The sequence below is a fragment of the Plecotus auritus genome (genome assembly GCF_963455305.1).
Source record: "Plecotus auritus genome assembly, chromosome: 10".
In the NCBI taxonomy this organism is placed as follows: domain Eukaryota; kingdom Metazoa; phylum Chordata; class Mammalia; order Chiroptera; family Vespertilionidae; genus Plecotus; species Plecotus auritus.
The window spans coordinates 33,985,564-34,129,119 of NC_137785.1; the positions used below are offsets into that span (position 1 = coordinate 33,985,564).

Consider the following 143,556-nt stretch of genomic DNA (forward strand, 5'->3'; position numbering starts at 1 on the left):
TTTTTAATTTTTTTTTCTTTTTGGTTCTCCAATGGAGTCGCATTTTCAACCCTGTCTTCTAATTCACTGATTTGATCCTCACCTTCCCCTAATCTGCTGTGTATTCCTTCCAGTTTGTTCTTTATTTGTGCTATGCCATTCGTTATTTCTGTTTTCATAGTTACTATATCTTTTTTCATGCTGTTGAGCATCTTTACCATCATTACTCTGAACTCTGCTTCAGATAAATTTCTTATTTATTTATTTTTTTTAAATAAATCTTTATTGTTCAGATTATTACAGGTGTTCCTCTTTTTTTCCCCCTAGCTCCCCTCCACCTGATTCCCCACCCCACCCCATGCCCTTAACCCCCGCCACTGTCTTCATCCATAGGTGTAAGCTTTTTGTCCAGTCTCTTCCCGCACCCCTCACACCCCCTCCCCCCTGAGAATTGTCAGTCCACTCCCTTTCTATGTCCCTGATTCTATTATATTCACCAGTCCATTCTGTTCTTCAGATTTTTTATTCACTTGATTTTTAGATTCACTTGTTGGTAGGTATGTATTTGATGTCATTTTGTTGTTCATAATTTTTATCTTTACCTTTTTCTTCTTCTTCCTCTTCTTAAAGAACACCCTTCAGCATTTCATGTAATCCTGGTTTGGTGGTGATGAACTCCTTTAGCTTTTTCTTGTCTGTGAAGCTCTTTATCTGACCTTCAACTCTGAATGATAGCTTTGCTGGGTAGAGTAATCTTGGTTGTAGGTTCTTGCTATTCATCACTTTGAATATTTCTTGCCACTCCCTTCTGGCCTGCATAGTTTCTGCTGAGAAATCAGCTGACAGTCGTATGGGTGCTCCCTTGTAGGTAACTAACCGTTTTTCTCTTGCTGCTTTCAAGATTCTCTCTTTGTCTTTTGCCCTTGGCATTTTAATTATGATGTGTCTTGGTGTGGTCCTCTTTGGATTCCTCTTGTATGGGGTTCTGTGTGCTTCCTGAACTTGTAAGTCTATTTCTTTCACCAGGTAGGGAAAGTTTTCTGTCATTATTTCTTCTAATAGGTTTTCAATATTTTGCTCTTTCTCTTCTTCTGGAACCCCAAAAATTCGGATGTTGGTATGCTTAAAGTTATCCCAGAGGCTCCTTACACTATCTTCATATTTTTGGATTTTTTCTTTTTGTTTTTCTGGTTGGGTGTTTTTTGTTTCCTCATATTTCAGATCTTTGGTTTGATTCTTGGGGTACGTTGATCTACAGTTGAGTTTCTGTATATTCTTTATTTCAGACAGTGTATGCTTAATTTCTGACTGGTCCTTTTTCATTTTTTTGGCATTCTCATTAAGGTCCTTGAAGATCTCACTAAGCTCCTCGGAGGTCTCATCAAGTTTCTCAGCGGTTTTTAGAAGATTCTTGAGTAACCTTATAAATGTGGTTCTAGTTTGCTTTCCTCCATTTCTCTCATTCGTGACATGTTTCTTTGTCTCCGCATTTTGCTGCTTCCTTGTGTTGATGGAGTGGCTTTGTGTGGTAGGTGACCCATAGGGGCCAGTAGCTCAGCCTCCCCAATCACCTGAGGTGGACACCTTTGGTACACCCCTTTGTGGGCTGAGTGCAAAGTCTTGGTGTAGTTAAGCCTTGATTGCTGTTCGTACACTGGGAGGAATTGACCTCCAGGCCAATTGGCTGTGAGGACCCGCTGTGTCTATAATGGAAGAACTGCTGCGCTGGAGACACGCTTATGGTGCAGGACTTGTTTCAGTGGGGCTTTGGTGCTCACTGAGTCTGCCTCTTGAATGTATCACTTATGGATGTGAGGAGTTGAAATCTGGTGTCTCACACTGACCACTAGGTACACTGGCTTCTGGATCTCCAATGGGGTGCAGGTCAGCTACTGTCTGAGGCCACCCAGCAGGAGCTACAGCGAGAACTACAGTTTTCTCCTCTTTGCTTGGGGTTTGGAGGTTTTGGAGCTGTCTGACCCGGGCTGCAAGTTTGCTAGGTTAAGCTGCAATAGGGCAGGCCATTCATATGCTAAAGCCGCTGCTTAGAGCTTGGGTGGGTTTGTAGATTGTGCATGGCGGGGTCTCAGGGCGTGACTAGGCTAGGGCATGGCAAACAGCGATGGCTGCCAGTAAGCCGGCTCTGCAGCTCTGCCTCTCCGACCATGTCCCCGCGTCCCTCGCCCCAGCACAATAAACAATTGTTCCTGTGCGCAGCCCTGCAAGCAAGCCTCCCTCACTTTCCGACCCCACGGCAGACAGTCCAGCTTCTCCCCGTAGGAGTTTGGGTCCCCTGCGTCTCCCCAGAAACGATTTCGGAGTAATGGGGAGCTTATCTCCCTTCGGGTTGAAAACAGCAGCGCTCCCAGTCACCCGTCACCAACCCGATTCGCGCGTCTCCGTACCTCAGCTTTTCAGTGCTTGTGCACCCCTCAATGCTGTTTGCTCTTTCCTTCTAGTTGTAGAACTTCCACTCAGCCAGCTTTCCTGTGGTTCTGGGTGATAGACGTTTTGTCTTTTAGTTGTAGTTTTGAAATTGTTGTGCAAGGCAGCAGTTTAGGTGTTTACCTACGCCGCCATCTTGGATCTCCTCCCAGATAAATTTCTTATCTCTGCTTCATTTATCTCTTCTTCTGGAAAATTCCCTAGTTCTTTCATTTGGGGTTTGTTTCTTTGTCTCCTAATTTTGGCTGCCTATTTGGGTTTGTGACTATGTATTAGGTAGATCTGCTACACCTCTCAATCTCTAGTGCAGGACAGTGTTGAATGCTGTTCTGACTAATTAGATCAGGCAAAGTCTCAAAGCCTCAGAGACCACCTCTACCTATAGATTGATAGGATTATGACTTAAGTTGCCCTCAGGCAATTGTCCTTAGGTGTGCTGAGAGTTTCAGTATAATATTCATCACCTTTCCATGTGTATTTTTAATATGCCGATGTATTAAAATGAGGGTATAGAAGAGTTTTGACTTATTCTTTGGCCTGTTTTACTTTTATCTTAGGTCTGTCTGTCTTTAATGTGGTTTTTGTTATTTGTTTTCCAACTTCATCTGTCCTTGGGTTTAGCTGCAAAAATGGCATTATTTGGGTCTTTGTTCTCTATTTTTCCCATGCCAGGGTGATTTAAACTATGTATTTCCTGGTTAGGGAGAAGAGGTATAAACCATTTGTTCTTAAGTGTCCTTGGGTAGGGTAGATAAGGTCTTGCAATTCACAAGCTGGCTAGAAACTGCCCAAACTCTTTGGCCTTGTTTTACATGTCCTGTCTCAATTTTCCCATTCCACTTGTCCAGGGATTTTTCTAGCTTCTTACTGTCCTGCTACATGGGGATGTCTTTTTTTTTGTACACATTTAGTTTTATTGTAACAAAGCAACTTGTACACTTTTAATGTTTAAAACTGAGCATCATCTTTTTTTTTCCAGTGAAACAAAAAAAAATTTTAAAAATAAACAGGAACAAAATTACAATAGAGAAATGTCAATTCCAAATAAGATCCTACAGGTTCTGCTGATTCTCCCATCGAGTGGCAGGGCTCAAGTCATCATTAGGAGAGAATTTTATTTTAAAAGTGTCATCTTAGACTGCAAGGATGTCCATTAAACATCACAATTAAACATGCCAAAGGAGAAGCCATGTTGTCAAAATGCCCACTTAACCCACCCAAACATCTCACACCCACCCTTTGCTCACCTTCTATAACCCCTCCCTTTTTTAAGTTTTTTTTTTTTTTTTAAACAAGAGAAAGTAGAAAGATACATGTTGGTAAATGTTAACTGTCCATGTTCACATAGAGACACAATGTAATCTCTGAGCCCAAAATACAGAGAAAGGAGGAAAAAAGCTAGAATTCTATGCACTACTACACAGGGGCCTAGCAACCTCCAGCTCCCAGCAGAGCTAAGGGAGCAGGTGGTTTTTCTTTTTTCCCACAGAGCACAGTGGTGTTGATTCCATTAAGTTTTTCTTGAGACAGGAAGGGATAAAAATGAATTTGGAACAGAAAGGGACAAAGATTCTTTTCCCACTGTATTCTGCTCAAGGTACATCCCCCCACCCCCAAAGAAGGTGAGAAACATGGTGTAAAGGAGAGAAAAAGAGACCTCAAAAACAGGGAAACTGAGCACAAGAGAGGGGGGAAGAAAAAAGAAAAAAAAGACTGCAACTTGCTCCCAGGGACTGGAGAAAATTAAAAAAGGTTGGAATCCATCAGTGTTCATTAGTCATCTTCTCCTTCATCTTCCTCTCCTTCTTCCCCCTCGATCATCATCTTCATCTTCTTCACATTCATCCTCATCCCCTTCTTCATCAATATCTTCCAACCCTTCCTCTTCTTCTTCATCATCATCTTCTTCTCCTTTCCCTTCTTCATCATCCATGTCAGGAACCAAGTAGTACTGTAAAGGATTTGGCCAAATATCATCTTTGATGACTTCTCCTAACTCATCTGCACCTGCATCAGAATGGTCAATAAACCAGGTAAAGAAGCTTTCTGGTTCCTCATGCTGTCTCTTCCTGCTGGCTTTATTCTGTTTGACTTGAACATTTCATCAAATCCTTTCCAGATTTCCATTTGATTTCAGTGGACTTTGAAGATGGATCACCACTCTCATTCAGATGAAACTCTTTGGAGAGAACTTTATTTTCGAAGTAAGGATTTTCATCAAAATAAAAATCTATTCTGTAACCTGATTTAATATCTTCAAATTCTGTCACTTCAACTCTTGTCAAATAATGCAGCGCCTCTTCATCCTCTTCCCTAAGGAGTGCAGACACTTGTGGGTGGTTGACAAATGTTGTTACCCATAAATTTGGGATTTTGGCGATCAATTCTGACCGCTTCTGAAAAAATGGTTGGCGGAGTTTGTTATATTTCTGTTCTACTTTCAAAATCTCCTCACTGGCTTGTTCATTAAGTCTGTCTATTTCATTTTGTACTTCATCAATATGTTCAATCGCTTCTTGCTGTTCTTTTTCTCCCTTCGGCACGTCCGGAGGGATCGGCTTCTTCTCTGGCTTGGGGGCTGAAGCCAGTTTCAGTTTCTTCGTTTGAAGTGAGAGCGAGGACTGGCATTTGGGGGCCATGCTGTAAGGCAAGTCGGAGGATCTGATAGCTGGGAAGTCGCCGGGCTCGAAGGCGTGCTGAGCACTTGGGATGTCTTGTTATATTGTAAATCAGCAAGCGAAACATAGAACACCTTAAAGAGCCAATTAATTAGGAGTTTTTATTATGCTAGCAGGCTCAGAGCAGAATATCTCTCTCAAATTCTGAGCAAAATATAGAGGAAGTTTTCCCTTTTTATATCTTTCCAGCCCTTTTGTCTCCCAAATAATGGTTTTTCTGGACCTTCTGCAGACTTTATAAAGAGCTCTGTGTAAGTCATTTTTGCAGACAGCTTGTAACCTTGAGCATAGTACATAACCAATAGGGAGTAGCATCAGCTCCTTACATCAGATGGCTAGCCTGCAAGGTCAGACAGCTATCTTTATCTTCCCTATTATTCACTCAAGCTAAAGAGTAACATTAATTTACAGAGTAAGGGACTGTCTAAAAAATAACAGAGTTGACTACATAGAACAAGGGATCATTTAAAAACAGCAGAGGATTTTAAACAGTAATTTTACAAAATAGAGATTATTATGCTTCAGTCTGTAATAGTGTCAAAAATAAAATTAAAAAAATAAAATGAGGTAGTGAAGACCTTGGAGGGTGGGTAGGGGCTAGGAGGAGGAGGGAAAGGAGGGAGAAAATGGGAGATATCTGTAATACTATCAACAATAAAAATATATTAAAAAATAAAATGGTACCAGTTTGTAAAACAATCTGGCAACTTCTTATAAAATTAAACATACACTTTTAAAAATTAATAAAGGGAAACCTCATTTTATTTTTTTAATTTTTAAAATATATTTTATTGATTTTAGAGAGGAAGGGAGAGGGAGAGAGAGATAGAAACATCAATGATAGAGAGAATCATTGATTGGCTGCCCCCTGCACACCCCCAACTGGGGATCAATCCTGCAACCCAGGCATGTGCCCTTGGCTGGAATCGAACCTGGGACCCTTCAGTCCAGAGGCCGAACTCTATTCATTGAGCCAAACCAGCTAGGGCAAAGAGTAACCTCATCCTATATAATAAAGAGGTAATATGCAAATTGACCATCACTCCAATGCATAAGCTGGCTGCCCCATGTGGTCAAAGATGGCCACCCCCATGTGCACACAACATGGCCACCACAAGATGGCCAGCAGAAGAGGGAAGTTGTGGGCAATCAGGCCAGCAGAGGAGGGCAGTTGGTGGTGACCAGGCCTGCAGGGGAGGGCAGTTAGGGGTGACCGGACTGGCAGAGGAGGGCAGTTGGTGGTGACCAGGCCTGCAGGGGAGGGCAGTTGGGAGCAATCAGGCTGCCAGGGGCAGGCAGTTAGGGGTGAGCAGGTCAGCAGGGGAGGGCAGTTGGGGGCAACCAGGCCTGCAGGGAAGGGCAGTTAGGGGCAACCAGGCTGGCAAGGGAAGGCAGTTAAGGGTGACGGGGCCAGTAAGGGAGGGCAGTTAGGGGCAATGAGGCTTGCAGGGGAGGGCAGTTGGGAGCGAGCAACTGGGGAGGGCAGTTGGGGGGGGGGGACCAGGCCTGCAGGGGAAGACAGTTGGGAAGGACAAGGCCTGCAGGGGAGGGAAGTTGGGGGGATCAGGCCTACAGGGAAGGGCAGTTAGAGGCGACCAGACCTGCAGGGGAGGGCAGTTAGGGGTGACCGGGCCAGCAGGGGTGGGCAGTTAGGGGTGACCAGGCCGGCAGGGGAGGGCAGTTAGGGGCAATTGGGCTGGCTTGGGAGCAGTTAGGTGTTGATCAGGCTGGCAGGGGAGTGGTTAGGGGGTGATAGGGCTGGCAGGCAGAAGGGGTTAGAGGCAATCAGGCAGGCAGGCAGGTGAGCTGTTGGGAGCCAGCAGTCCTGGATTGTGAAAGGGATGTCCGACTGCCCATTTAGGCCTGATCCCAGTGGGTAAATGGGCAGTTGGACATCCCTCGAGGGGTCCCAGATTGGAGAGGGTGCAGGCTGGGCTAAGGGACACCCCCCCTCCTGTGCATGAATTTCATGCACTGGGCCTCTAGTTTTAAATTAATTTGGGAAAATAAACAAGATGGCAGCATAGGTAAACATCTAAACTGCTGCCTCGCACAACAATTTCAAAACTACAACTAAAAGACAAAACGGACACCATCCAGAACCACAGGAAAGCTGACTGAGTGGAAATTCTACAACTAGAAGGAAAGAGAAAAGCACATTGAGACTCTGAGGAGTTGCAAAAGGCTGAGATACGGAGGCTTTCTCAAGCAGGAGGGAGACAGAAGCTCCCGGCTGCGCTGAACTCCAGCCCCAGGCAAGACTCGGGGAACCCAGACTCATTCAGGAGGAATCTGGACTGTAAGGAAAGGAGAAAAGCACACTGCGACTCAGGGGAGCTGCGGGAGGCAGAGGTCTGGAGGCACGCGCGTGCAGAGAGGACTGACTGCTGAGTGTGTGGCTGGCTTTCTCAAGCAGGAGGGAGACAGAAGCTTCTGACTGCGCTGAACCCCAGTTCTGGGTGAGACTCTGGGAACCAAGACTCATTCGGGGAGGAACTGGACTGTCTGGCAGTGGGCGAAACTCGAGGGCGGCTTTCTCTCAGAGGTGCTTTCAGTGATTACTGAGGGACACTGAGACCCAGGGGCCTCATAGGGCAGGGCTGACGGGAAGCCAAGGCTGTCTGCTCTGCCCTGAGACTCTGCCCCATCCAAGCTGAGCACAGAGGCTTTTGAAATTTTGCAAGTCTTGTCTCATAATGGTGTCTCCAGCACAGAAGTTCTCCCAGCATAGACACAGCTGATCCTCACAGCCAACTGGCCTGCAGGTCAATTCCTCCCAGTGATACCAACAACAATCAAGACTTAACTACAATAAGCTGTGCACACAGTCCACAAAGGGGTGCACCAAGAGTGTCCACCTCAGGTAACTGGGGAGGCTGAGCCACTAGGCCCCATAGGACACCTAGCGCACAAAGCTACTCTGCCAAATCAGGGAAGCAGCAAAAATGCAGAGACAAAGAAACATATCACAAATGAAAGAAATGGAGGAAAGCAAATGACTGGATATAGAGTTCAAAACCACGGTTATTAGGTTTTTCAAGAATATCCTAGAAAAGGCCAATAAATTTAGTGAGACCCTCGAGGATATCAAAAAGGACCAACTAGAAATTAAACATACACTGACTGAAATAAAAAATGTTATACAGAGACCAAACAGCAGACTAGAGGAACGCAAGAATCAAGTCAAAGATTTGAAATACAAAGAAGCAAAAAACACTCAACTGGAAAAGCAAAAAAAAGAAAAAAGAATCCAAAAAGTTGAAGATAGTGTAAGAAGCCTCTGGGACAACTTCAAGCGTACCAACATCAGAATTATGGGGGTGCCAGAACAAGAGAGAGAGCAAGATACTGATAACCTATTTGAAGAAATAATGACCGAAAACTTCCTCCACCTGTTGAAAGAAATAGACTTACAAGTCCAGGAAGCGCACAGAACCCCAAACAAAAGGAATCCAAAGAGGACCACACCACAACACATCATAATTAAAATGCCAAGAGCAAAAGACAAAGAAAGAATATTAAAAGCAGCCAGAGAAAAACAGTTAATTACCTACAAGGGAGCACCCATACGATTGTCAGCGGATTTCTCAACAGAAACTATGCAGGCCAGATGGGAGTGGGAAGAAATATTCAAAGTGATGAATAGCAAGAACCTGCAACCAAGATTACTCTACCCAGCAAAGCTATCATTCAGAATTGAAGGTCAGATAAAGAGCTTCACAGATAAGAAAAAGCTAAAGGAGTTCATCAACACCAAACCAGCATTATATGAAATGCTGAAAGGTATTCTTTAAGAAGAGGAAGAAGAAGAAAAAGGTAAAGATAAAAATTATGAACAACAAATACATATCTATCAACAAGTGAATCTAAAAATCAAGTGAATAAAAAATCTGATAAACAGAATAAACTGGTGAATATAATAGATTCAGGGGCATAGAAAGGGAGTGGAATGACAATTCTCTGGGGGAAAGGGGTGTGGTGGATGGGGGAAGAGGCTGGACAAAAATCATACACCTATGGATGAGGAGAGTGGGGGGTGGTAAGGGCAGAGGGTGGGGTGGGAACTGGGTGGAGGGGAGCTACGGGGGGAAAAAAGAGGAAAAATTGTAATAATCTGAACAATAAAGATTTACTACATTAAAAAAATTAATTTGGGATGCCACAACTTAGAGTTGGAGCCCTCACCCAATACCACTCCAATCTAATCATAGTCCAACAGGAAGGCATCAATTATAGACCCCAACAGGAAGAATTGTCAATTAGATACACCTTGCAAGTAAATACTAATTTACTACTCCTGAAAAAAGGAAGATTTCCTTCCTTGCCCAGCACCTCAGCCAATGAGAAACCACCACTACTCTGAGCTCTTGCTTTCCTCCTGTGGAATTTCATTCAAAACAACCCCTCCCACCTTGGCTGTGTATCTCTACTGGTTAGAGTGTCCTCCTCATATGATAAGGTTGAATGATCCCTGGTCAGGGCAACAACAAATTGATGTTTCTCTCTTGTGCTTTCTCTCTCACTTCCTCCCCCACTGAAAATCAATAGAAAAAAGAGATCCACTCTACCTTTAAAAACAATTAAGGCCAAGGGAGGGGGAGGAGGGGTTGGGTGAAGGTGGGCAAAGTGTGGGGCAGGGGTGGGGGGAGGACAACACCTGAAATTATGTCAACATTAAAAATTTTTAATTAAAAAAACAACAATCCCTCACAACTTTCTCTCCTTTTTTGGTATAAAGTAATATTCCTTGCTTATTGGACTTGCCTAGAATTTTTTTTTCCTGTAGCTTGCTTGTTTCACATTAAGATTCTCTGCTTTTTCTAAGTAAACCCTTATTCTGGTAAAATAACTAACTGGCTATTGCCCTGGCCAGTGTGGCTCAGTTGACTGGGCATCATCCCATGATCAGAAACATTGCTAGTTTGATTCCAGTCAGGACATATGCCAAGGTTTCAGGCTCTGTCCCATAGGGGGCGTGCAGGAGGCAGCTGACTGATGTTTTGCTCTCACATTCATTTTTCTCTCTCCCTCTCGCTTTCTCTCTCTTTCAAAATAAAAATAAATAACTGACTGTTTTATTTTTAAGGTCAACACACTAATCATATGATCAATCAATTCCACTCCTACATACTTCCCAATATAAATGAAAGCATACGTTTACAAAAGAATTTGTATACAAATGCTTATAGCAGTTTTATTTACATTAGCCAATCTGGAAACAACCCAAATGTGCATAAAAATTTGAATGGAAATGTGGAAACTTAGATATGTTTATAAAATGGTGCACTATTCAGCAATAAAAAGAAATACTGATACAGAAAACAGCATAGATAAATCTCAAATCATCATGCTGTGATGCAGAGCCAAACAAAACAGTGCAGCTACTATGTGATTACCTTTATATGGACATCTAGATAAATAGGTCTTATCTACTAGTATAGTGATAGAAGGTAGGTCAGATGCTTGACCTAGGCATGGGAATATGAGAAATGACTGAACAAAGTAAATGAGAAATTGGGGTGGGGATAAAAATATCCTATATCCTGGTTATGGTAGTGGTTACAGTTGTTACATGATTTATACATTTGTTCAAATTCACTAACTATTGACTTAACATGAGTGCATTTGATCATAACTTTGTAAAGGTGATTTTTAAAATTTGCACACAAATGTAAAGTGTACAATTTAGTAATTTTTACTATATTTACAGAGTTGTGTGACCATCATTATTTCATTCAAGAACATTTTTATCACCCCCAACACAAACCCTATACCTTTCAGCAATCACTCCCAATTCCTCCTACCCTGCCAGCCCTATGTAATGCAAATTCACTCTCTGAATCCATGGATTTGCCTGTTGTGGACATTTCTTACAAATAAAATGTGATCCTCTGTGACAGGCTTTTTCACTTAGCATGTTTTTAAGGGCTATGTGTATTGTGGCATATATTGCCAACTAATAATCTATTCTATGTGTGAACCCTGAGAAATACGACACCTAGTAAGAAGAGTGCCTTGTGACTAACTGGGTTCAAACTTTAAAAAACAAAGCTTAGCTGCCATTTCTATACAAAAGGGCCTCTCACACAAACTGCACTTTAGGGAGAAGCCTGCGCTGAGCTAGCTGCTTGCCCTCTGCACGGTAACTGCTTGCCTAAACTGTGTTTCTGCCATCTGAGGCAGCTATTACAAAGAAGTTTCTAGAATCCTACTTCAACCAATAGGACTGAGGCTTTTCACACCCAATAGGAGCTGCAAGGCTCCCACCAATCAGAGTAGTTCTATTCTGACCTATCAGTGCCTTTTGGACTAATCTAACTGTGAGGATTTGGAGGCCTCATTTGCATGAGGACAAACCAATCAGGAACTAGGGTGGGGACTTATGCCCATATAAGCCAGCTCCTCTCTGGCTCTGGAGTGCACTTTCCTTTTCAATTTCTCCAGTTAGAGCTAAAGCACCAAAGACATCTTGCCAGAGCAGAGCACAGCAGAGTGGCACAGAGCAGGCCAGGCCAGAGCAGAACAGAGCAGAACTGAGCTGCCTATCTGAAAAGGGGCCTGGCCCCAGGGCTGTCTTACAGCCTTGCTGTATTTCCATTGAGCTGTTTGCACTGAATAAAGTTTCCTTCTTCACTTCACCCTAAATTGGGGATTCCTTTTAGTGTTGGATTGGTGTCAACAAGCATAGGTTGACATGGATACAGCACATTTTCTTTATACATTCATCCATTTGTAAATATTTTAAATTGTTTGGGGCTATTGTGAATAATGCTGCAATGAACAATTGTGTATGTTTTCTAAGAGCATGTGTTACCAATTTCCTTGGATCATATGGTAACTCTTTTTCAAAAACTGCCAAACTATTTTCCACAGCAGCTATACCACATTACATTCTCATGAATGATGTATGAGAGTTCCAATTTCTCCACATCTTTGACATTAGTTATTGCCTGCCTTTTTATTTTTAGTCACCCTAGTGTGGGTGAAATGGTATTTCATTTTGGTTTTAATTTGCATTTCCCTAACACCTAATGGCTTTGAGTGTTTTCTCATGTGCCAATTGGTCATTTGTATGTCTTCTTTAAAGAAATAATTATTCAAATACCTTGGCCATTGAAAAATAGGTTGTTTTTTTATTGAATTGTAATAGTTTTTCATATATTATGGATATAAATTCCTTATCAGATATATGATTCAAAAATATTCTTATAGACTCTATTTTCACTTTCTTATGGTGTTCTATGAAGCACAAAGTTTTTTATTTACTAAAACCAATTTATTTTCAGAAACCAAGATGGCAGCATAGGTAAGCACCTAAACTGCTGCCCCGCACAACAATTTCAAAACTACAACTAAAAGATAGAACGGACACCATCCAGAATCACAGGAAAGCTGGCTGAGTGGAAATTCTACAACTAGAAGGAAAGAGGAAATCTCACAGAGAAGGAGCGGCAAAGAGCTGAGGTACGGAGACACGCGCGCGCAGAGAGGAAGGGCGGCAGAGTGCCTGGCTGGCTTTCTCTGGCGGGTGGGGGAAAGAAGCCCCCAACTGCACTGAACCCCAGTTCCAACTGCACTGAACCTCAGTTCCGGGTGAAACCCTGTGGGCCCAGGCTCATACAGGGGGAGTTTGGACTGTCAGGTAGAGAGAAAGGCACCCGGAGACTCGGAAACGCGGAGACTCAGGGGAGCCGCGGCGGCAGGGGTCTGGAGGCGCGAGTGTGCACAAAGACTGACTGCAGAGGTTACCACAGGCTATCCCTAGCGAAGGGAGTTGGAAGCTCCTGACTGCACTGAACCCCAGTTCCAACTGCACTGAACCAGAGTTCCGGGCGAGCCCCTGGGGACCCACGCTATTACCGGGGAAATCTGGACTGTAAGGCGGAAACTCGGGAACCGTGGAAGGCAGAGGTCTGGAGACTCGCGCGAGCAAGGGCAGGGCTGACGGGAAGCCAAGACTGTCTGCTCCGCCCTGAGACTCCACCCCTTCCAAGCTGAGCACAGAGGCTTTTGCAATCTGGCAAGGCTAATCATATAAGGCTGTCTCCAGCACCGAAAATCTCCCAGTGTAGACACAGCTGATCCTCACAGTCAACTGGCCTGCAGGTCAATTCCTCCCAGTGATACCAACAACAATCAAGACTTAACTACAACAAGGCTGTACACACAGTCCACAAAGGGGTGCACCAAGAGTGTCCACCTCAGGTTAACTGGGAAGGCCGACCCAATGGGCCATATAGGAAACCTAGCACACAAAGCTACTCTACCAACTCAGGGAAGCAGTGAAAAATGGGGAGATGAAGAAACAGATCACAAATGAAAGAAATGGAGGAAAACAAACGACTGGATAAAGAATTCAAAACCACGGTTATAAGGCTCTTCAAGAATATCCTAGAAAAGGCCAATAAATATAACAAGACCCTCGAAGATATGAAAAAGGACCAACTAGAAATTAAACATACACTGACTGAAATAAAAAATGTTATACAGAGACCAAACAGCAGACTAGAGGAACGCAAGAATCAAGTCAAAGATTTGAAATACAAAGAAGCAAAAAACACTCAACCGGAAAAGCAAAAAAAAAAGAAAAAAGAATCCAAAAAGTTGAAGATAGTGTAAGAAGCCTCTGGGACAACTTCAAGCGTACCAACATCAGAATTATGGGGGTGCCAGAACAAGAGAGAGAGCAAGATACTGAAAACCTATTGGAAGAAATAATGACTGAAAACTTCCCCCACTGTTGAAAGAAATAGACTTACAAGTCCAGGAAGCTCACAGAACCCCAAACAAAAGGAATCCAAAGAGGACCACACCAAGACACATCATAATTAAAATGCCAAGAGCAAAAGACAAAGAGAGAATATTAAAAGCAGCAAGAGAAAAACAGTTAATTACCTACAAGGAAGCACCCATATGACTGTCAGCTGATTTCTCAACAGAAACTATGCAGGCCAGATGGGAGTGGCAAGAAATATTCAAAGTGATGAATAGCAAGAACCTACAACCAAGATTACTCTACCCAGCAAAGCTATTATTCAGAATGGAAGGTCAGATAAAGAGCTTCACAGATAAGAAAAAGCTAAAGGATTTCATCACCACCAAACCAGTATTATATGAAATGCTGAAAGGTATTCTTAAAGAAGAGGAACAAGAAAAAAGTAAAGATAAAAATTATGAACAATAAATACATATCTATCAACAAGTGAACCTAAAAATCAAGTGAATTAAAAATCTGAGGAACAGAATAAACTAGTGAATATAATAGAATCAGGGGCATAGAAAGGGAGTGGACTGACAATTCTCAGGGGGGAACGGTTATGGGGGGTGCAGGAAGAGACTGGACAAAAATCGTACACCTATGGATGAGGACAGTGTTGGGGGAGGTAAGGGCAAAGGGTGGGGTGGGAACCAGGTGTAGGGGAGCTATGGGGGGGAAAAGGAGTAACAATTGTAATAATCTGAACAATAAAGATTTATTAAATTAAAAAAATTATTTTCTCTCTGTTTGGGTTTTTTTTATTATTATTATTAATATAAAAGAAACCAGGTGTAGTTCAACAGTTACAATGATTTAGTCCTGTCTTTTTTTTCTAGGGGTTTTATAACTTTATGTTTAACATTTTGATCTATGATCCATTTTGAGTTAGTTTATATGTATGGTATGAGGTAAAATTCCAACTTCATTATTTTGCATGTTTCTATCCAATTGTTCCGAACCATTTTTTAAAAGGCTATTCTTCCCCTCAATAAACTGTTATGGCATCCTTGTTAAAAGGAGTTCACCACCACCAATCCAGTATTACATGAAATGTTAAAGGGTCTTCTTTAAGAAGAAGAAGAAAAAAGATTAAAAATATAAACAATAAAATGGTAATAAATATATCTATCAATAGCTGAATCTAAAAACCAAAATAAATGAACAAGCAGAACATAAACAGATTCATATATACAGAGAACATTTTTTAAAAAGCTTTATTGTTGAAAGTATTATATATGCTTCCTTTTTTCCCCCATTGACCTTTCCCAGGCCCCCCTCTTATTTCCCACCCCAGGCCTTCACCACCCTATTGTCTGTGTCCACAGGTTATGCATATATGCATACAAGTTCATTGGTTGATCTCTTCCCACCCGCCAACCCTGCCCTGCCTTCCCTCTGATGTTTGATAGTCTGTTGGATGCTTCTATGTCTCTGGATCTGTTTTTGTGCATCAGTTTATGTTGTTCATTAGATTCCATATATGAGTGAGATCGTAATACATATCTTTCTCTGACTGGCTTGTTTTGCTTAGCATAATGCTCTCCAAGTCCATCCATGCTGTTGCAAATGGTAAGTTATTTCTTTTTTATAACTGGGTGAGTAGTATTCCATTATGTAGATTATACAGAGAACATTTTGATGCTTGCCAGATTGGAAGGGGGTTAGGGAGGATAAGTGAAAAAGGTGAAGGGATTAAGAAGTACAAATTGTTTTTTACATAATAGTCATGGGGACATAAAGTACAGCACAAGGAATCCTATATAATAAAGAGGTAATATGCAAATTGACTGTCACACCCTCACACAAAATGGCTGCCCCCATGTGGTCACAAGATGGCCACCACAAGATGGCCAGCAGGGGCGGGCAGTTGGAAGGAACAAGGCCTGCAGGGGAGGGCAGGTGGGGCAACCAGGCCAGCAGGGGAGGGCAATTAGGGGTGACTAGGTTGGCAGGGAAGGGCAGTTGGGGGGGACCAGTCATGCAGGGGAGGGAAGTTGGGGACAACCAGGCCTGTAGGGGAGGGCAGTTGGGGGCGACCAGGCCTGCAGGGGAGGGCAGTTGGGGATGACCAGGCCAGCAGGGGAGGGCAGTTGGGGGGGACCAGTCATGCAGGGGAGGGCAGTTGGGGACAACCAGGCCTGCAGGGGAGGGCAGTTGGGGGGGGGGGACCAGGCCTGCAGGAGAGGGCAATTACAGGCAACCAGGCCAGCAGGGGAGGGCAGTTAGGGGCAACCAGGCTGGCAGGGGAGGGCAGATGGGGGTGATCGGGCCAGCAGGGGAGGGCAGTTGAGGGCAATCAGGCCAGCAGGGGAACAGTTAGGTGTTGATCAGGCTGGCAGGGGAGTGGTTAGAGGGTGATCAGGCTGGCAGGCAGAAGCAGTTAGGGCCAATCAGGCAGGCAGGCAGATGAGCAGTTGGGAGCCAGCAGTGCTGGATTGTGAGAGGGATGTCTGACTGCCGGTTTAGGCCCGATCCTACAGGGCCTAAACCGGCAGTTGGACATCCCCCAAGAGGTCCCAGATTGGAGAGGGTGCAGACTGGGCTGAGGGACACCGACCCCACCCCCCGCCAGTGCACGAATTTCATGTACCAGGCCTCTAGTATAGTCAATAATATTCTAATAACTATGTACAGAGTCAGATGGGTATGAGATTTATCGGATCATCACTTAGTAAGTTATATAATGCCTAATCACATTGGTATACACCTAAAACTAATCTAATATTATATGTTGACTGTAATTGAAAAATAAAAAAAGATTTAAAAAGATAAAACAAATTGACTGTAAATGTAAGGGCTTGTTTCTGTACTCTCAATACTAGATGTGTATCCCCATGCCAAAAATACACTATCTTCATTACTGCAGCTTTATGGTAAGTTTTGAAATCAGAAAATGTGTGTCCTTCAACTTTGTTTTTCATTTTCAGGATTACTACTTTAATTTTCTGAATCCTTTTCAGCCCATATAAAAAGTCAGCTTGTCAATTCCTACCAAAATCATACTGAGATTTTTATAAATATTCTGTTAAATTTGTAGATCACCTTGCAGAGTATTGCAACTTTAATAATATTAAGTATCCCAATACATTAACATGAAAAATATTTTCACTTTTTAAGGCGTTAAATTTCTTTCAGCTATGTGTTATAGTTTTCAGTATACAACATCTTGCACTTCCTTTATTAACTTTTCCCTGACTACTTTATGAATGCATTTGAATTGTGTTATAAATTTTATTCTGGGGTTGTTTGTTGCTAGTGTATAGAAACAGAATTGCTATTTTAATAATGATCATGAATGCTGAAACCTTGCTGAACTCACTTATTAGTTCCAATCTTTTTCATGTGAATTCTTTAGGATTCTCTCTATATAAGCACATGGCATCTATTATTAAAGTTTTACTTCTTCCTTTTCAATCTGGATGTCATTCATTTATTCATTCATTCATTCACCTAATTGCCCTCTGTAGAATCTCCAGTACAATGTTAAATAGTAATGGAGAGAATAGACATCCTTGAACAAGCTTGTTCTTGATTGTCTTAGTCCTTTCAGCCTACTGTAATTAAAACACATGGTGGCTGAATCTATGAACATTTGTTTCTCAAAGTTCTGAAAGCTGGGAAGTCTAAGATTAAAGCACTGGCAGATTCAGTATCCAATGAGAACCCACTTTCTGTTTCATACACTGGCTGTCTTTTCACCGTGTCCTCACTTGGCAGAAAAAGTAAAGCAGGTCTCTGGGGTCTCTTTTTAAAGGCATTAATCCCATCTTGGCTGGTGTGGCTAAGCAGTTAGAGCAATGGCCTGTTGCGGAAGACCAAAGAAAACCAAGGATGCTTCAAAGAAAAAAGGAGTGACACTGTTTAATACGCCCCCAGACTCAGGGAACAGCCTTCCAAATCTGAGTGAAGGAACACGCATAGGGCTTTCCTTTATATCTCCCTCCCTGTGGTCTTTGTCCCACAAACATGGATTATGCTTCCGGTCCTTTTCACGGGCCTTGCAAGAAGGCCCCCAGGTGTTGGAGGTCTCCAGGCCATATCTGATGGTCTGGCCTAGTGCCAGCTTTAATAACCCTCCCTCCGTTACTGTTCACAGTAACAGGTTCTGCAAGACCAGTATCTGGGAAGGAGATAGAAACTTAATTATAGGTTATCAGGAATGTACACTGAGCTTGCTGGCTTGGATTCAGATCACCAGCCCCAAATATCAGGGTTACATTGGAATTAGCCCATTTTAGCCTTTCATTCCCCGCCCCCCTCCTTGTCCCACAAGCTTCTCTTAGCCTTGTGGTACAACGACTATGGGATATTATGGTGAACATGGACGACGATTGCTCTTAACTGCTTCCAGCTGGAAAGGGGCAATGACAAAGGGGTTAGCATACCGTGAGGGGTTTGTAGGGAATTCTGAAGTTTAAAGGCATTCCTGTCCAGTTTGCAGGCAGACAGAGGTAAGCAGCAGTCCCACATATGTAGAATGTTCCTGCAGGGGAGCACCAGGGATAGGTGGGGTTTTCAGCCTTGAGGATAGAGTTGCATAGTTAATCTGGGTGGTGACCTGTTGGATGTTGGCCCTGGGTACTGCTGAAACAAATAGGAGCAACATTAATTAGCTGCACATTGGCTGTGACAGGTCCTATCATTTTTTCCATCCAATACAATTCTCCCCTCCCTCCCCCTGCCCCACGTACATTTGGTAGTGGAGTCATAACATGCCGCAGGCTGATAAGTATAGCTAACAAAAATCTGGCTCGATGGGGCTTTCCTGTAGGCTACCGGTCTAGCATATTTGGGTAGTGAGTTTCTAAGTAAGGACACGTGGCAGTGGTCCCTGTGGGAGGCAAGTATGTGCTAGCTAATATTATTAGTGAGAGCATGTTATTCCCTCTATTTCTGTTCAGTAGGGGTCCACAACAGTGAACCACTAGGACAAAGAGCAGTATTATGGCTATTCCTGCAAGGCAGATGTAGCCAAGGATGGCATGACAAGCTGTAGTCCAACAATTCATGATGAGGCCTTTGTTTCCTTGCTGTGTGGGAAGCAGTAATTTTATGGTGCTTCTCTGTCTCAGCAAGGGCAGATGAGTTCTCCTCCTGGTACTAGCCTCGGGTTCTGGTGGCACTCATAAAAAGACAAAATGAGAATTATTAGAAAGATAAAACCAATGATTATCCAGAAATACCAGAGCATATTACCTTTAGGAGGAGATAAGAAAGAAAGATTAGTGTTAGGGAGAATTCAGCAGGGCGTTTCTGAATTCCTTGGAGCAGGTTGATTGTCCAGATCTGCTGTCTTCTTGAGAGTGATCCTCAGGGGGTGTTTCTGGTCAGAGGTCACCATCACTTGGCTGGTGGGCTGCCTTCACCAGGGAGTGGTGGATACAGGTATTCAGTCCTGTAACCTTAAGAGCTGTGGGGGTGGTTAATATGACTGGATAGGGTCCCTTCCAGATAGGCATGAAGGCCTCCTTTTTCCAGTCCTTTACCGAAACGTGGTCTCCAGGTTTATAAGGATGTACAGCTGTTCCTAGAGAGATGGGTAGTTGGTCAGTAACCCATCTGTGTACCTCAAAGACAGTTTTCCCAAGTCCTTGAAGTTGTTTCTGGATTTCTAAATTCCCTATTTTCCCCAAATCTCCCTTTGGCCAAATTAAGGGATGGAGTCTGCCATATAGAATTTCAAAGGGAGAGAAACCTACCCTGGCCCTCGGGGCACAGCATACCCGCAGAGGTACAAGAGGCAAGATATCAGTCCAGGGTAAGGTTGTCTCTTGACATAACTTAGCCATAGCCTGCTTTAGAGTCCGGATCATGCGCTCCACTTTCCCTGAACTCTGAGGCCTATAAGCTATATGTAGGTTTCATTTAATTCCTAAAGCCTTGGCTACCTGTTGTACTATTTCTGCTACAAAGGCTGGGCCATTATTGGACCCAATGGTCAGAGGCATTCCATACCGTGTAATTGTATCCTTCAGCAATGCCTTAGTGACTTCTCTCTCCTTTTCTGTGCGAGTGGGATATGCCTCGACCCAGCCTGAAAAGGTGCAAACAAAGATTAGCAGGTATTTATTCCTTCTGCTAGGCCCTATTTCTGTAAAATGTACTTCTAAGTCCTCAAAAGGAGCTTGCCCACAGTGCTGAACTCCTATCGGTCCCACTGGACCCTGTTTGGCATTGTTCTGAGCACAGAGGAGGCAATGTTGAGAGACTGAGGCACACAAGGAGGGAAAACGGGCAATTAGGTAGTATCTGCCTAACAAAGCTTCTAGGGCAGTCTTCCCTAAATGAGTAAGTTCATGCTGCTGGAGGACTACCTTATGGGCTAACTGTTCTGGGACATAGACCCTATGATCTGGGAGTATCCACCAGCCTTCCTTTGTTCTCTTGCCCCCTTCTTGCTGGGCTCGTTCCTCTTCCTGAGGAGTGTACTTTGGAGGTTCATGTAATTCGGGGTGCCAACATGATCCGTGACGGTGCTACCTGTTCTTTAGCAGCCAGCTTGGCTGCGGCATCAGCACGTTGGTTTCCTTCTGATACTGAGTCTTTCCCTTTCTGGTGACCTTTGCAATGGATGACGGCTATTTCCTTGGGCTCCCAGACTGCTTCTAGTAACTTTAAAATCTCATTCTGATTTTTTATTCCTTTTCCTCCGGCTGTCAAGAGCCCCCTCTCCTTATATATGGCTCCATGGATATGCAGGGTAGCAAAGGCATAGTGTGAGTCAGTGTAGATGTTGGCACGCTTATCTTTACTGAGTTCTGGTGCTCTTACTAGGGCCCAAAGTTCTGCCCTCTGTGCTGACCATCCTTCAGGCAGGGCCTGTGCCTCGATTGTCTCAAAGTTTGATACCCCTGCATATCCGGTTCATCTTTTTCCTTCATCTAAAAAGCTGCTGCCATCTGTGAACAATACCAAGTCCGGGTTTGGCAGGGGCCTATCCGTTAGATCTGGACGGCTGGAATAAACTTCTTCTAGGACTTTCAGGCAATCATGCTCAAGGGGTCCCCTCAGCAACGGGTAGAAAGGTGGCAGAATTAAGAGTTCTCACTGCTTCTAATTATACTCACAGGTTCTCACTTAATAGGCCTTGATATTGAGTCATTAGAGCATGAGTCAGCCAGTGCTACCCCCTTGCTTCCATCAGGGTGACAACAGCATGAGGTACTTTTACATTTAAGTTTTGTCCTAAGGTAAGCTTATCAGCTTCCTTGACTAACAATGCAGTGGCTGCAAGAGCCCTGAGACATGGGAGCCACCCGGAGGCTACTGGGTCAATCTGCTTGGAGAGATAGGCTACTGGTCTTTGCCAGGGTCCAAACTCCTGGGTTAGAACTCCTAGGGCTACCCCGCTGTTCTCGTGAACAAAAAGATTAAAGTCTTGTGTCACATCTGGTAGCCCTAGTGCTGGGGCTTCAGTGAGCTTTGCCTTTATGGTGATGAAGGCTTTCTCCTGTTCGGGACCCCAGTTGATGGGTGCCTTCTCTTCTCCTTTTAAAGCTTCATAGAGAGGTTTAAGCCAGGTCTGAAAACCCTAGGATCCAAATTCCACAGAATGCTGCCACTCCCAGGAATTCCCGAATCTGCCACCGGGTGCTAAGGACTGGGATGGCACATACTGCCTGCTTTCTTTCAGTCCCTACCCTCGTTTCCCTTGGGTGATCTGAAAGCCTAGATACTTGACTTCTTTCTGACAATTCTGTGCCTTTTTCTTAGACACCCAATAACCTGTTTCAGTTCATTGTCTCAGAAGGGCTCGTGTTCCCTCCCAGCACTGAGCTCATGTGGAGCTAGCCAGTAGGAGGTCGTCTACATATTGGAGTAGAACACACCCCAAGTCCTATCCTGGGAACTTGGACAGATCAGATGCTAGTGCTCCACTAAAAAGAGTAGGGGAGTTCTTGAACCCTTGTGGCAGTCTGGTCCAGGTGAACTGCTCCTTGACCCCTGTAGTTGGGTTTTCCTATTCAAAAGCGAAAAGAGGCTGGCTGGAAGGAGCTAATCTAAGGCAGAAAAGGGCATCTTTCAGATCTAGGCATGTAAACCATTCTGCCTCTGATGGGATGAGTCCCAGAAGAGTGTAGGGGTTCGGCAGTGCTGAATGCAGGGTTATAACAGCCTCATTAATAGCCCGTTGAATCAGGGGTGGGCAAACTTTTTGACTCGAGGGCCACAATGGGTTCTTAAACTGGACCGGAGGGCCGGAACAAAAGCATGGATGGAGTGTTTGTGTGAACTAATATAAATTCAAAGTAAAGGAGCGGAGGGGAGAGCAAGAGAACCCTCCGCTCTTTCGGCTCCGCGGGCCGGATAGAACAGCCGAACGGGCCGGATCCAGCCCGCGGGCCGTAGTTTGCCCAGGACTGCTAGATCCTGGACAGGGTGGTAGTCATTAGTCCCAGGCTTTTTGACAGGCAAGAGTGGCGTGTTCCATGGAGACCTACATCGTTTAACAAGTCCCCACTGAAGCAACCGGTCTAAGTGGACCTGGATTCCTAGGCGTGCTTCTCTGGGAATTGGATATTGGCAGATTTTAACAGGCTGTGCCCCAGGCTTTAAGTCGATCAGCACCTGGGCGTGGTCCTTAGCCAGGCCTGAAGAATTTCCTTCAGCCCAGACCAGCGGGAATTCTTTCTCTAATTCAGGTTCTAATGGTGAGGCCTTTGACAAGGGTGTATAAAGTTTCCATTCTTCCTCCCTTCTCACTGCTAGGGACAGGATCATTGGGGAGGTCTCCTCACTTTGGCGAAACTGTGCTGAGCCATCTGGAGCAAAAGTGATTTCTGCCCCCATTTTGGCTAAAGGTCTCTACCCTTTAGAGGCACTGGACAGTCTGGCAAATACAGGAATTCATGAATTACTTGATGACCACCAAGTTGGCATCATCAAGGGTGGCAGAATGGTGTACAGGTCTGGTCTCCAGTAGCTCCAATAATGGTGACCTCCTTTCCTGAGAGAGGCACTACTTTCTGAGTGACTACTGAGTGCTCAGCTCCTGTATCAACCATAAAGTCCACAGTCTGGCCCCACTTTTCATTCCGACCCTGGGCTCATAGGGGCCAAGCTGAAAAGAGCCTGGTCTGTCCTAGTCGGAATCAGCCATTGCTAGCTCAATAAGGTCTGCTTCAGGTGGCTCTGGTTGATAGCGACTGGGTGGAAAAGGGGGTCCAGTTTTCTTACTTTGTCGTTTGGGACATTCATTCTTCCAGTGTCCTGTCTCCTTAAAATAGGCACACTGGTCTCATCTCAGGCTCGCTCTTCCTTTTCCCCGTATTCTTGCTTCCCTTTCTGATCTGTCTGGGAGCCTGAGCTTCTAAAAGCCGCTGCTACTATATTGGCCCTTCTTTGTATTCCCTTTTCTTCCTCCCTTCTTGCCACACTGTCTCGATTGATGAAAACCTTGTTGGCTATCTCCAGCAGTTCGGTGGCATTTTTTCCCACAAACCCTTCCAGCTTCTGTAATTTTCTCCTGATATCAGGCTGGCCTTGGCCTACAAAAGAGTATTTACCATGGTGTGATTTTCCAGGTCCTCAGGGTTAAAGGGAGTGTAGATTCAGTATGCCTCACATAGTCTCTCATAGAAAGCTGCTGGACTTTCGCCAGGCTTCTGGAAAACCTCAGAGATTTTAGTCATTTTGGTGGGCTTCTTGGCTCCAGCCCTGACCCCCTGGAGAAAGACCAGCCGATATCTTTCTAGCCTGGCCCTTCTGTCTTCTGAGTTCGGGTTCCAATCGGATTCCTCATTTTGGAAGGCCTCCCTTGCCTAACTGTCTGTATCTAATATTCCTGCCGGGGCCTGGGTCTGGGACCACTTCTGAGCCTTTGATACTACTCTCATGGGCTCCTCAGTGTTAAAGAACATGAAAAGGAGATGCTTGCAGTCCACCCAGGTGGGCTTCTGAGTCTGGAAAATCGTTTCTAGGAGGTCTACCATGGCCTGAGGTTTTTCAGAATAAGCTGGGGTGTGATGTTTCCAATTCAGAATGTCACTTGTGGTAAAGGGCTGATAATAATAGACTGCCCTTCCCTTCTGCAAGGTCCCATCTTCACCAAGCATTTGGGAACCCCGAGTTTCCCTGAGAGGCACCTGAAGTGCCGGTTGTGGCTTGGGCCCTTGATCGGCTGAACGCAAGTGCCGCCCAACTGACTCTGGAGAGCCCGGTTGAGGAGAGACGGAGGCGGGTGGTGTTTCCAGACTTTCCAGACTAGCGGGGGGAGCACTTGGTGCTGCCTGTGGCACATATGGAGGTGGTAAAACTGGCGGGGCTTCTTCAGGGGATCCTGTCAGAACAGGGGGTTGGGTTCCCTTCTGAGGGACCTGTTCTTTTCTCCTGCCTGCTTCTCTTCTGCTTTCTCCTCTCCTGCCTGCTTTTCCTTAGCCTGCTCCTGCCCTGCCTGCCTCTCCTTAGCCTGCACCTGCCCTGCCTACCTCCTCACTTCTGCTATTAAAACTTTACTCTGTCTCTTGTTATACACACAGAACCAGACCCAAGGCGGCAAGGTTTGAGCAATTTCTAACCAGCTGTCTATGTAGGGAAACTGATCTGAGTGTCCAGGGTCTTTAGTGACTACATTCCAGACTGCCCTGACCAGTCCTTTATCTAAGGAGCCTTCTGAGGGCCAGCCGACCCCGAAGGCTGGCCATTCTAATTCACAGAATTTCCTCAGTGTTTTTGGGGTTCACTTTAATACCATAGTCTCCATTGAAACCCTTTTCAAAATTTTTCAACATGCAATTGAGAACAGTGGGTTTACTTTGGCCTGACCGCATGATGATCAGTGGCGAGAGACAGACAAAGGTGGGGGTGACCTGATTCACAGATCCTCACTCAGATGCCCGCCTGGCTGCGTCCCTTGGGAGCTTAGATTTGTCTTAGCTAAGGTGCACCCGTATAAACCCCGGGCCTGGTCACTTCCACGTGGGGGTGAGTCACCGTTACGCCATATGACAAATCGCAGAACCGCAGGTTGAGGCCCACTCGGACCAATGTCGTGGAGCCACACAAAGGATAAGAGAGGGCAGGCCCTCTCCCTCCACACTCACACACTTTTACCAGACATTCACTCAGAGTTTAAAAACACAGTCCACCCGATTCCTGATTCCTGACCAATTTAACTGATGAAGTCCTATGACTTCCGGGGAGGTGATCAAGCTCACCCTTCAACTCACTGGAGTGGGTCTGACTGACTGGGGCCCCTAAGTTACCGATTCTGTCGACAGGTCCAGAAGTGTCTGTCCACTTTCTCCAGATGCCGGTCGGGTCCTAGGCTGAGGTCCGGGAGTGCCAGGAGTCCCCTGGTTCAATTCTGCTAAAATCAGCAGGGCGCCCCTTCCGGAAGCTTATCCCACACCCCTGGGCCCCAAGCCCTGTCCCCTCACCAGAGGCCAAAAAAGCCAAGCGCGGTTGGTTTCCCAGGATCAGGGAACCAGCTGTTGCAGAAGACCAAAGAAAACCAAGGATGCTTTAAAGAAAAAAAGGAGGGACACTGTTTAATACGCCCCCAGACTCAGGGAACAGCTTTCCAATTCTGATTGAAGGAACACACATGGGGCTTTCCTTTATATCTCCCTCCCTTCGGTCTTTGTCCCACAAACATGGATTATGCTTCCAGTCCTTTTCGTGGGCCTTGCAAGAAGGCCCCCAGGTGTTGGGGGTCTCCAGGCCATATCTGATGGTCTGGCCTGGTGCCTCCGGGGCAGTGCACTGTTCACAGTAACAGGTTCTGCAAAACCAGTATCTGGGAAGGAGATAGGGGCTTATAGGTTATCAGGAATGTACAATGAGCTTGCTGGCTTGGATTCAGATCACTAGCCCCAAATATCAGGGTTACATTGGAATTAGCCCGCTTTAGCCTTCTCAAGCCCACAGACTGAAGTGTCTTGGGTTTGATTCTGGGTCTAAGACATTGACACCCGGCCCAGTCAGGGTGCATATGTGGGAGGCACTAGTTGATGTGTCTCTCTCACATCGATGTTCTCTCTCTCTCTGTTTCTCTCTCTCTCTCTCTCTTTCCCCATCCCTCCCTCCTTTCCACTCTTTATGAAAAGCAACAGGAGAAATATACTAGGGTAAGAATTAACAAAAAGAACTATAAAAATGAAGACATTAATCCCATTCATGACGGTTCTACTCTCATGACCTAGTCACGCCAAAAGCACCACCCCAAATATCATCACATGAAGTTTCAATATATGGATTTTGGGAGAACACATTCAGCCTATAGTACTGACCATAGGAGAAAACTTGGTATTTTACATTTATGATGTTAGCTATGCTTTTTTCATAAATGTCATTATCAGGTTAAGCAAGTTCTCTTCTATTCCTAATTTGTTGATTGTTGTTGTTTTTTGTTTTTTCATGAAAGGGTATTGGTTTTTGTCAAATGCTCTTTTTGTATCTATTGAGATGATCAGTGGAAATCCAAGATGGTCTCAGAATAGGTGGAGGGCACACTCCTCTCCTCCCAGGACCAAACTGGAATTAAAACAAAAATACAGAAGAATTAACCTGAATAATAGCTGAACAGATGCCTTATAACTAAGGATTTACAGAAGAACCCACATAGAGTTGGAAGATAGGGCAGAGATTTGAAATGGGCTGGCCCTGCTCCCAGGAATGATGGCAGAGATTCTGCAGGGATATATCAGTTACAAAGTTCCCCTCAAAGGAGTGTGGAGTCTCAACTCCAACCGGTCTCCCTAGTCCAGAGCACCAGAGCCAAGAAGAGGCACCCACATAACATAAGGGTGATGTGACAATCAACAGAAATTCTTCCTGCCAGGGAGTGATCAGACTTTGCTGGAGACGCAGGTACCCTCTTAAAGGGCCAACACACAAAATCTTGTTCACAACCACCAGTCCTGGGCTCCTGTAGGGGACTCGAATTATATAACGAGAGACTGGGGCTTGTGGCTTTGTCAAGAGAGCTGAAGAAACAGCATGAGGATCACTGTGCTGAGTTCCTTTCTCACACCACAAATGCCATCTTTCTTGGGTGGAGCACTCCCCTCCTTACAGCATCAGCCTGGAGACATATAATAGTCCTATACTCTGGGCTCCCATCTGTGGTCACATCCTACTGAGGAGTCAGCTGCTTGGGCTGGGTTGTAGAGGCCCTGGTTGACCCAGGGGGGTATCAGTGCCTGAGTTGAGTAGCTCTGGGAACCAATACTTTTTTAAAAAATATTTTATTGATTTTTTTTACAGAGAGGAAGGGGGAGGGACAGAGAGTCAGAAACATTGATGAGAGAGAAACATTGATCAGCTGCCTCCTGAACACCCCCCACTGGGGATGTGCCTGAAACCAAGACACATGACCCTGATCGGAATCAAACCTGGGACCCTTTAGTCCTCAGGCTGACGCTCCATCCACTGAGCCAAACCAACCAGGGCTGGGGACCAATACTTTTGTCAAAACTGAGACATATTTTAGTTTCCCGGATCAATTTTCCCTTACAAATGATTGTCCTCATCTTTTTGCACATGGATTTTATCTTATATCACTCTGCTTGACCTCTACTCTCTTTATGGCAGTTCCCTCTCCAAAGTTTATCATTCAAGGTAAGCTCCTACTCTTTCTGAAACTATCTTTTCTCCTATTTCTAGAGTTTTCTCTAATAGCCTTCACCAGCTACTAAGAATGGTTTCTCACCTCTGCTTAGCAAGCCTCATCCTCTGACAAGCTTCTGTCTAATCTCAACAGTATCAGTGTTACAGAATTTACCAGGCGACCAAAAAATACACAGGAGTACCCAGAGATTCAGGAAAAACCCATTTATTTCCAGATGTACTAGTAAAGTGACTCAGGGGGTCAGTTCTCCAAATCCAGAGTAAGCCAATATGGAAGAAGCTTTCTCTTTATACCCTTTGGTTTCTTTGTCCCCCAAATATGGATCATACTTCCAGAACTTTTGAGGGCTTTGCAAAAAGCCCCTTGTGTTGGGATAGGGACTGTGAGACCACACCTAAAGGCTTGGCCTGGCGCCAGCACTGATAACCCCCTCCGGGGGTTGTGTATTGTTCATGGTTTATGTCAAATGGGAGTATTTAGGTAAACAGGTCTTGCAAGACCAGATAATTAAGTAAGGGGCAGTGACTAGACTAACAGGAATGTGCATTAGGGATACAGAGTCAGGCTGCTAGCACCTACCCCTCCATGTCTTATTTTCCTCATCATTGTCTCCTCCCCACCCCACCCCCACCCCCGCCTTGATCCTCAAGCTGATTTTCAGCCTTAGGGATTCCATAGAAGACTCAAAGCTAGGGTGGAGGGTATTCAGGAGCTCCAGTCTTTTTTTCATCTTTATCACCCAAGGGATTGTGATGGCAGTCCAGAGACCTGGTCTAGAGTAACATCTGGGGCTTCAGGGCTTACTGATTCTATCTCTATTAGATGTTCTAAAACCTGTTGTCTTTCTTAGAGGAAGGGAGAGGGATTGTACACAGTTTTCTTCATTTCCGGCTTCAGAGCAGTTGGAGTGGTGAGAAGCATGTCTCAGGGTCCCATCTATTTCTTTTCCAGTTGGCCCATCGTCCTTCCTCTGCTCATGTCTGTCTAACTGCCTAACATATCCCCTCAAGGATCCTGGCTCTGAATTCTTTCAGAGAAAGTGGGTCTCGGTGGGCTCCTCCGGCTACTTCCAGGCTGAAAGGGACGGTGTTTTCTTTCAGAGCCAAGAGATCCTTGCTCTCTATCAAGGGGATGATAAGGCCTGGGCACAGAAGGAGGTGGGCTTGTGACCTGGCATAGACAAACTGTATTATAAAATTTAGTATTATTGAGCAATTAGAACAGCAAGAGTTACAAAATGGCCTGGTGGAAGGGAAAGAAAACATTTCAGTTCTAATAACTCCTATTGAAATAGAAGTTTTCTCCTTAAAATCACCCTTATATTTATTAAAGAGCCAAATTAAGACCAATTTATCTATTGCATTCAATTTGGCCTGATAGTTTGCATAAACACAAGAATGGTAACTGACCACCTTTGTCAGAATTTCATGATTGAGTCTCAATGTGCCCCATAGGGCAGGGAGGCCAAGCCATCCCATTGCCATCAGGCCTGCCTGCAGTATCTGCTGGGTTAGATGATTTCCTCACCTGCAGTGGCTCCACCCAGGCCCACACCCTAGGCTTCAAGGCCCATCTCAGCAGCCCTCTTACTCTTTGCAGCCTAGAGTGTGTGGGGGTTCCACAGGGACACTGAGGCGCTCTCGTTTCCCTCCTTCCACTCTGACCAACCGCCAGCGATGGCAGGGTATGGGCCTGACGCTCCAACGCCATCTATTTTCAGGACTACCAAGCAAGATACCAGGCTTTCTCCAGAGAGAGAGAGAGAGAGAGACTGACTCTTTGTTCCCAGAAATTTTAAAGGACCAGGCGCTTTTTCAAAAATAACCAATCACTTTCCCAAGATTTCCCAGGCTTCTGATGGGTCTACCTCCTAGCCAATGATCCCTTTCCCAGGTTAGACTGACAGGCGTCTATGGTCAAGTACCTCCCCACTGTGCCATTTTGACTTCTATTGCACAGATCCTTATCTCCCCCTGCTCTCTGACCCTCTCACCCCCACCCTCCCACCCCCAATCCCCAGTACTAGAGCAGGGAAGGGAGGGTGTTAATCCTTGGTTGGGCAATGCTGTGATTCCCTGTAGTATGTGTGAAGCTAGTGAAGCTATAGCTTCCTGATGAAGCAAACAGGCTAAATGTCCACTTCAGCTCTCCAGGCTGAACAATATCCAATTCTCTTTGCTTTCTTCCTTAATATGTAGACTAACAAGACCAATTTGGTTTTCTTTGTGCTTTTCCAATAGTCAAATAAAATTGATGGTACAAGAACATGCATCCCTGAGACAGCATAAAACCTGGGTCCTGGTTTCCAAGGACACTGGATAAGAAAAAAAAAAAAAAAAATCACAGAGCTGGTGCCATCCTGCCACCCCTGGCTGGGATCCCAGAGACTCCAGATAGCCAGAAAACAAACAACACACCAGGTAAGTCCACCACAAAAATATAATCAGCCCTCCACTCCCTATGGAAAATGTCTTATTTCTCTTCTACTTGTTTTCTGAACCTCCCAAAACAGTTGAATAGCAGCGCAGGCTCAGAGATCAGGAGCCCTCTCCACCTCCCTCGTCAATAAAAGTCTTTCCCTCAAGTCCTTTGGGAAGCAGACCCATCCCTCTTTTCTGTCTGGGTGCAGGCTACCTTGTGCACAAGTTCAAGTCTTTGCTTGGACTTTTTCTTTTTTACTGGCGAACTCCCTTGATTTCTAACGTGTGGGATCACAAGAATCCAGGTCGCAGGTTAACACCCCTAGTATCATTGTTTTCCAGGTGAAGAAAGTGAGGTAACTCTTCCAATTTTACACTATGGCCGTCTTCAGAGTCACCACTACCGTCCCCAACACACACATTGACGCTCTTGACAGCCCGCCCCCTTCAATCCCTTTCTGGGCTCCGGGATTACATTCCCTCGTGAGACTTGGATCTGAGACTTTCATGTTTCCACGCCCTGAGCAGTGAAGGTTCCCCACCTGATGTAGGCCAAAATGGCTATTTAGTTAGACTTTAGTATTCGCAGAGTGGGTTTACAAGTCCTAGAAGAGGGGCAGCCCCACTCGGCCCCGTGAGAAAGCTCAATGCAGAAAGTCATCTATGACAATCTTCTATTTGGGCGGGCGCCTCACCCTTTCTGGTTCAAGACTACGTTTCCCAGAAGTACTTGCGGCTCTAATAAACTTCCAGCGAGAACTGGGCTTTTTCTATTACTCAAGGAACATATGACTCCCTGGGATTAGCCGGGTCTATGGAGAAAACTTGTCTCCAGGGTGTGGGATCTATCTGGTGTGGGAGCGCATTCCGAGCCTGCGTCTGGATCTCAAAGACTCATAGCAGGGCTGTCGGCTTAGCCCCTAGAGTATGCGATAGCGGGAAACCGAGAGACCTGGCGCCATCTTGACCAAACAGATCCAGGTCGGGACTACGTTTCCCAGAGGCCCCCGCGGGAACAGGTCAACCTCTACACTCGCCTGTGGAACTCTGGGCCTCCCAGGAAGGTGGAGTGCAAGGTGAGTGGCCTTGGTCTTGGGAGCTTGACCAGGTTTCTCAGGTGCGTTCCTGAAAGAGTCTCGGGCCTGTGTGAGTTGGTCGGGCTGGGGAGAAGTGTGGGATTCCATCTGTACGATTGTGACCTTATGTGACTGTGCGGTGTTGTGCGTGTGGGTGTGATTGTATGCCTTGTGGTGGATGTGTCATTGTGATTGATTATGCGCGGAGTTCTGTGTGCTGGTGTCTCTGTGGATATCCTCGTTGTAGGTGTGTGGTTGTGACAGTATGCGGCACTGTGTGTGTGTAGGTGTGATTGTTTACCCTTGGTCGACTGTTATTGTGTGTGTGTTCGTATTAACTTTTTGTTTTGTTTTAGATATATTTTTATTGATTTCAGGGAGGAAGGGAGAGGGAGAGAGAGATAGAAACATCAGTGATGAGAGAGAATCATTGGTCGCTGCCTCCTGCACCTCCGACACTGAGATGGAGCCCACAATCCAGGCATGAGCCCTGACGGGGAATCCAATTGTGACCTCCTGGTTCATAGGTCGATGCTCAAACACTGAGCCATGCCGGCTGGCTGGGCTATTTCTACAACGTTGTGTGACTGTGTGTGACTGTGTGTGTGTGTGTGTGTGTGTGTGTGTGTGTGTGTGTGTGTGCCGGCGGAGTGTAGAGAATCTGTGATTATGTGGCTCTGACTGTTATCTGAGGGCTGAGTGTTTGTGATTGAGGTTGTATAAATGTGAGCAGCAGTAAGTGTACTGGGTACCTGTGACTGTGAGGATGTGTGAGTGTGATCATATAACTGTTTGTGGCATTCTTTGTGCAGTTGGAGGGTGCCTGTAATTGTGCCAGAGTGGACAGTGTGTTGATGTGTGAGGTTAGGACAAATTTTGGTGTTGGACAACAGACTTTTCCCCTTCTCACACCTGGAATGCTCAAGATATCCCAGACTCCTCTGGTCTCCTCCATGGTGGTTGGTGTGGGTCCAAAGCTACCTTTGATCTGATGAGTCTGGGCCACAAGGAAAACCTGGCATCTCTGATTTATTTTTCTTTCCTCAGCTCTTCTTCTCAAGAGGTCCTCAGAAGAAGGAGGAATGGCTGTGGATCAAGCTAAATGCAAGGTGCTGTGGGGCTTCCTTTATGCTCTCTTTCTCCTGGATTGTACTGTTTAACATAGACTCATTAAGTATCCTCTTCCTACAACTTTCCATTCAAGAAAATAATGGAAAGCCCTTGGGGGTGGGCACACAGATCCCACCCTCATTTCCTTCTACATGATGTTCATATATTAATTTAGAAAATAGCTCAGTTACTCCTGTGTGCTAAGTTTTCCCTTTTTAAACACAAACACAAAACATGCCATGGTTATTTTAAAGAATTTGGAAAATGGGAAGTTACAAAGAGTATAGCCAGTCAATGTTTTGATTTATTTCCTTCTAATACATTTCCTATGCATGAATAGTATACATTATTTCAAGATTGGAATCTTATAGCACTTACCATTTCATAGTTTATGTTTTCACTAAAATGATCTGTAGCTATTATTTAGTTTCTTTTTCATTCTTTAAAAAAAATTCCTGAATACTACATACATACAAAAAAGTGCTTAAAATATAAGCATATAGTTTAAGAAGTAACTATAAAGGGAAACTGTTTAACAAAAACTTGCATTAGCACTCCAGAAACCCGTTAGACCTACCACAGAGAAAAAAACTAATCCTTATCCTGACTTTAAGGTGGTAATTTGTTGTTGTTGTTTTATTTACCATACATTTACACATCCCTAAAATATATAGTTTAGTTTTGACATTTAACTTTGTAGAAATGAAATTGTGCTGTGTAATGTTGTTTTGAGTCTTGATTTTCTTACACAATACTATATTTCTTTAGGATCACTCTTGTGAATTGTTTAATAAAATTACATACAGCTTGATTAATGAGTAGATGAGACAAGTTTTTGGCTCCTTTGAAAGGACTGATCTGAACATATATTTATAAGTATCTTGGGGCACACATGGATGCTTTCCTAGGGTATAAACATATCAATGTAATTGCCGGGCTTTACAATATGTGTATATCTTTAAATTTCCTAGATATTGCCAAATTATTTTTCAAAATGCTTGTACGAGTTAAATTCCTACAGCAATTTATAAACATAGTCATCCTGTATTCTCTCTAATACTTGGTATTTTAATTTTGATGAGTCTGCAGATATAATGGTGTGTGTGTGTGTGTGTGTATATATATATATTTTTTTAAAGGATAACACACATTCCTCAAGGTATAGAAATTAAAATATATGTCTGATGAATATTATAAAAGGAGTATATTCATTTAACTAGAGCTCAAATCAGATCAGGAGATAGAATATTACTAGCATTCCAGAATACTGATTCTTGTCCCATCTACTCACTACCCATCTCTCCCAAAGATAATCATTATTCTGCCTTCTATAGCCATAGATTATTTTTACCTATCCTTGAATTTTATGTAAATAGAATCACACAATATCTCCTCTTTTATGCTTGACTTCTTTTGTTCGACATTAAATTTCACTTGTAGCATGAATGTACTATGTGATATTATGTAGTATGAATATGTGAAATTCATCTATGTTCCTTCACCTAGTTGTAGGTCATTTATTATTATTGTTTAAAATTCCCTTCAGTGAACATACCACATTTTTTTATTCATTCCATTATTGATTGGCATTTGAGTTGTTTTCAGATTGGGGCTATTATGATAAAGGCTGCTGTGAACATACTTGTAGTACATGTCTTTTGGTGCACATATGAATGCATTTTTATTGGGTATGTCCCTAGGAGTAAAATTCTGTCTCATAGTTTAGGCATATAGCAGCTTTAATATAATACTAACAGTTTTCCTAAATAGTTGTATCAATTTGTACTACTGACTTAATTGTATGAGAATAATCTTTATAACAGGAAGCTTTATTAGAGATAAAGAATGATAGTTAATAATGTAAAGGTTAGCCCACCAGCAAGATATTACAGTTCTAAATGTCTATGCCCTCATAAAATTACTTCAAATATATTTGACAGAACTAGCTAAAAGAAGTAGCAGACAAGTCACAATCGTAGTGGGGTATTTTTAGCACTTTTCTCAATAGTTGATAAAACAATCAATAAAAACCCAGTAAAGTATATAATATTTGAACAATGTGATTGACAAATGACCTAACTGATATACATAGGACAGTGTTCTTTACAGCTACAGTATATATTACTTTCAGATGCATATGAGGCAGTTATCTAAATTGATTATATTCTGAATCATAAAGGGAATTTCAGTATATTTCAGAGGAGTGAAATAGTATTATATGTTTTCTGACCACAGTGGAATACAGCTAGAAGTCAATAACAAAAACATAATTAGAAAATTCCAATATTTGGGATTTAAGCAATGTTTTATACATAACTGGTGAATCAGAGAAGAAGTAGCAATAGAAATTAAAAATATTTTTAAGTGTATGATAATGAAAATATAAAAATGTGTTGTGTTGCTGAAGCTGAAGAAAATATATAGCCATAAATGCATATGCTAGTAAAGAAGAATGCTAAAAAATCAATGATCTATGTATTCATCTCAAGAAGTTAAGAAAAAAGTATATTGAAACCAAAAGAAAGCATAAAATAGAAAATAATAAGAATAAGAACTCAAATATAAGTTTATATATATTAGAACATAAAGTGAACGTACAGTTGCCCTGGCTGGTGTGGCTCAGTTGGTTAGAACATAGTCCTATACACTTATGGTTGTGGGTTTGATTCCTGGTCTGAGCATATACCTAGATTGCATATTCTGTCCCTGGCAACCAATCAAGGTTTCTCTCTCTCCATCCTATCTAATAAAAGAGTAATATGCAAATTAATCATCACTCCACTACACCCACAAGTCATGCCCACCCGCCACGCCCACCAGTCAATCAGGAGGGAATATGCAAATAAACCCAACCAAGATGGCTGCAGCCACAGAGAGCAGGAGGGAGGCTTGGGTTTCCCTGGCAATGGAGGAAGCCAAGCTTTCCGCTGCCCATGCTGGCCCAGGCCTCCACTCAATGCTACAAAGTTTCAATTATAGAAGATAAATAAAGCCCAACAGAAATGGCGGCAGCCACAGAGCTGGAGAGAGCAGGAGGCTAGGGTTGCCTGCGGCGATGGAGGAAGCCAAGCTTCTGCAGCCCTGGCCTGCTTTGGCCTCCGCTTAAGGCTACAAAGTTTCAATTATAGAAGATACATAAATCCCAACAGAAATGGCTGCCGCCATGGAGCAAGCAGAAGGCTTGGCTCCACTCCAGGCTATAAAGTTTCAATTGTAGAAGATAAATAAATCCCAGATCCCAGGGCCTCCACTTGGGTCGCCTGGGGGCGAGGCCGGCCTGCAAACCACCACAGGCCCCTCGCCCAGGCCGCCCCACACCCCAAGGGAACCCCCACCCTGATCCGGGACACCCTTCAGGGCAAACCAGCTGGCCTCCACCCATGCACCAGGCCTCTATTCTATCTAATAAAAGAGTAATATGCAGATTGACCATCACTCCAACACACAAGATGGCTGCCCTTATGTGGTCAAAGATCCTGCCCCCATGTGGACACAAGATGGCCACCACAAGATGGCCAGCAGGGGAGGGCAGTTGGGAGGGACCAGGCCTGTAAGGGAGGGCAGTTGGGGGCGATCAAGCCTGCTGGGGAGGGCAGTTAGGGGTGACCCAGCCGGCAGAGGAGGGAAGTTGGGGGTGACTGGGTCTGTAGGGAAGGGCAGTTGGGGGGGACCCAGGGCTGCAGGGGAGAGCATTTGGGGGGTACCAGGCCTGCAGGGGAGGGCAGTTAGGGGTGACCAGGCCTGCAGAGGAGGGCAGTTAGGGGTGACCAGGCCCAGGCCTGCAGGGGAAGGCAGTTAGGGGCAATCAGGCTGGCAGGGGAACAGTTAGGCATCAATCAGGCTGGCAGGGGAGTGGTTAGGGGGTGATCAGGCTGGCAGGCAGAAGCGGTTAGGGGCAATCAGGAAGGCAAGCAGGCAAGCAGTTGGGAGCCAGCAGTCCTGGATTGTGAGAGGGATGTGCGACTGCCCATTTAGGCCCAATCCCTCGGGCAGCTGGACATCCCTCGAGGGGTCCCAGATTGGAGAGGGTGCAGGCTGGGCTGAGGGACACCCCCCCCCATGCACGAATTTCGTGCACTGGGCCTCTAGTAAATAAATAAATAATAGATAGATAGATAGATAGATAGATAGATAGAAAAAATAAGTAAATAAAGACATAATGAATGTACAATAGAGAACATGAACAAAGCCAAAGGTTTATTTTGGGGATTAATAAATTGATAAAATTCTAGCAAAATTTACAAAAGAAAATAAAGGAGGTAGGACACAAATAACAAATCAGATTTGAGAGAGAAAAAAAAAAGACTAATTTTAAGGCTGAGTTCTTAATTCTTGTTTGGTACCTGAGATTTGGTTGCACAATAAAAGATCATTAGAACCTGAACCAGTGACCATTACACTCAGTCCCTTTTTATACTTCATCGGACATGTAAATTTATTTTTTAATACAGATTTTTAGTTTTGTAACTCATTTTCTTTATTGGACATTGTGTGTGCTTTAAGTTTTACATGGCCTGCAGTGTCATTACAACTTACCATGCTATCATGATGGATTTAATATGTTAATAAAATGTTCATTTCCTAAGTGATAATGGGTTGAGTATGCAATGAGTTCTTTGGGACATTCAACTTATTTATTATTTTATTATGCTCCATCTCTATTGGATTTTTGTCTGCTGGTACTGACTAATGTGGAATACCTTTTCTATCTTGGGTTATTATGTGAGGCCGAGCTGTGATAGTCCTTCCCTGGTTTGATATAGTGGTCCCTTTTTTCTGAGGCTGGCTTTTTCAAAGTTCCCTGAGTTTATACTGTTCAGACTGTACAGATGAAAACAAACACATTAATTAGGTCATATACAAATAATAGGATGAGAAAATATAAATAATAGGACAAGAAAAAATAAATATGTAATCACTGACTAATTATGGCAAGGAAAAAACTATTTTTATTCACCCTCTCTTTTATATACTTCATACTTTTTTTCATGCTTCATGTTATTATGGGCTTAAAGCATTTTCTAATGTTTTAACTTACTGATGGTTGTCAGATTTCATTATAGTAAAAGGAGGAGTGGCAGGAGAAGTATAGTATGTCATTGCGTAAATTTTTATTACATGGCCAAAGACAACCCCTTTAAGGAGAGTCTTTTTTAAAAAAAAACATATTTTTATTGATTTCAGAGAGAAAGGGAGAGGGAGAGAGATAGAAACATCAGTGATGAAAGAGAATCATTGATCGGCTACCTCCTGCACGCCCCCTACAGGGAATCAGATCCAGGACCCTTCAGTTCACAGGCCGACTTTCTATCCAGTGAGCCAAACTGGCCAGGGCAAGGAGAGTCTTAAAAGGAATCTTTTCAGCACAGCACCTGTGATACTTTTGGAAACAACCTGTTGGCAACAGCAGAAGGTTCCAGATCTAACAAAAAATTTTTTTCTGATGTAAGACATGGAGTCAGCTATTATCCAGGAACTCCTTTTTTTATTTTTTCACTTACTGTGTCTTCACTTCTCTTTTTTCCTTCTTGGAATTGAATAAAAGACCAAAAATTGGAGACTTATACCTGACAGTTTATGTTGGGTAAAAGTGGTAGTGTTATTGGTCTATTTTAAGTGGTGCCAGAGCTCAAAAGGTTTCTTTTTAAGGTTTTGTGTTCATATGAACTTTTCTCTAGTTTTCTTATGGTAAGTGATTTTTTCCAGCTTTCAAAATTTTGTCTTACTTTGGTAGATTATTGAGGAATTAATTGAGGAAATAATTAAATCTGAGGCATTTCCACAATAAATATGTATTACGGAATAACAAGCAAAATTTGCTTTTTAAAAAATAATAAGACTTAAAATAAATTTCACATTCAGGTGGGCACCTCCTTCCTCAGGAAAGATACGACAGCTATCTGAAGCTATTAAATATTAGCTTCATTATAAACTAATTGAACACTCCAGTGACTATGACTTCACTTTCCTTTTGACTCTATTAACCTAAAAGTTATCAGGCATAATAGTAGGAGAGTCAGAATACAGATTGTGTGTGAAAAACAAGCACATAGTGTTTTGAGCAGGCTTACTCTGAATTAAATTTGTATGTTGTAGATAAAAAGTTAACTGAAAACGTGGAGTTTACTCAAGAAAAAAATCAGGATGAGCAGTTTTCTTGGACCTGATCCTTTTCTGTCTTAATTTTTTAAAAAATATATTTTATTGATTTTTTTACAGAGAGGAAGGGAGAGGGATAGAGAGTTAGAAAAATCGATGAGAGAAACATTGATCAGCTGCCTCCTGCACACCCCCTACTGGGGATGTGCCCTTGACTGGAATCGAACCTGGGAACCTTCAGTCCACAGGCCGATGCTCTATCCACAAGCCAAATAGGTTAGAGCTTCTGTCTTAATTTATTCCCCAATTCATTCTCCTGGACAAAAACCATGCAAAGATGTATTGGTTCTCCTTTCCCATTAGCCACTCAAAATGTTTATACCACCCTCACTTGCTTTGTACTGCTAGAAAATATAGTTATTGCCTACTCAAACATGAATGGGAATGCCTTTGAGAAAGTAATGGACTATAATGGAATTTATAATAGAAAAGCATTATAAAGATTGGGTTCTTAAAAACTAACGTCACTCAACGTTATTAGTTACAAGGAAAGTGTAAATCAAAACCACAATGAGATACCTACTAGGTACCTACATACCTTCTAGGATGGCTATGGTAAAAAGGATGGATCATAAGAAGTGTTGGTTAGGATTGGAGAAATTGCTGGTAGGATGTAAAGTGGTGCAACTATTTCAGAAACCAGTTTGGCAGTTCTTCAAAAAGTTAAGCAGAGTTACCATATGACCCAGCAGATTCTCTCCTAGTTATATACCCAAGAGAATTGAAAATATATTCAACCAAAAACTTGTACATGAATGTTCATGGTAGCATTCACAACAGTGGAAGTAATCCAAATGCCCATCCATCAATAGATAAACAAAATGTGATATATTTATACAATGGGGTATTATTTGCCAATAAAAAGGAATGATGTTCTGATACATGCTATACCATGGACATAACCAAGAAAACATATTAAGTGAAAGAATCTAGTTACAAAAGGCCATACATTGTATGATTCCATTTATATGAAATTTCTAGAATAGGTAGAAAGTAGATTAGTGGTTGCTTAGGGCTCGGGAAGGAAGGAAAATGGGAATTGACTGTAAATGGGTTTTCTTTCAAGGGAGAAAACCCATTTTCATCTCCCTTGAAAGAAAACCCATTTACAGTCAATTTCCATAAAATTAGAACATTTTTGGTGATATACTAAGAAACTTTGAATTATATACATTAAATGAATGACTTACATGGTATGTGAAGTTTCTCTCCATAAAACTGTTAATAAATAAAGCTTACCTAAAATTAGTGTGTTAGAATCTAAATAAAATAGTATTGTCCATGACTTTATAATCATGGCAGCTAGTTAATGGGTACCTGGAGGTTTTTTATACTGTTTAAAATTTACTTTTGTGTATGTTTGAAAATTTTTATATTAAAAAGTAAAATAAAAAACTAACCTAATGCCTAGCGGTGAAATACTAGGAGCCTTCATAGTAAAATCAGGAAGCAGACACTATCCATAGGATTATTTAACATTTTTTCTATACCTATTAGAAAAAGAGTACTCCTTAGAAAACAACTAGAAAACCATTGCTTTTTTAAAAAATGTATTTTATTGATTTTTTACAGAGAGGAAGGGAGAGGGATAGAGAGTTAGAAACATGGATCAGCTGCCTCCTACACACCCCCAACTGGGGATGTGCCCGCAACCAAGGTACATATTGCCCTTGACTGGAATCGAACCTGGGACCTTTCAGTCTGCAGGCCGACGCTCTATCCACTGAAACAAACCAGTTAGGACGAGAACCATTGCTTTATTCTTTCCTATAATTTCTATAAATCTTCTCTGTGTCCTAGTTGATTTTCTGTCCATGGATGTCAGTGTTGGGTAATAATCAACTTTCACTTTACGATACTAATAAATACCATAAACTTAAAAAAAAAAAAAGTGTAAACTGTTGGCTTTTCTAGACACTTGTAGTGAGAAAGCCTTGATGATTGCTTCTCTCTTTCCTTTTCCTGAAATTCTTCTCTGTCCCACTAGGTATTCTCAACTCCCGTAGGTTGGAAGCAGGGGGTTGGGGGGAGGGAAGGAAAGAGGGAATAAGAGACAAGAAAAGGTTCAAGAGCCATTCTCTAGAGGTCAAGGAAGTTCTCTTTGATAGGTTTGAAATAAATCCTGACCCAGGGCAGCTCTTACTGTGGGGCTCATGTCTAGTCCCAGGAGAGAATTGGGCCTGTCTTTGTGCCTTCTAAACTCTGAGAATACAGGGAGAGTTTTCCTAAGAACTCCCACTGCATTCCACTTGGAATTGTGGTGGCACTGCAGTCCCCTCTTCTCCTTATGAGGTAGGAATACAGAGCACACCAGTGCTTTCCAAAAACAGGTCTTTCTCTCAAATACCTCTGGAATAGACATTGAATTGAAACAAGGGCACAAATTAGGTTTCCAGCCAGTTCCTTTTGCACTATACATTAGATGGCCAAAACTTTCACTGGAATGCAGAGTTTCATGGCCCCTATTGTCTTGCTCTCCTTCTCCAGGACTTCTCCTAAACTGAGAATCAGAGGGCATATTTTTTAATTTTAATTTTTCAATTACAGTTGACATACAATATTATATTAATTTTAGGTATACAACATACTGATTATACATTCAGATAACTTGAGAAGAGATTACCCTAATAAGTCTAGTACCCATCTAACAATACATAGTTATTAAAATATTATTGGCAGTATTTCCTATACGGTACATTATATCGCTGTGACTTTTTGTATGACTACCCATTTGCACTTCTTAATCCTTTCATGTTTTTTCACCGAACTCCCCAATCCTGCTCCCATCTGGTGACCACCAAGTCTCTGTATCAATGAATTTGTTTCTGTTTTTCTTGTTCATTTATTTTGTTTTTTAGATTTCACATATAAGTGAAATAATATGGTATTTATCTTTTTCTATCTGACTTATTTCACTTAGCATAATGCCCTGTAGGTCCATCATGTTGTCACAAATGGCAAAATTTCATTCTTTTCTATGGCTGAGTAATATGCCATTGCAGTAGGTATCATATCTTCTTTATCCTGTCAATTATCAAAGGACAGTTTGCTTCTGTATCTTGGCTATCCTATCTAATAAAGAGGGAATATGCTAATTGACCATCACACCCTCACAAAGATGGTGGCACTCACAGCCAATAAGAAGGGAATATGCTAATTGACTGTCACGCCCTCAAAGATGGCAGCACCCAGAGCCACAAGATGGCGGCGCCCAGTCCTCTCAGCCCTGCCAGGGCACCTGCCTCTGGAGTCCCCCAGTCCCCTCAGTCCCCCAGCCGTCCAGGGCTGGCCCAAGGTGCAGGCAAGCCTTGAATGGCAGCTGCCCAGCCAATGCCCGAGGTGCAGGCAAGCCTTGGATGGTGGCTGCCCAGCTGCCCAGGGTCACCCGGTAACCAGGACCGGCCGAGGCTTGTGCTGCCAACAGTGGCAGCAGCAGAGGTGTGATGGGGGCGTTGCCTTCCCCTGATCGCTGGGTCGCCTCCTGCCCCTGAGGGCTCCCGGACTGTGAGAGGGGGCAGGCCGGGCTGAGGGACCCCCCCATCCAGTGCATGAGTTTTCATGCACTGGGCCTCTAGTTGTAAATAATACTGCAATGAACATAGGGATTCATTTATCATTTCAAATTAGTGTTTTGGATTTCTTTAGATAAATACCCAGAAGTGGAATTGCTTGGTCATATGGTAATTCTATTTAATTTTTTTTTAAGAATCTTTTTGCTGTTCTAGGTGTTTTGTTTTTCTATATAATTTATTTTTTAAATATGTTTTTATTGATTTCAGAGATGAAGGGAGAGGGAGAGAAAGAGAGAAACATCAATGATGAGAGAGAATCATTGATCAGCTTCCTCCTGCATGCCCCTTGCTGGGGACTGAGCCTGCAGCTCTGGGCATGTACCCTTGACTGGAATTGAACCCGGAACCATTCACTCCACAGGCCAATGCTCTATCCACTGAGTAAACCAACTAGACCTATATTTAATTTTTTGAGGAATCTTCATGCTGTTTTCCATGGTGGCTGCACAAATCTACGATCCTACCAACAGTGCATGAGGATTTCGTTTTCTTCACATCCTCGCCAACATTTGTTGTCTATTGATTTATTTGTGTGTGTGTGTCAAGCACTGCTTTATTTTTTTAATTTTTTTTATTGTTGACAGTATTACAAATGTCCCCCATTCCCATCCCTCCCCCTTTACGTCCCTCCACCCAGTCCCTACCTCCCCCAGGTCTATGAATATAAGTATATAAATTCTTTGGTTTATCTCTCCTTGTTCCCCCACCCCACATCAAGTTCTGTCCGTCTGTTACATACCTCCATGCTTCCGGTCTTATTTTGTTGGTCAATTCATTTTATTCATTAGATTCCACAAATAAGTGAGATCATGTGATATTTGTTTTTCTCAGATTGGCTTATTTCATTTAGCATAATAGTCTCCAGGTCATCCATGCTGTCCCAAAGGGTAGGAGATCCCTCTTTTTTACAGTTGCATAGTACCCCATTGTGTAAATGTCCCACAGCTTTTTTATCCATATGGGCACTTGGGCACTTTACAGATTTTAGCTATTGTAAATAATGCTGCCATGACATAGGGGTGCATATATTCTTTCTCATTGGTATTTTAGGGTTTATAAGGATACATTCCCAGAAGTGGGATTGCTGGATTAAATTGCAGTTCCATTTAAATTTTTTGAGGAAACTCCATACTGTTTTCCATAGTGGCTGCACCAATCTGCATTCCCATCAGCAGTGAACTAGAGTCCCCTTTTCTCCATATCTCCAGCACTTGTTGTTTGTTGATTTTTTGGTGATAGCCATTCTGACAGGTGTGAGGTGATAACCCATTGTGGCTTTAACTTGCATTTCTCTGATGATCAGTGATTTTGTGCATTTTTTTATGTCTCTTGGCCATTTGTATGTCCTCTTTGGAGAAGTGTCTATTCAGGTCCTCTGAGGCCCGGTGCACGAAATTCGTGCATGGGAGGTGTGTGTCCCTCAGCCCAGCCTGCACCCTCTCCAATCTGGGACCCCTCGAGGGATGTCCGACTGCCCATTTAGGCCCGATCCTACAATCCAGGACTGCTGGCTCCCAACTGCTCGCCTGCCTGCCTTCCTGATTGCCCCTAACCTATTCTGCCTGCCAGCCTGATCACCCTCTAACCACTCCCCTGCCAGCCTGATTGATGCTTAACTGCTCCCCTGCCTGCCAGCTTGGTTGCCCCAACTGCCCTCCCCTGCAGGCCTGGTCCTCCCCCACCTGCCCTTCCCTGCCGACCCGGTCACCCCCTAACTGCTCTCCCCTGCCAGCCTCATTGCCCCAAACTGCTCTCCCCTGCTGGTCTGGTCCCTCCCAACTGCCCTCCCCTGCAGGCCTGGTCTCCCCCCTAACTGCTCTCCCCTGCATGCTTGGGTCCCCCCCACCTGCCCTTCCCTGCAGGCCCGGTCGCCTCCAACTTCCCTTCTCTGCCGGCCTGGTCACCCCTAACTGCCTTCCCCTGCAGGCTTGATCGCCCACAACTGCCCTCCCTTGCAGGCCTGGCCCCTCCCAACTGCCTTCCCCTACTTGCCATCTTGTGGCAGCCATCTTGTGTCCACATGGGGGCAGCCATCTTGTGTGTTGGAGTGACAGTCAATTTGCATATTACTCTTTTATTAGATAGGATATATATATTGGAATTTATATGAGTTTATTTCCTCATTTTTTCATTGGATTGTTTGTTCCTTTTGTTGAGTTGTATGAGTACTTTATCAGATATATCATTGGCAAATATGTTCTCTCATGCAATGGGTTCCCTTTTCATTATGTTGGTCACTTCTTTTGCTGTGCAGAAGCTTCTTATTTTGATGTAGTCCAATTTGTTTGTGTTTTTTTTTTCCTTCATTTCTCTTGTCCTAGGAGATGAATTGGCAAAAATTCTGCTATGGGAGATGTCTGAGATTTTACTGCCTATGGTTTCTTCTAGGAATTTTATGGTTTCATGGCTTATGTTTAACTCTGCTTTATTCTTATGTACGGTGTAAGTTGATGGTCTAGTTTCACCTTTTTGCATATATCTGTCCAGTTTTCCCAACACCATTTGTTGAAGAGACTATCTTTACTCCATTGTATATTCTTGCCACCTTTTTCAAGTATTAATTGACCATAATGGTGTGGATCAACTTCTGGGGTCTCTGTTTTGTTCCATTGGTCTATATGACTGTTCTTGTGTTAGTACCAGGCTGTTTTGATTATAATAGCTTCTAGCATAGTTTGATATTCAATATTGTGATCCCTCCAACTTTGTTCTTTCTCAGGATTGCTGCAGCTATCCAGGGTCTTTTATAATCCATATAAATTTTTGGAGTATTTGTTCTAGTTCTGTGAAGTATGCCTAGTTCTGTGAAGTATGCCATTGGTATATTAATAGGAATTGCATTGAATCTGTAGATTGTTTTGGGTAGTATGGACATTTTTTTTGGTTTCTGATGAGTCTTTTTTTATTTTTTTGTTTTTGTTTTTTTTTAATCTTCATTGTTCAGATTATTACAGTTGTTCCTCTTTTTCCCCCATAGCTCCCCTCCACCTGGTTCCCACCCCACCCCACCACATGCCCTTACCCCCTCCCCCCACTGTCCTCATCCATAGGTGTATGATTTTTGTCAGTCTCTTCCTGCATCCCCCACACTCCTTTCCTCCCGAGGATTGTCATTCCACTCCCTTTCTATGCCCTTGATTCTATTATATTCACCAGTTTATTCTGTTCATCAGATTTTTTATTCACTTGATTTTTAGATTCACTTGTTGATAAATATGTGTTTGTTGTTCATAATTTTTATCTTTACCTTTTTCTTCTTCTTCCTCTTCTTAAAGAATACCGCTCATCATTTCATATAATACTGGTTTGGTGGTGATGAACTCCTTTAGCTTTTTCTTATCTGTGAAGCTCTTTATCTGACATTCAATTCTGAATGATAGCTTTGCTGGGTAGAGTAATCTTGGTTGTAGATTCTTGCTATTCATCACTTTGAATATTTCTTGCAACTCCCTTCTGGCCTGCATAGTTTCTGTTGAGAAATCAGCTGACAGTCGTATGGGTGCTCCCTTGTAGGTAACTAACTGTTTTTCTCTGTCTGCTTTTAATATTCTCTCTTTGTCTTTTGCTCTTGGCATTTTAATTATGATGTGTTGTGGTGTGGTCCTCTTTGGATTTCTTTTATTTGGGGTTCTGTGTGCTGCCTGGACTTGTAAGTCTATTTCTTTCACCAAGTGGGGGAAGTTTTCTGTCATTATTTCTTCCTATAGGTTTTCAGTATCTTGCTCTCTCTCTTCTTCTGGCACCCCCATAATTCGGATGTTCGTATGCTTGAAGTTGTCCCAGAGGCTTCTTACACTATCTTCATATTTTTGGATTCTTTTTTTTTTGTTTGTTTTTCCGGTTGAGTGTTTTTTGCTTCTTTGTATTTCAAATCTTTGACTTGATTCTTGCGATCCTCTAGTCTGCTGTTGGATCTCTGTATATTATTTTTAATTTCAGTCAGTGTATGCTTAATTTCTAGTTGGTACTTTTTCATATCCTCGAGGGTCTCACTAAATTTATTGGCCTTTTCTAGGAAATTCTTGAAAAACCTTATAACCGTGGTTTTGAACTCTATATCCAAAGTTTGCTTTCCTCCATTTCTTTCATTTGTGACCTGTTTCTTTGTCTGCATTTTCGCTGCTTCCCTGAGTTGATAGAGTGGCTTTGTGTGCTAGGTGTCCTATAGGGCCAGTGGCTCAGCCTCCCCAGTTACCTGAGGTAGACACTCTTGGTGCACCCCTTTGTGGGCTGTGTGCACAGTCTTGTTGTAGATAAGCCTTGGTTGTTGTTGGTATCACTGGGAGGAATTGACCTCCAGGCCAATTGGCTGTGAGGATCAGCTGTGTCTATGATGGGAGAACTTCTGTGCTGGAGACACCCTTATGAGGCAAGACTTGCTTCAGTGGGGCTTTGGTGCTCACTGAGTCTGCCCCCTGAGTGTGTCCCTTATGGATCTGAGGAGTTGTAATCTGGATGGTCGTACTCTGACCCCTGGGTACGCTGGTTCTTGGATCTCTAATGAGGTGCTAATTTAGCCTCTGCCTGAGGCCACCCAGCAGGAGCTACAGAGAGATCTTCAGATTTCTCTTCTTTGTTTGGGTTTTGGAGGTGCCCAGATGAAGCCCAGCTGTGAAGCAATGCAAGCTGCTGTGGGGCCTTGGGCCTTCTTTTGGATGTTCTGGGTCTCTCTGACTCAGCTGCAGTTTGATTGGTAGGTTTAGATTTCAAAGGACCAGGCCATTCATATGCAAAAGCCTCTGCACACAGCTGGGGTGGGGCGAAGTTTCAGTGTGGAGCAAACACCAATGGCTTCCCATCAGCCCTGCCCTAAGAGGCCCCCTGGGTCTCAGTGTCCATCGGTAATCGCTGCAAGCACCTCTGAGAGAAAGCCGCCCTCGAGTTCCGTCCGCTGCCAGACAGTCCGGTTTCTCCCCGTATGAGTCTGGGTCCCCAGAGTCTCGCCAGGAACTGGAGTTCAGAGCAGTTGGGAGCTTGTGTTTCCCTCCGGCTTGAAAAAGCCAGCCGCATACTCAGTTGTCAACCCTCTCCGTGCGCACGCCTCCGTACCTCTGCCTTCCGAACCTCCTCTGAGTCTCAGTGTGCTTTTCTCTTTCCTTCTAATTGTAGAATTTCCACTCAGCTAGTCTTCCTGTGATTCTGGATGATGTCCGTTTTGTCTTTTAGTTGTAGTTTTGAAGTTGTTGTGCAAGGCGGCAAGTTCAGGTGTTTACCTATGCCGCCATCTTTGTTTTTTTGGTAGTATGGACATTTTAATGAAGTTAATTCTTCCAATCCATAAACATTGTATACTCTTTCATTTATTTGTATCTTTTTCTATTTCTTTTTTTCAATTACAGGTATTTTACTCCTTGGTTGAATTTATTCTTAGGTATCTTTTTTGATGTTGTTGCAGTGGTAAATGGGATAGTTTTTTGAGTTTTTCTTTCTAAGAGTTCATTATCTATCCTATCTAATAAACAGGGAATATGCTAATTGACCATCACTCCATCACAAAGATGGCTGCACCCACAACTGAGGCCAAGTTCTCTTAAGGAGCCTTAACGAGCAATCAGCAGGGACCTGAGGCTGCACCCTCTCCTGCCCCCGTGGGGCTTGACCTCAGGCCATGGCCCCACCCAGCACGGCTTGACAGGGGACCTCAGGCCATGCCCTCCACCCTGGCGTCAGGCTGGGGGACCTCAGGCCTCGCCCCCTGCCCCGACACCAGGCCAGGGGACCTCAGGCCGCACCCCCTGCCCCAGCACCGGGCCAGTGGACCTGAGTCTGCACGCCCCCTGCCTGGTGGGGCTTGACAGGGACCTCAGGCCGTGCTCCCCACCCAGTGGGGCTTGACAGGGGACCTCAAGGTGCACCCCCAGTGCTGGGTTGGGGGAACTCAGGCCGTGCCCCCCGTCCTGGCACCATGTCAGGGGACCTGAGGCTACTCCCCCTGCCCGGCAGGGCTTGACAAGGGTGGGACTAGCCGGGTCTGGATCTAGCCCAATTGGGGGAGGAGGGCAGCGGGTCTGGGTCTCACGCAATTTTGAGGGGCATGTGGGTGGGCGGGGACTTGACTCTGGGTCCCCCTTTTATTTTTTTTTATTTTTTTAATACATATTATTGATTTTTTTACAGAGAGGAAGGGAAAGGGATAGAGAGTTAAAAACATCGATGAGAGAGTAACATCGATCAGCTGCCTCCTGCATACCTCCTACTGAGGGATGTGCCCACAACCAAGGTATGTGCCCTTGACCGGAATCGAACCTGGGACCTTTCAGTCTGTAGGCTGATGCTCTATCCACTGAGCCAAACCAGTTTCAGCTGGGTCCCCCTTTTAATGTGCATGAATTTTGTGAACCAGGCCACTAGTCTATATATAAAAGGCTAATATGCTAGGTGTCCCTCTGACTGTCCGACCAGTCACAATGATGCGCACTGACCACCAAGGGGCAGATACTCAATGCAGGACACACACTGGCCATTTACAGAGAAATGGCACCGCGGACCTGGTGCCGACAAAGCAACACTCAGCTTCCCCCAAGTGGGACACAGGCCCCACCACCACCCTGAAGTGACAGCCCACCAAATCACTGCCAACACTGCCAAGACCCCATGGCTCAAAATGTGGCCCCCAGCCCAGCCTGGAAATGGTGGCTATGGGCACCGCGTATTGACTTCACATAGCAACACCCAGCTTCCTCTCCCTACTGACAGGCCATTTAACAATAAACGGCACTATGAACCTGGTGCCCACAAAGCAACACTCGGCTTCCCACAAGTGGAACACATGCTCCGCCACCACCCTGGAGTGACACCCCACCAAATTGCAGCCAACGCTGCCAAGAACCCATGACACAAAATGCGGCCCACAGCCCAGCCCAGCCCGGAAACTGTGGCTGTGGGCACCAGGTAATGATGTCACATTGTAAAGCCTGGCTTCCTCTCCCTAGCAAGTAGTCTCCTTGGAGTTTCTTCAGCCCAGGAACATGACTTGCTTTATAACCAAGTGTAAACATTTTACACTCTAACCCAATGTCTGTGAAGTGTTTTCCCATGCCTCATCTCATTTGATCCTCACAGAAATCCTGGAGTAGGTAAATAGGAGACTCTGTAGAATCCTATTTTCTTTTCATTAGCCAGAAAATGGAGATTTCGAAAGTTTAGAAATTTGATCCGACTGAAAGAAGTCAGAAATGGACTTTGAAAATGACTTCATGTTTTCTCACTTCGCAGAATATAGTCAAACATTGCTGCAGTTAAATATTTCACCCTTTGTTCTCCTTGCATGATCTACAATAATAATCTGCTTTGTGTTGATATTTACTGCTGTGTTGCTGACAATTACCTGAAAGAGAAGTTGGGGTGCTTCACTGGGCTGGAAAGTTTAACTAAATCAAAATCACGTCTAATTAAGCAAGTTTATCTATATATATAAAGCTCTCACTGGCACCAATCACATGCATGTGTTTTGATCTGTCATTGTTGATTGTGAATTTGGTTGACACTTGTTTTATAGAGAAAGGACAAATAGCGATATTAAAATATTTCTTCTAATTAATTTCCTTTCAACATGCACAAATTCGTGCACCAGGCCTCCAGTTGTATAAAAATGCCATCAATTTCTGGATATTGATTTTATACCTTGCTACTTTGACGAATTAATTTATTAAGTCTAGTAGTTTCCTGGTGTAGTCTTTAGGATTTTCTATGTACAATATCATGTCATCTATAAATAGTGACAGTTTTACTTCCCCCTTTCCAATTTGTATGTCTTTCATTTCTTCTTCTTGTCTGATCACTGTGTCTAGGACTTTCAGTACTATCTATAATAATAAAAGCATAATATGCTAATTAAACCAGACGTCCTTCTGGACGACCTTCCAGATGAAGCTGGGTCTGCGAGGGAAGCCCGGGTCCTGGGTGCCTGCCAGCAGCCAGAGGGAAGCCCAGGTCCCGGGTGCCTGCTGGTGGCCAGAGGGAAGCCCGGGTCCCAGGTGCCAGAGGGAAGCCAATGCCAGCAGCCAGTGGAAGGAAGGCCTACTCTTGCACAAATTTCCTGCATCGAGCCTCTAGTGTTGACCATGATTGGTGAAAGCTGACATCCTTTTCTTATTCCTCTTCTTTAGGGAAATCCTTTTAGTTTTTGCCCATTGAGTATAATGTTGGCTGTAGGTTTGTCATATATGGCCTTTATTATGGTGAGGTATGATTCCTCTGTTCCCACTTTGCTTAGAGTTTTTATCCAAAAAGGGTTCTGGATTTTGTCAAATGGATTTTCTGCATCTATTGATATGATCATGTGATTTTTATCTTTCAATTTGGGTATATGATGTATTACATTTATTGATTTGTGGATATTGTAGCAGCCTTGCATTCCCAGATTGAAACTCACTTGATCATGATGTATGATATTTTTAAACATATTGCTGGATCTCATTTGCTAATATTTTGTTCACGATTTTAGCATCTGTGTTCATCAGGGGTCCATTGGTGCAGTCTCTTTGATCTCCTGAGCTGGATAATCTATGATTGCCCCTTGTGTGTGTTATTTAGACTCTCCTGTTGTAATTGGAACTTGATTATTGATGTCCTATTTGTGGGAGGGAACTCTCCTCAAACTTGCTGACAGTGAAGCTCCACTCCCAACTTTCTCATGCCAGCTGTTACACAGATGCTGCCAGAACAGAACAAGACACAACCTGACCAAACCAAATACACCACGAAAATCAGGTTGTGCAAAGCAACAACAGGAGAGTCTAAGAAGGAAAAACAAAGAGAAAGCAAAGCAAAGAAAAATAAAAAGGATACTAAAAGACCAAGACCAAAGACTTAGAAGGGATATAAAGAGAAAGGGAGAAAGAAGAAGAAAAAATGGCAATATGGAAGCAAGAAGGAAGCTAAAAGAACTAGTGTAGGAATAAAAAAGAAAAGGAAACAGAAAACAGATGAAATAATAATAATGAATTTAAACATAGTAACAATGGATATATTGAGATATAGATAGGAAAAGTTAAATGGAAAAAGAAAAGAGAAAAGAAGAGAAAAATAAAATAAGAAAAGCTAATAATAAAATGACAAAAAGATAATAGAATCAAAGGAAAGAGAGAAATTATAGAGATGAGCAGGGAAAAAAAAAGAACAAAGGAAAAACAGACAACAAAAAATACACTCCAAAACCTTTGGGTCCACTGTTTGTGGAGCTCACTGGATTTTTCTCTGATGTTGAATCTGGTTCCTTGGTTTGTCTATTCTGGGCCTCCTGGGAGTTTCTTTGGTACTGGCCAATGTGAGTTACAGTCCCTTTCTGACCCTGGGCAAACTAATTGAGACCCCATAGATTGAAGCTTCTAATAATCCAGCTGCAGGGCCGCCTTAGCACAGAGGTTGGGTCTGCCTCGAGTCTCATGCATTAAGTATCCCTATTCTGAGCTGTTCTTCTTTCCCCCATGGAGCTGGGCTCTGTGAGGATATTCTGGTCTTGGTTGGGATGGTTTAATCAGACTTATGTTGGGAGAGGTGCCAGTAGCTTGTAGGAGGGGGAGAGGAGTGAGGCAGGCACTTCATCTCCTTCCAATACTTCAGCTCTAGGTGGCTTGCTGGCATCTCCTCGCTGACACCTGCAGGGGCACAGATTTCCTCCCCAGGCTGTTCCCCCTTACTTCAGGTCACTACAGGTCAGATCAGATGCAGCTCTTTTGCCAGTTGAAAAGTGGGCACCTCCCTTCCATTCCAGGTAGGCAGGGCTGATCCTCCTTCCTGGTTTTATTGTCCAGTCCCCATTCTGCTCACCAGCACAAGTTCCTCCAAGAAATAAAGGATCGCAAGATTCAATGCTAGGTGTGTCCTTCAGATCCCTCCATTGGAGACTGGCCCTGAGCTCCACTATGAGGCCTTTCCCACTGATCAGGAGGTGCTTCCCAAGCTGCACGATGGTGAGTTGCTAGTGCTACTCTACCCAGGAACTTTGGCCCAGGCTTCCACTACTGCACCCACTCTGCAATCTCCACAGCCAGTGCCCTTGGGGCCACCACTCTCAGTACCAGGCCCTCCCGTCTCACCTACAGAACTTCAGTATCCTCAACTCCTCAGTTCTACTAGGTCTAGGGCCAGGGAAGATACATCCATCTCCCTGGCCTTCAGCGCAGCCCCTGCCCTTGAGCCCTAGCAGTGGAGCAGAGTAGTTGGGCTCTAGGGTGGCGGTGATAGCACAGTAGCGGTGACAGTGGGTAAGTCCACAGCAGGGGTGAGTCCTGCTGGGTCAGTGGAGGTAGCATGAGTCTGGGCAGTGTCCTCAGTGAGCGCACGGGTCTGGTTTGTGTTCTCAGCTTGTGTGTGAGGTCCCAGTTGACGCATGGGTCCAGGTGGTGTCATCTGTTGGCGCATGGGGTTCAGGATGGGGTGCGTATGGGTTCAGATCAGCCAGGGCAGTCCAAGTGGTGGTGAGGCAGGGCACCTAGCCATTGCCACTCCCCACAGCCTCTTCCTGAGGAGGACCTTTTAAAACTTTCAAGATGGCATGTTTTCTAAGCTAGAACCATGCTGGGGGAGTGGCTGTGGCAGTAGCAGTGGCTCCCAGGCCAGGAGAGCCCAAATCACTGTCGCCGAGACTCCACACACTCGCCTTCTCACTTCCTCACTCACATTCTCACCCTCACTCTGGTCCTGTCGGCTGCCATGTTAAAAATCACACTGTCTTGATTACTGTCAATTTATTGATGATGGCCATTTTGACGCATATGAGTTGATATTTCATTGTGGTTTTAATATGCATTTCCCTGATGATTAGGGACATTTAGCATCTTTTCCTGTGTCTGTTGGCCATTTGTATGTCCTCTTTGGAGAAATGTCTATTCAGGTCCTCTGCCCATTTTTTATTTGAATTGTTTCTTTGGTGTTAAGTTTTATGAGTTTCATATATATTTTGGATGTTATCCTCTTATTGGGTGTATCATTGGCAGATATCTTCTTTTACTCAATATGAAGTCTTTTCATTTTGTTGATGATTTCCTTTGCTGTGCAAAAACTTTTAGGCCCTACCGGTTTGGCTCAGTGGATAGAGTTTCAGTCTGAGGACTGTACGGTCCCAAGTTCGATTCCAGTCAAGGGCACCTGCCTGGGTTGTGGGCTCGATCCCCAGTAGGGGGCATGCAGGAGGCAGCCAATCAATGATTCTTTCTCATCATTGATGTTTCTATCTCTCTATCTGTCTCCCTTCTTCTCTGAAATCAATAAAAAAATTTTTTTTTAAACTTTTAGTTTGCTGTAATCTCATTTTTTTTGTTTCCCTTTTCTGAGGGTACATACAAAAATATGTTGTTAAAAACAATATCAAGGAAGTTTATAGCACTATAGGCATACCTCAAAAACAAGAAAAATCAGCAATAAACTATTTAACCCTACAACTTAAAGAACTAAAAGAGAACAACAAGAAGAGCCTAGAATGAGTAGAAGGAAGGAAATAATAAAGATAAGAGCAGAAATAAATAACATAGAGACTAACAAAACAATACAAAAAATCAATGAAACCAAGAGCTGGTTCTTTGAAAGGAAACAAAATTGATAAACCATTAGCAAGACTCATCAAGAAACAAAGAAAGAGGACCCAAATAAATAAAATCAGAAACAAATGTTGAGAAGTAACCACTGACACTACAGAAATACAAAGGATTGTAAGAAAATACTATGAACAACTATATGCCAACAAGCTGGACAATGTGGATGAAATGAACAAATTCCTAGAAAAATACAATCTCCCAAAACCAAATCAAGAAGAATCAGAAAACCTGAATAGACCAATAACAACTAATGAAATAGAAGCAGTAATAAAAAAAAATCTCAGCAAACAAAAGCCCAGGACCAGACAGCTTCACAGGGGAGTTTTATCAAACATTCAAAGAAGACCTAACACATATACTCCTCAAACTATTTCAGAAAATACAAGAGGAAGGAATGCTTCCAAACTCTTTTTATGAAGCCAGCATTATCCTAATTCCAAAACCAGATAAAGACACTACAGAGAAAGAGAATTATAGGCCAGTATCCCTGATGAACATATATGCTAAAATCCTCAACAAAATATTAGCAAATCCAACTCAGATATATATTAAAAAGATCATACACCATGACCAAGTGGGATTTATTGCAGGGATGCAATGCTGGTACAATATTTGCAAATCAATTTACGTGATACATCACATAAACAAATTGAAAGACAAAAATTACATCGTATCAACAGACACAGAAAAAGCATTCAACAAAAATCCAACACCCATTTTTGATAAAAACTCTCAGGAAAGTGGCGATAGATGGAGCATATCTCAACATGATAAAGGCCATGTACAAGAAACCTACGGCCCACATCATACTCAGTGGGCAAAAACTAAGAGCATTTTACCTAAGAACAGGAACCAAGAAAGGGATGTCTGCTTTCACCACTCTTATTCAACATAGTACTGGAGTCCTAGCCATAGCGATCAGATAAGAAGAAGAAATAAATGGCATCCAAACTGGAAAGGAGCAAGAAAACTCTCATTATTCACAGATGACATGATATTGTACATAGAAAACCCATAAAGACTCCACCAGAAAACTAGATTTAATAAATGAACTTGGCAATATAGCAGGATACAAAACCAACATCCAAAAATCGATGGCTTTTTTATACACCAATAAGGAATTCTCAGAAAGAGAAACTAAATAAACAATCCCAACAAAAAATTAAGATACTTAGAAATAAACTTAACCAAGGAGGCAAAAGACCAGTACTCAGAAAACTACAGGATGTTGAAAAAAAGAGATAGAAGATATAAACAAGTGGAAGAATATACCGTATTCATGGTTTGGTAGAATCAACATAATTAAAATGTCCATACTACCCAAGGCAATCTACAGATGCAATGCAATCTCTATTAAAATACCCATGGCATATTTCACAGAGCTAGAACAAATACTCCAAAAATTAAATGGAATAAAAAAAGACCCCTAATAGCTGCAGCAATTTTGAGAAAGAAAAAACAAAATCGGAGCAATCCCTATACCAGATTTTAAGTTATACTACAAAGCCACCATAATCAAAACAGCCTGGTACAAGAACAGGCATATAGATAAATGGAACAAAACAGAGAACCCAGAAATCAACCCAAGCCATCATGCTCAATTAATATTTGACATAGGAGGCAAGAGCATACAATGGAGTCAAGAGAATTTCTTCAATAAATAATGTTGGGAAAATTGGACAGATACATGCAAAAAAATGAAACAAGACCACCAACTTGCACCATACACAAGAATAAACTCAAAATGGATAAAAGACTTAAATATAAGTTGTCAAACCATAAAAATCCTAGAAGAAACCATAGACAGCAAAATCAGACATCTCGCATAGCAATATGTTTATAGATACATCTCCTAAAGCAAAAGAAACAAAGGAGAAAATAAACAAATGGGACTACATCAAAATAAAAAATAAAAAAACAAAAACCCTGCACAGCAAAAGAAACCATCAACAAAACGAAGAGATAGCCCACTGTATGGGAGAACATATTTGGCAATGACACATCTGATAAAGGGTTAATATCCAAAATATATAAGGAACTCGTATAACTTAACAAAAGGAAGACAATCCAATTAAAAAATGGGCAAAGGACCTAAATAGACACTTCCAAAGAGGACATACATATGGCCAAGAGACATGTGAAAAATTGCTCCAAGTCACTAATCTGAGAGATGCAGATCAAAATGACTATCCACAAATCAATAAATGACAATTGCTGGCGAGGATGTGGAGAAAAGGGAACCCTAGCATACTGCTGGTGGGAATACAGACTCGTGCAACCATTATGGAAAACAGTTTGGAGTTTCCTCATTAAATTAAATATGGACCTCCCATTTGACCCAGTGATCCCACTTCTAGGAATATATCCTAAGAAACCTGAAGCACCAATCAAAAAGAATGTATGCACCCCCATGTTCATTGCAGAATTATTTACAATAGCCAAGATCTGGAAACAGCCCATTGTTAGATGAGTGGATAAAAAAGATGTGGTATATTTGTACCATGAAATACTATGCAGCAGTCAAAAAGAAGAATCTCTTACCCTTTGAGACAACATGGTGGGATCTGGGGAGTATCATGCTAAGTGATATAACTCAGTCAGAGAAAGACAAGTATCACATAATCGCACTCATATGTGGAATCTAAGTAACAAAATACACTGATGAATGGAGTGGATCCAGAGACTTGAAGCATGGAAAAAAGGGCAGAATCTCAGAAGGAAGGTGGGGGAGGGTGGGTGGGTGGGAGGTAATCAATCAAAGACCTTGTATGCATATATGCATAACCCATGGACACAAACAATAGGGTGCTGAAGGCCTTGGATCGGGACAGGGTTGGGCTGGAGGATGTCAATGGGAGAGAAAAGGGGACATATGTAATACTTTCAACAATAAAGAATTATTTTAAAAAACAATATCAGAGTTTACTTCCTATTTTTTCTTCTAGGAGTTTTACAACTGTCTGTCTTACATTTAAGTCTTTAAGTCATTTTGAGTTTAGTTTTATTTTTTTGCATGTATTTGTCCAATTTCTCCAACACAATTTATGGAAGAAACTGGCTTTATCCTATTGCATATTCTTGCCTTCTTCATGATAGATTGACTATATAGGTGTGGGTTTTTTCCTGGGTCATCTATTCTGTTTCATTCATCTATGTTTTCTGTTTTTATGCCAGTACCATGCTGTTGTGATTACTATCACCTTGTAGTATAATTTGATACCTACAACTTTGCTCTTTTTTCCCAATAATTATTTGGCTATTCCAAGGTCTTTTGATTACAGTGATCTGATAGTATAGTTTGATATCAGTTATTGTGATTCCTGCAACTTTGTTCTTCTTTCTCAAAATTGATGAGGCTATTTTGGGTCTTTTTTGGTTCCATATAAATTTTTGGAATATTTGTTCTAGATGTTTGAAATATGTCATTTTTTAAAAAATAGGAATTGTGTTGAATCTATAGATTGCTTTGGTTAATATGGACATTTTAATGATGTTAATTCTCCCAATCCACAAACATAGTATATGCTTCCACTTGTTTATATCTGCCTTTATTTCTTTTTTCAATGTCCTATAGTTTTCCGAGTATAGGTCTTTTACCTCCTTGGTTAAGTTTATTCCTAGGTACCTAAATTTTTGTTGTTGCAATGGTTACTGGGATTTTTTTCTTAAGTTCCTCTTTCTGATAGTTCATTCTTAGTGTATAAAAATGCCATTGATTTCTAGATTTTAATTTTATGTCCTGCTATTTGCTGAATTCATTTATTAGATCTAGTAGTTTTATGTTGGGCTCTTTAGGGTTTTCTATGTACAATATTGTGTCATCTGCAAATAATAACAGTTTTACTTTCTTCTTTCAATTTGATTGCCTTTTATTTCTTCCTGTTTGATCATTGTGGCTAGGATTTCCAGTACTATTCTATATAATAAAAGCCTAGTATGCAAATTGTTCCCTTGACTGGGAGTTCAACCACTTGCTATGACATGCGCTGACCACCAGGGGGCGATGCGGAACATGGCAGGCGTCAGCAATGCAGCGCTGGCAGCAGGCAGCAGTGGAGGCGCTGCCAGCCGCAATGGACCCTGACGAGAGCAGGACCGTGGCAGGATGGTGGAGCAGGTGAGCAGGCGGTGCCAGGCCAAGGCGGGTGCGAGTGGGGCTCAATTGCCCCGCAGACGGTGACCAGCGGCGGTGTCGAGGGGCAGGGCCACCACCTGGCTCCCAGGCGCTGAGGGAGCCAGGTATGGCCCAATGACTCAGGTGGAGGGGGGCACATGGGAGCCCCCAGAGGTCAGCTGGGACCTACCCTTCCACGCCAAACACTCGCGCTTCAATCGCGGGTCAGGCCTAGGGACTGCACCCATGCACGAATTTCTTGCACCGTACCTCTAGTGTTGAATAAGAGTGGTGAAAGTGAACACCTCTGTCTTGTTCCCGATCTTTAGGAAAATGCTTTTAATTTTTGCCCACTGAGTATGATGTTTGTCATATATGGCCTTTATTATGCTGAGGTATGATCTCTCTATTCCTACTTTACTGAGAGTTTTTATCATAATGGAAGAGTGAGGTCCAAGTCTCCCAAGTGGCCTGTATCTGCACTGACTCCACCAACACATGATGTGGGCTCTTCTTCCCTGTCTCTGTTGCTCTGGGTTGAAACCCCACACTCCTGGGGAAATGGAGTTTTGTAGCCACAATATCCCTCAGGCTTCTCAGCCACTGCACCTGGTTTTGGGGGCTAGCCCTTTCTGTATCCCTTTCTGCCCTTTTTACCATCTTTATGTGGCTTCTGCTGTGATTCCTTAGTTACAGTATTCAATTCAGCTACCCTTCAGGTGGTTATTTAGGTTGATTGCTCTATAATTTAGCCATAAATCAGGTTTGGGGCTGAGAGCAGGTGAGTGTAGCTTCCACCTACACTGCTGCCATATTGGGATCTCTTGTTATTTGATCTTCAGTAAACCTTTTCTGCAACAATTTCCATTGCTGGTAGCAGGAGCTCTGGCAGGGTCCAGGAAAAGACCCCATTTAAAGTAGTAGAAGACACCTAGGAATAATCTGAATAAGAATTATGCATGATATATAAGAAATATTCCTGAAGGACACAAACATTAACTTGAGTAAATAGAAAGGCATTCTGTGTTCTAAGAAATCATGACTCAGCACCATAAAGATTTCAGAACTCCTTATATTACTCTATTCATTTTATGCACTCTCGGGAAAAATATGAGTATAATTAATAATTGATCCATGTTTATGTGGAAACTTTGAGTTATTAATTTTTTTTAATATAGACAGGCTTCAGAGCCAGAACCTTTTTTTTTTTTTTTTTTTTAATAAAGACTTCATTTTTTTTAGAGCGGTTTAGATTGACAGACTTGAGAGGAATGTACAGAGTTTTCACCCACACCTCCTGCCCCACACATTTGATACATTTGCTACAACTGATGAACCTACACTTGGCACATCAACACCCAAATTCCATAGTACACATTAGGGCTCAATCTTAATATTGTACAGTCTGTTGTGTTGGACAAAAGTATAATGACATGTATCTATCATTTAGTATCATACAGAATAGTTTAACTGCCCTAAAAATTCACCTATTCTTTTTTTCCTTTCTTCCTCCCTCCTAACCCCTAGCAATCACTGATCATTTTATTTTCTCCATATTTTTGCCTTTCCAGAATGTCATATAGTTGGATTTATATAGTATGTCATTTTTGTTGTTGTTGTTAATCCTCACCCGAGGATATTTTTCCATTGATTTTTAGAGAGAGTGGAAGGGAGAGGGAGAGACAGAGAAATAGAAACATGAATGTGAGAGAGACACATCGATTGGTTGCCTCCCGCACACACCCCTGAGCCTACAACCTAGGTACGTGCCCTTGACCAGCATCAAACTCGGGCCGATGCTCTATCCACAGAGTAAAACCGGCTAGGGCTGTAGTTTTTTTATGTTGGCTTCTTTCACTTAATAATATGCCTTTTCATTGCTCCATAGTGCATTTCTTCTTTAACACTGAATAATATTTTATTGCCTAGGTGTATCACGGCTTATTTAATCATTCACTGAGGCATATCTGGGTTATTCCCAAGTTTTGGCAATTATGAATAAAACTGCTGTCAACATCAGTGCACAAGTGTTTGTGTGACATAATTACTGACCTCTTTTGGGAAAATACCAAGGAGCATGATTGCTGGATCATATGGTAGGAATATATGTTTAGTTTTGTAAGAAGCTGCCAAACTGTCTTCCAAGGTCACTGTACCATTTTGCATTCTCACCAGCAATGAATGAGAGTTCCTGTTGCTCCTTTCCAGCATATGGTATTGTCAGTGTTCTGGATTTGGGCTATTCTAATAGGTATTTTTGGAGGGATCTTTTATTAAGACATTAAAACATCTTTCAGTTATAATAGAGAACATGATACTGGCAAAGAATAAACAGATTGCTGAACCAAAATAGAACTACTAAGAAATCAAAAAATGTATCATGTATGACACATTATCTGTTCAAAGGCTCACTTTTTTTTCTCATTTCAGCATATCTGAAGTGAGGCAATATCTTATATAGTTTATTTCTTAATTGGCATGTAAAATAATGGTGTATTTTAAGTGTCATGAAATATTCACATGAGACTTTGTATACCTGGGTAGCCCCCTTTGGGGAGAAAATTAAGTAGGATTTATAACATATATTACACAAGAACAAAATTATAATTGATAATCTTATATTATAATCTTTTACCAAATAATATCATACCAAAATAACATAATTGATTAAAGATTTACATGTAATGAATGAAAGCATTAAAGTTATAGAAAAATGAAATTTATATAAGTATGTTATAGGTAAGAAAGATCTTACTCAAAAGGTAGAGGAGTTGACATTATGACTGTTTTGTGTGACAAAAATACATACGCAAAGATAAAATCTTTTTTTTTTTTTTTTTTTTTTTACAAAACAAAGCTAGTGTAGGAATGAGGAATGCTGCTGTGTAGATGTGGGCATGGGTGTGTGGTGGGGAAAGTTGACTGACTTTCTTGGGCTTGGGAAATGAGAAGACTTGATTAGGAGTCTTCAGTTTTGATCAGAGGGTACTGTGTTACTGGCCAAAGGGCACCATTTGGGTGAATCTGGCTTGGGACCTGAGGACTTCAGAAGAGGGATTCGCTCAGGGCAGGTCATGGAAGCTCTCTCTTGGTTTCAGAGCAATATCACTACTAGAATCACACTGTTGAGGCAGGAACCTGGGTTGCTTGGGTGAAGGAGAGGGAATGCGAGTCTGTATTTTTTTAAATCTGCTAGCTAGGATCTGTCTTGCTGCAGCTAAAGCCTGGGGTTTATGGGGTTGAGGAAGGGGTAAGATTTATCCCACTAGCTAGACTTATAAGACCAAGGGAAATGGAGATAGTTTTACTTGGTTAGTCTGAGAGCTGTAAAGCCCCTATTTTTCTAGAGCATTTCTTTGCTTCCTCAGGCCTGCCTTCTTAGAACACTATCCTTTTTCAGGAGAATGGCCTTGAAGAGGACTGTTAATCTGCAATACTGAAAGCCATGGCCCAGGTGAGTTTATATTCTTCTTACCTTCCTGACATTGTTCTTTTTAAGAAATATTTAAAACAAAATTTTAAGGGCATGTGAGCATTTGCTTACCTTTCTGGCTTTCTGTCTATGAGGGTCCTCATTCAGAATCCTAGAATCCTACAAAGTGACCAGCAATTTTGTATTCAGTATTGTAGATAAGCTCATGAATTTAAACATTTTTTTATTTGATCAGTCCATTACATTGATCCCCAGATTGTACCAATTTTGGCCAATACGAGGCTCTTTGGGTTGACTCCTGAGTCCTTCTAACCTGATTCTAATAGGTGTTTTTTTTTTTTTTATTATTGTTATCACTATTACATGTCTTCCATATTGTCTCTTTTGCCCACCTCCACCAGCCCCTTCCCCTCCTCTAGCCTTCATCACACTGTTATCTGTGTCCATGGGCTATTTATATATATTCTTTGGCTAATCTCTGCATCTTCTTTCATCCATTGCCCCCACTGACCTCCCCTCTGACATCTGTCAGTCTGTTTCATGTATCCATGCCTCAAGTTCTATTTTGTCAGTTTATTTTGTTCATTGGATTCCACATATAAGTGAGATCATATGGTATTTGTCTTTCTCTGATTGGCCTTTTTTGCTTAGCATATAACCTCCAGGACAATCCATGCAATCAGAAAGGGTAAGAGTTCCTTCATTTTTACAGCCAGCTAGTATCCCATTGTATAAATGTACCACAGTTTGTTTTTTTCCCATTAATCTACCAATGGGCACTTGGGCTGTTTCCAGATCTTGGCTATTATAAATAATTCTGCAATGAACATAGGGGTGTATAGATTTTTTCTGATTGGTGTTTTGGGATTCTAGGATATATTCCCAGAAGTAGGATTGCTGGGTCAAAAGGCAGTCCTATTTTTAAATTTTTGAGGAAACTTTATACTGTTTTTCTCAGTGGCTGCACCAGTCTGTATCTCCACCAACAGTGCGCTAGGATTCCATTTTCTCCATATCCTCACTAGCACTTATTGTTTGTTGATTTATTGATGGTAGACATTCTAGCAGGTGTGAAATAATATCCTATTGTGATTTTAATTTGCATCTCTCTAGTGATTAGTGATGTTGAGCATTTTTTCATATGCCTATTGGCCATCTGTATGTCTTCTTTGGAGAAGTGTTTATTCAGATCCTTTGTCTATTTTTTAATTGAATTATCTTCCTCCTGTTGAGTTGTATAATTTCTCTTTATATATTTTGAAAATTAACCCCTTATCAGATGTATCATTGGGTTCCATTTTAATTTTGTTGATGATTTATTTTTATTTTTATTTTAAAATATATATTTATAAACTTCAGAAAGGAAGGGAGAGATAGAAGCACCAATGATGAAAAAGAATCACTGACTGGCTGCCTCCCGCACACCCCACACTGGGTTTGAGCCAGCAACTCGGGAATGTACCCTGACCTGGATTCGACCCATGACCACCTGGTTCATAGGTCAAAGCTCAATGACTGAGCCATGCCAGACAGGCAATTTTTTTAATTTTTGGAGAGAGAAGAAGGGTGAGGGAGAGAAACACAATGCAAGAGTGCAGCCACCTCCTGCACATCCCATTCTGGGCTTGATGATTTCTTTTGCTGTGCAGAAGCTTTTTAGTTTGGTGTAGTCCCATTTGTTTACTTTTTTTTTTGTTCCCATTGTCCTAGGAGATATAGCAGCAAAAAAAATTGCTATGAGATGTCTTAGCCTTTACTGCTTATGTTTTCTATTAGAATTTTTATAGTTTTGTTACTTACATTTAAGTCTCACCCATTTTGAGTTTATTCTTGTGTATGGTGTAAGTTGGTGGTCTAGTTTCAGCTTTTTGCATGTACCTACCCAATATTCCCAACACCATTTATTAAAGAGACTGTCTTCACTTAATTGTATGCTATTGCCTCCTTTGTTAAATATTAATTGATCATAAAGGCATGGCTTTATTTATGGGCTCTTTGTTCTTTTCCACTTATTTTTTATGTATATAGTGACCTTTATTATAATTCATAAATATATTAGAAATGAATCTTTAATTTAAAAAAGGCATCTAGGTTCTCATGGGCTTCTGTTTTCTGTTCATTCAGCTATGCAGTTAGAAAACCAACTTTGAGGATGAAAAAGGTTAAGTATCATTTTAGTTTCAATTTTTTGCCTCAACATTCTGAAAAGTTCTATGGACCTTCTAGGTCCAAGGACCATACTGTCTTTTTTTTCTTTTAAAAAATATTTATTTATTAAATAGATTGGGGTGACATTGGGTCAACATGAACATATACGTACAACATGAACATATACAATAATCTGAGTGGCCAGATTATTATGACCACCCCATCAGTACTTCGTTGGGCCACCTTTTGCCTTCAATACTGCGGCGATTCTTCTTCGCATTGACTCCACAAGATGTTGAAAGGTGATGCAAGGAATCTGACACCATGCCTGATGAATAGCCCTGTCCAGTTCTGTGAGATTTGATGGTTGTGGAACCAGCTGCCTGATGGCTCTTTTAACTTCGTCCCACAAATGCTCAATTGGATTGAGATCTGGTGATTGTGGGGGCCACCTAAGCAAGGTAAAGTCTCCCTCATGTTCTTGAAACCACTCCTGCACAATACGAGCACCGTGCATGGTGCATTGTCTTATGGGAAGAAGCCATCTCCATTGGGATACGCCATCCACATGATAGGATGAACTTGATCAGCAATGATACTTAGGTATGTTGTGCTATTCAGACGTTGTTACACACGAATTAAAGGGCCCAAATCATGCAAGGAAAACATGCCCCAAACCATAACACTGCCCCCACCAGCTTGAAGGGTTATACTCATGCATGTGGGGTACATGCTTTCATGCTGTTTCCACGAAATTCTCACTCTGTCATCTGCATGATGCAACTGAAACGTGATTCATTGGACCACATGACTTTTTTCCAATGCTCGACTGTCCAATCCTTGTGTTCCTGTGCGAATTGGAGACAGTTTATCTTGGTAACTGCAGACAGCAAAGGTGTTCGAACAGGCCTTCAGCTTTCTTATCCCATACAATGCAGTGTATGGCTAATTTGCCTACAAACGTCAGGTGGTCATAATAATCTGGCCACTCAGTGTAGGTTTCAGGTAGGGTTTCTATGTTACAAGATCTGTATATTGTACCATGTGCCAACCACCCAAAGTCATATTTTTTCCTGTCACCATACTGTCTTAATAGAGCTGCTCATGCTCAATGCCTTCTGTAATTCCTTATAAATTTCAGTGGGCTGCCTGACCAATGGGACATTCTATTAGTCTACCAGTTAATACAGATCTGGGGCTATGACTGAAAATTTGCATTTCTGTCTTCCTGTTCCCCTTTTTACTCCAAAGTGCAATTACTTATCTTCCAAAAATAGTTATCACTTTACCAACTCTCCCTGTGAAATAGAGGATACAAAAAGCACTGTCAACTGCCACAAAGGTGAGGCGACTCCTCTTCTATCCCAAAATCAAATTATTTGGAATATTGACTGAAGGTAAACACCACGCATGCAGAACAAAGGTCTGCCCCTGAAAACTTCCGCTTATTTACTAGTATATACCTGTTCTGATGCTAGTACCAGGCTGTGTGGTTTTTTTAATTTCTTTATTGATTAAGGTATTACATATGTGTCCTTATACCCCCATTACCCCCCACCTCCCATTCATGCCCCCACCCCCTGTTGTCTATGTCCATTGATTAGGCTTATATGCATGCATATAAGTCCTTTGGTTGATCTCTCCCCCTTACCCCTACTCTCCCCTACCTTCCCTGAGGTTTGACGTTTCTGTCTCTGGATCTGTTTTTGTTCATCAGTTTATGTTGTTCATTATATACCACAAATGAGTGAGATCATGTGATATTTATCTTTCTCTGCCTGGCTTATTTCATTTAGCATAATGGTCTCTATCTCCATCCATGTTGTTGCAAATGGTAAGAACTCCTTTTTTTTACCGCATTGTAGTATTCCATTGTGTAGATGTACCACAGTTTTTTAATTCACTCATCTGCTGATGGGCACTTAGGCTGTTTCCAAATCTTAGCTATGGTGAATTGTGCTGCTATGAACATAGGGGTGCATATATCCTTTCTGATTGGTGTTTCTACTTTCTTGGGATATATTCCTAGAAGTGGGATCACTGGGTCAAATGGGAGTTCCATTTTTAGTTTTTTGAGGAAACTCCATACTGTTCTCCACAGTGGCTGCACCAGTCTGCATTCCCACCAGCAGTGCACAAGGGTTCCTTTTTCTCCGCATCATCGCCAGCACTTGTCATTTGTTGATTTGTTGATAATAGCCATTCTGACAGTTATGAGATGATACCGCATTGTTTTTTTGATTTGCATCTCTCTGATGATTAGTGACTTTGAGCATGTTTTCATGTGTCTCTTGGCCTTCCTTCTGTCTTCTTTCAAAAAGTGTCTATTTAGATCAGTTGCCCATTTTTTTGATTGGGTTGTTTATCTTCTTTTTGTTAAGCTGCATGAGTTCCCTGTAAATGTTGGAGATTAAACCCTTATCGTTGATATCATTGGCAAATATGTTCTCCCATGCAGTGGGCTTTCTTGTTGTTTTATTGATGGTCTCCTTTGCTCTGCAAAAGCTTTTTATTTTGATGTAGTCCCATTTATTTCTCTTTAGTTTCCATTGCCCTAAGAGCAGTATCAGTGAAGAAATTCCTTCGGCATATGTGTGAGCTTTTGCTGCCTGTGGATTCCTCTAGTATTTTTATGGTTTCTCGTCGTATATTTAAGTCCTTGATCCATTTTGAGTTTATTTTTCTGTATGGTGTAAGTTGGTGGTCTAGTTTCATTTTTTTGCATGTATCTGTCCAATTTTCCCAACACCATTTATTGAAGACACTGTCTTGACTCCATTGTATGTTCATGCCTCCTTTGTGAAATATTAATTGAGCATAGTGATTTGGGTCAATTTCTGGGTTCTCTATTCTACTCCATTGATCTATATGTCTGTTCTTGTGCCAGTACCAGTCAGTTTTGAGAACAGTGGCTTTGTAATACAGCTTGAAATCTGGTATTGAGATGCCACCTACTTTGTTCTTCTTTCTCAGGATTGCTGTGGCTATTTGGGGTCTTTTTTTTTTATTCCAGATGAATTTTTAAAGAGTTCTTTCTAGGTCTGTGAAATATGCCGTTGATATTTTAATGGAAAGTGCATTGAATCTATAGATTGTTTTGGGTAGTATAGACATTTTAATGATGTTGCTTCTCCCGATCCATGAACATGGTATGTTCTTCCATCTGTTTATGTCTTCCTCTATCTCTTTTTTCAGTGTCCTGTAGTTTTCCATGTATAGGTCTTTGACCTCCTTGGTTAAGTTTATTCCTAGGTATCTTAATTTTTTTGGTGCGATGGTAAATGGGATTGCTTTTTTAGTCTCTCTTTCTGTAAGTTCACTATTGGTGTATAGAAATGCCATAGATTTCTTGGCATTAATTTTGTATCCTGCTACATTACCGAATTCATTTATTAAGTCTAATCGTTTTTTGATGGAGTCTTTTGGGTTTTCTATGTACAGTATCATGTCATCTGCAAATAAGGACAGCTTTACTTCTTCTTTTCCAATTTGGATGCCTTTTATTGCTTCTTCATGTCTAATTGCAATGGCTAAAACTTTCAGTACTATGTCGAATAGGAGTGGTGAGAGTGGGCATCCCTGTCTTGTTCCTGTTCTTAGGGGAAATGGTTTTAGTTTTTGCCCATTGAGTATGATGTTAGCTGTGGGTTTATCATATATAGCTTTTATTATGTTGAGGTATGATCCTTCTATTCCCACCTTGTTGAGAGTTTTTATCAAGAAAGTGTGTTGGATTTTGTCAAATGCTTTTCCTACATCAATTGATATGACTATGTGATTTTTATGTCTCAATTTGTTTATGTGATGTATCATGTTTATTGATTTGCTGATATTGTACTATTCTTGCATTCCTGGGATAAATCCTACTTGGTCTTGGTGTATGATCTTTCTGATATACTGCTGGATCCAATTTGCTAGAATTTTGTTGAGAATTTTGGCATCTATGTTCATGAGGGATATTGGCCTGTAATTCTCTTTCATTGTGTTGTCTTTATCTGGTTTTGGTATTAGGGTGATGCTGGCTTCATAGAAGGAGCTTGGAAGTGTTCCTTCCTCTTGAATTTTTTGGAATAGTCTGAGGAGGATAGGTTTTAGTTCTTCCTTGAATGTTTGGTAAAACTCCCCTGTACGCCGTCTGGTCTCAGGCTTTTGTTTGCCGGAAGCTTTTTGATGACTGCTTCAATGTCTCCCATAGTTATTGGCCTATTGAGGTGTTTAGATTCTTCCTGATTGAGTTTTGGGAGGTTATATTTTTCTAGGAATATGTCCACTTCCTCCAGGTTGTCCAGTTTGTTGGAATAGAGTTGTTCATAGTATTTTTTAACAATACTTTGTATTTTGGTGGGGTCTGTTGTTATTTCTACCCTTTCATTTCTGATTTTGTTTATTGGGGTCCTCTCTCTTTGCTTCTTGGTGAGCCTAGCTAGAGGTTCATCAATCTTGTTTATCCTTTCAAAGAACCAGCTCTTGGTTTTGTTGAACTTTTGTATTGTTTTTTTGGTCTCAATGTCGTTTATCTCTGCTCTGATCTTTATTATTTCCTTATGCTTACACTGGGCTTTTCTTGTTGCTCTTTTTCTAACTCTTTGAGTTGTAGGGTTAGGTAATTTATTACCATTGTTTGTTGTTTTTTGCAGTATGCTTGTAGAGCTATGAACTTCCCTCTCAAGACTGCTTTCGCTGTGTCCCATAGATTTTGGATTGTTGTGTTTTCATTGTCATTTGTTGCCATGATGTTTTTTATTTCTTCCTTGATCTCTCTGGTAACCCAGTCATTGTTTAATAGCATGCTGTTTAGTCTCCATGTGTTTGATTTTTTTGGATTGTTTTTATTGTAGTTGATTTCCAGTTTTATGCCACTGTGATCTGAGAAGATGCTTGATATAATTTCTATCTTGTTGAATTTGAAGAGACTTTCCCTATGACCCAACATATGGTCTATCTTTGAGAATGACCCAGGTGCACTTGAGAAGAATGTATATTCTGTGACTTTGAGATGAAATGTTCTGAAGATGTCAATTAATTCCATCTGGTCTAGTGAGTCATTTAGGATTGATGTATCTTTGCTGACTTTTTGTTTAGAGGATTTGTCCAATGGTGATAGTGGGGTATTAAAGTCTCCTACTATGATTGTATTGCTGTCAATCTCTCCATTGATATCCTCCAGGAATTTTTTTTTTATGTATTTGGGTGCTCCTGTATTGGGTGCGTATATGTTTACCAGAGTTATTTCTTCTTGTTGGATTGCTCCCTTTAGTATTATGAAGTGGCCTACCTTATCTCTTGTTATGTCCTTCACTTTGAGATCTAATTTGTCAGATATAAGTATTGTTACCCCAGCTTTCTTTTCTTTTTTTTATTTTAATAAATCTTTATTCAGATTATTATAATTGTTTCTCCTTTTTCCCCCCATAGCTCCCCTCCACCCAGTTCCCACCCCACCTTCTGCCCTTACCTCCCCCCCCCCACTGTCCTCATCCATAGGTGTATGATTTTTGTCCAGTCTCTTCATGAACCCCCTATACCCCTTTCCCCCTGAGAATTATCAGTCCACTCCCTTTCTATGCCCCTGATTCTATTATATTCACCAGATTATTCTGTTCCTTAGGTTTTTAATTCACTTGATTTTTAGGTTCACTTGTTGATAGATATGTATTTGTTGTTCATAATTTTTCTCTTTACTTTTTTCTTCTTCCTCTTCTTTAAGAATACCTTTCAGCATTTCATATAATACTGGTTTGGTGGTGATGAACTCCTTCAGCTTTTTCTTATCTGTGAAGCTCTTTATCTGCCCTTCAATTCTGAATGATAGCTTTGCTGGGTAGAGTAATCTTGGTTGTAGGTTCTTGCTATTCATCACATTGAAAATTTCTTGCCACTCCCATCTGGCCTGCATAGTTTTTGTTGAGAAATCAGCTGACAGTTGTATGGGTGCTCCCTTGTAGGTAACTAACTGTTTTTCTCTTGCTGCTTTTAGTATTCTCTCTTTGTCTTTTGCTCTTGGCATTTTAATTATGATGTGTCTTGGTGTGGTCCTCCTTGGATTCCTTTTGTTTGGGTTCTGTGCGCTTCCTGGACTTGTAAGTCTATTTCTTTCACCAGGTGGGGGAGGTTTTGGGTCATTATTTCTTCAAATAGGTTTTCAGTATCTTGCTCTCTCTCTTCTTCTGGCACCCCCATAATTCTGATGTTGGTACGCTTGAAGTTGTCCCAAAGTCTTCTTACACTATCTTCAACTTTTTGGATTTTTTTTTTTTTTTTGCTTTTTGCTTTTTCGGTTGAGTGTTTTTTGCTTCTTTGTATTTCAATTCTTTGACTTGATTTTTGTGTTCCTCTTGTCTGTTTTTGGGTCTCTGTATAACATTTTTTATTTCAGTCAGTGTATGTTTAATTTCTAGTTGGTCCTTTTTCATATCTTCGAGGGTCTCGTTATATTTATCGGCCTTTTCTAGGATATTCTTGAAAAGCCTTATAACCGTGGTTTTGAATTCTATATCCAGTCGTTTGTTTTCCTCCATTTCTTTCGTTTGTGATCTGATTCTTTGACGCCGCATTTTCACTGCTTCCCTGAGTTGGTAAGGTAGATTTGTGTACTAGGTTTCCAATATGGCCCAGTGTGTCTGCCTCCCCAGTTAACCTGAGGTGGACACTCTTGGTGCACCCCTTTGTGGACTGTGTGTACAGCCTTGTTGTAATTAAGTCTTGATTGTTGTTGGTATCACTGGGAAGAATTGACCTCCAGGCCAGTTGGCTGTAAGGATCAGCTGTGTCTACGCTGGGAGAAGTTCGGTGCTGGAGACAGCCTTATAGGATTAGACTTGCCAAATTGCAATAGCCTCTGTGCTCAGCTTGGATGGGGTGGAGTCTCAGTCTTGGCTTCCCGTCAGCCTTGCCCTTGCGCGCACAAGCGCGCCTTCAGACCTCCGCCTTCCCCAGCTCCCAAGTCTCCGCCCGAGAGTCCAGACTCCCCCCACAAGAGCATGGGTCCCCAGGGACTGGCCTGGAACTGGGGTTCACTGCAGTCAGAACTGGGGCTCAGTGCAGTCAGGAGCCTCTGACTCCCTTCCACTAGGGAAAGCCTGTGGCAACCTCCACTGCCTTTGTGCGCACTGGCGCGCGCGCCCCTTCAGACTTCTGCCTTCCCCAGCTCCCGAGTCTCCGCCCGAGAGTCCAGACTCCCCCCACAAGAGCGTGCGTCCCCAGGGGCTCGCCCGGAACTGGGGTTCAGTGAAGTCAGAACTGGGGTTCAGTGTGGTCGGGGTCTTCCTTCCCTCTTCCACCAGAGAAAGTCAGCCCGGCTCTCAGCCGCCCTTCCTCTCTGCGCGCACAAAGACCCTTTGCCGTACCTCCAATTCTCTGTGAGCTTTTCTCTTTCCTTCTAGTTGTAGAATTTTCACTCAGCCAGCTTTCCTGTGGTTGTGGATGGTGTCCGTTTTGTCTTTTAGTTGTAGTTTTGAAATTGTTGTGCGAGGCAGCAGTTTAGGTGCTTACCTATGCCGCCATCTTGGTTTCTCCCCCCCCAGCTTTCTTTTCATTTCCATTTGCCTGAAAAAACGTTTTTCTATCCCTTCACCCTCAGTCTGTGTGCGTCTTTTTTTCTGAGGTGGGTTTCATGTAGACAGCAGATAAATGGGTCGTGTTTTCTTATCCAATCCATTACTCTATGTCTTTTGATTGGGGCATTTAATCCATTTACATTTAAGGTTATTATTGATAGGTACTTATTTGTCGCCATTTTTATTCTCTACCCCTGTGTTCCTTCTTCGCTTCCTATTTCTTTTTTTTTTTTTATAGCAGACCCTTTAGCCTTTCTTGCATTGCTAGTTTGGTGGTAATAAATTCCCTTAGTCCTTTTTTGTCTGTGAAGCTCCTGATTTCACCTTCAATTTTGATTGATAGCTTTGCTGGGTACAGTATTCTTGGATTCAGACCTTCCTTTGCATGATTTTGTATATTTCATTCCATTCCCTTCTGGCCTGAAGAGTTTCTGTTGAGAAATCAGTTGCTAGTCTGATGGGGGTTCCTTTGTATGTAACTTTCTGTCTCTCTCTGGCCGCTTTTAAGATTCTTACTTTGTTGTTGGTGTTTGCCAATTTAATTATAATGTGCCTTCGTGTCAATCTTTGGGGTTCATTTTGATTGGGACTCTGTGAGCTTCTTGTATTTGTGTGGGATTTTTCTTCCCTATATCAGGGAAGTTTTCTGTCATTATTTCTTCACACAGGTTTTCTATTCCTTGCTCAGTTTCCTCTCCTTCTGGAACCCCTATTATGCGGATGTTGTTTTGTTTCGTGTTGTCCCAAAGTTCCCTTAGGCTCTCCTCCTGCTTTTTATTTTATTTTTTTCTAGAAGCTGCTCTACTTGGGTATTTTTCCTACCTTGTCTTCTATCGCACTGATGCAGTCCTCTGCTTCTTATAGTCTACTCTTGATGCTTTCTATTGAGTTCTTTTCAGCAGTGACATCATTTTTCATTTCTTCTTGGTTCTTCTTCATTTCCTCTTGGTTCTTACTCATATTGTCGAATTTGTCTTCCATTCTTTTCAGCCACCTTATGACCATTTCTCTGATTTCTTTCTCTGGCAGGTTGCTTGCCTCCATTTCGTTTACTTCCTTATCTGGTGATGCCTGCTTTTCTTTCATATGCGGGCTGTTTCTTTGTCTCCCCATGGTCTCTCTTCTCCGGGTGTCTGGTTATGTAGTTCTCTCTCTCCTGCATTGATTTAAAGGCACAAAATACAACACAACCAGGTACCACACACAAGGCACTGAACAGAAATGTATTCACGACATTAATAACCCCAAATAAAGGCGACCACCAGAGTAAGGCAAATTAGGGGATAGGAGAGAAAGAAGAAGAGAAAAAAATAAGAAGAAGAAGAAAAAGAAAGGAGTGCCAAAATGAAATTGGGAAAAGGAAAAAAAAGTAAGAGAGAATAAGAAAGAAAAGGGGCACAAACTATATATATGGGGAGAAAACTCTAATAGAAAAGCCACTAATCCCAGCAAATTCCAGCAACAAGTACCTGGAGATGAATACAAACTACAAACAACAACTAATATCAAGCGAGGCGAGGTAAAACAGAAGGAAAAAACAAGTAAAAACAAAGCAAACAAAAAAACAAAACAACAAATAAAGAATAAGTAAAACAATCTCACAAACAATCATAAAAAATCGATATAATCAACATTCAAGCAAACAACAACAAAAGAACAGGGAGAAAAACAATTTTTTGGATAGTTTAGACAGAGAAGAGAGAGGTGTGTATGAACTCAGAGTAGGGGATTGGAAATTAGATATATAAGTAGGGTGAAATTTTAACAGGGGGTAAAAAGAAAGAATGGGGAAAATCTAAAGCTGGAGAAGGGTAAGAGAAACAGGACAACAAAAGGGGAAAAGTTAGGAGGAGAGTGATGGTATAAAGGTAGAGTTGAGATAGAGTAGAATCATGCTAAAGGAAAGATGAAAATAGAATGTAGATCACTAATCTCAAAGTCAAATAAAGAGAAAATAAAATGACACATTTTTTAAAAAACGGTAAAATAGTAGTAATAATACTAATTGGAAATAAAAATGTAATAATTACAAAGGTAAAATCAAGTGAGGAAAAGAGAAAGAAATTAGTTTCTTAAGTAAAAGATGAAAAAAATTAAAAATTTTTAAAAAAGAAATAACGTGCAGTAGTGACGGTCATTCACTTCCTCTATTGTTCTGTTTGGCATGCCTGTTAGCCCAACAGGACAGTAATGCAGTTCCCTGTGTTCCACTGCTCCTCAGTGTTGTAAGCCAGTCTTGATTTTTAAGCAGGCAGTGTGTCTTACTTTTTGTATTCCTTTATTTGTGATTACACAAGAGTCAATTTGTGATTCAACCCCTGGGTGGCAGTGTTTCTGGATTGACCTCCAGGTCTATAGGTCCTCTCTAGCCTGTGCTTAGATCCTGCTTTCCCTGTGGCACTCAATACTGGTTTGTGGGAGTGGGCTGCCACAGAGCTGGTTCTCCGATGGTAACTCCCCACTCCGATCCCAGGTTCCAGAAAAACAACTTTCCCCTGCAGTCTCCTAGGGTGTCCCCAACTGGGTGATCCCATGCACTGGGCTCAGCAATCAGAAACAGCGATTTAAAGAGGAGAAAGCATAAGTGTGCGAACTCCGGGGCTGCGCGAAAGTCTGCGCAGTCCTTCCTTCCCCCTACCCCCCCGCCCCTCCGTGTCCAAACAGCTGGCACACTTTTAAAATTTTTAGGCTGTCCTGCGTCAGATCAAAATGGGTTGCTTTTTAGAGATCCCCTCTGTTAGCAGCTCTGAGGACCCCTTCCACATTCACGGATCACACCAGCCCCAACAGCCACGGATTTTTCTAGGCGCAGACTTCCCCCAGTCCTCCAGCTCCTGCAGTGTGCGCGTTTCTCTGTCCTGCTGGGACCAGAGACGTCACCTTATCCCAGGCAAAATCTGATCTTTCTGTGGTGGAGTGTAGAGAGCTCCTCTGAATCCGCGTGTTTGCACCAATTGGGGACCGGTGCTCTGGGGTTCGCAGCTATTTGGTGGGTGCCACAGTTGTAGATTTTCAAGCTTCCAATAACATCCACTTTCCCCTTCAAGATGGTACAGTCTCTGCATCTGATCTGGTGGCTCCGGGAGGGAACCCAGCAGCAGTGGGGGCTGCCTGGTCAGGGGAGCCCCGTCCAGCAGTCCCCCACCTCCTTCTGGAGTATAGCTGTCCCTTAACTCACCAACAGACACTCCCCGTGTGACCCTCAGCTGTTCTTTCTATCTGCTCCGGGACAAGGCTCGGTACACGTCTGTCTATTCTGCCGCCATTTTTTTTTCTCTTCTTCCAGGCTGTTTTGATTACATTGGTCTTATAGTATGCTTTGATATTCAATATTGTGATACCTCCAATTTTGTTCTTCTTTAGATTGCTGAGGCTATTTGGACTCTTTTTGGTTCCATATAAATGTTTGGAATATTTTTTTCTAGATCTGTGAAATATGCCATTAATATTTTAATAGGAATTGTGTTGAATCTATGGATTTCTTTGGTTAGTATGGACATTTTAATGATGTTAATTCTTCTAATCAATGAACACAGTATATGCTTCCACTTATTTGTATCTTCCTCTGTTTTCTTTCTTCCATGTCCTATAAGTTTCCAAATATAGGTCTTTTACCCCCTTGATTAAATTTATTACTAGGTACCTGAATTTTTTTTTTGTTGCAATAGTAAATGAAATTGCTGTCTTAGCTTCTCTTTCTGATAGTTTATTATTGGTGTATAGAAATGCCATTGTTTTCAGGGATATTAATTTTGTATCCTACTATTTCACCAAATTTATTTATTATATCTAACTAGAGGCCCAGTGCACGAATTCGTGCAAGGAGGGGGGGTTCCCTCAGCTCAGCCTACACCCTCTCCAATTGGAGACCCCTTGGGACCACTGGCTCCTAACTGCTCACCTGCCTGCCTTCCTGATTGCCCCTAACTGCCTCTGCCTGCCACCCTGATCACCCCTAATTGCCCTCCCCTGCTGGCCTGGTTGCCCCCAACTGCCCTTCCATGCTGACCTTATCTCGTTCCCAGTGGCCCTCCCCTGCCAACCTGATCTCGCCCCCAACGGCCCTCCCCTGCCGGCCTGATCTCGCCCCCAACTGCCCTCCTCTGCTGGCCAATGTGGTTCTGATTGGTTGGTTTCTATGCCAGCGTCAAAACCTCTGCATCCTAGGCAGCCATTGGCTCCCCACAGCACCCAGATTTGGTTGATTGGTCAGTTTCTATGCCAGTCAGCATCAAAAGCTCCGCCTCCTAGGCAACCATTGGCTCCCCACAGCACCCACATTTGGTTCTGATTGGTCAGTGTCTACGCCAGTCAGCATCCAAAGCTCCACCTTCTAGGCAGCCATTGGTTCCCCACAGCACCCACATTTGGTTCTGATTGGTCAGTTCCTATGCCAGTTAGCGTCAAAAGCTCCGCCTCCTAGACAGCCATTGGTTCTTCACAGCACCCACATTTGGTTCTGATTGCTTGGTTCTTATGCCAGTCAGCATCTCCGGGCCTATCACTGGGCCTGATTAGAGAGGTGGGGCTTAACAGCAGCCTCCCACAGAGGCTGGGACAGAAAGAAAAGCCGGGCTGCTGGCGAAGCTCAGAAAGAAAGAGGGAAAGAGAGAGGCAAGTACTAATCAATAGCTGCCACTGAGGCTGCGGATCAGATCCTGCCTCTCTCTCTGGGTATCACCCCCTGGGCAGTCAGTGCTGGGTCACCCCGGCAACCCAGCGCTGACTGAAGGACTTCCGGGTTGGTCAGCCTTCAGTAGTGATCAGTCATTACAACCTTGGTCTTTTATATATTAGATAGTTTTCTGTGGAGTCTTTAGGGTTTTCTATGTATAGTATCATCATATGTGAATAATGACATTTTTATTGCCTCCTTTCAATTTGGATGACTTTCATTTCTTCTTTTGTGTGATTGTTGTGGCTAGCACTTTTAGTACTATCCTATCTAATAAAAGAGTAATATGCAAATTAACCATATCTCACTACACCCACAAGCCAAGCCCACCAGCCAATCAGTAGCGAGTATGCAAATTAACCCAACCAAGATGGTTGAGGCCACAGAACGAGCAGGAGGCTTGGGTTTCCCCAGCAATGGAGGAAGCCAAGCTTTCCGCCTGCCCTGGCCTGCCTTTGCCTCCACTCAAGACTACAAAGTTTCAATTATAGAAGATAAATAAATCCCAACAAAAATGGCTGCAACCACAGACTGAGCAGGAGGCTTGGGTTTCCCCAGCAATGGAGGAAGCCAAGCTTTCCACCCACCCTGGCCGGCCCTGGCCTTCACTCAAGGCTACAAAGTTTCAATTACAGAAGATAAATAAATCCCAGATACCAGGGCCTCCGCTTGGGTCGCTGGGGGGTGTGGGTGGCCTGCAAACCACCACAGGCCCCTCGCCCAGGCCACCCCACGCCTTAAGGGAACCCCCACCCTGATCTGGGACACCCTTCAGGGCAAACCAGCCAGCCCCCACCCGTGCACCAGGCCTCTATCTTATCTAATAAAAGAGTAGTATGTGAATTGACCATCACTCCAACACACAAGATGGCTGCCCCCATGTGCACACAAGATGGCCAGCCAGGGAGGACAGTTGGGAGGGACCAGGTCTGCAAGGGAGGGCATTTGTGGGTGATCAGGCCAGCAGGGAAGGGCAGTTGGGAGGGACCAGGCCTGCAAGGGAGGGCAGTTAGGGGTGACCAGGCCTGCAGAGGAGGGCAGTTAGGGGCAATCAGGCTGGCAGGGGAGCAGTTAGGCATCAATCAGGCTGTCAGGGGAGTGGTTAGGGGGTGATCAGGCTGGCAGGCAGAAGCGGTTAGGGGCTATCAGGAAGGCAGACAGGTGAGCAGTTGGGAGCCAGCAGTCCTGGATTGTGAGAGGGATATCCCAGATTGGAGAGGGTGCAGGCTGGGCCGAGGGACACACACCCCCATGCATGAATTTCATGCACCAGGCCTCTAGTGTTTAATAATAGTGGTGAAAGCATATATCTTTGTCTTGTTCCTGTTCTTAAGAGAAACGCTTTTAGTTTTTGCCCTTGAATATCATGTGACTGTTGGCTTTTATATATGGCCTTTATTTTGTTAAGGTATTATTTCTTTATTCCTATTTCTCTATTTTTCTGAGAGTGTTTATTATAAATGCATGCTGGATTTTATTGAATGCTTTTTATGCATCTATTGATATGACCATGTGATTTTTGTCTTTCATTTTCTTTATGTAATGTATCACATTTATTGGTTTGGAATACTGAACCAGCCTTGCAACTCCAGAATAGATCCCACTTGGTCATGGTGTATGATTTTTTTAATATATTGTTAATATGTTGTTGAAGATTTTAGCATCTATGTTCATACTGGATATTGGCCTATAATAGTTATTGTTTGTAGTGTCCTTATCTGGTTATGGACTTGCGATAATGCTGGCTTAATAAAAAGAACTTGTCAGTCATCTTTCCTCTTCAATTTTTTAGAATAGTTTGAGGAGGATAGGTGTTAGTTCAGCTGTGGGCAAACTCCGGCCCGTTCGGCTGTTCTATCCGGCCCGCGGAGCTGAAAGAGCGGAGGGTTCTCTTGCTCTCCCCTCCGCTCCTTCACCAGCAGCAGTGTTAACGTGGCAACGTCGGGAAACACGGCCGCAGCTCCATCTTCTGAGTGGGCGGATTTATATCCGCCCATTCAGTAGAAGGAACAACCTCTCAATCTTCCAGAGGCTCCTTGTAATGCCCGCGGACGCGTCCCCCGACATCACCCTGGGAATGCGTAGACACGTTTTCGTGGTGATGTAGGGAGACATGCCCCTGGAGAGCACAGTATCAGAGCATTAGCTAAAAAGGAGACCAACAACACTGTTCCCACTGAAGTTGATGTTTTAAAGACCAAAAACCTTTCAACCCAGTCTACATTGCCATCTACATCTACGTCCCAGGCATAATTTGGAAGTTGCACTAAAGAAAATTTTAATTTACTGTTTACACATTTTGTTCTTTTCTATTTGTTTTAGTTTTAAATTATTTTATTATATTTAAGTTTAATTTGAAAGGCTTTTGTACCTTTCCTTTGTTAGGCAATTTTATTTTGCCTTTGCCATCTTCAATATAAGGTATGTTATTGTGCTATGATTCCTCCATTTTTTGAAGTTTCAAATTATAATAATTAGTGTTTACATTCTTCTTAACATGTTTGAAATGAATAAAACTATTGAAACAAAAAAAAAAGACCGTACCCTTTTATGTAATGATGTTTACTTTGAATTTATATTAGTTCACACAAACACTCCATCCATGCTTTTGTTCCGGCCCTCCGGTCCAGTTTAAGAACCCATTGTGGCCCTCGAGTCAAAAAGTTTGCCCACCCTTGTGTTAGTTCTTCATTGAATGTTTGGTAAAACTCACCTGTGAAGCCATCTAGTCCAGGACTTTTGTTTGCTGTAAGTTTTTTTTTTATTACTGCTTTGATAACATTAGTTTTTATCAGTCTATTCAGGTTTTCTGATTCTTTCTGATTCAATTTTAGAAAAGTGTGTGTATGTTTCAAGGCATTTGTTCATTTCACCCAAGCTATACAATTTGTTGGCATATGCAGTGGAAACTCAGTTCTCGAACTTAATTTGTTCCAAAAGGTTTTTCGAAAACCAAAGCAGTTTCTCCCATCAGAAATAACGTAAATTGAATTAATTTGTTCCAGACCCCTGGTGATTCCCTATTTTAACCTTTCTTTTTTTTAAATCCTTACCCCTGGATATTTTTCCATTGATTTCTAGGGAGAGTGGAAGGGAGGGGGAGAGACACAGAGAGAGAAACATTGATGTGAGAGAGATACATCAATTGGTTGCAACCGAGGTACATGCCCTTGACCTGAATCGAACCCGGAACCCTTCAGTTCGCAGGCCGACGCTCTATCCACTGAGCCAAATCAGCTAGGGTTTAAACTTTCTTATACACAGTACATGTACTGTATAATCTATAAATAAACACTTTAAAAACAAAAAAGGGCATGGAATGTAAATGAAAATTTAACATAAAGGAAATGAAATGCACGGTAAAAAAAAATGAAAATTTAATAATAATGATAAGCAGCAACTAAAGCAAAAAAATCACAAAAATATTCACAGCACAATTTCCTGAAATGTGAACAGCGTATTCATTCTCTCCTTTGTCACCTGAGAGACGTGTCTGATCATACAGGTGTTAGTATGAAAGGTTGTCAGGTTGAGAAGTGACTTGTTCAAGATGGAGACCTTTGAGAACCAATGTAGTTTAATTGTTCATAGATATTATTACAATCCTTTGTATTTCTGTGATGTTAGTTGTTACCTCTCCTTCATTTCTCATTTCATATATTTGGGTTCGCTCTCTTTTTTTCTTGATGAGTCTGGTTAAAGATTCATCAATCTTGTTTACATTTTCAAAAAAGCAACTGTTTTATTGATCTTTAATATTTTTTTTCTTTTTAGTTTCTATGTCATTTATTTCTTCTCTGATGTTTATTATTCCTCTCCTCCCCCCTTTACTTTTTCTGGGCTTTTCTTGCTGTTCTTTTTCTAGTTCTTTTAGGTACAATGTTAGATTATTTATTTGAGGTTTTGGGGTTGTTGTTGTTGTTTTTTGCCTCTTGAGATAGTTCTGTAATGCTATGAACTTTCTTCTCAGGACTACTTTCACTGTGTCCCATAGATTATGGGTTGTTGAGTGTTCACTTTAATTTGTTTCCAGGTAATTTTTTATTTCTTCTTTGATTTCATTGGTAACTCATTCATTGTTTAACCTCCATGTGTTTAAGTGTTTTTTTGAGTGTTTTTTATTTTATTTTATTATAGTTGATTTCTAGTTTTATGTCATTGTGACCCAGGAGAATGCTTGACATGATTCAAAGCTCCTTGAACTTGTTAAGACTTATTTTGTGTCCTAAGATATGGTCTATTTTTGAGAATGTCATTGCACACTTGAGAAGAACATATATTCTGCTTCTTTGGGATTAAATGTTATGTAAATATCAATTATATCCATCTGATTTAGGGTGTCATTTAAGGTCACTGTTTCATTGTTGACTTTATTTTATTTTATTTTTTTCAGGAAGATCTATACTGTGAAGACAGTGGTATTAAATTCTCATAATAGGACTGTATTGCTATTGATCTCTCTATTAATGTCCACCAAGAATTATTTTATATATTTTGGTGTTCCTATATTGGGTGAAAATATGCTATAAGGGTTATATCTTCTTGTTAGGCCAATCCCTTTAGTATTACCTGTATTCTTTGTCTCTTGTTATGGCATGTGTTTTACAGTCTAGTTTATCATATATAAGTATTGCTGCCATAGCTTTTATTTCATTTCTATTTGCATCGTATTTTTTTTCCATCCATTCACTTTCAGCCTATGTGAATCTTTTGTTCTGAAATGAGTCTCTCATAGATATGGTTCATATATATGGGTTATGTTTTTTTTTATCCATTCAAATACCTTATGTCTTTTGAATGGAGCATTTGATCCATTTACATTTGAGGTCATTATTGATAGTTACTTATTTATTGCAATTTTTTCTTTATACCTATGTTTCTCTAATATTGTTTTTAAAGCAACCTGTTTGAACCTTTAACATTTCTTGCAGTGATGGTTGGGTGGTAATGAACTCCTTTAGCATTGTACAGTCTGAGAAGCTCTTTATTTCTCCTTCCATTTAAATGATAGCCTTGCTGGATAGAATAGTCATGATCCTTCCTTTTTATTGCTTTGAATATTTTATGATAATCCCTCCTGGCCCAAAGTATTTCTGTTGAGAAATCAGCTGACAACCTTATTGGAACTTCCTTGTAAGTAACTCTCTCTCTCTTGCTGCCTTTAAGATTCTCTTTGTCTTTAATATTTTTCATTTTAATTATGAGTTGTCTTGGTGTGAGTCTTTTGGGTTAATGTTGATTGGGATTCTCTGTGCTTCCTGAATTTGTGTGAATTTTTTCCTTTACCAGGTTAGGGAAGTTTTCTGTCATTATTTCTTCAAACAGCTTCTCTATCCCTTGCTCCTTTCTTCTTTTTTTAACCCTCACCTGAGGATATTTTTCCATTGATTTTTAGAGAGAATGGAAGGGAGAGGGAGGGACAGAGAGAGAGAAACATTGATATGAGAGAGACGCATCGATTGGTTGCTTCCCACACACACCCTCACCAAGACTGGGGATTGAACCTGCAACCAAGATATGTGCAGTTCACCGGAATTGAACCTGGGACCCTTCAGTCCACAGGCCAACCCCTTGCTCACTTTTTTCTCCTTCTGGTACCCCTATGGTGTGATGTTGTTACATTTCATGTTGTTCCAAAGTATCCTTAAACTATCCTCAAGTTTTTTAATTCTTTTTTTTTCTGCTCTTATTGAGTATTTTTTCTTCCTACTCTTCCATATTGCTGATTTGATCCACTACTTCATCTAACCTACTTTTTATTCCTTGTAGTGTATGTAGTCTTGATGCCATTCTTCATTCCTCATGGTTATTTTCCATGGTTTCTATGTTCTTTTTCATGCTGTTGTAGTTCTCAGTAAGTTCCTTGAGCTACCTTATAACTATTACTTTTAACTCTGTATCTGATAATTTGCTTGCCTCCATATCATTAGTTCTTTTTTTTTGGATAGCTCTTCTATTCTTTCATTTGGATCTTGTTTCTTTTTCTCCCCATTTTGGTCTCTGTGTTTTTGTTTTTTTCCCTATGTATTAGATAGATCTTCTGTGACTACGAGTGTTCAGGTTGGCCAGATGTAGTAGGTGTCTTGTGGGATGCAGTGGTGCAGTCACCTTGATCTCCTGAGCTGGGTGCTCTAGGAATGTACTTTGTGTGGGTTATGTGCGTCCTGTTGTAATTGGGTCTTTATTGCTGTTGGCCCATTCTTGAGTAGTATGACCCTCTGGCTGACTGACTGTAAAGCTCAACTCTGACCATGTGTGTAAGTGTTGGAAAGGTACAGTCTCAAGAAGTCTTGTTGGGCTCAGTGGCACAGTCTTTCCAGTCACCTGAGTTCTGTGCTCTAGTAATGTTTCTTTCAGGTTATGTGCACCTCCTGTTGTAGTTGAGGCTTTATTCCTGTTGGTTCTTTTATGGTTGGAGTTAACCCTTCAGACTATATGGATAAACCTCAATCACAATGTTCAAGTGCAGGTTGCTGTCAAATGTCTGTATGTAACTGGCCTTGGGCTACCTGTCTGTTGTTACCATGCTTTTCACTGTTTGTGTCAGTGTCTACTGGACCTAAGTGTGTGTGGGAGAGGTCAATCTGTGTAAAAGGATTGGCTTTAAGCTTAGAACTTGGGGCAGATCTGTGAACGGACAGAGGCTCTCTGAGGTTCACCTCCACATGTCAGCTACTCCACCTCCCTTCTGAGGTTGCCTTGGGATCACAGAGTCAGGCACTCAGTGAGGGGAAATTAGTTCCTGCTTCATAGCCAAACTCCTTTGTCTCCAACTCTGGTTATCCTTAGTGGGCTTGCTGCAAGTTCAGGTTGGGTACAGCCAGCAGTTCTTCTGCAGTAGTAAGTTCAGCCACTCTGGGGATTAGGGGGATAAATCAAAAGAGTCTCCCATTAAGGATGATGCTGGTCCAGCCTGCAGGAGGAGGCTAAGCACTTTTTCCTCATCCCAAATACTACCCATGGAGGTTTCACACTTTGGGCCACTATCATTTTCCCCATTTAACTGTGCCTAGCAGGGGTTCCTGAGACTTGGCAGGGCTTATCCAAATAGTCTTCCAGCCGAAACTGGTTTGGCTCAGTGGATAGAGCGTCGGCCTGCGGACTGAAAGGTCCCAGGTTCGATTCCGGTCAAGGGCATGTCCCCAGTAGGGGGTGTGCAGGAGGCGGCTGATCGATGTTTCTCTCTCATCGATGTTTCTAACTCTCTATCCCTCTCCCTTCCTCTCTGTAAAAAATCAATAAAATATATTTAAAAAAAAAAAAAAAAAAAAAAAACAAATAGTCTTCCATTGGGGATAATGCCCACAACCTATAGAAGGGAAGCCCCCTTTCCTTCCCAGGACAACGCAGGCTGAACTTTCAAGGGAGCTCAGATTTACCTTCTGGAAGTATAGCTACAGAGCATAGCATTTGCCCATCTGGCTCCCAGAAAGAAGCCTCACCTGGAGACACAGCCCAGAAATCCCAGCTCTGCACAGCTCATCAGCACCCTTGTGCCACCAAACTAAGCAGGAGGGGGCCAAAAATCAGCCTTGCATGGCACTCTGATCTCTCTCATCAGGATGGGGTCAAAATTCCCAGCTCTTCTTGGGCTCCTAACTCAGCAGAAAGGGCTGAAAGTCCAGCTCCCCTATTTCTCCAAAGCCAGCAGGATGGTGCAGGCCAAGCAGCAGGTTTGGGGGAGGGTTGACGACCCTGTGCTGGAGATAGGAGTGACCATTTCTCTCAGCCACATACTATAGTCACTGACTTGTGCCCTAAGTCTTTTCAGAGAATAGAGGGACCCTCGAAGTCACTGCTGGGTGTAGCCAGCAGACCCCTCTGCAGGACATGAGTACAGCAGTGTGGCCTCTCCAGCAATTAGAATCCAGAATGAACTCCCAGGGCTGGTGCTGCAACATTGGGAGTGTTCCTTCCTTAGGATGGGATAGTGTTTGAACCTCCCAGGCAGACAGAATCTCCACTGATTCCCACTGTCAATTGCTATATGGGATCCTCTTCCCGTCATTTTTGCTCTGAGTTGAGGATCCCTGCATGGGGATCTGCTAGGGGGAGGGAGTTTTGCAGTCGTGGTATCCCTCCAATTTCTCAGCTTCTGCACCTGTGTGAGGGGGCTCTCTATTTCTGTGTCTGCACTCCTCTTACCAGTCTCTATCTGGCTTCTTCTATGCTCCTTGGTTAGAATATTTCAGATCAGCTATACTTCCATTGGGTTTTTAAGTTGACTGCTCTCTAATTTAGTTGGAAATCTTGTTAGGGGCAGGGAACAAGTGGACACAGTTTCCAGCTGCTCTGCAGCTATCTTGGAGTATTCCTGATTCTAATAGTTTTTGGTAGCTCTCTTGATTTCTGACATAACAGAATATTTAAACTCATCTTTTAATTTTTTACTGAATCCTGAAATTATCTTTTTTCCAAAAGAGCCCTGGTTCTTTTTATTTATATTGTTCATTGCTACTGTCTAGGCCTTTTTAACTTTTAAAAAAAATTAAGTATAGTTGGTAAACAGTATTATTTTGGTTACATTAGTTTCATGTGTACAACATAGTGATTCAAAATTTTTATACCTTACCACTTTTCTAGTAATTATCTGTCACCATGTAAACTTATCACAATGTTATTGACTATAATCCCCTTCTATTTTTCAACTATTTCCCTGCCTCCTTCCTTCTGGTAACCATCCCTTTGGTCTTATGTGAATCTGTTTTTGCTTACTTTGTTTGTTTGTTCTTAGAGTCCACATACTATAAGTGAAACCTGTACTGTCTTTCTCTGCCTGACATATATCACTTATTATAATACTCTAGATCGGGTGGTCTGTGAGGTCCAAAAGATTGGCGACCACTGGTTTAGGAAACATTTGGAGCAGCAGTCGCCAACAGGTGGTCTGTGAGGTCTGAAAGGTTGGTGACCACTGCTCTAGATCCATCCATGTTGTTGCAAATTTTTAATGCTGTGTAATATTCTATTATGCTAGATGCCCAGTGCACAAATTCGTGCACGGATGAGGTCCCTAGGCCTGGCCAGAGATCAGGGCCGATCAGGGCCATCTTGCCCAATCCCGAATGGGGCCTGCCAGCCAGGGGGAGGGACAGCTAGGGGAGGGATCACGGGAGGTAGGCTTGCCGGCCGGGGGGAGGGACTGAGGGAGGTGGGCCAGCTGTGGTAGGTTGGCTGTGGGAGCTCACTGACCACGAGGGGGCAGCTCCTGCATTGAGCGTCTGCCCCCTGGTGGTCAGTGTGCATCATAGCAACTGGTTGACTGGTCGTTCAGTCATAATGGTTGCTTAGGCTTATATATATATATATATATATATATATATATAGAGAGAGAGAGAGAGAGAGAGAGAGAGAGAGAGAGAGACTAGAGTTTTAGTACACGAAATTTGTGCATGGGGGCGGGGGGGGGGGTCCCTCAGCCCGACCTGCACCCTCTCGCAATCCGGGACCCCTTGGGGGATGTCCGACTGCCAGGACATGTCCAACTGCCCCCTGAGGGATCGGGCCTAAACTGGCAGTCGGACAACCCTTTCGCAATCCAGGACTGCTGGCTCCTAACCGCTCGCCTGCCTGCCTGATCACCCCTAACTGCTCACCTGCCTGCCTGATTGCCCCTAACTGCTCACCTGCCTGCCTGATCACCCCTAACCGCCTCTGCCTCAACCCCCGCCATGGCGGCTTCATCCAGAAGGACGTCCAGAATGACGTCCAGAAGGTCGTTTGTCTGTCCGGTCTAATTAGCATTTTATGCTTTTATTATTATAGATAGAGATAGAGAGATAGAGAGGTATAGAGATATAGATGTAGATAGATGCACACACATAAAATTTTCTTTATCCATTCATCTTGGCTATTGTAAATAATGCTACAATGAACACAGGGGTGCATATATCTTTTTGAATTACTAGTAGTGTTTTTGTTTTCTTTGGATAAATACACAGACATGGAATTGCTGGATCATTAGGCATATATATATATATTTAGTTTTTTGAGGTATTTCCATACTATTTTTGATGGGCCAAGTCAGGAAATGGTTTGTTTTAATTGTTTAACATTTATTTTAATTTAATATTTTATTTGTCATTTTTTATTGTTTAATTACAATTACCATGCAATATTATATTAGTTTAAGGTATGCACCCTAGTGATTAGACATTATATAACTTATTAAGTGATCATCTTGATAAATCTCATAACCCCCTGACACAATACATAGGTATTTGAATATTATTGTCTATATTCCCTATACTGTACTTTAGATCCCCATGACGACTCTGTAACAATGAATTTGTTACACTTTTTTCACCCATCTCCCTAATCTCATTCCTTCTGGCAAACATCAGAATGTTCTCTGTATCTGAGTGTTTCTATTCTGCTTGTTCATTTATTTTGTTTTTTAGATTCAATTATTGATAAATATATATTTTTTGCCATTTCATTGTATTTTTCCCTCTTTTTAAAGAAAACCCTTTATCATCTATATATATATTAGAGAAATATACAAATTAGCCTGGACGCCTTAACGCGACAACTGAACAGCAGGGACCTGAGCAGCCGCAGGCTCCCAGCACCACCAGCCCCAGTGCACCAGCACACCCTCAGGCCTGGAATAGTGACACATTCACAACAAGCCCAGTCACTATACAGGGGGCTGCAGATTGGGGGGAGCTGCAGATCAAGTGGGCTATGGACCAGGGAGGCTGCAGATGGGGGGGCTGCGGACCAGGGGGCTGCAGATGGGGGGACTGCAGATCAGGGGAGCTGCAGATGGGAGGGCTGCAGATCAGGGGGCTGCAGCACTGGGGACCCCAGCTCTGAGCCCAGAGCCTGGCATCAGGGCTGCAGCTGTGGCTGCACTGCCCAGCAGGGAGCCCCACAGTCTGCCCCCACAGACTCAGGAGAGCTCTCTTTAAATAACGAGTCCATGGGGACGGCCAGGAAGAGGCCTTGCCTGGCACCCTTTACTCCGTGAGGAGGGTCCTGTGGGTGGGAGTTGGGGGCCAGACCATGACCAGTGATCAGTGTTTGAAGAGGGAGCCTTCAGCCCTGTGAACTTTCTCTCCCAAGGAAGCTCTGGCTCATCCCTGCACTTGGGTCCTGCCAGAGGGCCATGCCAGGCCCACGTGGCCTCTGCCCACACCCACTTGTGTCTGCAGTCCCACGTGGGACCGTGAACCGTGTCTGAGCCACTCTGAGGCAGAGCCCACATCACCTCTTTAAAGTTTTCATTTTTGCTAATCGGACCTTTGCCTTCTGAGGCGTAGAAGCCAGGACAGTGGGTGCAGTGGAGCCCGCAGATGGGCACCCAGGAGCTCCTTGACTCCGACGGCTTCATTCAGAGAGGGCTCCCCTGCTCACCTCCCCCAGCACCGTTCACTTCGGCCTGCAGGGAGCAGCACAGTCACCATGACAAGCACAGCCCCAAAGCTGCTCCTGAACCTCGCTCTTCCTTCTTCGGCTCCCAAAACCCAACATAGCCTGTGGCCAGCCCTGCACCCTCCCAGGGCCCTCACCAGTACCAGACAGGACCAAGCAGCAGGGGGGTGAGGTTGGCCTGGGACAGACTTAGCCCCTGCAAGCTGTGTCACAGCGGACCCTGAGCAGCAAGAACTTACCAATAGGGATGTTTGTGCAGACATTTTAAACAACTTCCACTTTTAAAACTGAATTGAAAAGCATAGATTGTTGCTCTAGAGAGCAATGCTTCGGCGGGACTCCGAGGTCACCTTGGAAGCTAGAACCAAAAGTTACATGATAGCAAGTGTTGGCAAGGATGTGGACAAATCTGAACCCTCACACACTGCTGTCAGAATGGAAATGGTGCAGCCGCTCCTCAAATGATTAATATCAGTCACATAGGACTCTGCAACCCGCCACTCTGAGGTATACACCCAAGTGAGGCAGCTGGTCACAAAACGCCCATTGTATATGGTCCCATTCCCATGAAATAGCAGTGTGCAGATGGCTAGGTGGGGCAGGCAGCTAGATGAGGAAGGTGGCATGGGGTTTCTTCTAGAAGCAATACAACATTCTAAAAGTGACTGGTGATGCCCTGGCTGGTTTTGCTCAGTGGATAGAGCATCAGCGTGCAGACTGCAGGGTCCCGAGTTCAATTCTGGTCAAGGGCACGTGCCTGGGTTGTGGGCTCAATCCCCAGTAGGGGTCGTACAGGAGGCAGCCAATCCATGATTCTCATCATTGATGTTTCTCTCTCCCCCTCTCCCTTCCTCTCTGAAATATATATATATCTACACTAATAAAAGAGTAAGATGCAAATTGACCGTACCTTCGCGATGCCCACCAGCCAATCAGGAGTGAGTATGCAAATTAACCCAAAAGATGGCGGGTTAATTTGCACATGCAGGCACTGAGTGGCCAGGAGTGGGGTGGGACGCTTGCATCATTGCCATGGCAACAACGCAGGCGTTCTGCACCGCCCCAGCCATTCCAGGCCTCTGGAAGGTGAAAAAGCGGCTCTGGGCTGGAGCGAAGGCAGTGCCAACAGCCAGGGGAAGGAAGACCCATTCTTGCACGAATCTTCATGCATCGGGCCTCTAGTATACTAATAAAAGCGTAATATGCTAATTAGACCAGGAGACCTTCCAGACAAAGCCATGGTGGTGGGGCTGAGGCAGAGTTGGTTAGAGGTGATCAGGTCAGGAGGGGAGGGCAGTTGGGGGTGAGCAGGCCGGCAGTGGGGGGCAGTTGGGGATGAGCAGAGTGGCAGGGGGGGCAGTTGGGGGCGAGCAGGCCAGCAGTGTGGGGCAGTTGGGGGCGATCAGGCTGGCACTGGGGGGCAGTTGGGGATGAGCAGGCCAGCATGGGGGGTGCAGTTGGGGTGAGCAGGCCAGCACGGGGGGGGCAGTTGAGGGTGAGCAGGCTGCTGGGGGGTGGCAGTTGAGAGCGAGCAGGCTGGCAGGCAGAGTGGTTAGGGGCAATCAGGCAGGCAAAGGTGGTTAGGAGCTATCAGGCAGGCAGGTGAGCAGTTAGAGGTGATCAGGCAGGCAGGCGAGTGGTTAAGGACGATTAGGCAGGCAGGCGAGTGGTTTCGCATGATCAGGCAGGCAGGCAGTTGAGCAGTTAGGAGCCAGCGGTCCCAAATTACGAGAGGGATGTCCAACTGCTGGTTTGGGCCCACAGGGATCAGGCCTAAACCAGCAGTCGGACATCCCCCGAGGGGTCCCAGATTGGAGAGGGTGCAGGTCAGGCTGTGGGGCACCCCCCCACCCATGCACGAATTTCATGCACCAGGCCACTAGTTTCATATAATACTGGTTTGATGTTTATGAACTCCTTTAGCTTTTTCTTTTCTGGGAAGCTCTTTATCTATCCTTTGATTCTAAATGATACATGGAATGTGAGTAATTTTGGTTGCATGGGTCCTTGCTTTTCATCACTTTGAGTATTTCTTGCAAGTCACTTCTGGTCTGCACAGTTTCTGTTGAGAAATCAGCTGACAGTCTTATGGGAGCGCTTGCACTCTCTCTTGCTAGCTCTTTCTCTCTAATTTATTTTATTATTTATTTATTTATTTATTTTTAATATACTTTTATTGTTGATAATATTACAGATATCTCCCTGGGAACTCTCTTTAAAATAACTGACTGCTTTTCTCTTGGTGCTTCTAAAATTTTCTCTGTCTTTAGCCATTGCATTTTATTATGATGTGTCTTAGTGTGGGCCTCTATGGGTTCATCTTGTTTGGGACTCTGTGCTTCCTGGACCTATATGTTTATTTTCTTCACCAGGTTAGGGAACTTTTCTGTAATTATGTTTTTCAAATAGGTTTTTTAAATTTTTGTTCTCTCTCTTCTCCTTCCAGCATTCCCATGATGTGAATGTTGGTATGCTTGAAGTTGTTCCAGAGGCTCCTTATACTGTCTCCTTTTTTGTTTTGTTTTGTTTGTGTGTGTGTGTGTGTGTGTGTGTGTGTGTGTGTGTGTGTGTGTTGTGTGGGTTTTTTTGTTTTGTTTTGTTTTATTGTTGTTTTTGGTGTTCTGATTGGATGTTTTCTGCTTCCTTATATTCCAAATTGCTGATTTGATTCTTGTCTTCATCTACTCTACTATTGATTCCCTGTAAATTATTCATTTCAGTTAGTGTATCCTTCATTTCCGTTTGGTTCTTTTTTACAGTTTTGAAGTTCTCACTAAGGTCATTGAGCATCCTTATAACCAGTTTTTTGAACTCTACTTCTAGTAGATTTCTTGTCTCCATTTTGTTTAGTTCTTTTTCTGGTATTCTGTTCTATTCTTTCATTTGGGATATGTTTCTTTGAGTCTTCATTTTGGCAGCCTCCCTGTGTTTGTTTCTATGTGTTAGGTAGAGCTGTTGTGTCTCTTGGGCTTGGTAGAGTGGCCTAATGTAGTAGATACCCTGTAGGGTTCAGTGGCACACCCTCTTCTGTCACCCAAGCCGGGCACTCCAGGTGTGCCTCTCTCCATGTGGGCTGTGTATACCCTCATGTTGTAGTTGAGCCTTGATTGTTGTTAGCATATCAATGGGAGGGATTTACCCTCAGGCCAATTGGCTGCAAGCAGTGGCAATAAGCACTGACCATCTTGGAGGATCAGCTGTGCAGGGGCCCGACACAGAGCAAGACTTACTTCAGTGGGGCTCTGGTGCCCCAAGTCTGCCCCTTGAGTGTGACCCTTCTGGAGGTGATTGGGTGGTGCTTCATTGTGGTCTGAAACTGTCCACTGGGTACTCTACTTCTGGGCCTCCCTGGAAGTCCAGGTCAAGATTGGCCATTGCCTGTGTTCTGTCTGGGGCCATCTAGAATGAGCTACAAAGTAATATGTAGGTGGCTGCTACTTGTGCTGGGTTTGGAAGTGCCCATGTGAGGCCATGATATGAACCAAGGCCAGCTGCTGCTAGTGCTGTGCCTGGGCCACTTAGCAAGAGGTACAGAGAACACTAAGGTCAGATGCTGCTCATTTGAGAGATTTTAGGAAAGTCTGAAGCATGAGCCAAGACAGGCCATTCCTATGTAAAAGCCACTGGAAACAACTTGCATGTGCCCGCAAGTTGGGTGGGGCATAGTCATGGGCATCACTAGGGCAAGGTGAACAAATGTGAGCAGGTTGATGGAGACTCAGATATGGCACCCACCTGCCTGCTTTTCGGGGGGAGGGCTCAACAAATAAGCAATAGATTCTGCCAACACTTTTGTCTGGCAGAAAGCTGCCCTCCCCCCCACCTATTGCACCTGATACCAGACAATTTAGTTCCTCCCTATTTGTCCTTGGTGCCTCTTTCAAGCTGCTGCCCCAGCACTAGAGCTCAGAGGGAGGGAGTTCCAGTAAGTCTGTGCATGGGCCCTTTAAGAGGAACTGCCTGGGACTCCAACAGCCATCCTTCTCATGCAGCCTCAAACCTGGCTGTTTTTTACAGCCAGAGTTATGGGGAGTTCTCTTCCTGACACTGGAACCCTGGGCTGGGGGTGGGTGGGAGGCTCATGTGAGTCTGGGACCCCTTACTTTTTAGGAGGAACCTCTGCAGCTGAGATATCTCTTCTGATTTGTATTCACCCCATGTGGTTGTGGGTCCAGCCCATTACTGATCTCTGCCTCTCCTACAAGTCTTGATATGGCTTTTTCTTTAAGTCCCTAGTTGTAGGATTTCCATTCTACTAGGTTTCAGACAGTTCTGAATGATGGTTGTTCTGTAGTTTTGTTGTAATTTTGATGTCGTTTGTTTGTTTTTTAATGTTAAATACACATGTTACTCTTACTTCTGTTTCTGAGATCCAAAGATTCTGGTTCTCAGTGACACTAGTATAATAGCTTATTTTCTTTACCCTACATTATAAGTACAGTAGTCTGAAGTGTTTCTTTTATTACACAAGTATACATGTGTTTATTGTTTCAGGAATCAATGATATTCAGGGATGTGGCTATAGATTTCTCTCAGGAGGAGTGGGAATGCCTGGAGCCAGCTCAGAGGGACTTGTACAGAGATGTAATGCTGGAGAACTACAGCAATCTGCTATCAGTGGGTAATGTCATTTATACCAGTAATTTAGAGTTCTCTTCTGGAATGTCTGTTTTCTTCCACAGTGAATTTCTTAGCTGCTTTTTGAGTTACTAGCTGAATTCTTGCTCTCTATTCCCAAATAAATGGTTGGAACTGAAATGAAAAGGAAGAACAGGAAACTGAAAGTTCCAATTGGCTATGGCTGAAGCTTCATCTTTTTTCTTTGGCTCTTCCTGCAGGGACATCTCTTTTTTTATCATCAAGGGACTGGATCTTACATGGATCTGATTTACCCATAGCATAACCATGTTTCATATCTTTTCTTGTGAGCAGGACTTTACATACCTAAGCCTCATGTTATCTCCTTATTGGAACAAGGGAAAGAGCCCTGGATGGTTGGCAGAGAACTGACAAGAGGCCTGTGTTCAGGTAAGTAAGAAATGATTAAACAGCCCTGGCTGGTTTGGCTCAGTGGATAGAGCGTTGGCCTGCGGATTGAAGGGTCCTGGGTTCGATTCCAGTCAAGGGCATTTACCTTGGTTGCAGGCACATCCCCGGTAGGAGGTGTGCGGGAGGCAGCTGATCGATGTTTCTCTCTCATCGATGTTTCTAACTCTCTATCCCTCTCCCTTCCTCTCTGTAAAAAAGCAATAAAATATATTTTTTTAAAAAAAAGAAAGAAATGATTGAACAAAGCAGGGCATTATAGGTAATAACTCAGTTGATCAGTAAAGAAACAGTGTCTTCAAGATATTATCTTAGAAGCTCCCATCAAAACACGAGGCCTGTGAGAAAAACTAAGATTTTTTTACCATGAGTTTATAAATGACCTGTTTCATTTCTTCCCTCACTTTCTAATCTTTTTATTACTATTCTTTAACACACCACTTAATTTCAAGTAGAACGTTTCCTTCACTTCCCCTCCAAAGAAAACTTTTACCCATATTTAAGATTCAGTTCATTCTCTTAGACTTGTCTAAATGTTTTCTGTTACCAACCCCAAAATAAGATGTGTGTGTGCGCGCACATGCATGTGTATATCTGCACTGCTCTTCCCCTCCAAGTAATAGTCTTCAGTATAGCTTCCAGAATTTGGGCTTCTGCCATTGTGTGAGCAAGAGGCAATTGTGTGAAAGGAGATCAGCAAAGTAGCAGGATGTATGGGGTATTGGTGTGCTAGGTACATGTGGGAGAAAGGGTGTACCTGCAGGTGATTTGGATTTTTTGGACTTAGGTATGGACTTTGAATTCTGTTCTGAATGAGGTAGGTGTAAAGCCATTTTATTCTGAATGAGGTGATTTGAGCAGAGGAGTGACATCATGTTTTTAAAGGAATACTGTAATTCAGAGATTGCTAATTTTGGATTTCTTTGTATAGAATTTAGGGAGTCAATTAACTTAGATGAGAAGGAGAAAAATGCATCTTGCCCTGGCCAGTGTTCAGTTGGTTGGAGAGTCATCTCATGCACCAGAAGGTCATGGGATTGAATCCCAGTCAGGGCACATACCTAGATTGCAGGGTCGGCCCCCTGGTTGGGGCATGTACAGGAGGCAATCAATAAATGTCTCTCACATCAATGTTTTTCTCTCCCTCCATCTCTAAAAACATTAAAAAAATATTGATATTTAGTAAACTCTAAGTGAAACTTAGTATTTCTTCCAATTATGGTATATGCAGCAAACCATAATAGTATTAGTTCCATGATTTTGACATGAATGGAAATCAACATATTGAATTATTATTTGTGCTCATCACTATTTCATAACTACTGTAGTACTAGGTTCACTGCTATATCTTACTATTCAATGTGTTAATAAAGAAGAAACCTCCAGGAAGAGGGAAGAACCCTTGTGAAAGCCCTTCTAGGAGGGGAAAGCTTGGAGTGTTTGAAGAACTGAAAGAAAGCCAGTATTGCTGGGCCCCATAAGCAAGCAAGAGTGAAATGTGAGTCGAGGTTGGAGAGACAGGTAGGAACCACATTATTCAGCCTCTGCTGGCTATGAGAAGCCATATCCCGTTGGGCTTAGGGTTTGGGATCTGGAGAAGGGCCGTGGGCAAATGAGACAAGACAAGAAATAATAATTTGTAAATTGGGGGCCAGGCGGAGAGTCCAACACAAGTGGAAGGTCTTCACTGGTGCCCAGGCCTTGCCAACCTTTTATTCAGTTTTGTATACACATATTGCCCTTAGCCATGCAGGCAATTCCGGTAACAGACAGACTATCGTAAAGGTCAGTAAATATTAGTAAAGATTTACTTTGAGGCTATTTGGTCAGGAAATTGCTTGAGCCACCATTGTCTCGACTAAACAATCAGTGCATAGCTCTGGCCCTTGCCAGAGCTCAAGGTTTACAAGCCTTCTTCATTCCTTATTTACACTTTTCTGATAGTGAAGACAATGGGTAGCTTCTAACACCTTATGAGAAGTATGGATTTTTGTAGTGGAAAGCCAAGCCAAGTGCATTTTTGGTTCTTGAATAGATTACTGAGTGTGAAACTTGCTGGGGAAACTGGGTTAGGAGGCTATTTTAGTGGTCTGAGTAAGAGATAATTCTGGTTTGGAAGAGGGCATTAGTACTGGAAATAGAAGAGGATAGTTTTTAAGTTACTTTGGAGCTTAAAATTGTTGAAAGGTTATATAGAGGTAGAAGTAAAAAAGATTACACTAGAGATTTTCTAGTAGGCTCCATTTTGATGTCTTAAAATCATTTCATTAGCTTAAAAATTCTACTTTTTGGTAAGAAATTCTTTCATAATAATGCCTGTCAAATACTAAACACTTTATTAAGAGATAATTATAAACATTTCATCACCCTTCCAGTAACTATTTCTTTATCTTTACAGATAAAGAAGTGGGGATTTAGAAAGGTTAAATAATTGCCTAGGAACATATAATGAGTAAGTGTCAGAGTTGGTACTCAGCTTATCATTCTGCTTCTTGTTCCTATCATCTTTCCATTGCAGTGTTTTCCACTTTGTCATTTTCTTTCTGTCTGCCTTAAACTTTAGCTGCCACTCCTCTCAGTCACTAAAGGTGGTACATGAGCACTCTCTTCTAAAATAAGCATCACAAAATTCTAAGGCAAACAATAGTTTCACTTAATCCCTAGCACATAACAGATTCTGAGTCTTCCCTATCTGCCACTCACATCAAAGTAGTTCAATCCTTAGACTTATTTCAGGCTATTCCCTCATGTGGCTTACCCTCTGTAATCTCTTTCATATTTCATCCAATATATCCTTTATTATGGAGTCTATTGTTTCTGCCCCAACTGAGTGTGCAGCAATTTAATTCTAACACTAACTACCCAGAGTTGACATAAACCCCACAGATTAACAGCAAAACCCTACACAATACTGCCTTTACTTCAGATGCCAGTTATAAGTCTCAGGGGGTCCTCAGAACGCCCGTACTTCTGACCAACTGGCTATAAAGTTGGGGCTTTCCATGACCCTTACAGTTTTAATGATTTGCTAGAATGACACAGCACTCGGAAAATAGTTGCAGTTTTACTATAAAGGATACATATTAGGCCAAGGTGTGGTAGGCTTCCAGATGCAGAGGTTCCACACCCTCTCTCAATATTGAGTCAAAATGTATCACCCTTTTGGCATTTCAGTGTGTTCAGGTAGCAAGCTCCAATGAGCTTTAGTGTCCAGAATTTTTATTGTGATTTATTTATATTCACATGATTAATTGAGTCATTGGCCACTCAATTTCTGGTTCCTCTTATTTCTCCAGAGGTTGAGAAAATGAAAGTTCTAAACTTCTAATCACATGTTTGGTCTTTCTGGTGACCAATGTCTATCCCAAAGCTATCTTTGGACCTACTATGTTTGACTTCATTACCATAACAAAAATACTTCTATCATACAAGAAATTCCAAGAGTTGTTGAAGCTCTGTGGTAGGAACCAGGTGCAAATACCAAATTTATTTTTTTATTATATCAAGAACCAAGAATCTTCCACTGTATGGATTTATTCCTTTCAAGAGACTTTAATGGAGGTGAGAAAATTATCCAGTTTTTATAATACATATATACATACACACATGCTTATATAGATGTATATAGAACTAGTTATTTTTCATATGCTCAAGCATTGTACATTTACCAATCTTTACAGATGATTCTGATTCATATGAGTATTTGAGAAGGATTGTAGTTTTCTATGTCCATAGTCTCTTCTTCCCACTTTCTGCATTGTACAGTCATGCACCACTTAACAACAGGGATACGTTCTGAAAAAGGTATTGTTGGTGATTTCATCACTGTGTGAACATCATAGAGTGTACTTACACAAACCTAGATGACATAGCTTACTACTGTCATTGTGTGTGCTATACTTTTATACAGCTGGAAGTGCAGTAGGTTTTTTACACCAGCTTCACCACAAACGTGAGTAGTGTATTGCAGCACAACCTTAGAACATCTAGGATGTAACTAGGCAATAGGAATTTTTCAGTTCCATTATGTATTTACTAGAGGCCTGGTGCATGAAATTTTTGCACTTGGGGTGGGGGCTCCCTCAGCCTGGCCTGCACCCTCTCTCAGTCCAGGAGCCCTCAGAGGATGTCCGACTGATGGCTTAGGCCCGTGGGGAGCAAGCCTAAGCCAGCAGTTGGACATCCTTAGCGCTGCCCCATGGGAGTGCACTGACCACTAGGGGGCAGCTCCTACATTGAGCGTCTGCCCCTGGTGGTCAGTGTGTGTCATAGCGACTGGTCATTCTGCCGTTTGGTCAATTTGCATATTACCCTTTTATTATATAGGATGGGACCACAACTCAGATGTGATCCAAATTTGACTAAAATGTCATGGGATACGTGGATGGCTATATCTCAGTACTTTCTATACATTTCTAGTCCATTTTTCAGATTAAACAAATATACTTGAGAACTGTATGTCATTTACTACCAGATATCTTCAGTTAAATTTTTCCATTTCTATTATAAAAATTTAACTTTTAACAAATGGGACAGAAATAATATTTGCCATTTTATTTTCTTTCAGATCTGGAGTCAATGTGTGAAACCAAGTTATTATCTCTAAAGAAGGAAGTTTATGAAATAGAATCATGCCAGAGGGATATGATGGGACTTACAAAGTATAGCCTTGAGTATTCTCATTATAGAGATGTTTTGGAATATGGCAGCCACCTTGAAAGACAACTGGGATATCAGAATGGTCATTTCAGCCAAGAAATATTTACTAACGGATATATGCCCACATATATTCAACAGACATTCTTTACTCTGCATCAAATAATTAATAATGAAGAGAAACCTTATGAATGCAAGAAATGTGGGAAAGTCTTTAATCAGAATGCACAATTTATTCAACATCAAAGAATTCATAATGGTGAAAAATCTTATGAATGTAAGGAGTGTGGGAAATTCTTTAGCTGTGGCTCACATGTTACTCGACATCTGAAAATTCATACTGGTGAAAAACCCTTTGAATGTAATGAATGTGGAAAGGCCTTCAGTTGTAGCTCATACCTTTCTCAACATCAGAGAATTCATACTGGTAAGAAACCCTATGAATGTAAGGAATGTGGGAAAGCCTTTAGTTATTGCTCAAATCTTATTGACCATCAGAGAATTCACACTGGTGAAAAACCCTATGAATGTAAAGTATGTAGGAAAGCCTTTACTAAGAGCTCACAACTTTTTCAACATGCAAGAATTCATACAGGTGAGAAACCCTATGAATGTAAGGAATGTGGCAAAGCTTTTACTCAGAGCTCAAAGCTTGTTCAGCATCAGAGAATTCATACTGGTGAAAAACCCTATGAGTGTAAGGAATGTGGCAAAGCCTTCAGTAGTGGTTCAGCACTTACTAATCATCAGAGAATTCACACTGGGGAAAAACCCTATGATTGTAAGGAATGTGGCAAGGCTTTTACCCAGAGTTCACAACTTCGACAACATCAGAGAATTCATGCTGGTGAGAAACCTTTTGAATGTCTTGAATGTGGGAAAGCCTTTACTCAAAACTCACAACTTTTTCAACATCAGAGAATTCATACAGATGAAAAACCATATGAATGTAATGAATGTGGAAAGGCTTTTAATAAATGCTCAAACCTTACTCGACATCTGAGAATTCATACTGGCGAAAAGCCCTATAACTGTAGGGAATGTGGGAAGGCATTTAGTAGTGGGTCAGATCTCATTCGTCATCAGGGAATTCATACTGATGAATAATAAAAGTTAAAGCTCTTCCTAATATTTTAAACAAAAAATTATGTTAGAGAGTTACCATCTTTCACTTTGTTTTTATTCATGCAAATGCTAATTTTCATAATTACCTTATATATATATGAAAGCCTATATTGGCATTTACCCATGCTTCTATTGTACTAATGGCAGATGTTCAGTAATTCTTTTCTTTCCCATTATTTTGTCCTACCTTCTTGGTGTTAATGTTATATTATTCTTTATATTTGCTTGTGTTTCAGGGCTATTTTTTCTGTTCTGATTTATATATCTGTGCTTAAATTATGTTATCTTGTATTTTTAATTCTTATAGAAATTTAACTTGGTTTTTGAAATCAGTGTTAATATTTTTGTCTCACAAATTTATATTTTCTTATAAAACAGAAAACCAGAAACCAAAAAGCAAATATTAATTTTAATCAGAGTAACTATAGATGACTATTCTCAAGTTGGTAGAGTACATCCTACCATACTTCGTCTTTAAAGAAAGTGTAGTCATGGTATGCATATTGTACCTTCACCTGCTCTTAACATGCCAAAAAATATGATTGCCATTTCAGCAAATGTAGATTTTTATTTTTAATGACTTATACTCAATGACCTTTTTAAATGGCTTTATTATTCATGTTATGGTTGCATCTAAATGTTCACATGCCCTGAGTAGCATGACCCAAAATTTATCTTTGGATTTGTGTTTTTCTTTTAAAACATGTATTTTAATTGCTGAAATTATCCACATCTTTTCCTTATAAACTTTTATGTTCCTTTTCATTAACCCTAATCCCAATCTCATACTAGGAGGTTTTTAACCACTGTTATAAAAATGTTGTCAATCCTTCCAGATATATTTTTTTTTTACTTTTTATTGATAGGTTTTAGTGGCATTTCATATGTTTTATTTCATGTATATTAAATATAATTATGGTATATCTATTGGTTTGTTATGAGGATTCAATGAATGAATAAATTTAAAGTATTAGAACGATATCACTACTAAGTGCTTAGTAAAAGTTGTCCATTTTTATCATTGATATGCTAATTTTTATAATTACCTTATTTATGGGAAGGATTTATACTATGTTGTTTACCTTTGTATAAATCAAGAAATGTGTAATGAAAAAAGAAATGAGTGTAATGTGCATAAGAAAGCTTTTCTCATCATTCATTATTCAGCATGAGTTTTTAAAAGAAACAGGAAAACTGTGTGAGTAGTCTCAATTCAGACTTCATCTTTTATGCTGCACAAAGATGAATACTAGTCTTAAACCCTGTGGATATAATGATTGGTAGGTGAAGGCACAGGTGTTAAAGTAGGAAATGATAAAAATATTTTTCCTAGTAATTAGTTCTCCCAAAGCAGAAAATATATAGGCCAAATTTTTTCCCCCTTGATCAACATGGGTTAACCATTTGTACACCATAAGTGTCTATAGATGAGAGCAGTGGACCTTTTCTAATTAAATTAAAAATACTGTGGCAGTTAACTGGTTAAGGAACTAAATCCTTACTATACACATTACTTAAATGTGAATGAAAATGAGAACTATCGAAAAACCTGTGAGTGACAATCAAAGTTAAATAGGGAGTTTTATAACCCAATTAGAGGCCCAGTGCACAGAATTTGTGTATGGGGGGGTGTCCCTCAGCTCAGCCTGCACCCTCTCCAATCTGGGACCCCTCAGGAGATGACTGACTGCCATTTTAGGCCCGATTGGACATCCCTCTCTCAATCCAGGACCGCTGGCTCCTAACTGTTCACCTGCCTGCCTGCCTGATCACCCCTAACTGTCCCCCCTTCCAGCCTGATCACCCTTAACTGCCTCTGCCCGCCAGCCTGATTGCCCCAATTTCCCCCCCACCTGCCGGCCTGGTCACCCCCAACTTCCCCCCTCCACTGGCCTGGTCGCCCCTCACTGCCCCCCCCCCACTGGCCTGGTCGCCCCTCACTGCCCCCCCCTGCCAACCTGGTCACCCCCAACTGCCCCCCCCCAACCGGCCTGGTCACCCCTCACTGCCCTCTGTCGACCTGGTCGCCCCTCATTACCCCCCCTGCTGGCCTGGTCACCCCTCACTGTCCCCCTTGCCGGCTTGGTTGCCCCATGCAGCCTGATGTTCAGTCGTTTGGTCATCCCTCACTAACCCCCCGCCGGTCTTGTCACCCCATGCAGCCTGCTGTTCATTCATTACTGTGAAGACATCCTGACCAATTTGCATATTACCCTTTTATTAGTATAGATATGCATATATATGAAAGATCATTAATAAAATCAATATAGAACCCAAGGAGCTAAAACAAACAAAAAATCTAAAACATGGGGTAGAGAAAGGCATTATTAGTTATAAAAATGCAGAAATAAGTGAAAGAAAAAAGTAATCTAAAATAGAAAATTTTATGATTTGACTGAAAAAAAGACAAACTTTAGTGATTCTTGTGAGGAAGTAAGGTTGACAAATAGCATTGTGAATGAGAAAATGAAATGACCACATATTTACATTTGAAAGGACTAGATCTTTTTTGGTGATAAAAATGTTTTGGTGATAAAATTAGATGAAAAAATACTTTAAATGTCACATAGCTACTAAAGAAGACATCACACTAAATATATTTATAGGTAAAACCTACAGAATGTTTGGGAACTCTTTGTGTTGGAGAACACAAAGAAAGATAATACAGTTGACCTTCGAACAACATAGGTTTGAGCTGTATGGGTTCACTTCCACATAGACTGTTTATAATAAATACAGTCAGTGCTTTGTATCCAAAATTTTGAATCTGTAGATTCAACCAACTATGGCTTGAAAACACTATTTTTGCATTCCCAACAGTTGTTTGAAAATTTCCAACAGATTTTGATCCCCAGTTGGTTGAATCCACAGATGTGAAGGGCAGACTGTAGTCAAGTTTGTGGGAAGTCAAAAGTTATAAGTTGGAGGGCAGGGGCCCCTAATCCTAGCCTTGTTTAATAGTCAAACTGAATGTCCAGAATCAATTATGAAAATGTGATGTTATAAATTAGCAAATCAAATTTAGTGATCAATGGAAAAAAATGGTCACAATCTGAATTTAGGAACAAGTTGTTTCTAATAAATACTTATTCAAACTTGCTACTCACTTTCTGAAACTTGGAAATCAAATCTTATTCTTTAGTATCTGAACTCAGAAACCAAATAGATTTTGAAGGAAGAGAATCTTGAAATACAAAACAAGATAATTCACAAGGAATTTCTAGAATTCAAATAACTAAAGCACTACAAATGAAAATACATTATCAAGCACTAATATCTTCTAGAGGCAGCCTTCTTTTTTCTTAATGGTATTTGACAGAATAGAATATATTTAATAAATAAATGAGTTATCCTATCTGCTGCAATATCCCTGCATTTACCCTGTCTATATATCATTTGAAGAGCATTTAAAGCATTGGCATGAATTTTTTAAAAATTCATTTTAAAGCTACTCTACTCCTTTTCTGGTTTTGACTTCAAACATAGCATTCAACAAATCTGTGTTGCTTTTTAAAAAAAAAAAAAAAAAAACCTACACACAAGAACATAGCATTCAAGATGATGCAGGTTTTTTTTGTTTGTTTGTTTGTTTTTAATATATTTTATTGATACTTTACAGAGAGGAAGGGAGAGGGATAGAAAGCCAGAAACATCGATGAGAGAGAAACATCGATCAGCTGCCTCCTGCACACCTCCCACTGGGGATGTGCCCGCAACCAAGGTACATGCCCTTGACCGGAATCGAACCTGGGACCCTTCAGTCCGCAGGCCGACGCTCTATCCACTGAGCCAAACCGGTTTTGGCGATGATGCAGGTTTTGATTGTATAGAGTTAATATTTCCCCAGAAGATAAAAACATCTGAATTATAAATAGTCTCTTTATAATTTTTAGTAAACTACTTTAGATCATATTCATACAAAAAAATGCACAAACCTTACATGTACAGCTCATTCAGTGTTTACAGACTGAACAAACCATGGTAATGAGCTCCCAGATCAATAATGGTAGCATTACCTTTAGTATGAGGGTTAGGGAACCTTTTTTCTGCCAAGGGCCATACAGAATTATCAATTTAAAAATTAGCCTGCCATTTTCGGTCGAACATTTAATTAACTCATCCCTAATGCCATGGCAGGGCCAAACCAAATGATTTCGTGGGCCTTATACAGCCCATGGGCTGGATGTTCCCCACCCCCAGTGTATTGGGAAGTGGGAAGGAAGTTATTAAAACAAGAACAAACTTTAACTTTCAATTATAATGTACAAGAATATGAAAGGTCTTTATTTCCATGCAGCATGAAAGATAAAAATAATACTTTCCTTTGGGGCTCTCTAAGAGTGGCGGAGGCAAGGAAGACTTGAACTGAATTCCTGATAGAAATAAGCCCCTTATAAGTGAACAGGTTGAAGTGTGGCCTTCCATACCTGGGTGCAGTGCATGGTATGAGCGTGGATATGGGTATGGAAATAGGTGGATGAAGAAATAGGCCTGAGAGAAGAGACTTTATAGAGATAGAGCCTAAAATGATACTTAGGATTTTCTGGATGGATTAGAATCTGGAAGTGCTTCAAGTGCTATCAACTAACTTTATCTAATTTAAAAGGACTCTATCACAGAATACACTTACTTTTATAGGAAACACTATGATAGACCACATGTTGAGTCATAAAACAAAGCGTCAATAACTGCCAAAGACTAAAATCATACAGATTATGTTCTCTAGCACAAAACTAAGTAGAGCTCAATGATCCAAGATATATTGAAAATCCTGTTTTCTTCCAGACTCTTGTTAGTCTTCGCTTTTAACTTAGGTGAATGTTTCACCTAGAATTTACATTTTTTTGTGATATGAAGTATAGGTTGAGGTTTGTTTTTCCTCCTCACATAGATATCTAGTTGTTCTTTCACGTTTTGTTCCAAAAAAGACTACTTTCCTAAATGAATTGCTTTGGCACTTTTATAAAAAAACAAATGACCATAAATGTATACCTTTATATTAACAATGTAAAATTGTAAAATGAGAAAAAATCCTTGTTATATTAGTTTCAAAAACATAAAGTACTTAGGAATAAGTTTAATAACAGCTAGGAAAGGTGTTTACATGGAAAACTATAAAACATTTCTGAGATGAGTTAGACAAGAACTTTAAAAATGGAGGTACCATGACTGTGGATTGGAAAACTCAATATCTTTGATAAAATTTTCCAAATTTATCTACAGATTTAATGCCATCCTAGTCAAATTACCAACATGCTTTTTATTTTAAAATTGATAAAACTATTCTAAAATTAGTATAGAAATCCAAAGACCTAGAAAAGAAAAAAATAATATTGAGAAAGAACAAGGAATTGTTCAAGACTTCAAGACTTGATATAAAGCTTGATATGGCAATAAAGACTGTGGAGTTGCCTAAGGACAGACAAAAAGGTCAGTGGAGTAGAATAAAGTCCAGAAGTAGACAACAACAAACCCGAGTTCAACTTATACATTCCAGCATGTTACAAAGTAAATTGACCATGACACCCATTTTCCTCCTGTTATATACATTTGAAAGAAATATATACATCTGGGAAAAGTTATGTGACTAAAATATATGAATAAAAAGATAAAGTTTAGGATATTTTTATAGAGTTAGCTAAGTATTTGGAGTTAGGAGCTTTCTCGTGTCTCTAATAATAGGCCCTGTAGAAAGTAGTTTGTCAGATACTGGTCCTGCTCTGCAGAAGGAATTTCCTCTCACCAAAGATCTCATAAATCTCTCCCTTTATAACTCCCCTTCCAGTCAGATCCTATGAGAGATATTTTCTTTAAACATTGAATTATGGTAATTTTACAGGAAAAAAAAGTGACATAGATTAAATTACATCATTAAAAACATTTGAGAAAATAAACAGTTTTATAAAGGAGAAAACACTCTGAAATTGGAGAGTTTAAAAAGATGAAAAGAGAGATTCCAAGATGGCAGCAGGTTAAGTGGAAGCTACACTGACCTCCCAGGACCAAACTGGAATTACAACTAAAATATAGAAAAATCATCCTAAATAACCAACTGAAGACTAGCTGAAGAGAACCCTTATAACCAAGGATGTAAAGAAGAGGCCATATTAAGACTGGTGGGAAGTACAGAGGCTTGAGAGGGCTGACTGGGCTCCCAGAGGCAGTACCTGAAGTTCTGAAGGGATATCTTAGTGTGGGAGGTTGCCCCTGAGAACTCTGGGGTTTAAACCCCAAGCTGGACTCACCAGCCCAGAGTAACAGAACTGGGAAAGGTGCCCACATAATATCTGGCTATGAAAAGCACCAAGGAGAGATGGCTAGAACCCCCTTAAAAGGCTAACATACTAAATTTTGTTTACTGCCACTTACCTTGGGCTCCGGCAGTGGGAAGACAGAGTGGCCTAGAGCTGTATAAGGAGAGTCAGGTTGGTGACTCTGGGAGAGAGCTGAGAGGACAGCCAGTGGCATCACTCTGCTGAGTCATTCCCCAATGCTATATAAACCATCGTACTCAGACCTTTCCCATCAATGCAGTTTTAGCCTTGGGATTGGGGGTGGGGGAATTTGCCCCACCCATTGAAAACCCTCTTGCCCCACCCTGTGGAGTTTACACCTAGTTGAACTCTATAGCCTGAGGCTTGCTAAATGACTGAGACTAACAATCAGCCTACAGGCAGAGGTAGAACTCTCAGTACTTTGAATCTTTGCCTAAGGTGCTCCTAGGATCTGGGCTAGTAAAAGCAGACCTTGGTGCACAGCTTGGTCCTTTCCACATACATTCATGCCCAGCAGGGGGAGTGAGAAGTCGTGGATCGCTGACAGCTCCAAACGGGGTACTTAGGGCCAGTCACAAATAGTGTCTAATATTGGCTTGCACCAGAGACATTCCAAAGAGGCCCAAAAACCAATAAACCCAGTGTCCATCTTTAGACAACAACAGAGCAGGATCCACAATAAGCTCCACAAGCAGTATATCCACAGGGAGATACTGGCAGGCTCCAAACCCTGCTGGGAAGAATTCTGCTTCATGAGATAAGCACCCGCACAGCAGCCTGCACACTATGTTGGGGGTTGAGCCTCACTGTCAGTCAGCCTGAGGGTCGAGCCCATACATGAATGAGCCAATAGAAATCAGACTCAATTAGAACAAGAGGACCCACACAACATGCACTAGGGACATTATTGGAGTACCCAAGTCTAGATATCAATTGCTATCCAAAGGTCATCCACTACATAAGGCCACCCTACCAAGAATGGGAGTCATAGCAGATCTGCCTAATAACCTAAATAATAAGAGAGGAATATGCTAATATTACTGGGTAACGACCGCATTATGGATCTGCAGGAGGGTGGGGCAGCGGTGGAGAGCTACAGGAGGGGAGCAGAGAGCTACTGGCGCACGGATTTGTGCGAAGGCTACTAGTATAGAAATAAACACAAATAGGCAGCCAAAATGAGGAGACAAAGAAACAAGCCCCAAGTGAAGGAATGAGACTTCTCCAGAAGGAGAGCTAAATAAAATGGAGATAAGCAATTTAGCAGGTATAGAGTTCAGAGTAATGATTGTAAGGATGTTCAATAGCATAAAAAACATATATAGCAGAAATATAGAATACACTGGAAGGCCTGTCCAGTGTGGCTCATTGGTTAAGTGTTGACCCATGAACTAGGATGTCAGGGTTCTGTTCCTGGTTAGGGCACATGCCTGGGTTGCAGGCTTGATCTCTGTAGGGGGCATTTAGGAAGCAGCTAATTGGTGATTCTCATCCTTGATGATTTTATCTCCCTTCCTCTCTCTGAAATAAAAAACAAAACAAAAATCAGGACAGTTTAAGGGAGTTGTGGGTCAACATGAAATATAACAATATTCAGATAAGAGTACCAGAAGAAGAACATGAGCAAGGGATAGATAATCTGTTTGAAGAAATGATGGCAGAAAATTTCCCTAACCTAAGGTGAAAAAAAAGCCACACAAGTTCAAGAAGCACAGAGAGTCCCAAGCAAGAACTTCCAAAGAGACCCATGCCCAGACACATCATAATTAAAATGTCAAAAACTGAAGACAAAGAGAGAATCTTAAAGACAGCAAGAGAAAACTGTTACCTACAAAGGAGTTCCCCTAAGGCTGTCAACTGATTTCTCAACAGAAACTCTATAGGCCAGAAGGGAATGGCATGAAGTATTCCAGGTAATAAAAACCAAGAATCTGAAATCAAGACTACACTATCCAGCAGGGTTATCATTCAAAATAGCTAGGCTGCTAGTAAAAGGCTAAAGGAGTTTATTACAACCAAACCAGCAAGAAATGTTAAAGGACTGCTGTAATAATAAGAGATATATATCCATGCCAGTGTGGCTCAGTGGTTTAGCTTCAACACATGAACCAAAAGGTCATTAGTTTGATTTCTGGTCAGGGCATATGCCCAAGTTGTGAGCTCAATCCCCAATAGGGGGCATGCGGAAGGCAGCTGATTGATGCTTCTCTCTCATTGATATTTCTCTCTATATATATCTCTTTCCCTTCTTCTCTCTCTGAAATCAATAAAAACATATTTTTAAAAAAGAAGAAATACAGTATATATAGAGAAACATAGGCATAATGTATTTAAATGGCAATAAATAACTATCAAAAATAACCTTAAATGGAAATAGATTAAATGCTGAATGCATAAGAAAGCATGAACCATATATATGTTGACTACAAAATATCAACCTCAGAACAAAAGACTCGCACAGGATGAAAGTGAAGATATGAAAAAAAATTTCCATGCAAATGGAAATGAAAAAAAAAGCAGGGATAGCAAGTAATACTTATATCTGACAAAATAAATTTCAAAGCAGAGGCCATAGCAAGAAACAAAGAAGGCCTCTATATAATACTAAAAGGATCAATCCAACAAAAAATACAACCCTGGTAAACATATATGTACCCAATAAAGGAGCACCTAAATATATTTTAGAACTCTTGGAGGACATTAAGGGAGAGATCGACAGCAACACAATCATAGTAAGAGACTTCAACACCCCACTGACTTCACTGTATAGATAGTCCAGACAAAAAACAAACAAGGAAACAGTGACCCTAAATAATGCACTAGATCAGATGGATTTAATAAACATTTAGAGAATATTTCACCCGAAAGCTTCAAATATATGTACATTCCTCTCAAGTGCACATGGGACATTCTTAAGTATACACCACATGCTAGGACACAAAATAAGTCTCTACAAGTTTAAGAACATTGAAATCGCCTTAACTATTTTGGCTCAGTGGATAGAGCATCGGCCTGTGTACTGAAGGGTCCCAGGTTCGATTCCGGTCAAGGGCATGTACCTTGATTGCAGGCATATCCCCAGTGGGGAGTATGCAGGAGGCAGATGATTGATGTTTCTAACTCTCTATCCCTCTCCCTTCCTCTCTGTAAAAAAATTAATAAAATATATTTTTAATAAAAGAACATTGAAATCATATCAAGCATCTTCTTGGATCACAATAGCAGGAAACCAGAAATCAACTAAAACAACACTCAAAAACATTCAACCACATGGAAGCTAAATAGCATGTTATTAAACAATGAATGGGTTACCAATGAGATCAAGGAAGCAATTAAAAACTTTCTGTAAACAAATGAAAATGAATACAAAACAACCCAAAATCTATGGGACACAGCCAAAAGCAATTCATAGCACTATAGGCCTATCTCAAGAAACAAGAAACTTCTCAAATAAACTATCTAACCCTACACCTAAAAGAATTAGAAAGAGAACAAGAAAAGCCCAAAGTAGAAGGAAGGAAACAATAAAGATCAGAGTAGAAATAAATGACATTAAAAAAGATAATACAAAAGATTAATGAAACCAAGAGCTGGTTTTTTGAAAAGATAAACAAGATTGATGAACCTCTAGCAAGACTCATCAAGAAACAACAAGAGAGGACCCAAATAAATAAAATCAGGAATGAAGGTAGTGAAGTAATAACTGACACCACAGAAACATAAAGGATTATAAGAAAATATTACAGAGAACTATATGCCAAAAAATTGGACAACCAGCGTTACGTAAATGAACAAATTCCTATAAACATATAAACTTCTAAAAATAAATCTGGAAGAATTAGATAATCTCAATAGACCAATAACATCTAATAAAATTGAGGCAGTAATAAAACACACACACACACACACACACAGAAACAAAACAAACTAACCCCCCCCTACCACCACCACCACATACACACACAAACTTCCCAGAAAACAAAAGTCCTAGACTAGACAGCTTCACAGGGCAGTTTTACCAAACATTCAAAGAAGAACTAATACCCATCCTCCTCAAAATATTCCAAAAAATTCAAGAGAAAGGAAGACTTCCAAGCTTTTTTTATGAGGCCAGCATTATCCTAATTTCAAAACCAGACACAGACACTACAAAAAAAGACAAATTAAAGGCCAATATCCCTGATGAACATAGATGCCAAAATACTCAACAAAATATTAGATAATCAGATTATTCACAATGACCAAGTGGGATAAATCCCAGGGATGCAAGGCTGGTACAATATTCACAAATCAACAAATGTGATACATCACATAAAAAAAAGTGCAGTGCATTCATACCATGGTATACAACTCAACAATAAAAAGCACAACTATTGGTACATGCAACAACATGACTAGATCTCAAGGCAATTATACTGAGAAAAAAAGAGCCATTCATAAAAGCTTATGTTATATTATTCCATTTATATAACATTCTTGAAAGTAAACAAATTATTGAAATGGTAAAGAGATTAATAATTGCAATGGTTTGAGAAAGTGGGAAGGGGTGGGTATGGCTATAAAGTGGTAACATAAGGTAACATTATGGTGTTCAAACAATTTTGTATATTGTGGTGGCTACATAAAATTTACACATGGTATGAATGCACTACACTTTTTAAAACTATTCTTCCATTTAAGTACATTTGGGTTATTCCCAGGTATGGGCTATAATGAATAAAGCTAATATAAACATTCATGTATAGATTTCATGTGAACATAGTTTTTATTTCTCTGAGATAATTGCACAAGCATTCAATTGCTGGGTTGTGTGGTAAGTGCATTTTGAATTTTATAAAAAAACACCAATTATTTTCAAGAATGGATGTACTATATTACTTTTCCATCAGTAATGTATGGGTGATCCAGTTTACCATACATATCCTCATCACCATGTGCTGTTATTACTATTTTATTATTTTAACCATTTTAATAGATGTGTAGCAATTTCTTACTGTGGTTTTTTCATTTCCCTAAGAGGTCATGGTGTTATATATTTTTATGTGCTTATTTTCTATTTTTATATTCTTTTAAATGAAATACATGTACATGTCTTCACTTTACTATTATTATGATAGTTCTTTATACATTCTATGTAAAAGTTCTGAGACAGACATGTGCTTTTCAAATATATTCTCATGGTCTGTAGCTTGTATTTTTGCCCTCATAACAGGATGTTTTTCAAAACAAGCCTTAAATTTTAATGAGATCCAATTTATATCTTTTTCTTTTATGGAAGCATTTACAAGTCATCTTCTTGTTATTGATTTCTAGTTTAAGTTCATTTTGATCAGAGAATATACTCAATAGTTTCCATTGAAAAATTGTTTTTGTATTCACTTAATGGCATAGCAATATGGTCAATATTGAAAATGTTCTATGTGCACTTGTGTGTAGTGTTCTATATATGTCAATCAAGTTTTTTGTTAATCATGTGTTTCAGATCTCCTAATTTCTTGCTGATTTAAAGAAATATTGAATTCATTGGTGTGACACTGGTTAATAAAATCACATAGGTTTCAAGTGTACAACTCCACAACATATCGTCTGCATACTGCACTGTGTTCACAACTCAAAGTCTAATCCCTTATGACCTTTTATACCCCCATACTCTCTTATACTAGGATCCACCCTCTTTCCCTCGGATAATCACCATACTGTTGTCTGTGTCTATAAAATTTTTTTTTGCTTAATTCCTTCACCTTTTTCATACACATCCCCAATCCTCTTGTCAGTCGGTTCTTTGTATCTATGAGTCCATTTCTATTTTGTTTATTCACTTTGTTTATTATGTTCCTCATATAAATGAAATCATATAGTGTTTGTCTTTGACTGGCTTATTTCAATTAGCATAATATACTCCAGGTCCATCCATGCTGTCACAAAGCATAATTTTCCTTCCTTTTTACGGCCAAGTAGTATTGCGTTGTTTAAATGTATCACACTTTTTTATCCACTCAACTACTGATGGACATCTGGGCTGTTTCCAATTTGTGGCTATTATAAATAACTAGAGGCCCGGTGCACGAAATTCGTGCACGGAGGTGTGTGTCCCTCAGCCCAGCCTGCACCCTCTCCAATCTGGGACTCCTTGAGGGATGTCCGATTGCCTGTTTAGGCCCGATCCAGGTAGCATCGGGCCTAAACGGGCAGTCAAAAAACTCTCTCACAATCCAGGACTGCTGGCTCCCAACTGCTCACCTGCCTGCCTTCCTGATTTCCCCTAACTGCTTCTGCCTGCCAGCCTGATCACCCCCTAACCACTCCCCTGCCAGCCTGATTGATGCCTAACTGCTTCCCTGTTTTCTCCTAACTGCCCTCCCCTGCAGGCCTGGTCACCCCTAACTGTCCTCCCCTGCAGGCCTGGTCCCCCCCCCAACTGCCCTTCCCTGCAGGCCTGGTTGCCCCCAACTTCCCTTCCCTGCAGGCCCGGTTGCCCCCAATTTCCCTCCTCTGCTGGCCTGGTCACCCCTAACTGCCCTCCCCTGCAGGCTTGATCGCCCCCAACTGCCCTCCCTTACAGGCCTGGTCCCTCCCAACTGCCCTCCCCTGCTGGCCATCTTGGGGCAGCCATCTTGTGTCCACATGGGGGCAGTCCTCTTTGACCACATGAGGGCAGCCATCTTGTGTGTTGGAGTGATGGTCAATTTGCATATTATTCTATAATTAGGTAAGATAGAGGCCTGGTGCACGGGTGGAGGTTGGCTGGTTTGCCCTGAAGGGTGTCCTGGATCAGGGTGGGGTTCCCTTGGTACGTGAGGCGGCCTGGGTGAGGGGCCTGTGGTGGTTTGAAGGCTGGCCACGCCCCCTGGCAACCCAAGTGGAGGCCTTGGTATCTGGGATTTATTTATCTTCTATAATTGAAACTTTGAAGTCTTCTATAATTGAAACTTTGAAGCCTTTATTTATCTTCTATAATTGAAACTTTGAAGCTGCAGTCATTTTTGTTGGGATTTATTTATCTTCTATAATTGAAACTTTGTAGCCTTAAGGGGAGGCCAAAGCAGGCCAGGGCTGCTGAAACTTGGCTTCCTCCATTGCCGGGGGCAACTCAAGCCTCCTGCTCTCTTCAGCTCTGTGGCTGTTGCCATTTTTGTTGGGATTTATTTATCTTCTATAATTGAAACTTTGTAGCCTTAAGCAGAGGCCAAGGCAGGCCAGGGCAGGCGGAAAGCTTGGCTTCCTCCATTGCCGGGGAAACCCAAGCCTCCTGCTCTCTCCTTGGCCGCAGCCATCTTGGTTGGGTTAATTTGCATACTTGCTCCTGATTGGCTGGTGGGCATGGCTTGTGGGTGTGGCAGAGGTACGGTCAATTTGCATATTACTCTTTTATTAGATAGGACTAGAGGCCCGGTGCACAAAATATGTGCACAGGTAGGGTCCCTAGGCCTGGCTGGCGATCAGGGCCGATCTGTGGGATGACCGGCAGGGTGATAGGGGCCCCTGTCTGCACCCGCCTTGGCCTGGCACCGCCTACTCACCTGCTCCACCATCCCACCACAGTCCCAATCTCATCAGGGCCCATCAGAATTAGCAGCACCTCCTCTGCCGCCTGCTGCTGGTGCCACGTTGCCAGCACCCACTATGTTCCGTGCCACCCCCTGATGGTCAGCACATGCCTAATTCCCAGTCAGTCGAACTCCTGTCCAAGGGCACAATTTGCATATTAGCTTTTTATTATATAGGATGCTGCAATGAATATAGAAATGCATATATTCTTTCAAATTAGTGTTTCAGATTTTTTCAGGTATATTCCCAATAGAGGAATTGCTGGGTCATAAGGCAATTCCCTTTTCCAGCAACTCCATACTGTTTTCCACAGTGGTTGCAACAATGTGCATTCCCACTAAGAGTGCACGAAGCCACACCCTTTCCACATCCTCATCAACACTTGTTTTATTGGTAATAGCCATTCTGACAGGCGTGAAGTGATATTTCATTGTGGTTTAAATTTGGTGACTAAATCCGATGATTACTGACTTTGATCATCTTTTCAATCTATTGGCCATATGTATGTCCTTTTTGGAGAAGTGACTATTCAGGTGCTTTGCCCACTTTTTAAATGGATTGTTTGGCTTTATTTGTTGTTGAATTGTATTACGTCTTTAATCCATTATTAGATGTGTCATTAGCAAATATGTTCTCTCATTCAGTTGGCTCTCTTTTCATTTCATTGATGGTTTCTTTTGCTGTGCAAAAACTTTTTAGTTTGATGTGGTCCCATTTGTTTATTTTTTCTTTTGTTTCTTTTGCCCAAGGAGATATATCAGAAAAATATTGCTACAAACAAATGTTTGAGCTCTTATTATCTACTAGAGGCCCAGTGCACAAAATTTGTGCACGGGGGTGGGAAGCCCTCAGCTTGGCCGGCACCCTCTTGCAATCCAGGACTGCTGGCTCCTAACCACTCTGCCTGCCTGCCTGATCACCCCTAACTGCTTGCCTGACTGCCTGATTTCCCCTAACCACCTCTGCCTTGGCCCCCACCACTGCAGCTTCATCCGGAATGATATCGGAAGTTCATTTGGCTGTCAGGTCTAATTAGCATATTACACTTTTATTATTATAGATGTTTTCTTCTAGGACTTTTATGGTTTCAAGTCTTACATTTAAGTCTTTAATCCATTTTCACTTTATTCTTGTGTATGGTGTAAGAAGATGGTCTACTTTCATTTTTTTGCATGTATCTGCCCAATTTTCTTAACACCATTTATTGAATAGACTGTCTTTACCCCATTATATGTTCTTTCCTCCTTTGTAAAACATTAATTGACCATAAAGGTGTGGGTTTGTTTCTGGGCTCTCTATTCTATTGCATTATTCTATATGTATATTTTTATGCCAGTACCATTCTGTTTTGATTACTATGGCCTTGGAGGATAGTTTGATATCAGTGTGATACCTTCAATTTTGTTATTGTTTATCAGATTTCTGAGACTATTAGGAGTCCTTTGTGGTTCCATATAAATTTACTTCTGTGAAGTACAACATTTTCACAGAATTTGTGTTGAATCTATAGATTGCTTTAGTAGTATAGACATTTTAATTATATTAATTCTTCCTATAAAAATGGTATAAGTTTCCCCTTATTTATATCTTCAATTTCTTTCTTCATTTTTCTTATAATTTTCTGAGTACAGGTTTTTTACATACTTGGTTAAATTTATTGCTAGTTACTTGTATTTGTTGTTGAAATTGGAAATTGGATTGTTTTCTTAGTTTCTTTTTCTGATATTTTATTATTGGTATAAAAATATCAATTTCTGCATATTAATTTTGTATCCTGATATTTTACTGAATTGATTTATCAGTCCTACTAGTTTTTTCAGTGTAGTCCTTAGGATTTTCTGTATACCTGTCATCTACTAACAATGACAGCTTTACTTCTTTTTCAATTTGGATGTTTTTTTTCTTTTCTATTAAGTATACTTATTCCAATGATTTCTCTTTGTCTTTAATGTTTGCCATTTTAATTATGACGTGTCTTGGTGTGGGTCTCTTTCAGTTCATCTTGATTGGGACTCTTTGTAGTTTCTGAATATGTGTGACTTCTTCCTTCACCAGGTTAGGGATGTTTTCTGTCATTATTTCTTCAAACAGGTTTCCTATCCCTTGCCCACGTTCTTCTCCCTCTGGTACCCCTATGATGTGGATGCTATTCTGTTTCATTTTCCGCCCAAAGTTCTCTTAAACTATTCTCACACTTTTAAAGTATTTTTTCTTTTTGCTGCTCGCATTGAGTGTTATTTCTACTTTGTCTTCCAAATCTCTGATTCTATCCTCTGCTTCATCTAGCCTGTGTTTAATTCCTTCCCATGTATTCTTGATGTCAAATATGGTTTTCTTTATTCTTTCTTGTTTTTATTCATGGTTTCTATGTCCCTTTTCATGTAGATGTAGTTCTCCTAAGTTCCTTGTATTTCCTATTAAGTTCCTTATAGTTCTCAATAAGTTTCTTGAGCGTCTTTTTAAAAAATGTTTTTATTGATTTCAAAAAGAGGAATGGAGAAGGAGAGATAGAAACATCAATGATGAGAGAGAATTATTGGAGGGTTGCCTCCTGAATGCCCCCTACTGGGGATTTACCCCACAGCCTGGGCATGTGCCCTGACTGGGAATTGAACCATGACCTCCTTGTTCATGGGTCAATGCTCAACCACTGAGCAACACTTTATGGGCCCTTGAGTATCTTTATAACCATTACTCTGAACTCTATAACTGATAAATTGCTTACCTCCATTTCATTTAGCTCTTTTTCTGGAGACTCCTCATTTTATTTTATTAGGGGTTCTTTCTTAGTCTCCCCATTTTAGTCATCTCTTTGTGTTTGTTTCTGTTATAGAACTGCTATGACTCCCAGTCTTCATGGGGTGATCGTTTGTAGTAAATGTCCTTTGGGACCCAGTGGTGCAGTCTCTTTGGACTCATGAGCTGCATGTTCTAGGAATGTCCCTTTTATGGGTTATTTGGGCTCTCCTGTTGTAATTAGGTCTTTATTGTTGTGCTTTTTGTGGGTGGGATCTTCTGTCAGGCTGGCTGACTCTGAGTCTCAACCTCAACCACATCATGCAAGCTGTTATATAGGTGCTGACAGGACAAAACCAAAGAAAAGAAGAAAAAAAAACATACAAAAGAACCCAGCAAAAACACCCACAAAAGAATAGGGAATTAGGAAAAAGAGAACAAGAATAATTTTTAAAAAGAAAGAAAAAATTTTAAAAAATAAAAATGCTAGAAAGGGGGAAGAAAATGATTATGATAGGAAAGAAGGGAGATAAAAAATAATAATCTATATATATAAAAGTCTAAGCAACTGTTACAACTGAACAATCGGAATGACTGGTCGACCAGTCACTATGATGTGCACCAACCACAAGGGGGCAGATGTTTAATGCAGGAACTTCCCCCTGGTGGTCAGTGTGCTTCCACAGCCAACCTCCCACAATCGGCCAACCTCCTGTGATCCCTCTCCTCCACCAGCTGGCCTGACAACCTCCTGCAGTCATGATCTGGACTGACTGGGCGAGATGACCCTGATAGGCCTCAATCACTGGCCAGACCGAGACCCTACCCATGCACAAATTTGTGCACTGGGCCTCAAGTAAAAAATAGAAAAAGGGAAATGGTAAAAAACCACAGAGCTTGCACCACACCACCACCCACCCCCTTGGGGATCCCAAGGACACCAGATGGCCAGAAACAAAACAAAACAAAACACTGGTTAAGCACAAAAATACAACCACCCCTACAAAAAGAGTCTTATCTCTCAATTAACCACTTGCTCCCTGACAGTAAAACCACAGCTGAGCTTGTACAGTTCAATAAGGCAGGCACAGGGATTGTTGCCAAGAAACCCAACAGAAGAAAATAGTTCATGGAGAGTGTCCCTCCACCTCCAATAAAAGCCTTTTCCTCAGTTTTCTCTTACTCCTTGGTGCTGACTCCCTTGTGTACAAGCTTAATACATCTTTTTTCTTTTGCCTTTATTGGTATCTGGTGCCTGTATTTGTGACCTATCCTGGGAGATCACAAGAAACAAGAACCCAGAGAGCAGGTAACATATTCTGGTAATTCAAATAGGATTCCATTGAGTCTGAATTGGAATGGTGATATCAGACCCAGTAGGACTGGGCTGACCTGGTGCAGACAAGAGACACTCCAAACTTTTGCTTTGGCCTTCCTTGGGATATTCAGTGAGTCAGGTTTGATCCACAGACTAACACCCCTTTCCTTTTCAGGCAAGTTGCTTTTTTTTTTTTTTTTTGTCTCCCTCTTTCTTTGATTCTGTCTTGTTTAGACTCTTCAAGAGTCCTGGTTTCTGTTACCCTAGGTTGAATTAGACAAAAAATGGTATTGAATTTCTGGTTTTGATTTGAAGAGGCCTGGTTTCTGTTTCTGTTGAGTAGTGAGTTATTCCTGATTACCCACCTGATATTGAACAAGGGATTTTCCCTTGTTCCTGGGTTGCAGGCAGCCAACAATCTGGATTTTTGTTTTGTGTCTAGCTTTGAATCATCCCAGTACTATCGATGACCTATAAGGGAAAATGACTCTAAAGCAAGCATGTCAAACTCAAAGACTAACAATGGCCAAATAAACAAAGTGTAAGTTTATGTGGACTGCAAAAAAAAACAAAAGCTTCAATTTTCATAGAAATGTAGGTTTATTTCAGTGGAGACATGCTGAATACAAAGGGCTAAAATAAATGAGTAATCATTAACATAAAATAATAGGACATTTTAATAAAAATTAATATTTTTCTTGAACATTAACTTACCAGACACTGAATAATTGCACAAATTAATAAGTGTAACACAAATAAAGCTATTTTTCTTGTTCTCTGAAAGTGAAATATTTCCTGTTGTGCACACCAAACAAGTCAGTACAAGACTAATGACATGGCAATCAGCTGCTAAAATATTCACTGCTATTATTAGTGGAGAGAAATGGTGTACCTGTGCGTAAGGGAAATGAATGCAACATGATTATAGTAATCAGTTATTAGCAAACGTTGTACTTTGTTATTAATAAGTAGAGGCCCGGTGCAGTGTGGCGGGTCCCTCAGCCCAGCCTGCACCCTCTCCAATCTGGGACCCCTCAGGGTATGTCTGCTGCCAGTTTAGGTCCAATCCCACAGAGACTGGGCCTAAACCGGCAGTCAGACATCCCTCTTGCAATCCAGGACCACTGGTTCCTAACCACTTGCCTGCCTGCCTGCCTCATCACCCCTAACTGCCTCTGCCTACTGACCTGATCACCCCTAACAGCCTCTGCATGCCGACCTGATCGCCCCCTAACTGCTCTTTTGTTGGCCTGATCGCCCTTAATTGCCCTCCCCTGCTGGCCTGATCGCCCTTAACTGCCCTCCCTGCCAGCCTGATTGCCCCTAACTGCTCCCCTGCTGGCCTGATCACCCCTAACTGGTTTTCCCAGATGCTCAATGCAGGAGCTGCCCCCTGGTGGTCAATGCATTCCCACAGGGGGAGTGCTGCTCAGCCAGAAGCCAGGCTCACAGCTGGCAAGCACAGAGGCAGTGGCAGGAGCTTTTTCTGCCTCTGCAACAGTCAGACATCCCCTGAGGGCTCCCAGACTGCAAGAGGGTGCAGGGTGGGCTGAGGGCCACCCTCCCCAAGTGCACAAATTTCGTGTACTGGGCCTCTAGTTGGTTAATAAAATTATATAGGTTGCAATTATAAAATTCTCTGATACATCATCTATATATTGTATTGTTTGCCCATCACCAAAGTCAAATCTTCTTCTGTCATCATATATTTGACCCCCTTTACCCTTTAATACTCTCCCACCCCCTTCCCTCTGGTAACCACCATATTGCTGTCTGTGTCTATGAGTAGTTTTTCTTCTTCTTTGTTCATTTGTTGCTTCAGTTTTATATCCCACATGTGTGAAATCATATGATTCTTGCCTTTTTCTTTCTAACTTATTTTACTTAGCTTGATTTTATCAAGGTCCATTTATGTTTTCGCAAATGGCAGTATTTCATCTTTTCTTATGGCTGAGTATTATTCCATTCTATATATGTACCACATCTTTATCCAATTTGGAGGGACATTTCAGTAGTTTCCATGTCTTGGCAATTGTAAATAATGCTGAAATTTAAAAAAAAATGGATGCAAATATTTTTGTTTTCACATTTTTTGGATACCCAAAAAGGGGGTCCTGGGTCATATGATAATTCTATTCTTATTTTTTTTAGGAACCTCTATACTGTTTTCTATAATGGCTGAACCAGTTTACATTCCCACCAGCAGCAAATGAGGAGGGTTCCTTTTTCTCTGCAACCTCTCCAACACTTGTTATTACTTGTCTTACCTAACAATAGAGAAACATTTAAATTGACCGTACCTCCGCTATGCCCACAGCCAATCAGAGTATGCAAATTCACCCAACAAATATGGCAGTTAATTTGCATACATACCTGGGTCCCGGGAACCTCCTCCACACCCAGATCACTCCCAGCCGGCCATCGGGCGGAGGCTTTAGGATTGGGAAGGGGCCAAGCCTGCGATTGGAGGTGCTGGTGGGGGAACCCCTTCCCAAGCCTAAAGCCTGGGGCAGAGGCTTTAGGCTTGGGAAGGGGCCGAGCCTGCGATCAGAGGTGCCGGGGGTGTGGGGAGGGGGAACCCCTTCCCAAGCCTAAATCCTGGGGCGGAGACTTTAGGCTTGGGCAGGGGCCGAGCCTGGGATCAGAGGGAAGGGGAAAAAAATCAATGGAAATATATCCTCAGGTGAGGATAAAAAGAAAAATAAAGAAAGAAATGTCATATCCTATGAAAGACACATATTGAAAATGCTAAAAGAAAGTTGTCATTTTTTCATGGTGAAGGGACTGGAGTCCGTGTTGATGAAAATACCTTGGTGGCTGTGGTGACTGGCAGTGGCTGCAGCAGCAGGGTGATGGGGCTGGTGCCTTCTCCTGATCAGCCCGGTTGCCTCTTGCAAAGGGAGGCCAGACTGCGGCTTAGGTCCGCTCCCAACGGGGAGCATGCCTAAGCGATCAGTAGAGCATCCCCTGAGGGGTCCCAGTATGTGAGAGGGGGCAGGCTGGGCTGAGGGACCCCTCCCCAGTGCATGAATTTTGTGCACCGGGCCCCTAGTTTTACTGATAATAGTCATTATAACAGAAGTGAGGTAATATCTCATTTTGGTTATGACTTGAATTTTCCTAATAGCTAGTAAAGCACCTATTCATAGATCTGTTGAACATGTACATGTCTTCTTGGGAGAAAAGTCTGTTTAGTTCCTCTACCCACTTTTTAATTGAATTGTATGCAATTGTTGAGTTGTATGCATTCTTTATATATTTTTTATATCAGCCCTTTATTTGAGGTATTGTTTGTAAATTATCTTCTCCCATTTGTTTGGTTGCCTTTTTTGTTGTTTCTTTTGCTGTGTAGAAGTTTTTTTTCATTTGATGTAATCCCATTCCTATATTTTTGCTTTTACTTCCCTTGCCTTTGAGTTCCAATACATAAAATCATAAGACAAATGTCTAGAATTAAAATATCTATGGTTTCTATGTACTTTATTGCTTCAGGTCTTATATTTATGTCTTTGATCCATTTTGAGTTAATTTTTGTATATGGGGATAAACAGTAATGTAGTTTCATTCTTTTGCATGTGACTTTCCAATTTTCCCAGCATCATTTATTAAAGAGGCATCCCCCCCCCCCACTCTCCTTTGTATGCTTTTGGCTCCTTTGTAGAAAGTAATTTGCCCATATACATTATTTCTGGGCTCTCAATTATGTTTCATTGGTCAGTGTGTCTGTTTTTCTGCCAATACCATGTGTTTTGATTATTGTCGCTTTGTAGTATACTTTGCCAGGGAGTGGGATACCTCTGGCTTCATTAATTTTTCTCAGGATTGCTTTGGCTATTCAGAGTCTCTTGTGGTTCCATACAAATCTAATGATTTTTAAAAAAAATTTTTTAAGAAATACCTTTATTTTACTTTTAATTCACGCAGTGATGGTACCAACAAAACGTTTTATGTGAGTTTCTTCTTTCATGTGTGGATGAGACTCATGTAATTATTATCATTAGTTCAGCGTAAATAGGTAAGTTCTTAAAAAAGTTGTTTTCATTTTAAAGTGGTTGAATTTTTAGGTATTAATTTGTTTGGCAGAACTCTTCTTTACATCTAGGTAAACTTCAGCCCAAGCTAGCTCAACAGAGCATAATTTCTAAATTACTGAAACCTCAATGATTTTTACTATAAATTCAAATGGAAAAAATAAGCATCTAGTCACAGACAAATATTGATTTTCTACTTAACTTTAAGGGAGAGGTTTTTTTGTGTGTTTTTCTTTTTCCTTTCAGGTTGGAGAAAAATTTAGCACCTGGTTTACGCTGATCGCTTTGATGTATTCTGGAAGGAGACAGGCTTTCTACTGAGCAGACAGCTGTGCTCAGTGCACTCCTGACTCCACACTCCCGCCTTGTTGTGGATATAATATTTTTTTATTTTTTTTTATTGATTAAGCTATTATATGTGTCCATATTCCCAATTGCCCCCCCACTCCTCTCCCATGCATGCCCTACCCCCCAGTGTCTTGCATCCATTAGTTATGCATGCATACAAGTCCATCAGTTGACCTCTTACCTCCCTCCCCCCTCCAAGCTTTCCCGCTGTAAGCTGACAGTCTGTTCAATGCTTCTCTGCCTCAGTATCTATCTTTTTGTTCATCAGGTTATAATGTTATTTATTACCCATAAATGAGTGAGATCATGTGGAATTTTTCTTTCATTGCCTGGCTTATCTCACTTAGCATAATGCGCTCCAGTTCCATCCATGCTGCTGCAAATGGTAAGAATTCCTTCTTTTTTATAGCAGCATAGTATTCCATTGTGTAAATGTACCATAGTTTTCTACTCCACTCATCTGCTCATGGGCACTTAGGCTGTTTCCAAATCTTAGCTATTGTAAATTGTGCTGCTATGAACAGAGGGGTGCATATATCCTTTCTGATTGGTGTTTCTAGTTTCTTGGGATATATTCCTAGAAGTGGGATTACTGGGTCAAATGGAAGTTTCATTTTTAGTTTTTTGAGGAAATGCCATACTGTTCTCCACAGTGGCTACACCAGTCTGCATTCCCACCAGCAGTGCACGAGGGTTCCTTTTTCTCCACCTCCTCGCCAGCACTTGTCATTTGTTGATTTGTTGATGATACCCATTCTGACAGGTGTGAGGTGGTACCTCATTGTAGTTTTGATTTGCATCTCTTGGATGATTAGTGACTTTGAGCATTTTTTCATGTGTCTCTTGGCCTTCCTTATGTCCTCTTTCGCAAAGTATCTATTTAGGTCTGTTGCCCATTTTTTGATTGGGTTGTTTATCTTCCTTTTGTTAAGTTGTATGAGTTCCCTGTAAATGTTGGAGATAAAACCCTTATCAGAGATAACATTGGCAAATGTGTTCTCCCATGCAGTGGGCTTTCTTGTTGTTTTGTTGATGGTTTCTTTTGCTGTGCAGAAGCTTTTTATTTTGATGTAGTCACATTTGTTTATTTTTCACTTTAGTTTCTATTGCCCTAGCAGCTGTATCAGTGAAGAAATTGCTTCGGCATATGTCTGAGATTTTGCTGCCTGTGGATTCCTCTAATATTTCTATGGTTTCCCGTCTTACATTTAAATCCTTTATCCATTTTGAGTTTATTTTTGTGTGTGGTGTAAGTTGGTGGTCTAGTTTCATTTTTTTTGCATGTATCTGTCCAATTTTCCCAGCACCATTTATTGAAGAAACTGTCTTGACTCCATTGTATGCTCTTGCCTCCTTTGTCAAATATTAATTGAGCATAGTGGTTTGGATCAATTTCTGGATTCTCTATTCTATTCCATTGGTCTATATGTCTATTCTTATGCCAGTACCAGGCAGTTTTGAGAACAGTGGCTTTGTAATACAGCTTGAAATCTGGTATTGAGAACCCTCCTACGTTGCTCTTCTTTCTCAGGGTGCTGTGGCTATTTGGGATCTTTTTTTATTCCAGATGAATTTTTTGAGAGTTCATCTAGATCTGTGAAATATGACGTTGGTATTTTAATGGGGACTGCATTGAATCTATAGATTGCTTTGGGCAGTATGGACATTTTAATGATGTTGATTCTACCAATCCATGAACACGGTATGCTCTTCCATCTATTTATGTCTTCCTCTATCTCTTTTTGCAATGTCCTGTAGTTTTCTGAGTTGAGGTCTTTTACCTCCTTAGTTAAGTTTATTCCTAGGTTTCTTAATTTTTTTTGTGCGATGGTAAATGGGATTGTTTTCTTAGTCTCTCTTTCTGTAAATTCACTGTTGGTGTATAGAAATGCTATAGATTTCTTGGTGTTAATTTTGTATCCTGCTGTATTGCCAAAATCATTTATTAAGTCTAATAATTTTTTGATGGAGTCTTTAGGTTTTTCTATGTACAGTATCATGTCATCTGTGAATAATGACAATTTTACTTCTTCTTTTCCAGTTTGGATGCCCTTTATTTCTTCTTCTTGTCTGATTGCTGTGGCTAGCACTTCTAGTACTATGTTGAACAGGAGCGGTGAAAGCATACATCCCTGTCTTGTTCCTGTTCTTAGTGGAAATGGTTTTACTTTTTGCCCATTGAGTATGATGTTGGCTGTAGGTTTGTCATATAGGGCTTTTATTATGTTGAGGTATGATCCCTCTATTCCCACGTTGCTGAGTGTTTTTATCTAAAAAGGGTGCTGGATTTAGTCAAATGCCTTTTCTGCATCAATTGATATGATTATGTGATTTTTGTCTTTTACTTTGTTCATGTGATGTATCACATTTATTGATTTGCAGATATTTTACCAGCCTTGCATTCCTGGAATAAATCCCACTTGGTCATGGTGTAGGATATTTCTAATGTAATGCTGGATCCGGTTTGCTAGAATTTTGTTGAGGATTTTAGCATCTATGTTCATCAGGGATATTGGCCTGTAATTCTCTTTATTTGTGGTGTCTTTATCTGGTTTTGGCATTAGGGTAATGCTGGCATTATAGAAAGAGTTTGGAAGTGTGCCTTCCTCTTGAATTTTTTGGAATAGTCTGAGAAAGAATGGTTTTAGTTCTTCTTTGAATGCTCCATAAAACTCCCCTGTGAAGCCATCTGGTCCAGGGCTTTTTTTGCTGGAAGCTTTTTGATTACTGTTTCAATTTCATCAGTAGTTATCAGCCTATTCAGGGTTTTTGAATCTTCCTGATTGAGTTTTGGAAGCTTGTATTTTTCTAGGAATGTGTCCATTTTGTTGAGATTGTCCAGTTTGTTGGAGTACAGTTGTTCATAGTATTTTTTTTACAATTCTTTGTATATCTGTGGGGTCAGTTGTTACATCACCTCTTTCATTTCTGATTTTATTTGGGCCCTCTCTATTTGTTTCTTGGTGAGCCTGGCTAGAGGTTCATCAATCTTGGTTATCCTTTCAAAGAACCAGCTCTTGGTTTCATTGATCTTATGTATTGTTTTCTTTGGTCTCTATGTCATTTATTTCTGCTCTGATCTTTATTATCTTCTTCCTTCTGGTTACTGTGGGTTTTCTTGTTGCTCTCTTTCTAGTTCTTTAAGTTGCAAGGTTAGATAATTTATTACCATTTTTTCTTGTTTTTTGAGGTAGGCCTGTAGAGCTATGAAGTTCCCTCTCAGGACTGCTTTCATTGTGTCCCATAGATTTTGGATTGTTGTGTTTTCATTGTCATCTGTCTCCAGGATGCTTTTAATTTCTTCTTTGATCTCTTTCATAACCCAATCATTGTTTAATAGCATGCTACTTAGCCTCCAAGTTTTTGGGTTTTTGTTTTGTTTTGTTTTGTTTTTATTGTGGTTGACTTCTAGTTTTATGCCATTATCGTCTGAGAAGATGCTTGTTATGATTTCTATCTTCTTGAATTTGAAGAGATTTTACCTGTGTCCTAATATGTGCTCTATCTTTGAAAACGTTCCATGTGCACTGGAGAAGAATGTATATTGTATAGCTTTAGGGTGAAATGTTCTGATGATGTCAATTAAGCCCATCTGATCTAGTGAGTCATTTAGGATTGATGTTTTCTTTGCTGATTTTTTGTTTAGAGGATTTATCCAGTGTTGTCAGTGGGGTATTAAAGTCCCCTACTATGATTGTATTGCTATCAATATCTCCCTTGATATCTTCCAGAAGTTTTTTTATGTATTTGGGTGCTCTTTTATTTGGTGCATATATACTGAGTGGCCAGATTATTATGATCTTTGAACGCATAATAATCTGGCCGCTCAGTGATATCCTATATAATAAAAGGCTAATATGCAAATTGTCCCCTCGACCAGGAGTTTGACCAGCAGCCAGGCCGGCCAACTGCCCATGTCCCCTCCCCCAGCCAGGCTGGCTGGACCCCTCCCATGCACGAATTCATGCACCGGGCCTCTAATATATGTATATATACACTGAGTGGCCAGATTATTATGCATTCAGAGATCATAATAATCTGGCCACTGAGTGTATGTTTACCAGTTATATCTTCTTGTTGAATTGCTCCCTTTAGTATTATGTAGTGGCCTTCCTTATCTCTTCTTATGGCCTTTACTTTGAGGTCTATTTTATCAGATATAAGTATCACAACCCCAGCTTTTTTCTCATTTCCATTTGCCTGAAAAATGTTTTTCCATCCCTTCACTCTCAGTCTGTGTGAATCCTTTATTCTGAGGTGGGTCTCTTGCATACAGCAAATATATGGGTCATGTTTTTTTTGTTTTCTTTCCATTCAGCTACCCTATGTCTTTTGATTGGTGCATTTAATCCATTTACATTTAATGTTATTATTGATATGTACTTGTTTGTTGTCATTTTTATTCTTAATACTTGTGTTTCTTCTTGCCTTTCTGTTTCTTCTTATTTCAGCAGTCCCTTGAGCATTTCTTGCATTGCTGGCTTGGTAATAATAAACTCTCTTAGCCCTTTTTTGTCTGTGAAGCTCCTGATTCCACCTTCAATTTTGAATGATAGCCTTGCTGGGTATAGTATTCTTGGATTCAGTCCATTGCTTTGCATGACTTTGTATATTTCATTCCATTCCCTTCTGGCCTGGTGTGTTTCTGTTGAGAAATCAGTTGATATTCTAATAGGAGATCCCTTGTAGGTAACCTTCTGTCTCTCTCTGGCAGCCTTTAAGATTCTTACTTTGTCATTGGTGTTTGCCAATTTAATTATGATGTGTCTTGGTGTTGGTCTTTTGGGGTTCATCTTGTTTGGGACTCTATGTACTTCTTGGATTTGCATAATTTTTTTCTTGCCACTATCAGGGAAGTTTTCTGTCATATTTCTTCAAACAGGTTTTCTATTCCTTGCTTCTCTTCCTCTCCTTCTGGTATCCCTATTATGCAAATGTTGTTTCGTTTTGTGTTGTCCCAAAGCTCCCTTGGGCTCTCCTCTTGCTTTTTAAGTCTTCTTTCTAGTTGCTGCTGTGTTTGTGTGTTTTTTCCTACCTTGTCTTCTAATTTGCTGATGCGATCCTCAGCCTCTTCTTAGTCTACTATTTAAGCCTTCCATTGTGTTCTTTATTGCAGCTATGTCGTTCTTCATCTCTTCTTGGTTCCTTTTCATGTTGGTGACATTCTCAGTCAGCTCCTTATAATTCTCATGAGTTGTGTGTATTTGTCATCCAGCCATTTGAGCATCCTTATAACCATTACTCTGAATTCTTTCTTTGATATGTTGCTAGCCTCAATTTCATTTAACTCCCTTTCTGGTGATTCTCTTTTTCTTTCCTTTGGGGATTGCTTTTTTGTCTTCCCATGTTTTGCTGTAACGTTTTAATTGTAGATCCAATTGCTTTGATACCCAGGTTCTTTTGGGAATGGTGCTACTGGTGTGATCTCTCAGGTCTCCTGGGCTTGGTAATCTAGTGTATCTCCCTACTTGAGCTATTTGGGTTCTCTTGATGTAGGCCTGCGAGCTGAAAAGGCACAACTGCAGTGTCTAGAAGTCAACAGCCATGCAGGGGGGTGTCCCAATTTTTGCTGTCTTGCGCCCTTGATTGAAACCACACAGGCCCAGCAGGGACTCACAGTGGCACCCAGGAACTGTCTGTTGGGGTGATGGGGTTCAGGAGGCCTCAACTCTGGAAAGCCGTGACTGTGGTGTCCAGAGTTCTGTAGTTGTGGGGTGGGAAGACTCAGCTTTTGCTGCTTCACCTGTAGTTGATAGGCGCGTGCTCCCAGTGGCGGCTCACAGGGGCACCCACGGTGCATTTTCCAGCAAGGGGCACTGAAGCACTCTGAATGGCCCTGGCACTGAAGCCGCATAATTGAGGCATCTGTGGGCAGGTATCCAGGATGAGTGAATTCAGAATTTCTACTGCCAGGGGGAGTGCGTTCCTGTTTGTCTAAGATCACACCCAGCGAGGGCTAACAGCAGCTCCCTTGAGCGCTCTGTGGATAGATGGGCTCAGGGTGCCTGCCTGTTGGAAATGCACCACTGTGGCGGTGTGTTTGCTGGTGCAGATCTCTGACACACTCTGAGGGGCCCTGGCGATGAAGTTGTGAAGCTGGATTGTCTGTGGGAAGATATTCAGGAAGAGGGAATTCAGAATTTCTACTGCGGGCAGTACACCCTGTCTGTACAGAATCACACCCAGCAGGGGCTCACAGTGGCTCCCAGGCACTGCCTACTGAATGGTGTGCCCTGGATGCCTGCACACTGGAAACATGCAAATGTGGTGTCCAGAGTTCTGCCGCTGGGGAGGGGGGAAGTTGCACTTACTGCTGTGGGAGCAGTGCCCCTTTGGCGGTGGAGGTCCCAGGGTCTGCGGGTCCACGGGTCCATAGGTGGGACATCAGGATTTTGGCTGCAGTGGCTGCTGTGTTGCAGGCAGTGTCCAAGGCCTGTCTGGGTGGTGGTGCTGATGAGTTCCTAGAAAAGGCTGCTCTGCCCTTCAAGATAGTGTGAGCTCCCCAAATCTAATGATTTTTTTGTTCTATTTGTTTATAAAAATGCCATAGGAATTTTGATGAGAATTGCATTAAATCTGTATAATGCTTTGAGTAATATGGCCATTTTAATTGTCGATTCTTCCAATCCAAGAATACACAATATATTTCTATTTCTTTTTATCTTTTTTTAAAAAAATTATCTTTATTGTTGAAAGTATTACAAATGTCCAATTCCCCCCTCCCCCATTGACCCTTTCCACACTCCCCCTTCTCCCTCCCCAGGCTTTCCCTGCACTATTGTCTGTCAGTGGGTTATGCATATATGCATATAAGTTAACTAGAGGCCTGGTGTATGAAATCCGTGCATGGGTGGGGTCTCTAGGCCTGACTGGCGATCAGGGCTGATCGGGGCCAGGCTGATTAGGGGCCTGAAGGCCCCAGAGGGGTCAGGAGAGGAGGCAACGGTCACCGAGCCGTGTGCAGAAGGATGGACACCAGAAGCTGACACCACCATCTGCGCCCCATCACCCCATGGTTCCCCACTTCCCCACTCCTCTTTCCCTCGCTGCCATGCTGCCACCGGGGCCTGCCAGCCTTGGGGGAGAGACAGGACCTGCTGGCCAAGGGGAGGGCTGGGGAGAGGGACCACTGGAGGTTTGCTAGCCAGGGGGAGGGACCATGCGAGATTGGCCACCTTTCCCCCTTCTCCTTCCCTCACTGCTGCACTGCCACTGCGGTGAGCGGGCGGCGGGCCAATTAGGGACTGCCAGCTGGGGGAAGGGACGGGGGGAGGGACTGCAGGAGGTAGGCCGCCGGCCTGAGGAGGGAGCCAGCCCTTGGCCCCCTGGGAAAGGGGCCACATCTGCTGCCACTCACCCCTGGTACCCTGTCCCAGCCTGGGGCCTGGCTCTGATCAGGCAATCGGGGCCTGCCAGCTGGGGGGGAAGGACCACAGGAGGTTGGCCAGCTGGGGGGAGGTTGGCTGTGGGAGCACACTGACCACCAGGGGGCAGCTCCTGCATTGGGCGTCTGCCTCCTGGTGGTCAGTGCACGTCATAGCGACCAGTTGTTCTGGTCATTCCAATCATAATGGTCGCGTAGACTTTTATATATATATATATATAGATTAGTTAATCTCTTCCCCTCATCACCCCCTTCCCCCAACTTTCCTCAGAAGTACGTCAGTCTGTTGCATGCCTCAATGTCTCTGGGTCTTTTTTGTTCGCCAGTTTATGTTATTCATTAGATCCACATATGTGAGATCATGTGATACTTAATGTTTTGTAGTTTTCAGTGTATAGGTCCTTCACATTTTTGCTGTTTATTCCTAGGTACTTTATTCTTTTTGTTGCATTTGCAAAAGGAATTTTTTCCATTCTTTTTCTGAAATTTCATTGTTAGTATATAGAAATGCAATCTATTTCTGCACATTGATTTTGTATCCTGCAACTGTACTGTATTTGTTTATTGTTTTCAAAAGTTGTTGGTGGAGTCTTTAGGGTTTTCTAAAGAATCATGTCATCTGCAAAAAGTGAAAATTTTACATCTTCATTCACAGTTTGGGTAATTTTATATTTTTCTCTTGCCAGATTGCTCTGGCTAGGACTTTTAGTGCTAGTATGAATAAAAGTAATGAGAGTGAACATCTTTGTCCTGTTCCTGATCTTAGAGAAAAAGCTTTCAGTTTTTCACCATTTAGTCTGATATTAGCTGAAGATTTGTCATATATGGCCTTTATTATGTTGAGATACTTTCCTTCTATACTCATTTTATTGAGCATTTTAATCATAAATGGATGTTGCACCTTGTCAAATGTTTTTTTCTGCATATATTGATAAAATAATATTTTTTATCCTTTATTTTGTACATGGTGTATTACATTGATTTGAGTATGTTAAACCAGCCTTGTGCCCCTGTAATAAGCCCCAATTTATCATGATGTATTATTTTTTAATCTATTGTTGCATTTGACTTGTTAGTATATTGTTTTTGCATCTGTATTCATCAGAGATATTGATTTATAGTTTTGCTTTTGTATGTGCATATCCTTGCTAGGTTTTGGTATCAGGATTATGTTGGACTCATAAAATGTGTTAGGAAGTATTGCCTCTTATTCAGTTGTTGAAAGTTTGAGGATAAGTATTAAACTTCTTTAAATGGTTGTTTCAATTTTCTGTCTGTTGATCAGTCTATTTAGATTTTCCAGTTCTTCATGATTCAACCTGGGAAGGTATATATTTCAAGGAACTTATCCATTATTTATAGGTTATTGAATTTGGTGTCATATCATAGTATTCTTGTGTGATCCTTTCTAATTTTGTGATGTCTGTGGTAAATTTTTTTATTTCTGATTTTATTTGAGTCTTTTCAGTTTTTTCCTTAATGAATCTAGCCATAAGTTTGTCAATTTTATTAATCTTTTTTTAAAAAACAGCTCTTTGTTGCATTACTTTTTCATATGGTTTTTTCCCCTCTATTTCATTCAATTCTGCTATTTTTATTATTGTTTCCAATCTTCTGCTCATTTTGGGCTGCATTTGTTTTTCTTTTTCTAGTTCTTATATATGTAATGTTAGATTGTTTACTTGAGATTTTTCTTGTTTCTTGAGACAGACCTATAATAATGTAAACTTCCCTCTTATTACTGCTTTTCTGCATCCCCAAAGTTTTTTTTTTTAATATATTTTATTGATATTTTACAAAGAGGAAGGGAGAGGGATAGAGAGCTAGAAACATCGATGAGAGAGAAACATCGATCAGCTGCCTCTGCACAACTCCCACTGGAGATGTGCCCACAACCAAGGTACATGCCCTTGACCAGAATCGAACCCGGGACCCTTCAGTCCGCAGGCCGACGCTCTATCCACTGAGCCAAACCAGTTTCAGCCATCCCCAAAGTTTTTATAAGTTGTATTGTCATTCTCATTTGTCTCTACATATCTTTCAATCTCACCTTTTATTTTTTATTTAATCCAGTCTTTTTTAATAGTATGTCATTTAATATTCACAAATTTGTGTGTTTTTCCTCTTCATTTTTTTTTTTTTTGCAGTTGATTTCTAATTTGAAAGCTTTGTGGTTGGACAATATGTTTGGTATAATTTCAATATTCTTAAATTTATTGAGGTTTGTTTTGTATCCCAACATATGGTGTATTCTTGAGAATGTTCTATGTGCACTAGAGAATGTATAATCTGGAGTTATGGGATAAATGGCTCTGTGCCAATGACATCCATTTGATCTAAGTATCATTTTAGCCCCATATTTTTTTATTGATTTTCTGTTTGGATGACCTATGCATAGCTGTCAGTGGAGTATTTAGATCCCCTACTATGATTGTGTTATTTTCAGTTTCTCCCTTTAGTTCCAATAGTAGTTGTTTTATACATTTCAATGCTCCCTCATTGAGAAGTGTTATGTCTTCTTGATGTAGTATCCCTTTTATCATTTGTTCCTTGTTACTTATCATTTGACAAAGTGTCATTTGTTCCTTGTTACTTATTTTGTCATGAAAGCTTTTTTTTAAAAAATAAATCTTTATTCAGATTATTACAATTATTTCTCCTTTTCCCCCCCATAGCTCCCCTCCACCCATTTCCCACCCCACCTTCTGCCCTTACCTCCCCCCCAATGTCCTCATCCATATGTGTATGATTTTTGTCCAGTCTCTTCATGAACCCCCCATACCCCTTTCCCCCTGAGAATTATCAGTCCACTCCCTTTCTATGCCCCTGATTCTATTATATTCACCAGATTATTCTGTCCCTCAGGTTTGTGAGAGCTTTTTTTAAAGATATAACTATAGCTATACCTGATTTTCTCTGGATGCCATTTGCTTTGAGAATCATTTTCAACCCTTTTTATTATTATTATTATTTTTAAATAAATCTTTATTCAGATTATTACAATTATTTCTCCTTTTTCCCCCCATAGCTCCCCTCCACCCGGTTCCCACCCCACCTTCTGCCCTTACCTCCCCCCCACTGTCCTCATTCATGGGTGTATGATTTTTGTCCAGTCACTTCATGAACGCCCCCATACCCCTTTCGCCCTGAGAATTATCAGTCCACTCCTTTTCTATGCCCCTGATTCTATTATATTCACCAGATTATTCTGTTCCTCAGGTTTTTAATTCACTTGATTTTTAGGTTCACTTGTTGATAGATATGTATTTGTTGTTCATAATTTTTATCTTTACTTTTTTCTTCTTCCTCTTCTTTAAGAATACCTTTCAGCATTTCATATAATACTGGTTTGGTGGTGATGAACTCCTTTAGCTTTTTCTTATCTGTGAAGCTCTTTATCTGCCCTTCAATTCTGAATGATAGCTTTGCTGGGTAGAGTAATCTTGGTTGTAGGTTCTTGCTATTCATCACTTTGAAAATTTCTTGCTACTCCCATCTGGCCTGCATAGTTTCTGTTGAGAAATCAGCTGACAGTCGTATGGGTGCTCCCTTGTAGGTAACTAACTGTTTTTCTCTTGCTGCTTTTAATATTCTCTCTTTGTCTTTTGCTCTTGGCATTTTAATTATGATGTGTCTTGGTGTGGTCCTCTTTGGATTCCTTTTGTTTGGGGTTCTGTGTGCTTCCTGGACTTGTAAGTCTATTTCTTTCACCAGGTGGGGGAAGTTTTCAGTCATTATTTCTTCAAATAGGTTTTCAGTATCTTGCTCTCTCTCTTCTTCTGGCACCCTCATAATTCTGATGTTGGTACGCTTGAAGTTGTCCCAGAGTCGTCTTACACTATCTTCAACTTTTTGGATTTTTTTTTCTTTTTGCTTTTTCGGTTGAGTGTTTTTTGCTTCTTTGTATTTCAATTCTTTGACTTGATTCTTGTGTTCCTCTAGTCTGTTTTTGGGTCTCTGTATAATATTTTTTATTTCAGTCAGTGTATGTTTAATTTCTAGTTGGTCCTTTTTCATATCTTCGAGGGTCTCATTATATTTATCGGCCTTTTTTAGGATATTCTTGAAAAGCCTTATAACTGTGGTTTTGAATTCTATATCCAGTCATTTGTTTTCCTCCATTTCTTTCGTTTGTGATGTTTCTTTGACGCCGCATTTTCACTGCTTCCCTGAGTTGGTAGGGTAGATTTGTGTGCTAGGTTTCCTATATGGCCCAGTGGGTCAGCCTCCCCAGTAAACCTGAGGTGGACACTCTTGGTGCACCCCTTTGTGGACTGTGTGTACAGCCTTGTTGTAGTTAAGTCTTGATTGTTGTTGGTATCACTGGGAGGAATTGACCTCCAGGCCAGTTGGCTGTAAGGATCAGCTGTGTCTATGCTGGGAGAAGTTCGGTGCTGGAGACAGCCCTATAGGATTAGACTTGCCAAATTGCAATAGCCTCTGTGCTCAGCTTGGATGGGGTGGAGTCTCAGGACGGAGCAGACATTCTTGGCTTCCAGTCAGCCTTGCCCTTGTGCACGTGCGCGCCTACAGACCTCTGTTTTCCCCGGCTCCCGAGTCTCCACCCGAGAGTCCAGATGCCCCCACAAGAGCGTGGGTCCCCAGGGGCTCGCCTTGGACTGGGGTTCAGTGCAGTCAGATTTGGGGTTCAGTGCAGTCAGGAGCTTCGGACTCCCTTCTGCTAGGGAAAGCCTGTGGCAACCTCTGCAGCCTTTGTGCGCACTGGCATGCGCGCACCTGCAGACCTCTGCCTTCCCTGGCTCCCGAGTCTCTGCCCGAGAGTCCAGATCTCCCCCCCCCCCCCCCCGTAAGAGCGCGGGTCCCGCCGAAACCGGTTTGGCTCAGTGGATAGAGCGTCGGCCTGCGGACTGAAAGGTCCCGGGTTCGATTCCGGTCAAGGGCATGTACCTTGGTTGCGGGCACATCCCCAGTGGGAGGTGTGCAGGAGGCAGCTGATCGATGTTTCTCTCTCATCGATGTTTCTAGCTTTCTATCCCTCTCCCTTCCTCTCTGCGAAATATCAATAAAATATATTTTTTAAAAAAAAGAGCGCGGGTCCTCAGGGGCTTGCCTGGAACTGGGGTTCAGTGCAGTCAGAATTGGGTTTCAGTGCAGTCAGGAGCTTCGGACTCCCTTCTGCTAGGGAAAGCCTGTGGCAACCTCCACAGCCTTTGTGCACACTGGCACGCGCGCCTCCAGAACCCTGCCTGCCAGGGCTCCCCCGCGTCTCCCCTGGGTCTCCGAGTCTCCGGGTGCCTTTCTCTCTGACAGTCCAGACTCCCCCTGTATGAGCCTGGGTCCACGGGGTTTCGCCCGGGACTGGGGTTCAGTGCAGTCAGAACTGGGGTTCAGTGCAGTCAGGGGCTTCCTTCCCCACTCCGCCAGAGAAAGTCAGCCAGGCTCTCAGCCACCCTTCCTCTCTGCGTGCACAAAGACCCTTTGCCGTACCTCCAATTCTCTGTGAACTTTTCTCTTTCCTTCTAGTTGTAGAATTTTCACTCAGCCAGCTTTCCTGTGGTTCTGGATGGTGTCCGTTCTGTCTTTTAATTGTAGTTTTGAAACTGTTGTGTGAGGCAGCAGTTTAGGTGCTTACCTATGCCGCCATCTTGGTTTCTCCCCCTCCACCCTTTTGAGGGTATATACTACTATGGTTTTGCAGCTTAGATGTATCTCTTGAAGGCAGCATATGGTGTTGTTGATTTATCTAATCTGTTTCTTTGTGCCTTTTTATTGATGAATTCAGTCCATTTACATTTAGGAAGATTATTGATGCACAAGGATTTCCTACAGCCATTTTATCTGTTTTCTGGAAGCTCTGTTTTTCCATTGTTTCCTTTACCTTGCATTTCTGTTTGAGTTTGGTGGTATTATTTATTTTTCTCTGTTTTCTCTTTTTTAAAATTATGTGTCTCAATTTTTAACTTTATTTTTATTGTTTTTACTATTACATATGTCCTCATCCTCCTCCCCTTCCCCCTTTACCAAACTCCATCCAGCCTCTGCCATCTCCCTTTTCCTCTGGCCATCACCACATTGTTGTCAGTGTCTATGGGTTATGCATATATGTTCTTTGATTAATCCCTTCACCTTCATTCATCCAGTCCTTCTCCTACCCTCTGACAGCTATGTGTGTCTGTATCGTTCTTTTTCTTTTGAATATGTGTAATCTCCATTCCCCTGCCCCCTAGCAAATTCAGACCTTTACTTCCTACCCTTTTATGTTTGTGTTGTTGTGAATTATCCCTATTTACCCTGAGTTTATTTCCAAGCTGCAGTAGCTACTGCTAATGTTATTACCTCCTTTAAACTTTATGTAACATTTAAATGTATAGTACCCTATTCTAAAATGGGTTTGTAATATCCTGCTTCTGTCTGCCTGTTGTTGATTTTACTAATAGTTTTGTGTTCTTTTGTCCTTTGGTTCAGGTAAAATAATTTCCTGAAACAGAGATTTTCTGGTGGTAAATTCCCTAAGTTTCTTTACGTCTGGAAAAGTCTTTACTTTTCCTTTATATTTAAAGAATAACTTTGATGAATATATTATTCTTGGCTGGAATTTCCCTTTTCAGTAGTTTGAATATTTGGTTCCACTCTCTTATAGTAACTCTGAAGAATGACATAGCACTAATAAAGAACACAATGGAAGAAATACACAGAAGATTACAGGAAGCTGAGAATTGGGTCAGTGAATTCGAAGATAGGGCCCTAGCTAGTTTGGCTCAGTGGATAGAGCACTGGCCTGCAGACTGAAGGGTCCCAGGTTCAATTTTGGTCAAGGATACATGCCTGAGTTGTGGGCTCGATTCCCAGTGGGGGGCATGTAGGAGGCAGCTGATCAATGGTTCTCTCTCATCATTGATGTTTCTGTCTCTCTCTTCCTCTCTGAAATCAATTATATATATATATATATATATATATATATATATATATATATATATATATATATATATTTTAAAGATAGGGTAGAAAAAAATCATGGAATCAGAGAACCAAAAAGAGAAAACAATTAGAAAACAGAAGAACAGCTTAAGGGAGCTGTGGGACAATATGAAATGTAATATCCACATGATAGGTGGGTCAGAAGAAGAAAGTGAGCAAGGAATAGAGAATGTGTTCAAAGAAACAGTGTCAGAAAACTTCCTGAACCTGGTGAAAGAAAAAGTCACAGAAGTACAGGAGGCACAGAGAGTCCCACACAAGAAGAACCCAAACAGGCCCATGCCCAGACACATCATAATTAAAATGTCAAAAATTAAAGAGAAAAAATAATCTCAAAGGCAGCAAGAGAAAAGCAATTTGTTACCTACAAAGGACTCTCATAAGGCTGGCAACAGATTTCTCATCAGACACTCTACAGGCGAGAAGGGAATGGCATGAAATACTCAAGGTAATGAAAAGGAAGGATCTGAAACCAAGATTATTATATACAACAAGGCTATGATTAAAAAGAGATGGTGAAATAAAGAGCTTCACAGACACAAAAAGACTGAAGGAGTTTATCATCATCAAACCCACACTATAAGAAATGCTAAAGGGACTGTTATAATGAGAAAAAATAATGAGAGAAACATAGGTGTACAGAATTTAAATGGCAATAAATAAGTACCTATCAATAATAAACTTAAATATAAATGGAATAAATGCCCCAGTCAAAAGTAGGGTAGCAATCCCATTACCATTGCACCAAAAAAATTAAGATACCTAGGAATAAACAAGGACATAAAAGACCTGTACTCAGAAAACAACAGGACATTGAAAAAAAGAGATAGAGGAAGACATAAACAAATGGAAGAACATACCATGTTCCTGGATTGGTAGAATCAACATCATTAAAATGTCCATACTACCTAAAGCAATCTATAGATTCAATGCAATACCTATTAAAATACCAATGGCATATTTCAAAGATCTAGAACAAACTCTCCAAAAATTCATCTGGAATAAAAAAAGACCCCGAATTGCCACAGCTATCCTGAGAAAGAAGAACAAAGTTGGAGGGATCACAATACCAGACATCAAATTATATTACCAAGCCACAGTTCTCAAAACTGCCTGGTACTGGCATAAGAACAGACATATAGACCAATGGAACAGAATAGAGAACCCAGAAAGTGACCCATGCCATTATACTCAATTAATATTTGACAAAGGAGGCAAGAGCATACAATGGTGTCAAAACAGTCTCTTTAATAAATGGTTCTGGGAAATTTGGTCAGATACATGCAAAAAATGAAGCTAGATCACCAACTTATACCTTACACAAAAACAAACTCAAAATGGCTAAAGAACTTGAATGTAGATGGGAAAGCATAAAAATCCTACAAGACTCTATAGGCAGCAAAATTGCAGACATATGTCGTAGCAATATCTTTATAGACACAGATCCTAGGGCAAGAGAGACTAAGGAGAAAATAAACAAATGGGACTACCTCAAAATAAAAAAAAAGAGAGAGATATGTAATACTTTAAACAATAAAAAAATTTAAAAATCTTGTGCACAGCAAAAGAAACCATCAACAAAACAACAAGAAAGCCCACTGCATGGGAGAACATATTTGCCAACGATAGTTCCAATAAGGGTTTAATATCCAACATTTACAGGGAACTCATACAACTTAACAAAAGGAAGATAATCCAATCAAAAAATGGGCAAAGGATCTAAATAGACACTTTTTAAAAAATCTTTATTGTTCAGATTATTACAGTTGTTCCTCTTTTTCCCCCCATAGCTCCCCTCCACCCGGTTCCCACCCTACCCCAACCCATGCCCTTACCCCCCACACACTGTCCTCATCCATAGGTGTATGATTTTTGTCCAGTCTCTTCCCAAACCCTCTACACCCCTGTCCCCCCCGAGAATTGTCAGTCCACTCCCTTTCTATGCCCCTGATTCTATTATATTCACCAGATTATTCTGTTCATCAGATATTTTATTCACTTGATTTTTAGATTCACTTGTTGATAGATATGTATTTGTTGTTCATAATTTTTATCTTTACCTTTTTCTTCTTCTTCCTCTTCTTACAGAATACCTTTCAGCATTTCATATAATACTGGCTTGGTGGTGATGAATTCCTTTAGCTTTTTTTCATCTGTGAAGCTCTTTATCTGACCTTCAATTCTGAATGATAGCTTTGCTAGGTAGAGTAATCTTGGTTGTAGGTTCTTGCTATTCAACACTTTGAATATTTCTTGCCACTTCCTTCTGGCCTGCATAGTTTCTGTTGAGAAAGCAGCTGACAGTCGTATGGGTGCTCCCTTGTAGGTAACTGTTTTTCTCTTGCTGCTTTTAATATTTTCTCTTTGTCTTTTGCTCTTGGCATTTTAATTATGATGTGTCTTGGTGTGGTCCTCTTTGGATTCCTTTTGTTTGGGGTTCTCTGTGCTTCCTGGACTTGTAAGTCTATTTCTTTCACCAGGTGGGGAAGTTTTCTGTCATTTTTTCTTCAAATAGGTTTTCAGTATCTTGCTCTCTTCTTCTGGCACCCCCATAATTCTGATGTTGGTACGCTTGAAGTTGTCCCAGAGGCTCCTTACACTATCTTCATATTTTTGGATTCTTTTTCTTTTTGCTTTTCTGGTTGGGTGTTTTTTGCTTCTTTGTATTTCAAATCTTTGACTTGATTCTTGCGATCCTCTAGTCTGCTGTTGGATCTCTGTATATTATTTATTTCAGCCAGTGTTATGCTTAATTTCTAGTTGGTCCTTTATCATATCCTCGAGGGTCTCACTAAATTTATTGGCCTTTTCTAGGAAATTCTTGAAAAACCTTATAACCGTGGTTTTGAACTCTATATCCAGTAGTTTGCTTTCCTCCATTTCTTTCATTTGTGACCTGTTTCTTTGTCTCTGCATTTTCGCTGCTTCCCTGTGTTGATAGAGTGACTTTGTGTGCTAGGTGTCCAGCTTTGTGTGCTAGGGCCCAGTGGCTCAGCCTCCTAGTTACCTGAGGTGGACACTCTTGGTGCACCCCTTTGTGGGCTGTGTGCACAGTCTTGTTGTAGTTAAGCCTTGATTGTTGTTGGTATCACTGGGAGGAATTGACCTCCAGGCCAATTGACTGTGAGGATCAGTTGTGTCTTTGATGGGAGAACTTCTGTACTGGAGACACCCTTATGAGGCAAGACTTGCTTCAGTGGGGCTTTGGTGCTCACTGAGTCTGCCCCCTGAGTGTGTCCCTTATGGATCTGAGGAGTTGTAATCTGGATGGTCCTACTCTCTCCCCTGGGTACACTGGCTCTTGGATCTCTAAGGAGGTGCTAATTTAGCCTCTGCCTGAGGTCACCCAGCAGGAGCTACAGAGAGATCTGCAGATTCTTCTTTGTTTGGGTTTTGGAGGTGCCCAGATGAGGCCCAGCTGTGAAGCAATGCAAGCTGCTGTGAGGCTTTGGGCCTTCTTTTGGATGTTCTGAGTCTCTCTGACTCAGCTGCAGTTTAATAGGTAAGTTTAGATTTCAAAGGACCAGGCCATTCATGTGCAAAAGCCTCTGTACACAGCTTGGATGGGGTGGGGTCTCAGGGCGGAACAGACAGCATTGGTTTCCCATCAGCCCTTCCCTAAGAGGCCTCTGGGTCTCAGTGTCCCTTGGTAATCTCTGCAAGCACCTCTGAGAGAAAGCCACCCTCAAGTTCTGCCTGCTGCCAGACAGTCCAGTTTCTCCCGTATGAGTCTGGGTCCCCAGAGTCTTGCCTGGAACTAGAGTTCAGAGCAGTCAGGAGCTTGTGTTTCCCTCTGGCCTGAAAAAGCCAGCCGCATACTCAGTTGCCAGCCTTCTCTGCGTGTGCGCCTCCGTACCTCTGCCTTCTGCACCTCCTCTGAGTCTCAGTGTGCTTTTCTCTTTCCTGCCAGTTGTAGAATTTCCATTCAGCCAGTCTTCCTGTGGTTCTGGATGATATCCGTTTTGTCCTTTAGTTGTAGTTTTGAAGTTGTTGTGCGAGGCGGCAAGTTCAGGTGTTTACCTATGCCTCCATCTATGTTTCCCTAAATAGACACTTTTTGAAAGAGGACATTCAGAAAGCCAAGAGACACATGAAAACATGCTCGCAGTCACTAATCATCTGAGAGATGTAAATTAAAACAACAATGAGGTTCCACCTCACACCTGTCAGAATGGATATCATTAACAAATCAACAAATGACAAGTGCTGGAGAGGATGCAGAGAAAAAGAAACCCTCCTTCACTGTTGGTGGGAATGCAGACTGGTGCAGCCACTGTGGAAAACAGTATGGCGTTTTCTCAAAATTTTAAAAATGGAGCTACCATTTGACCGAGTAATACCACTTCTAGGAATATATCCTAAGAAAACAGAAACACAAATCAGAAAGGATATATGCAGCACAATTTACAATAGCTAAGATTTGGAAACAGCCTAAGTGCCCATCAGCAGATGAGTGGATTAGAAAACTATGGTACATCAACACAATGGAATACTATGCTGCCATAAAAAAGAAGGAATTCTTACCATTTGCAGCAGCATGGATGGAACTGGAGCGCATTATGCTAAGTGAAATAAGCCAGGCAGTGAAAGAAAAATTCCACATGATCTCACTCATTTATGGATAATAAAGAACTTTATAACCTGATGAACAAAAAGATAGACACAGAGGAAGAGAAACATTGAACAGACTTTCAAAGTACAGTGGGAAGGCTGAGGTGAGGTGGGCAGGGGGAGGTAAGAAGTCAACCAAAAGACTTGTATGCATGCATATAAGCATAACCAGTGGATGCAAGGCACTGGGGTGGTGGGGTAAGGGCATATGCTTGGGGGTAGGGGATCCTGGGGGAAGGTCAATGGGGGGGGGAAGGAGACATATGTACTACTTTCTGTAATACCTTAAACAATATAATAAAATTACCAAAAAAAATCATGACCCAATTATATGATGTCTATAAGAGACCCACCTCAGAACAAGAGATGCACACAGGATGAGAATGAAGGGATGGAAAAACTTCCTAAGCAATGGGAATGGAAAAAAAAATTGGGATAGCAATACTCATATCTGATAAAATAGACTACAAATTCAAGGCCATCACAAGCAACAACAAAGGTCACTAAATAATACTAAAGGGATTGACCCAACAAGAGGTAAACATGTATGAATCCAATATAGGAGCCCCCAAATATATATTTAAAAAAAACTTCCAGAGGACTTTAAGGGAGAGATAGACAACAATACAGTCATAGTAGGGGACTTTAACACCCTACTGACTTCACTGGATAGATCTCCAGACAAAATATTCACAAGGAAAGAGTGGATCAGATGGATTGAATTGATATTTATAGAACATTTCCCCTGAAGGCTGAATAATAAACATTGGGCCAGATGGGTTTAATTGACATTTATAGAACATTTTCCCCCATAGCTGCAGAATATACATTCCTCTCAAGTGCACATGGGTCATTTATAAAGATAGGCCACATGTTAGGATACAAAACAAGTCTGTACATGTTCAAGAAGACTGAAATTATATCACGCATCTTCTCAGATCACAATGGAATGAAATTAACAAGAAAAAGAGAATCTTAAAGGCAGCAAGAGAAAACAGTAAAAACACTCAAAAAACATTCAAGCACATGAAGAATAAATAGCATATTGTCAAACGATGAATGGGTCACCAGTGAGATCAAGAAAGAAATAAAAAACTTCCTGGAAACAAATAAAAATGAACATACAACAACCCCGAATCTCTGAGACACAGTGAAAGCAGTCCAAAGAAGCAAGTTCATAGCAACACACACCTACCTCAAAAAATGAGAAAAATTAATAATAAATTTATAATATTTAACACTACAACTTAAATTAGAAAAACAAGAAAAGTCCAGAGAAGGTAGAAGGAAGGAAATATATATATATGGCAAGTGACCGGAACAATGGAATGAGCAGAACAACAGGAATGACCAGTCGTTATGTGCACTGCAGTGGTCAAGTGGCCAACCAGCCCGATCGAGGCCCTGATCGCCACCCCCACAACCTCTTGTGGCCTCTCCCACCTGACGATTGGCCCCCATCAGGGTGGGCCAGCTGGACCCCACCCATGCACGAATTTGTGCACTGGGCCTCTAGTAATAAATATTAGAGCAGAAATAAGTGACATACAAACTAAAAAAAAAATACAACACAAAAATCAATGAAACTAAGACCTGGTTCTTTGAAAATATAAACAAGATTGATGAACCATTAAGAAACATAGAGGACCCAAATAAATAAAATCAGAAACAAATGTAGAAAAGTAACCACTGACCACAGAAATACAAAGGATTATAAAAAAAATACTATGAACAACTATATGCCAACAAGCTGGACAATGTGGATGAAATGAACAAATTCCTAGAAAAGTACAATCTCCCAAAACTGAATCAGGAAGAATCAGAAAACCTGAATAGGTCAATAACAACTGATGAAATAGAATTAGTAATAAAAAAATAAAAAAAATAAAAAACCTCACAGCAAACAAAAGCCCTGGTCGGGATGGCTTCACAAGGGAGTTTTACCAAACATTCAAAGAAGAGCTAACACCTATATTCCTCTAACTATTGCAAAAAATTCAAGAGAAAGGACACTTGCAAGCTTTTATTTATGAGGTCAGCATTATTGTAATCTCCAAACCAGATAAAGACATTACAAAGAAAGAGAATTACTGGCCAATATCCTTGATGAACATAGATGCTAAAATCTTCAACAAAATATTAGCAAATCGGATCCAGCAACACATTGAAAAGATCATAAACCATGACCAAGTGGGATTTATACTGCGGATACAAGGCTGGTACAATATTGGCAAATCAATAAATGTGAAACATCACATAAACAGAATGCAAGGCCAAAATCGCATGATCAGATCAATTGATGCAGAAAAAGCATTCAACAATATCCAACACCCTTTCTTGATAAAAACGTTCAGCAATGTTGGAATAGAGAGATAATATCTCAACATAATAAAAGTCATACTTGACAAACCTACAGACAATATCATACTCAAAAACTAAAACCATTTTTCCTAAGAACAGAAACAAGACGGGGATGTCCACTTTCACCACTTTTATTCAACATAGTTCTAGAAGTCCTAGCCATAGTGATCAGACAAGCAGAATAAATAAAAGGCATCCAAAAGGGAAAGGAGGAAGTAAAACTCTCATTATTCGCAGACAACATGATGTTGTACATAGAAAACCCTAAAGACTCCACCAAAAAAAAAAACTACTAGATTTAATGTAGCACAATACAAAATCAACATCCAAAAATCAATTGTTTTTTATTTATTTTTTAAAATATATTTTATTGATTTTTTACAGAGAGGAAGGGAGAGAGAGATAGAGAGTCAGAAACATCGATGAGAGAGAAACATCAATGAGCTGCCTCCTATACATCCCCTACTGGGGATGTGCCCGCAACCAAGGCACATGCCCTTGACCAGAATCAAACCTGGGACCCTTCACTCCGCAGGCCAGCGCCTGACACTCTATCCACTGAGCCAAACCAGCCAGGGCAAAAATAAATAAATAAATTGTTTTTTAGACACCAATATTTCACTCTCAGAAATCTTTTTCCTTTGCCTGTATTTGGGTCTGGTGATTTCCTTTGATTTCTGTCCTGGGACATCACAAGAACCCAGGGTACCCATAACAAAAAGATGCTCCACATCATACATTGTCAGAGAATGCAAATTAAAACAATGGGATATCACTGCACAACTATTAAAATGGCTGAAATCCAGAACACTGACACCACCAAGTACTGGAGAGAATGTGGACCAACAGGAGCTCTCATATATTGCTGGTGGGAATGCAAAATGGAATAGCCACTTTGTAAGACAGTTTGGAAGTTTCTTATAAATGTCTGACTACAATGCGATGGCTTTAGAAACAATAACAAAAAGATAAGACCTTTTACTTAAAGAAGACCTAAATTATAACACATGTGGAAATGAATAACAATAAATTCTCAATTCAAAAGGGAGACACAGCACACTTAAACAAAAATAATTAAATTATAAACATAAAGAGTGGAAACCAAGAGAATTAGGAGAAATAAGAGAAAAGGTTAACAATACCAAAAAAGAGGTTATTTAAAATAATCAACATTCAGTGTTATATAAACCTCTGGCAAAGCAGATACAAAAGAGCAAATTTGAGTCCTGACTGGTATGGCTCAGTTGGTTGAGCATCATCGCATGCACCAAAAGGTCACCGGTGCAATTCCCAGTCAGGACACATGTGGGAAGCAACTGATTATTATTTCTCTCCCTCTCCCTTCCTCTCTCTGTAAAATCAATAAAAACATTTTTTAAGAGCTAAGATGAAAATGAATAGGAAACAAAATAAATTATAAAAAAAATCTTATGAATGAATATTGCAAACAAAGTTGACAACCTAAACAAAATGAACACATTTCTAAAAAATAAATAAAACTAGAGGCCTGGTGCACGAATTCATGCATAGGTGGGGTCCGGCGGTCCACCCTGATGGGGGCCGATCAGGCCGGGCCAGTGGGGGGAAGGGCTGCAAGCAGTTGGCCAGGTGAGGTGGGGGTGGGCGGTCAGGGGCGGGCCCGGCTGGGGAGAGGGGCTGCAGGAGGTTGGCCAGCTGGTTCTGCCCCCAATCCAGCTGGGGCAGGCCAGGGACAGGGAGCAGCCACCCCTTGATCATGCTAGTTGGCCGGCCACAGTGCGCATCATAACGAATGGTTATTCAGGTCATTCTGGTTGTTCCAGTCACTTGGCTTTTATATATACAGATACCAAAATTGGCACAAGAAATATAAAATCTGATAAACCTGATTAGTTGAAATGCTACAGAAATATTCCCTCAAAAAAAAAAAAAAAGAAAAGAAAAAGCTAAAACCCAGATGTATTTACAAGTATATTTTAACTAAACTTTTATGAATGGATTTGAATACCTATTTAATAAGAGATGAATAGGGTAAGAAGAAACACTCGAGACTCCAAATGACTGAGATGTATATGGAGATATGCTCCAACTCACCAGCAGTCAACAATGATAATAAAAACTAAACCATCCAAGGAAAATATAGAAAGAGGTGCTGCTGGTGTGAATGTAAACAGCTGCAAGCATTCTAGAAAGTAATCTGGTTGCACCTAGTGAAACAGTGCAAAAAACCCCTTTGCACAATATTCCAGGGTACTCTAATCTAGTTCAGACCCACAAAAAGACACATACTAGGATGTTCTTTGTGGAAACCAGGAGTTGTATCCATCACTATAGGAATAAATAAGCAAAAAAGAAGTAAATATATACTATGTAATACTACACAAATGTTAGAAACAATACATAGCATTACAGTCCTGTGCACAGAGGAACATGACAAACATAAAAAAATAGTGCATAGACAAAAATGACACTTTTATATAGCAAAATACCATTAATGTAAATTTTAAACATAACACATGACTAATTTGATAATGAATATATATATATATATATATATATATATATATATATATATATATATACAGAACTGTGT

General features: G+C 41.6%; 1 protein-coding gene and 1 pseudogene across 22 annotated transcripts; one reads left to right on the plus strand and one right to left on the minus strand.

Annotated features, from left to right (window-relative positions):
• Positions 1 to 4,197: 4,197 nt before the first annotated feature.
• Positions 4,198 to 5,063, minus strand: LOC308235115 (protein SET-like; annotated as a pseudogene). Its single transcript has one exon. The product of its transcript is annotated as a protein SET-like (transcript).
• A 25,519-nt stretch (positions 5,064 to 30,582) lies between these two features.
• On the plus strand, positions 30,583 to 99,381 carry ZNF383 (zinc finger protein 383). 21 transcript variants are annotated; one of them, XM_080644830.1, is made up of 9 exons: positions 30,821 to 30,926; positions 31,974 to 32,035; positions 57,205 to 57,421; positions 60,819 to 60,872; positions 62,976 to 63,012; positions 63,134 to 63,602; positions 91,101 to 91,227; positions 91,539 to 91,634; positions 96,220 to 99,381. In XM_080644830.1, the coding sequence occupies exons 7-9, from the start codon at positions 91,107 to 91,109 to the stop codon at positions 97,413 to 97,415; spliced, it is 1,413 nt and encodes a 470-aa protein (XP_080500956.1). In that variant the 5' UTR covers positions 30,821 to 30,926; positions 31,974 to 32,035; positions 57,205 to 57,421; positions 60,819 to 60,872; positions 62,976 to 63,012; positions 63,134 to 63,602; positions 91,101 to 91,106; the 3' UTR covers positions 97,416 to 99,381. The 21 variants fall into 21 exon arrangements, with proteins under 21 accessions (XP_080500943.1, XP_080500952.1, XP_080500961.1 ...); XM_080644835.1 differs by lacking the exon at positions 63,134 to 63,602 and having other exon boundaries at positions 30,820 to 30,926; positions 31,974 to 32,100; positions 57,267 to 57,421; XM_080644836.1 differs by lacking the exon at positions 63,134 to 63,602 and having other exon boundaries at positions 30,820 to 30,926.
• Positions 99,382 to 143,556: the final 44,175 nt, after the last annotated feature.

Excerpts from the sequence above, each read along its gene's own strand:
- ZNF383 (XM_080644817.1), top strand. The coding sequence starts at position 32,009 with ATGGCTGTGGATCAAGCTAAATGCAAG. Across the intron at positions 32,036-91,100 it reads TGGATCAAGCTAAATGCAAG|GAATCAATGATATTCAGGGA; the intron begins GTGCTGTGGGGC and ends TTATTGTTTCAG. Across the intron at positions 91,228-91,538 it reads CAGCAATCTGCTATCAGTGG|GACTTTACATACCTAAGCCT; the intron begins GTAATGTCATTT and ends TCTTGTGAGCAG.